The sequence below is a fragment of the Caretta caretta genome, chromosome 1 (assembly GCF_965140235.1).
Source record: "Caretta caretta isolate rCarCar2 chromosome 1, rCarCar1.hap1, whole genome shotgun sequence".
Taxonomy (NCBI): Eukaryota; Metazoa; Chordata; order Testudines; family Cheloniidae; genus Caretta; species Caretta caretta.
Genome location: NC_134206.1, coordinates 115,789,705 through 115,894,656, shown reverse-complemented (window position 1 = coordinate 115,894,656; position 104,952 = coordinate 115,789,705). Strand labels below are relative to the sequence as shown.

The 104,952-nt window shown below is 41.6% G+C and overlaps 2 protein-coding genes and 1 pseudogene across 12 annotated transcripts; 1 reads left to right on the top strand and 2 right to left on the bottom strand.

Moving 5' to 3' along the window:
• The first annotated feature begins 10,023 nt into the window (after positions 1 to 10,023).
• On the top strand, positions 10,024 to 24,135 carry C1H2orf49 (chromosome 1 C2orf49 homolog). 3 transcript variants are annotated; one of them, XM_048857156.2, is made up of 4 exons: positions 10,024 to 10,181; positions 11,561 to 11,727; positions 15,959 to 16,393; positions 22,517 to 24,135. In XM_048857156.2, the coding sequence occupies exons 1-3, from the start codon at positions 10,065 to 10,067 to the stop codon at positions 16,383 to 16,385; spliced, it is 711 nt and encodes a 236-aa protein (XP_048713113.1). In that variant the 5' UTR covers positions 10,024 to 10,064; the 3' UTR covers positions 16,386 to 16,393; positions 22,517 to 24,135. The 3 variants fall into 3 exon arrangements, with proteins under 3 accessions (XP_048713113.1, XP_048713105.1, XP_074986391.1); XM_048857148.2 differs by having other exon boundaries at positions 10,026 to 10,181; positions 15,959 to 16,328; XM_075130290.1 differs by having other exon boundaries at positions 10,046 to 10,112; positions 15,959 to 16,328.
• Positions 17,827 to 18,487, bottom strand: LOC125639630 (small ribosomal subunit protein mS37 pseudogene; annotated as a pseudogene).
• Positions 24,136 to 33,505: 9,370 nt separating the features above from the next.
• Positions 33,506 to 97,100, bottom strand: FHL2 (four and a half LIM domains 2). 9 transcript variants are annotated; one of them, XM_048857076.2, is made up of 7 exons: positions 96,959 to 97,070; positions 94,306 to 94,385; positions 55,875 to 56,051; positions 42,910 to 43,084; positions 37,663 to 37,832; positions 36,258 to 36,444; positions 33,506 to 34,404 (listed from the first exon to the last, which is right to left on the bottom strand). In XM_048857076.2, exons 3-7 carry the CDS (start codon positions 56,028 to 56,030, stop codon positions 34,253 to 34,255), a joined length of 840 nt encoding a protein of 279 aa, XP_048713033.1. In that variant the 5' UTR covers positions 56,031 to 56,051; positions 94,306 to 94,385; positions 96,959 to 97,070; the 3' UTR covers positions 33,506 to 34,252. The 9 variants fall into 9 exon arrangements, with proteins under 9 accessions (XP_048713033.1, XP_048713040.1, XP_048713079.1 ...); XM_048857083.2 differs by lacking the exon at positions 94,306 to 94,385 and having other exon boundaries at positions 96,959 to 97,100; XM_048857122.2 differs by lacking the exons at positions 94,306 to 94,385; positions 96,959 to 97,070 and adding an exon at positions 71,341 to 71,517.
• Positions 97,101 to 104,952: the final 7,852 nt, after the last annotated feature.

Sequence of the window (104,952 nt, the reverse complement as noted above, 5' to 3'; positions counted from 1 at the left end):
TCCTGGAAACACCTGAGGAACAAGGACTGAACTGAGGGGAAGGGCTGGACCCAGGCTAGAGGGATTTCTAGGCCAGAAAACCTGAGGTATTAAGCTGCAAGCAAGTGCAGCTTGCCTTTTAAGAGCCTGCAGCCATCTAAAATCATCATTTAGGGTAAGAATTTGCTACTCAGATCTAATCTTTAGTATATTAATCTTAGATTGCATTTTTGTTTATTTGCTAGGTAACCTGTTTTAATTTGTTTGCTATCCCTTATAATCACTTAAAATCTATCTTTTGTAGTTAATACATTTGTTTTTGCTTTATCACAAACCAGTGTGGAAGTTATAACTTGGCGTAAAAAGCTGTTGTATATTTCCTCTCCATATTGAGGGAGGGGGGCGAATTTTATGAGCTTACGCTGTACAGTTCCCTGTGTAGCGCAAGACGGTATAATTTTGGGTTTACACTCCAGAGGGGGTGCATGCCTAGGCGGCTAGGAAGTTCCTTCGCTGAAACCTTCCCACGCAGAGCTTATCACATCATCTGCATGGTGGGTGTGTTCCTGCCTGTATTTGTGCTGGTGAAGGTGCAGACTGGAGCCTGGGAGAGGGCTTGGCAGGCTGGTCACAGCAGTACAATGTAAAGGAAACCCAAACAGGTGGGTCAAGTGGACTCAGTAGTACCCCAGTTCCAGGTGGCACCATGGGCGTACCCATCACATACCCATTTTTAGTTTTTTCCATATAGATATATATGGTATAGGGACCACCCTTCCTTACAGTCACAATAAAAGCTAATTACACCTGCCTACTGAGTGTATCAACTCCACTTCTGGATTGGCCAGAAAAGGCTGCTTGAAAATGCCGTGAGGTACAGCCCCTGTCAGGACTAAACTTAAAATAAGCGGCACATTTCACTGTTTTGATTGTATTGGCCAGAATACAATTATATTAAATAGCAACATTTAACATACTTATATAAACTGAAAAATAACTGTTCACCACACAATTATTATTTTTGTAGGTTTTGCTATGCAAGTAGGCATACCGGTGGCTGTATTATTGCTCTCTATGGACTACTTGATACATTATGATGAAGTATTCCTGTATATGTTCTTCCCCATTGTGCATTGTACCTTTGTGCTTAAGATGTTCATTCACTACATATATTAGGCCTGAGAATTCAGCCTGAGTCCACTTTATTTCCCAAATGTTAGAGGACAGAAAACTGTACCCTCCTGCTATCTGTACATTTTTGAGCATGTTTGTGTGACAGACTTGTTCTTCCACAGCTAGAGAAGATAAGTTCCTTTTCAGGAACATGTCTTTACCTTCTCCATAACCGAATTTCCATTTTTCATATCAGGACCTCTATCCCCACATCTCCAACTAGTTGAGATCTAGCCAGGAAACTCCTCTCCCATTTAGCAATTTGGAAAGGGAAAAGGGGTTGAGATCCATATGTTGACAAGCCCTCCTGCAATGCACTATTGTCGCATGCATATACAACAATATGAGTTACCAAACACGTAAAAATATAATTTGTGATTCATAGAGAAGTATTAAGGTAAATGGTAACATAAATTGGAAGGAACTAATGGGTCTACACTATTCGTTATTTTTTTTTTTTAATATATTAAAATACTCTGAAGTTTAAACTTTTTTACACTAGGAACCGAAGGTACTTTGACAAATGAATGGAAAGGTTGGTTTGATTTTAAAGAAATATTTTTAAACTGCTGTAGGTGGGAGAAATACAAATAGTGACTTAAAAGAATATGGTATCTTAAGGTTTGATAAAACACGGCAAACTTATTTAAAATGGTTACAAATACAGTGAAAGTTATTTGGTTTTTTTTTTCTGAGTAGCTTATAAGTAACAACTAATTAGTAAGTAAATGGTATATGTCCTTTCTTAGACCCTGATTCTGCAAACATTTATGCAGGTGCTTCATTTTGTTACTATAATTCCACTGATTTAAATGAGACTGCTCACAGTAATAAAGTTAAGTGCATGCATAAGTGTTAGAATTAGGATCTTAAAATGGTCATGGATGCAACTGCAAAGAGGGAATCATTATTGTTTATATAATGCCAAAGATGAGCATGATGCTTTACAATATAAAGATGGATTCGTTGACCTAAAGAACATACACAAGATTGCCGTTCAGCTACGGTGGTAACATGGGCTGCTAGAAAGTTTTAGAAATGATTGGATAAGTCCATAATGGTCAGACACCAGTAACCAGTAAAACAAGTCCCTGGGACAATTATTATCTTGTCCAAGATGTTAGCACTGTAGCATGAGAATTGGGCTTTTATTCTTTTTCTTGTGTTATATACACCACTGCCCTCTGCTGGATACACGGTGTTAGACCTGTTCAATTGTTTGTACAGTAGAACCTTAGAGTTATAAACACCTCAGAAATGGAGGTTGTTCCTAACACTGAAACGTTCGTAACTCTGAACAAAATGTTATGGTTGTTCTTTCAAAAGTTTACAACTGAACATTGACTTCATACAGCTTTAAAACTTTACTATGCAGAAGAAAAACATTGCTTTTAACCATCTTAATTTAAATGAAGCAAACACAGAAACAGTTTCTTTACTTCGTTAAATCGTTTTTTAAACTATTTTTTACTAGTTTACATTTAACTCAGTACTGTTCAGCACAGAATTTGGTTTTTTTTTGGTCTCTGCTGTTTGCGTACTTCCAGTTCCAAGTGAGCTGCGTGGTTGACCGGTCAGTTCGAAACTCTGTTGTTCGTAACTCTGAGGTTCTACTGTAAATGACAACAGACACAGAATATCTTGTATGCAGTGTAGTTTACTCCTGGGAGAATTCTGCACTGAAAAATTAAAAATTCTGTGCACAATATATTATTTGTCAAAATAATACAATGTAATCATGCCAGTTTCAATTATTTTGATAATTTATTTCAAAATACCCATCAGCAAGTATGTCTGTAACAATACAGGAAACAAAAAAATTCAGGAAACATTTTTTGACAAATAGATTATTTATTAGGCATATTAATACAGAACTTTGCATAATAATTAATTTAAACTACAGAACAGAAACGTATTTCCCGTATCCCTCAGAAGCAGTGCAAAGGCTTAGGGGAGTCGGGGGTAATGGAGGAGCTGAGGGAGAGGAAGGTAAGTGCTGGGAAGGAGCCTGGGTGTGAACTTGGAGGGTTGTTGGGTGTGGGTGGGAGAAGTATGGAACAGGTTTGTTTGGGGGTGGGGAGGGATATTGAGAGAGTTGGGGAGCCTCTCCCATGTAGACCCTGGCTGACCCCTAGCCTCTCCCATTCAGTCAGGCACAGGTTGCAGAGCAGTTTTTAAACTAAGAATGAGGGAAAGCTGATTGCTGCAGAGGAGCACACGGATCAGACAGAGACTTCTCTTAGAGGAGAGTCTACTGATAGAGATTCTCTAGGTTTTAGTCAGGAGGAGAGGATGGAAGTGGATAAAGTATCAGCCAGATCAGATGAGAAACATTCACATAAAGAATCTGACACATCAGAAAGGGGCAGACAAATAAACAGTGACAAGTTTTTAAAGTGCTTGTACACAAATGCTAGAAGTCTAAATAATAAAATGGGTGAACTAGAGTGCCTCATGTTAAAGGAGATATTTATATAATAGGCATCACAGAAACCTGGCGGAGTGAGGACAATCAATGGGACACAATCATTCCGGGGTACAAAATATATTGCAAGGACAGAACAGGTCGGGAGGGGAGGGCCAGGGGGGAGTGGCACTATATGTGAAAGAAAATGTAGAATCAAGTGAAGTAAAAATCTTAAATGAATCCACATGTTCCATAGAATCTCTATGGATAGTAATTCCATGCTCTAATAAGAATATAACAGTAGGGATCTATTATCGACCACCTGACCAGGACAGTGATAGTGACGATGAAATGCTAAGGGAGATTAGAGAGGCTATCAAAATAAAGAACTCAATAATAGCGGGAGATTTCAATGATCCCCATATTGACTGGGTACATGTCACCTCACAACGAAATGCAGAGAGAAAATTTCTCAATACTTTAAATGACTGCTTCTTGGAGAAGCTGGTACAGGAACCCACAAGAGGAGAGGCAATTCTCGATTTAGTCCTGAGTGGAGCGCAGGATCTGGTCCAAGAGGTAACTATAACTTGGAAATAGTGACCATAATATAATAGCATTTAACTTCCTGTGGTGAGAAGAACACCTAAACAGCCCAACACTGTGGCATTTAATTTCAGAAAGGGGAACTATGGAAAAATGAGGAGGTTAGTGAAACAGAAATGAAAAGGTACAGTGACCAGAGTGAAATCCCTGCAAGCTGTGTGGGCACTTTTCAAAGACACCATAATAAGAGGCCCAACTTAAATGTATACCCCAAATTAAAAAACACAGTAAAAGAACTAAAAAAGAGCCTCCATGGCTTAACAACCATGTAAAGGAAGCAGTGAGAGATAAAAAGGCATCTTTTAAAAAGTGGAAGTCAAATCCTTGTGCGGTAAATAGAAAGGAGCATAAACACTGCCAAATTAAGTGTTAAAATGTAATAAGAAAAGCCAAAAAGGAGTTTGAAGAACAGCTAGCCAAAAACTCAAAAGGTAATAACAAAATGTTTTTTAAGTACATCAGAAGCAGGAAGCCTGCTAAACAACCAGTGGGGCCCCTGGACGATCAAGATACAAAAGGAGCACTTAAAGACGATAAAGTCATTGCAGAGAAACTAAATTAATTCTTTGCTTCAGTCTTCATGGCTGACGATGTTAGGGAGATTCCCAAACCTGAGCCGTCCTTTGTAGGTGACAAACCTGAGGAATTGTCATAGACTGAAGTGTCACTAGAAGAGGTTTTGAAATTAATTGATAAACTGAACAGTAACAAGTAACCAGGACCAGATGGCATTCACCCAAGAATTCTGAAAGAACTCAAATGTGAAATTGCAGAACTATTAACTATGGTTTGTAACCTGTCCTTTAAATCAGCTTCTGTACCCAATGACTGGAAGATAGCTAATGTAACGCCAATATTTAAAAAGGGCTCTAGAGGTGATCCCAGCAATTACAGACTGGTAAGTCTAACGTCAGTTAAACAACCAGTGGGGCCCCAACTATACATACAATATGATGGGGGCTAATTTAGTTACAACTAATCAGGAAAGAGATCTTGGCGTCATCGTGGATAGTTCTTTGAAGACGTCCACGCAGTGTACAGCGGCAGTCAAAAAAGCGAACAGGATGTTAGGAATCATTAAAAACGGGATAGAGAATAAGACAGAGAATATCTTATTGCACTTATATAAATCCATAGTAAGCCCACATCTTGAATACTGCATACAGAGGTGGTCTTTTCATCTCAAAAAAAATATACTGATATTAGAAAAGGTTCAGAGAAGGGCACTAAAATGATTAGGGGTTTGGAACAGGTCTCATATGAGGAGAGATTAAAGAGGCTAGGACTTTTCGGCTTGGAAAAGAGGAGACTACGGGGGGATATGATAGAGGTATATAAAATCATGAGTGGTGTGGAGAAAGTGAATAAGGAAAAGTTATTTACTTGTTCCCATAACACAAGAACTAGGGGCCACCAAATTAAATTAATGGGCAGCAGGTTTAAAACAAATAAAAGGAAGTTCTTCTTCATACAGCGCACAGTCACACTGTGGAACTCCTTGCCTGAGGAGGTTGTGAAGGCTAGGACAGGGTTTAAAAGAGAACTAGATAAATTCATTGAGGTTAAGTCCATTAATGGCTATTAGCCAGGATAGGTAAGGAATGGTGTCCCAAGCATCTGTTTGTCAGAGGGTGGAGATGGATGGCAGGAGAGAGATCACTTGATCATTACCTGTTAGGTTCACTCCTTCTGGGGCACCTGGCATTGGCCACTGTTGGTAGACAGGATACTGGGCTGGATGGACCTTTGGTCTGACCCAGTATGGTCATTCTTATATTCTTATGGCTCCGTCCCCATGTGTCCCTGCACCCCCACTCAGCCATTCCCCATGGTTCTGCTCCCCATCTCTACGTGACCCTGCACCCCCACTTAGCCACTTCTGCTCCCATGGCCCTGCACCCCCATACACCCAGTCCCATGTGGCCCTGCACCCCCACTACCATTCAGCCTCTGGCCCAGTCTGTTCCCCCAACTAGCCCTTCTGAACCCCAGTCTATGTGATCTCCCAGTAGTCCCATGTGCCCTGCTCTGTTTTCCCCCTTCCCCCCAATATCCTGTGCCTCACCTGGCCCCACGGGCAAGGTGCTGTGAGGAACATAGCTTCTCCTCTTCTCTACAGGCTGCTATGACTGGTCCAGCAAAAGATATTACCTCACCCACATTGTCTCAGAGAGAATGTTCACATTGTATAGAATGCTTTTGTAGAAGGGAAGGTCTGAGTTATACTTATTTAATTTAATGAATTAGAGAAATACCTATTGCTGTGGTACCTATGTAGTTTGTAACATGACTTTAAGCTCAAATTAAATAGTTACCCAGGGTGAATGGTAGGGTAGCATTGATCACACAAACTATGTCCCTCCATCCTGTCTCAGAATATGTCTTTTCAGCTTGATTTTACAAGGTGCTGAGCAATCTGGCCCTACTCTTGTAAAGCATGTGCCTAATGCCACTGACTTCAATGGAATGACTCTGAAAAGGATCAGGGGGTTATAATAGATCACAAACTGAATATGAGCCAACAATGTGATGCAGCTGCCAAAAAGGCTAATATAATTCTGGGGTGTATATAAGACATGGGCGGTAACTGTCCTGCTCTGCTCTGCATTGGTGAGGCCTCAGCTAGAGTACTGTGTCCAGTTCTGGGTGCCACACTTTAAGAAGAATATGGCCAAACTGGAAAGTATAGAGAAGAGTAACAAAAAGATAAAAGGTTTAGAAAACTTGACCTATGAGGTGATGGTAAAAAACTGGGCACGTTTAGTTTTGAAAAAAGAAGACCGAGGGAAGACATGATAACAATCTTCAGATATGCTAAAGGCTATTATAAAAAGTTTGGTGATCAGCTGTTGTCCATGACCACTGAAAGTAGGACAAGAAGGAATTAATGTAATGTGCAGCAAGGGAGATTTAGGTTAGTCTACTGACAAACCAGCCAACCTGGGGATGATCCATAACAATTTAACAAAAGGCACTGAAATGTAATCAACTTGTGTGAATTTCAAAGAGATATATTAGACTCGCAATTGTTAACAATTATTTGTGCAATTGTTAACTCATTTATTTGTAATAATAGAAATCAAGGGTAGATGCTAGGTGTGACTATAATATTATCTACGTTGTCTTCAGCTTAACTATCTATGCTATAATGAAGTACTGGCTGATTGCCTTATGTGAATGAATCCAACTAGTTTACTTGTGTATGCATAGGAAATAGAAAATTAGCTTGAAAGCAATGGTCCACAGACAATCTGCACTCCCTATTCTTTCTGGGGGGAAGGTCCTGCTTTGACAAGAGGCTTCTCAGCTTGCTAGAGAACTATAAAGGGTCTGATCCTGCCATCTCTAGTCTGCTTAAACTTTGAACAGGGAAAGTATAAGTCATAAGACGGAGAACTTCCAAATAATTATTTGGAATATCCTGGAAAATTCATGGATTTTAACAGACATTACATCTAAGCTGCCTTTGGATTCTGACCTGAATCCAGAAAGACTTTTATAAAGCAGCAGCCTCCCCATCTCTGCTATGAAACTGTCCTGAGGACTTGACACATATTGGTATGTATATTGATCTTTTAACCATTTGCAACTCTCATTCTTTTTCCTTTTATTATTAAACCTTTAATTTTAGTTACTAAAGGATTGGCATCAGCATAATTATTGGGTAAGATCTGAGACTCATATTGGCCTGGGGCTAAGTGTCCGATCTTTTGGGATTGGTGAACCTCACGTATGATAGGTTTCAGAATAGCAGCCGTGTTAGTCTGTATTCGCAAAAAGGAGTACTAGTGGCACCTTAGAGACTAACAAATGTATTTGAGCATAAGCTTTCGTGAGCTACAGCTTACTCCTTTTCTTCTCACATATGATGAATCAGGTTTTCAGTAACCCCTCACTGTATTAGATTTGGCAGTCTAGATGGGAGTCATGGGCTGGAATTCTTGAAGGGGACTATAACTGGCTTCTTACTAATCAGTGTGGTATTAGAGAAGCTGTTTCCTTACTGGCTTGGTGAATTTAGTCATTATAAAATAAATCACCACTTTTGGGGATTGTCTGCCCTATTCCTCACAGTCTGCCCTAAGAGTAGCATTCTCAATATGGCCCATCCAGACACTGCGGTTACAGTTAGATATTAGGAATTTTTTTAAAACTGTAATGATAGTTGAGCACCAGAATAGGCTTCGAAAGGAGGTTGTGGAATCCCCTTCATTGGACGATTTTAAGACCAGATTGTACAAACACCTGTCAACAATGGTCTAGAGTTACTTAGAGGAGTCCAATGGCACCTTAAAGACTAACAGATTTATTTGGGCATAAGCTTTCGTGGGTAAAAAACCACTTCTTCAGTCTTTCAGGTGACATTGTGTGGATACAGACTAACGGTGTGGATTGCACCCTCAGCAAGTTTGCGGATGACACTAAACTGAGAGGAGTGGTAGATACGCTGGAGGGTAGGGATAGGATACAGAGGGACCTAGACAAATTGGAGGATTGGGCCAAAAGAAATCTGATGAGGTTCAACAAGGACAAGTGCAGAGTCCTGCACTTAGGATGGAAGAATCCAATGCACCGCTACAGGCTAGGGACCGAATGGCTAGGCAGCAGTTCTGCAGAGAAGGACTTAGGGGTGACAGTGGACGAGAAGCTGGATATGAGTCAACGGTGTGCCCTTGTTGCCAAGAAGGCCAATGGCATTTTGGGGTGTATAAGCAGGGGCATTGCCAGCAGATTGAGGGACTGATCGTTCCCCTCTATTTGACATTGGTGAGGCCTCATCTGGAGTACTGTGTCCAGTTTTGGGCCCCACACTACAAGAAGGATGTGGAAAAATTGGAGAGAGTCCAGCGAAGGGCAACAAAAATGATTAGGAGACTGGAACAAATGAGTTATGAGGAGAGGCTGAGGGAACTGGGATTGTTTAGTCTGCGGAAGAGAAGAATGAGGGGGTATTTGATAGCTGCTTTTAACTACTTGAAAGGTGGATCCAAAGAGGATGGATCTAGACTATTCTCAGTGATAGCAGATGACAGGACAAGGAGTAATGGTCTCAAGCTGCAGTGGGGGAGGTTTAGGTTGGATATTAGGAAAAACTTTTTCACTAGGAAGGTGGTGAAACACTAGAATGCGTTACCTAGGGAGGTGGTGGAATCTCCTTCCTTAGAAGTTTTTTAAGGCCTGCCTTGACAAAGCCCTGGCTGGGATGATTTAGTTGGGGATTGATCCTGCTTTGAGCAGGGGGTTGGACTAGATGACCTCCAGAGGTCCCTTCCAATTCTGTTATTCTATGATTCCTCTGATACTTGGATTTACTTCGTCCTGACTCTGCTCAGGGGGCTGAATGTGATCGCTAAGTCCCTTCTGTGACTCTCTGCTTAAAATTAAGAATGTCCTTAAATACTTTACTAGATAGCAATTAAAGCAGGCAGCAGGATCCTGTCCCTTGCGGGGAAGGAGTGCTGTTGCTGCAAGGCATTAAGGCTGCGGACAGCTACAGACAGTGCAAGACCCCCGCCAGCAAACCCTACACAGAGGCAGCAGAGCAATCACTGCCCCGATGCGCCTCGTGGGGGACTCAAGTCAAGCTCAGCGGAGCGGACCACAGCTCTACCAAGCCCCACGTGCTTCGCCCCAGCGGCGCGCACGAGAGGGAGAGATCGATCCATCGGCAGGCGACCGCTTCGCGCGTGAAGCAAGCGCGGGGAGCTGAGCGCGCAGCCCCGCCCCCGGCCGAAGCCGTCTTCATTGGAATGTGTAACGCTCACGCACGCGCGGCTCTTGGCGCCGGCCTGGGCGGAGTTTGACGTTCCTCCCCTCAGTCCGTATTGCGTCACTTCCTGCTCACGCGCCACCGCGCAGCATTGTGGGAACGGCCGCGGGAAGGAATCGCCGCGGGAAAATGGCGGCGCAGGGGGCGGCAAGGGAGGGCGGTAGCAGCAGCGGGCGGGTGAGCTCGGACCTGTTGCTGCACCCGGAGCTGTTGTCGCAGGAGTTCCTGCGGCTCACCCTGGAGCAGGTGCGGCCTGGGAGGGGGGCCCTCACCGAGCCCCAGGGAGCCTGCGGGGCGCCCGCCACCGCCGCGGGGGGGATCCCTGGGCCAGGAGAGCCCCGCCCGGGCAGCGAGCCTCTCGCCGGGAGCCCTCCGACCCCGAGCCCCGCAACACGTCCCCCCCGGGTCGTGCCGCGTGCCAGCCTGAGCCGGGCTTGGAGGCGGGGAGGTCGCTGCTGTAACCCAGCGCGCCCCGCCGGGCGTCGGGACCCGAACTCGAGTCCCTCCTCTGGTTGTACCCGTGTGACGGTGGGAGCCCGTGTCACGCGGATCGATGTTTCCCCGTGTAACGGCCTTTGCGCATCGCAGGCAGGCCGCGGAGAGGCGCTGGCCTCCTCCACCCCAGGATAGAGTCCGCTTCCATTTTAAAGCTTTATTTTAACAACGCGTTGTCGGTTCGGTTTGGAAAACTTGTTCCCCTTGAAAGCTGGCAGATTTGCCAGAAAGTAAAAGAACATTGGCACGAAGTTAGAAGGGAATTCGTCAAACTGTTGGGTTATTTTAAACGTCCATTATTAAAATACCCTGATCCGAAAGTAACTTTAAGTAAATATATTAGTGTACATCCTTGTGGACAGTTTGAGTTCAACTCCTTCTCCAGTTGAAGTCATAGGGGTTTATTTGCTATCAGTTTAAGTAGAACTAGAATTGGGTACCGTTACCCATAGCTTGTTAAATGTTACCTATGTGAGTAGTTACCCTGAATTTTAATGTGCTCTCACATATAGAGTTATAGGCATAATGGTTTACAGGTTCAAGGCCCATGTGTGTGGGAGAGTATGTTTCATTCTCTTGGTTGGTTGTATCTTAGAAAATCAGCATTTGACTATAGATAGCTAATGGAGATCTGCCTTCCACTCAGATGATAGACGCTTGTGTTTTGGGAGCTGAGGAATCAAGAATCCAGATCTAGGGACTTGAAAGACCACCTGTGTGTGATTTTTATGAAGAGGTAGTAGCTTCTCTGCAAATAAGGTTGCAAACCCATTACAAGGTTGGCTTGATCCCTTTTGTAATTCAGAGAAATTCTCATAATTTAAAATGTTTGGCATTGAGTTTAATTGAACTAGAATGTGTGCTGAGAATTATTTAAACCCGTTTTTTCAGATGAGCTAACAAAGTCTGTGATCCTGCTGTTGGGTCCATGCAGGTACCTCCTTATACCTGCATGGAGTCTCACCAATGTATGTATTGATGATCTGCAATGTTCTGTAAATCATGTATTTCATTACTTGTTTAAAATGTTAGTTATGCTAAATTAACTGTTGAAAAAATGAAATGCCATTAAAGTTATTTGCATTTGGAAGTTTCTCCTGTTAATAGTGGCTATGTTCCTTTTCCCACAGAAGAACATACTAGTTGAAAATAGTGCAAAGATCGACAAAGATGGCCTCACTAATCTCTATGTTCAACATGCCATACCATTGCCTCAGCGGGACTTACCCAAAAGTAGATGGGGGAAAATGATGGAAAAGAAAAGGGAGCTAAATGAAACAAAAAATGAGAGTAAAAGGTAATTCAATTGTGCTTGTAACTCCTGGATTGCTGTTGGCACATTTTGGAAAACAAGATCAACCTAATTATTTTCTACTCAGTTCATAAAACTTGTAAATTGCAATTTCTGTACATGTTGCTAGCACTTGCAGGGGGTGCTGTGTGTGAGATTTCAGAATGTATTACCATAATGGTGACCCAAAAGGGGAAGAAGTTCAACTGTAGCAATAAAATGCTGATAATAATAATACCTAGTTCTTATACAGTGCTTTTCATCAGTAGATCTCAAAGCACTTTGCAAAGGAAGTAAGCATCCTTATTCTCATTTTACAGACGGAGATAGATAGGGGATGAAAAGCTTAGCACTTGCCATGGTTAATAGTAATAGTTGTTACTATTATTACTTGTAATTGTTACTATTGACATTACTGTTACTAATTGTAGTTGTTAGTTACAGTTAACATGTCTCAAATCAATATCCACTCATAATATAATTACCCTATATCATTCACACTCAGTTGGTTATGTCTACTTTACAGAGACTATACTCATGTTGCTGTAGCTATGCTGGCATAACCCTGTAGTGTTGGTGCAGCCTTGATGGAAGGGGTTTTTCCATCAGCATAGGAATACCACTTCCCTGAGCAATGGTATTTACATTGACAGAAGTATTATTTCATTGATGTAGCTTCGTCTACATTGGGGGTTAGTTCAGAATAGTTACATCAGTCAGGGGTGTGGATTTTTCATACCCCCTTACTAATGTAGCTGTGTTGACCACATTTTTAAAAAGTAGACCAGGCCATAGTAATTTATGCTTGCTTGTGTGCTAGGAATTGAGGAAGGATTTTGGGCACCAGTCTGCAACAAAAGTGTGTGTGTTGTATCTAATTCAAGACCACTTTTTGAGTTGAATAGCTCTTCTCTCATATAAGGCCTTAAACTCAACTTTGATCAGAAAATAAAGTGGTCTGAAAATTTTATTTTATTTATATTTCAGTTCCACACTGTGGTCCTAATTCTGTAATATGATGTTCATGGGCAGATCTCTATACCCATGCCAAATTCCTGTGATTTTTTTAAAGGGCTTCCCTGTGCTTCACATTAAAGGTTCAGGGCCTCAGTTTCTGACAGCTTTGTGTGAATGCAACAGATAGACAACTAGATGTACTCATAAAGAAACTGTCTGTATTCACGCACTCTGCAGTACTTCAGCCAGTGAGCAGACATAAGCATGCAATACTGATCTCATACATCAACAGTGTTTTGAAACAGCTGAACAGGACTTGAGTTTTTGGTACAGGCATGCAGATGAGCACACCAAGAAACCTACATTTCTTAAGAATTCCTGTACCCAATTTTACCACTATATATAGATCTCACATGTGAGTGGAGTTTGAGTTCGCACATTAGAAATAATTATGATGGTACAAATAAAACTTGTTTAGAGTTACACACATTTTATAATAAAAAGTAATATATGAAGACCAAAGAATAGAAATAGGCCCATTTAGACAGCCACTCTGTTTTTGGTAAGGGTTGCACTGTTAAGGTTATTTTATCGGTGTTTAATATATTGTATGTTGAAAGTCCAATTACTGTTTAGGTGCTTCCTATTGATTAGCCACTATTAGGCAACTTCAAGACTTTTCAGTAGTTAACCTTCTGTTCATGTTCAACGCTTAAATAATTTTGTCTGGCGAGTATTTTATTGGGTTATCTTTTTACTGCTAGCATTCATGATGCACACAGTGTGGAGAGGGTAGGAGACAGGCTGCTGAAGGCTTTTGAAAGTTCTAGACTTAGAGCAGTTTTGGTAAGTAAAACTAAAATGAACATAGAGAAACTTCAGTTATTGTAACACCCTAGTGAGATGAATCAAAGTAGTTCACACGCTTTTAGGAGTGTATAATGTCCCCTCCTCCATTTCTGTTGATGACCTTGTAGTAGAACCAATATGGTTCTACTTTGCATGAGATGGAGCAGTATTTGGAGAGCTTCATAACCATCCTCTGTGTGCTGTAGAGTTCAACTCCACGAGGCTGCCTGAGTGTTGCTGTAAAGAAGGGTTTTGTGAGTGTGGGGGATAAATCTACCAGCTATACCCCGTAACACAGTATGGAAGCTGCTTCAGTGATAAAGCTGAGTTGCTGCTAAAGAGCAGCTTGCCTGCTGTGGAGCTTGAAGGGAAAGGATTCTTGCCTCGCCCTACCAGACCTTGATGAACTCCTCGGAGCACAGCACAACTGTTTAGACTGTGTGCTGGGGCTCGGAGTTGGGCCTTAGACAGTTGATACCTCTCTGTTGTTTCAGGATATCTGTCTGCAGGCTCAGGAAGACAACACTACATCAGTTTGCATTTTGTTCACATTCAGCAGGTAATCTTCACAACTTTAAAGATTACACATTGAATTGTTTTTGAGTGGAAACTGAAATTCTGCAGAAACAGAGAGTTACCTGATTGCCCAGAAGTTTCCTGCTTTAGTGGCTTCTTTAGGAATATCTTCTAAATAAGATATCACTCTGTCATTTGTGATAACAAAGGTGCTGTTACTCCTCAAAAATACAATATGAGTGATCCCCACAATAATGAATTCCAAATATCCTACCTAAACATATATGTAGCTCCTGAGTGTCAGTATCCACAACAATTACTTAAAGAGCAATCTTTAACTAAGGAATATCTGCTACATCTTTAAGCATGTTAAGGAAAGAGACTGAAACAGATACTATAGCTTTGTATACTGGTTTATTGGGGGTGGACTTTGAAGATAACTATTATGGAGTGCATTCAAGATTAGGGTGCTGTTGTCAGGAATAAAAGTTGCAAGGAAAAATCCAGAGTGAGTGGTAGAGATTAACTCTCTTCATTTGTGTGGGTAGGTTGCTTTTATTAGGCTCTTTACATATTTTGCTCATTTAAGTGTTAAATTAATGGAATCATTAAACACAATTGCAGTATAATGAAGGGCAAATCCGAATGGCCAGCTTTGATGCACGGTCAGTTAATGTTGTCCTGTGAGCATGGATGCATATGCACTCTTCAGCTGTTGTTCCTTTCATTTTTAAAGAAACGTTGGTAAATGCTATCATCACACAGCAGATCTCTGGAATTTCATTTATTTTTGTATTTAAAGGCTATCAGCAACTCCATGTTTAGTGGCTATTCTAATGATGATGTAATTGAATCAGATGGGTGTCATGATGTGGGTATTAAACATGATTGTATGTAAAGTATATTCATTCTTATTTACATTTAAATAACCATGTATCTCTAAACCACTCATGTATAGCCACCTCAGTGATACTTATGTTATAAAGTAGCACTTTATTTGGACAACTTCTATGAAATGTATCACAAATATAAGGTATTGTCACAAATGAAAAATCAGTAAATGGAATGGTTGACGCTGGAATCTATTCATTAATTTACAGATTTTCAGGTTTCCTGGTGATTGTCTTTTCCATGTCCCTGAGAATTAGAATGCTTTCAGTCCTTACCTCAGTGTGCGTAAAAGGACAGTTATGTTAAAATCATATGTTAACTTTTTTGCCACGTATGCTGTTTTGTTTGCCTTTTGAATTATCTTTTGGATATACACAATTTGACAGTGTTTCTCTGTTTATAAATAAAATATTTAATTAGCCAGACTTGATTGCATGTAGATTCAAAAGCATGAGCAATTCTAACAAAAAATAAATTAGGCCTGCTATTTTGGCTCAGGAACAATTTATTTCAGAAATAGCGGTTGGGTTTTTTTGCTAAATATTTTCACTAATTGTCTGTCTAGCCCCCATTTGGGCTTTCTCACTGTAAGAATCATGAATAAATGCAGATGTTAACAGTGATTTTTATAAAATTTCAAATTGACGGTGAATCTCAACTTAGACGAAGAGGGCAATTCACAGCTCCTCAGATATTTGCCTTATATCTGGAATAACTTGTATCTCTTTTGATACTGTCAAATCCTAAAATAACTGTAAACGGCAATATTAAGGCTCTGCTAAATTTGACAGTCGTATTGTTTGGAATGAGTTTAAATAGGGTAGCTTGATATTTTTGAAGCAATTGCTTTAATTTAAATTGGAGCGAGTAAAACAGTTTAAGGAAAATGACTGACAAATATTGCCAGGTTGGGTTAGATTAATTTTTTGAATTGTCTGTTTACATTGCATATATCCTGAGTAATTAACTGAACTCTTGATGATCTAGTTTGTATTTCTGAGAACTTTAAAACTTGTATTTTCAGTGTTACAACTGTGGAAGGCTTACGGAAACGGCCACTAATTGTATTTGATGGCAGTTCAACAAGTACAAGTATAAAAGTGAAAAAGACAGAAAACGGAGCTACTGATAGTCTAAAACCTCCTCCAGCTGGAATCACTGCTGATACTTTTAGGAGATTATCTGTTCCTTCAAACGCCTCAACATACATTTCAGCCTCCAATTTATCACAGGAGGCTAAACTGGAAACTGGGAAGAATAAGGATAAACAGAACAGTGTTCCAGTGACTAATAGTATATTGGCTAATCTGAAGTTGCCACCTTTGACCCCAGTAGCAGGAGCTGCTGTTGTGAAATTAAAGAGAGCAGCTCCAAAAGAAGAATCTGAATCAGCGGTATGTATGTTCACACCACTGTCTAGCTTTTTGCAAATCTTTTCCTTGAGCATATGAAGGAGCAGGTAGGTCCTCAGATCCCTTTGAGAATCCTTTATAACATTATAACTGTTATATTTTAGCTTTATTTGAAAGTCATTTTATATAATTTGGTATACACATTACTGTAGTACATACAGTATGGTTGGTAGTGTGCAAACACATAGGAAGAGACAGTCATTCCCCTGAAAAGTTTATAGTGTAAAGAGACCAAACAGACAAAAGATGGGAAGGTAAACAGGGGCACAGAGAGATGAAGTGACTTGCCTAAAGTCGCATAAGAGCTGGGATTCGAATGCTGGTCTCTTGATTCCCTGTCCTATATCTTATCCATTAGACTGCCCTGCCAGTAAAATAGTAATTCTTTAGCACTCATCACTCATATTAATAACTAGCATTGCAGAATCACCTAGGAGTACCAGTCATGGGCCAGGATCCCATTGTCTGGGTACCTTTCAAACAAAACAAAAAAATGATCCTTGTCCCAAAGATCTTACAGTCTAAGTACAAGACATGAGACAACAGGTGATTAGATGAATGAGCACAAGGCAACGATGAGATAATACTGGTCAGTATGATAGCTCTATCAGCATATCAGCTGTCTAGCCATTATCAAGTTGCTTTTCTAGGCATTGTTACCCAAGGTTTTCAGAATCCAAAGCTGTGGATTAACTCTTTCACTCCAGGTGGTTTTAGGAATAAATCAGTGGGAACACAATGCTTCCATCTGATGAAATATTGATACAAGGAAGCGTGCTCTTATCTAAAACTACTATTTATTAGATTTAAGTGTGCACACACATGAGCAATAAGTTTAGGACATCCAAAATAATTACCTAGAATCTGAGATGGTATTGAGTAATTAGCAGCAGGTCAGCAATGACCGCTTGCTTCCCTGCCGGGGAGTATGGTATCAGGAAAACGTCTCTCATGATAGCTTCAGCTCCAAAGTACGGTCTATTATCTAGTCTTTTTTTATCACTAAATTTTTACAGAACCATATCTCATAGCAACCCCCAATGGGTCATTACTTCTTCTAATTTCAGTCAACTAGTTATCAACAAAACATTCCTAGCAGTCTTAGCCATAATAAGCTTCTACACCAAAGGCACCAAAGCTCAAAGTCTCCATCCACTTATTTTCTTTGTCTTTTATTTATTTTATTTCATTCCTTAGAAGGCTTTATTTCACAATGAAGCAAGACTCAAGACCACATTATGGCTGATTGAGTAACACTTAGCAAACATCCACCCTGTTATCACAAGACCCTGTGACCCCATAGAACAATCTCAGCTAATGGAGAAAGTGGCCCCACCCCCAAAGAAATGTTCAAGTCAAGAACCTCTGAAGAATGCTGGCAGCCACCATCAGCCCCAAATGCTCGCTGATCACTATTTTAACTTCTTCTCCAAAGATGATACCAGCTTCAGCTACTGGTCTCCAGTTACTTGGGAAAGCAAGTCTTCCTTTAAAAATCATCTGTGCTATTAGGGAACCTTCTCAGTAGTTTGTTCACTGTCTTTAGAGATAAGTTTCCCATCTGGCCCAGGGACTCCTGTTTAAGTCTTTCCTTGTGCTCCGCATCTGTCTTTGCCATACAGTCATAGAATGTCTGGATCTCCTTGGCACAAACTGCATGGCTGAACTCATTCTGCTTCCAGCAAGCCATCGGTAATGACATCTCTGTGGTACACGTTACCTCTCCCAGGTGCAGGCGGTGGTTCGCCACCTGGTTGGCCAGCACCAGGGGGCGGGTGGGGCACATGGTGGGGCCCACCTCTGCTGCCTGGTGGCCAAGCGCCCGAGCCAGGCCGGGTACACAGGTGCTGCCATGGTCCTCGCAACGGGCCGTAAAGTGACAGACACCTAGTCCCACGTGACCCCCGTTCAAAGTTCGTTGAATCTTTTCTCCCCTCCTCCTATTCTGATTAGCAGAAAGTGCAAGCCTGTAACTAGTATTTGACCTTGCCTCAAAAGCCCTCCTTGTCCAAATTAACCCTTAACTATGTGGTGTTCTATTTTATTAATTCATGGTGGCTGAATGCACACACTATGGCTGCAATTAGTGTGATCAAATTCTGGTGCAACATACCCCTCAATTCCGGGGTAACAGCACCACAGCAAAGAAGAAGGGATTTGAAGGAGTACAATGGGGTGGCTTTATGGATGTTGTTGGGGAGCTCCTCATGCATGAGGAGCAACATGGGAGAAAGCATGAAGGTGCTTGAAAACTTAACGAGGGAGCAGTGAAGGCTGGTGTCATTGGCGGAGCAGAGGCAGGAGTTAGCATTGCGATAGCATATGAGAGATGGTAGGTTGGGGAACAGGGTTTGAAGGGCCTTGAACTATGTCTTCACTTTCATGTTTGATGCACTGGTTAAGTAGGACCCAGTGGAGCAATACAAAGAGAGATTTCAAGTGACAAGCTGAGGAAGTGATCTTCACAGCAGCATTTTGAGCATTTTTGGCTGTGAGTGGGGCAAGAGAAAAGGCCACTCAAGGCTAGAGAAAAGGATGTTGCAGGAATCAAGACACACACTATTGAGGGTCTGGATGAGTCAGGTACTCATTTGTATGTTTAATCTCAAAGGCAGCTCTTCCAGCAGCACTTCAAAGCCATGCTGAAGCACTAGATCAATACTGACCCAGCACGAAGCTGAAAAACATCACTAAACTACTACAGTGTTCTTTAGAGATCTTTTAGTCAAAACTTAAATAGGTTTTCGAATTTGTTTGGTTCACAGCACAAAGGTGCTGTATGGTACGTCTACAGGTTTTGTTCACCTATTAAATATTTAATAGAGCTGTCCATTAATTGCTGTTAACTCAAGCGATTAACTCAAAATTAATCACAGTTTTAATTGCACTGTTAAACAATAGAATACCAATTAAATGTATTAAGTTTTTTCAGATGTTTTTCTACATTTTAAAATATATTGATTTCAATTACAACACAGAATACAAAGTGTATAGTGCTCGCTTTATAATACTTTTGTTACAAATATTTGCACTGTAGAAATGATAAAAGAAATAGTATTTTTTAGTTCACCTCATACAATACCGTAATGCAATCTCTTTATCATGAAAGTGCAACTTACAAATGTAGAATTTTTTTTGGTTACATAACTGCACTCAAAAACAAAACAATGCAAAACTTCAGCACCTAGAAGTCTACTCAATCTGACTTCTTGTTCAGCCAATCTCTAAGACAAACAAGTTTGTTTACATTTAAGGGAGATAATGCTGCCAGCTTCTTATTTACTATGTCACCTGAAAGTGAGAACAGGCATTCACATGGCACTTTTGTAGCCTCATTGCAAGGTATTTACGTGCCAGATATTGCTAAACATTCGAACGCCCCTTCATGCTTCTATGCTGATGATGCTTGTTAAAAAAAATAATGCATTAATTAAGTTTGTGACTGAACTCCTTTAGGGAGAATAGTATGTCTCCTGCTCAGATTTACCAGCATTCTGCCATATATTTCATGTTATAGCAGTCTCGGATGATGACCAACACATGTTGTTCGTTTTAAGAGCACTTTCTCTGCAGATTTGACAGAAAACAAAGAAGGTACCAATGCAAGATTTCTAAAGATAGCTACAGTACTAGAATGAAGGTTTCAGAATCTGAAGTGCTTTCCAAAATATGAGAGGGACGAGGTGTGGAGCATGCTTTCAGAAGTCTTAAAAGAGCAACACTCTGATGTGAAAACTACAGGATCCAAACCACCAAAAAAGAAAATCAACCTTCTGCTGGTGGCATCTGACTCAGATGATGAAAGTGAGCATGCGTCGGCCTGCACTGCTTTAAATCGTTGTCCAGCAGAACCCCTTATTAGCATGCATGCATATCCTCTAGAACAGTGGTTGAAGCATGAAGGGACATATGAATCTTTAGTGCATCTGGCACGTAAATATCTTGCAACGCTGGCTACAGCAGTGCCATGTGAACACATGTTCTCACTTTCAGGTGACATTGTAAACAAGAAGCGGGCAGCATTATCTCCTGCAAATGTAAACAAACTTGTTTATCTGAGTGACTGAACAAGTAGGACTGAGTGGACTTGTAGGCTCTAAAATTTTACGTTGTTTTATTTTTGAATGCAGTTTTTTTGTACATAAACTTACAAATGTAGAATTAACTTTCATGATAAAGAGATTGTATTACAGTACTTGTATGAAGTGAATTGCAAAATATTTATTTTGTTTTTATAGCACAAATATTTGTAATCAAAAATATGAAGTGAGCATTGTACACTGTGTTCTGTGTTGTAATTGAAATCAATATATTTGAAAATGTAGAAAACATCCAAAAATATTTAAATAAGTGGTGGGTCTATTATTGTTTAACAGTGCAATTGCAATTAATTTTTTTAATCACTTGGCAGCCCTAATTTAAATAAATTCATGTTCTGAGTTGATTACCACTGATATTCTTGAAATCAAAATCTTTACTGCAGTTTAGATTGTTTTGTAGTCTGTTAACATAAATAATTTAGGCCCCAGTTTAGCAAGATATTTAAGCATGCGCTTAAATTTAAGCATGAGGTGTCAGTGTGAATACTCATGCTTAAAGTTACGTTTATGTTTAAGTATCTTGCTGAATTAGGCTGTAATGAATGAGCCAATGGTTTAATTTAACTTAACTATTAATTAACCAATGGCTTCAGAGTTCCTAGAAGAAAAGTATAAAATAGGAGTTAGTGTTTCTTGGTCCTTGAATTACCATGTTCCAGACACTTATTTAAAATTCTGTCAGTACAGCCCAAATTCCTCATGCAATTTTAATTTGGTAATACTGTTTACTTCCTGTCCTAAACTCTTTTGTAGTGTTTGGTTGTATGGGAAGTGATTGGTGTGTGCATATTTGAAGGATGGTATATAAATGGAAGATATTTTAATTGATTTTAAGAGGGGTGTATCTTCTGTCAGAATAAGTGACTTCCTGTTTTGCTGAAATTTGGTGCACAGGTTGTTGGTCATGAGCAGACTTTTTTTCCATAATTAAAGAAAACTGTGTACATAAGGTAGTAAAGAATCTTCAACATACGAGAGACGCTGCTGTTGGGAATGTTACTGTGCAGCATTAAACTAAGTCTCACCAAGGACCAATGTTAAAAAACTGTTTTGCTAAAGTGGCAGATGGTTCCACTAGTATGAAACCCAACAGACTTCTTGCATATTGGTGCTTTCCATTTCAGGCATGCTGCTGTTTGTTTAAGAACCACTCATGGTGTTGGTGTTAGTTTGTAAAGTCTGGTCTGTGTCCTGATTACCTTAAAGACCATCTCTGCAACTTCCCAGTGGCTGAGATCAGCTGAATTGCTGCTCACAACATCCAGATTTGCATTCTCAGTTTGGTGTCAGCGTCTGTTTTGAACTCTACTTGAGTCTGGATCCTGCTCCCCTTTTCGGTCTGCCAGAGCTAGTTTGCCTTTCAGGGTATGGTGCAAAGTCCATCTGTTTATTCAGGTGTTTTCCTGTCTAACCAACTGAAGACTGTTTCATAGTTCCTTCTTATTTTTGATGACTGTTGGAGATTGATTTGGAGGTTGTCTGCTGCCAATTCTTATGAATTTTTTTATTTTTAAATTTGCAAGTGCACAGAGGCTTAAGCAATGGGTTCCTCATTTATACGTGGTAGTGTAAAGAAATACCTGTTTTTATGTAGTTGTAATTTTTCAGCAGTTTTACGCAAGTAGTCTTTTAATTGTCTTTAGAACAGAGCAGCATTTTTAAGATTCTTTAATTTTTAAAAATTAGATTTAATTATATTTAATTTTAAGAGTAGATATTCCTATATTTGCTTTAAAACATTCTTAATGGATCAGACTTTAGTTTAAAGTTCTTATATGGATGTATTTCTAAATTACTTATGTTTTCCAAGTAAGAGGGATACTTTTGGTGAATGTGCTCACCACCACAAAAAATGGATGAGTTTGCAAGAGGTTAAATTTATCAGCCTTTATAGTTCTTCGTCCTTTTTACTTTCTGGGTAAGCCTGACATTTTAATTTCCTCCAGAAGATGGCATCAGAAAGTTACTATAACGTTCTCAGCTATCCCTCTCTGGATATTGTACAATAACTACTAAATACTGTCTAGTGCAGCACATCTAATATTAGTTGTATACTTTCTTCTATTCCAGAATGACCTAAAACCTACAGAAGCAAAGAAGAAAATCCAGCATGTAACATGGCCATGAACTAGTGGGGGTCCTGGAAATGTAAATATATCATTCCTGTAGTTCAGAACAGTTGAAGTACATTTCTCTTTAAACTATACAGGGATTCACATTGTTGTGGAGTTTTCTTAAGTTTGAAAGCTCCCTAATATAAAGCTGGAATCAGTCTCACCAATCACCTTAAAAGTGTCTACCTTCTTGCATTGAGAGTGGTTTCACTTTCCCTTCCAAAGGTGGTGGTATTACAAGATACTAAAAAAACCTGCTTTTGAATTTTCAATTATACTGTAGTTCATTTCCTACATGTCTCTACAAAACACCTTTGTGGGTTTAAAAATGTTCATATTTTATACTATACAGCTAAATTCAGTTTAGTAGATCATGTCCTGGCTAAATACCCAACACAATTGTTGAGGTTCCAGGTGTATGAAAGATTGTGCATCCAAACCCTTTTTGGGTTCCAGAAGATAGTTACTTAAACAATATAGTATAAAATCATCGGATTGACAGGTTTTATTCTAGAGAAAAAAATATTTTTGTTATATAGAACAAAACTACAGAATTGTATTTGTATTACATTTTAAAATACAGGTTAAGTTGGTAATAACAGATGAACTATGTAACATCCTTGCTTCAAATTGAAGCTTCTATAGTCATTTGAGATGAAAAAATGCACATGGAAGCACATTATTAGAATCTATATTCAGCATGAATCTGAGGGAAAAAAATGAATGGATTAGTGCCAGGCTCTTATATACAAACTTCTGTATGCATGTGTGCAACACATTTCTTTTGTTATCCCCGTTATTATAATGCTTGTTAAAATAAGTGGGAAATCCTAGAATGCGGGCCAACACTCTCCTCTCATCAACACATAGAGGTAACAATCACTGCAATGAGTTAGGATAGTATACTCTTAACAATGTCTTGCCTCTTTCATACCTGTGACAGTTATTAAAATGAGATCTTCAGTTTTTCTTTGAATCCCAGTGGATTCCATTTAGATTATTACTTGTGTGGTGTAATACACTGGATTTGGTCCTATGTCCATTAGAATCAATGGCAAAACTATTGATTTTGGTGGTTAAGTGGGCCTGATCCTTCACGTACTTTGAGTGTATGTGGTAAACAGTAAAGCTTCTATATACAAAAACTAATTTGAAATCTTTGTTCCTCCCATATGAAAGCCTTTCACCACTGAATTTAAACATGAAGAAATCCTTGTTCTGGCTTTATGAGCCATTTGAAAATGCTGTCAGCAGTGATCTGAAAGCTTACTTAGAATTTTTTTAAATGTATATGTATTGAAAATATGAACAGTAGTCTACATCGGATATGGCTGAGACAGGAGTTTCCCATTCATTATTGTGGAATCAAAGGCACTTCTGAATGCTGTAAAATAGTAAGAATGGTGTGTTTTTTTTAAATATTGTGTGCTTGTTTCCTTTTACTAAACACTAAAACCTGTGTGCAGGTTTTATACTTCAGTACAGAAAAGTTTCACATGTTAATGTACATTTTGTATGTAAAGAGTGGTCTTTTAAGTAGTTTTATCTTATTTAAATAAACTGAATTAAAAGTAATCTTTTTCAGTAGTGTAGATCTATTTTGTAATGAAATTAAACCTGTTGACTTGAAATAGTGATGTGGAAGTGTACTCGAAGTCACTGAGACGACTACTTAAAGTTAAGTATGTGCATAAGTGTTTGCAATATTGCGGTTGTAATTTTGGTAAACGTTACACCTTTTTTACTAAATCATCCCATAAACAACTTAATTTTAGAACACTTGTCACAATAATTATTGTGACATCTTACTCGGGACAACCGGAATTGTGAGCCACCATGTTACCACTCTGCCTTAGGAAGAGTGAACTTTGCTGCTGCTGCTGAGCTATGTTTCAGCTCCCTGGCACACCAGCTTGACAAGCTTGACACACCTGCCTTTCCAACAAATGCTTCAGGACTCTGCCAGTCCAAACCTTGCATTGAAGGTAACCATCATTGAACCCAAGTTCCCTGGAGATGTCCTTCTGCAGTGTTCAGTCCCTCTCAATAGACACTCACAGAAGTTAAGTTTGCTGCTTCCAAAAAGACAGAGCACACATTAGTCTTAAAATAGCTGAAGACTTACACTTCTCTTCGGTATAACAGCACTGAGAGTTTTGTAACAAAACAATAAGTTTATTAACAAAGAGTGTATGTTTGAATGATTTCAGGCAAGAGTTAGAGATATGAAAGATAGGTTACAAACAAAACACGCTTTCTAGTGACTGAAACAACTTCAGAAAGTTAGTCTTTGTCTAAGCAGATTTCCCACCTATAGCCAGTTCGCAGAGACATCAGCCTTCTTAGCTGAAGGGATCAGATTTCTCAGATTTCAAGAGCTCTGGCTTTGTGTGTCCCTCAGGTGATTGATGCCAAAATGGCTTTCTGTTTCTGCTTATATTTCCCAAAGTCCATTGTCTGTTCAGGAGCCTGGAGGTACAGCCTCCATCCCCAGTTGTGATGGTTAAATGGTCATCTCCCTCACATGCTATTTTGATGGCTTTATTTATCTTGACAGGTTTCAGAGTAACAGCCGTGTTAGTCTGTATTCGCAAAAAGAAAAGGAGTACTTGTGGCACCTTAGAGACTAACCAATTTATTTGAGCATGAGCTTTCGTGAGCTACAGCTCACTTCATCGGATGCATACCGTGGAGTTACGGTATGCATCCGATGAAGTGAGCTGTAGCTCACGAAAGCTCATGCTCAGATAAATTGGTTAGTCTCTAAGGTGCCACAAGTACTCCTTTTCTTTTTATTTATCTTATATGTAGATGTACTTCCATTGTTTTTGGCCTGACCTTGCTCCGTTTACATTGGAGACACAACATAGTCAAGCAGGTAAAACAATATTCATTTGTCTAGGACAGGCTGAGCTTATGCATTGCTTGCAAAACACATTTTAAAAATATATTTCCAACACATACTATAGTTCTTTATACACCACCCATCCGTGCATCATGCAATAATATTAATGACCAGCATCTTACCAGTTTGCATACAATACCTGTGTGACACCTTTTATAAACAGATTATGATAGCAGTGACTTTGTCCATGTAAGGCACACTTTCTAGCTATTCCCTAATTAGAGCTCCTTGAATATAAATTGTTTGTTCTTGAAAGAAAGATTATGCAGTTTAGGAAATTATTTGAAAGGTAGATACATACATTTTCAAACATATTACATAAAAAGTAAATTGGCAAGACCGTTAAATTATAACCCTTTTTCATATTCATGTCATGTTAAAAATTTTTAACAACTTTATTATCAGGTATATGGATCTCTTACAAACCACTGCAATATTTAAAATAGCTTAAAGAATGAAAGTGATCAACAAATATCTGACCAAATACCCAGCTCTATATATGTCTGTCATTGGTATATTTCTTCTAAAGAGCTATTTGTTCAAGTATACATTCCTTGTGTCTCTATGGTTCTGTGATAAGAGGTCATATTTACTTAAAGATTGTTTTTTTGTTAAGGCCAGAGGGGACCATTATGTCTGGTTTGGCCTCCTTAACTATGCTCCAGGGAAGAACTGGCTTTGTGTACCTTGGATGATGCTAGATTTTAAGTTGACTCCCTTCCATCCATCCCCACCCCCCCCCAGTTGTGTATCTAGAAGTAAGTATAGATCACTGTATGTTTAAATAATCTGAACAGCATTTTTAAATATTTAATTTTACTCGGATGAACTTTCTGATATTTTCCCCACAAAATAAATGGCCACATGTCTGCATGCTACCCATTTAAAAAGCAAATCAAATCAAAGAACATCAGGGGTTTTTTGTTTTTAACCATACAAGATAATGGAAAAACTCTAGGCCAGTTCTAGCTTTTTCACTGCTGACAATAAAACCTGGAGAAAGGAGTTCAGGGAAGGAAAATTCTTCAAGATTCCCCTTGAAAAATTTTCCATTCTGTCTTGGCTTCAGTTTTGGCTCCTTGAGGGATAAGTCATTGGGATTCATAGAAGGCTAGGGTAGTCCCTCCGTACTTGCTTTGGAACATCAACGTTCCCCTCTGCTTTCTTGAAACTATATTGCTAAGGCAGTTCCTGTCCGTGGCTGTTCACAGAGGCTTCATCCATCACTCTTTTTAAAATGGGTTCTTTAGGGTTTGCCCTCTCTTAAACCTATATATCCTAACTCTCAAAGGGGGCTGCAGAAATCACTGCTCTCTTCCCTTCTGTACAGAGCAGGGGAGATTTAGACATGAATTCCAGGTTTTCATTTGATCAGGTTATGGCTGGTCCAGCTCTCTGCTGTAGAAATGAGTTCCACTGCTGTATTTTGGTTCACCTTCTGAATTTTTCTTTCAGATGTTGATTGCTTTTTGAACCAGTAGCTTCTGATGCACACCTAATTTGCAAAGTTTAATAACTGCAACAATAATTCTAATAAAATCACTTGTGGTGTTGGAAGTGAGACAGTAATTCCATGTCCATGTAATCTAAATACTGAGAGGTAATACCTTTATGAAAAATGTGAGAGCCCGTCAGTGAGATGAAGTTAATGTATGTTGGGGTTATAAGACTTTCTTGTATGAATGTATTGCTCGAGCTTAATAGGGGGCTGTGGGGGAAAGCAAGCATGGAAGCAACACAGGGGCTCCCGGCAAGCAACCTCCAAACCAACCTTGAGGGGCAGTTACAAGCTGGTGGGAGAAAACATTGTCTTCAGCCAAAATGCAAGCCTTGTTTTGCCAGGGTGGGAAGCCAGAGATCAAAAGAACACCTAACAGTCAAAAAGCCCTTTCTGGGGGAGTCAGTTTGCGGAAGGGCAGGTTGACACAGAAAGAGATTCTGCAGAAGGGTCTGAAAGATTTTGTCTTTCCCCAGATCCAGGAAATGGTAAGTCTTAGGGAAAGGCAGATATATGCATATAAGCTGGTTTATTGTTTTTCAAGATGGTTTTTCTCTGAAATGCTGTTCTATATAAACAATGCTTTGATTTAAGAAAGCTGTTTGGTCGCTGGTTGCCACTGCTATTACTCCTGGAGGAAACAGGTATGCAGGGAACTGAGCTTCTGTCACACCTGCTGAGCTAAGTGCAGTTAGCACCAGTAACTACAGCCCAACGCCTGGTCTGAGAGTGAGAGAATCATATGATTCCACCCACAGAGACAGATGATGGCTTAAGACCTGAGAGAAGGGGATCCACTCAAAGTGACTAGGAGGGATCAAAGGTATGGTTAGTTGGGTAAGTGTGACAGTGACTTCTGGGTTATTCTATATTGTGCACAACACCGATACCTAGTGTACTTGTTGATGGTTCGGGTCCTCACTTTTTTTTTTCCTTAACACTGTGAAGAAGTTCAGGTCCCAAGTGTGACCTGTTTAAAACTATTGTTTGATGCCAGATACATTGCCACCTTAGCATGAAATTAGAAAAACATTGACAGGATATTACATATAAAATTGTGTTTTATGTCCTCCTGGCTATTTTTTAACAAACACTGTTTCCAGAGTTGTACTGACATTTCTAAGGTTACTAGTACACAATGATAATGAATATATTGTTTTTTTAAAAAGTTAATTTGAAATTTTGGCCTGTCTCTTCCCACCCCAAACCCACCTGGTAGATGGTCTTGAAGAGATTGCTAGGGAGCTGTGCTCTGCAGTGTGCAAGATTTATGGTAATCTCTATGTAGCCTCTCTTTGCCCTGACCCTTTCCACTCTGGTTCTGCTGCATGCAGGACATTCCAGAGCCTTTACTTAGAGGGCTAATTCCTGCAGTCGGAAGCTCAGCAAATTGATCAGGTTACAGCTTCCTGCAGGAGGCGCACTCAGGAAAGAAAAGCTACAGGAGGCTTCCATCTTGGAATATCCTGAGGAAGAATGCCTTTGTGTGGTTTTGACAATGCTTTTTTTCCAGAAGTATGAGGGATTTCTCTTATTCACTGTGATTGAACTTTTAACTAGAATTAAACCTAAAATAACAGTATCTTGTAAGAAAATTACAATTTATTTTCTGCTTCCATATTAGTTTTTGAATATTGTTATTTCTCCGTTTGTTTTAAATGAAGGAATTTTGTGTAGAAGGTAGAAGAACATAATTACAGTTCATTTGAGGGTCACATGATGCCCAGATAGTTGGAGAGCATAACAAATGGCATGTGCAACAAAAAAATGGACTACATTAGTACTTCAAAAAAAATCCATTGGTTTCAAAGTAACAGCTGAATGGTGAGAGAGGTTTCCAACATACAATTTACAAGTGTATTTTTCTCTGTCTTTGTAGTGCACCAGCTTACGCTGCTGGTGACATCACATGAACTCTGTTGGAGCATGAAATTGGGCTGTCAAAACTTTTCAGTCTATTGTACAGTTTCTCAAAATTTAATTTTCTGACCTTGCAGCGAATGATGTAAAGGTGAAACAGACCTAGGATACTAGAAAAGAGCACTTACCTTTACTCCTGAGGACAGCTGTATGCTTCAGTAGACAATAAATTAAATTCTAAATACACTGCTTTGCAGTGTTGGGTCAACCAGCATACTAATCTAAAATTGATGGATTTAAACAATAAACATGACAAACAGGGTAGTTGAATCTGACTTTATATCTCTGTGGATGAAAAGTTTGGAAGTCTGTTTCATGCCAAAATTAGTGGAATTTGGCCTCTACCCAAGTACCCTTTGAAACTGTCTTGATATTTTAGGAATCCCATAGAACTTCTGTGGACCAGCAGTGAAGAGATTAATTTGGCCTGGCTACAACCTGCTCATTGCGGTTTTCAGTGTATACCTTGAAACATGGATTATTTTTGAATCTTTATTACCAATATAACCAAGAATTTGACATTGCTCCTTAAAATAAAAATGAACTTTCTGGTGACCAACAACATGGAAACATTTGGAAGGTTTAGACTAGCAGATAGTAAGTACCCTGTCGTATATGGGAACAATCTTGTCAACAGCTGTCTGGGATGCAAACATGGATACAGAAACCAAGTGATCTATTCTGAAAGTATGTAGAAAAAAGTATATCATCTGTGCTTAAGGTTTCCATACATCCAGGCACACAGTTCAAGGACAACTGCTACCATATTTTGGAATAATTTATTTACAGTGCCTAGAATATCACTTTTCTGGTGTGCTGCTTGGAGAGCCATCTTGAATGCAATCAGTACCATGATCAGATACCATGGTGATAGATGCAGTATAAGGACCTAGGTGGGTAGTATTGTATGAGTGCTAAGTGCATTTTTGCTCATGTAGAAAGTCAGTGATAAAAATGATAGGGTTCACTTATCTGATATTGTAAAACCAAAATTGTTTGGGACTGGATGGCTTTTTTTCTTCATTAAATAATGTGATTGTGCAGGTAACTCTCACATATACAATTAGTTCACAGTTCTGTTTGCAAAACCGCACTACTCTACTAATTTTAGTTTTTAAAGGCACTTCATTGCAGGTAATAAATAACCCATGTTGGGTACAAAGATTTCCAGAGTTGCCTTTTCTCTCTTTATTCTGAAAGCTGATTTGCATCGGTAACTATGACAGGGAAATTCTTATATTCTGAAAGTCAGTTAGGTATAATTAACTGACTGAATACAAATTACTTCCATCTGGAAACAGGTTTCAGCGTAACAGCTGTGTTAGTCTGTATTCGCAAAAAGAAAAGGAGTACTCTCTAAGGTGCCACAAATACTCCTTTTCTTTTTCCATCTGGAAAGTGCATAAAGAGGGTAGTCACTGTCTGACATGGCCATTATTCTTGAAGTTTGTGCCAGGAGTCTCCTTCAATGGATTGTTTTCTATGATAATATTCCACTGCCAGCACATTCTGTCACCCACAATTTTCTCTGCTGGAAATCTAAACTAGAAATGGTGCCAGACCAAAAGGTGTTGGACATGAATACACATGTTGCAACAGTAGCTATGCAAAGTTAAAATTAACATTTGTCCTGGAAGGGAAATTACTTTGTGACTTCTGTACAAATAAATCTCTGGTGTGTTCTCTTAAGCTCTTAAATTGTTTGCTAAATTTTGAGTTTAGACCTAGAAAGAATTATGTAAATTAAAAAAACAGCATATGGCTGGATTAAAGTCTTGCCTTCACTGGTGAGGCTAAACCATCCCAAAAAATTCATATACCAGTCAACAGTTAAAGTCCATTCATGAATACATTTGGAGATGTTAATTTAGTTTTTCTCCACCAGTAATGTTTATTACAAATTTATACCACTTGTAGCATAGTGAGTGACCTGTTCAGAAGTTGTCTTGTACTGAGCAAGCACAGTAACTGAACTGAAATATTTGTAGGTAACATGAAGACTTTGAAAGGTATGATTGAATAAAATACAAGTTGATAAATTGGAGAAACTGGCTGAGATTGAAATAAGATTGAATACAAAGACATAAAGAGGTTCATCTCTGAGGAATAATCAAATTCACAAATATGGTATAGAAAAATGATAGGTAGATGATAAAAATAGCTTAGAGACAGCTCTCCCATTTTATAAAAACCTTGTATAAACTTGAGGGAGGTAAATATTATCTCAGTGTTACAGGTGGGGAAATGGAGCTATGAATTGAATTACCCAGTGCTGCATGCACAGACTCAGAAAAGTCCCCATTTCTCAGCTCTAATTTCAGTCCATTAAACCGTACCATTAATAACAGAAGGATCTGTAGAGCCCTGCAAATCCGCTTTATAGCTGTGGACCATGTTTGCGGATCACGGATTGTATGCAGATACAAATTATGTATCTGTACAGGGCTCTAAGGAGCTGAAGGCAAAAAATAATGGAAACAGGGTCAGCAATGGTACATTGTTACATAAAAAAAAAAAGAAAAAAGTTTAAATTAGGATGTACTTAAAAAGTAATGTGTAAAACAAGCCAGGTAACTATTACACTGTATCCAGCTCTGAGTGAGGTTGCAGCAGACAACTGCTGTCACCTGTGAGAACTATATTTAAAAAAAAAAACATGGGGAGAGGAAAGGACAAATTATATTTTTCAGTGTTAACGAGGCTCCTACTGTCTGCAATTCTGGTCCCCCATGTTTTAGAAAGATGAATTAAAACTGGACCGGGGTAGGGCCGGGCTACTAGGATGATCAGAGGAATGGAAAAGTAACCTTATGAGAGGAGACTCAAAGAGCTTGGCTTGTTTAACCTAACCAAAAGAAGGCTGAGGAGAGATGTATTTATAAAGAACAATCATATCAGAGGGATAAATACCAGGGAGAGGGAGGAGATATTAAAGTTAAGCACCAGTGTTGACACAAGAACAAATGGATATAAACTGGCCATCAAAAAGTTTAGGCTTGAAACTAGATGAAGTTTTCTAACCATTAGAGGAGTAAAGTTCTGGAACAGCCTGACTACAAGACTGAGCTTGATAAGTTTATGGAAGGTATGGTCTGATGAGACTGCCTACAGTGGTTTGTGGCCCATCTGCGACTGCTAGTAGCAAATATCTCCAGTGGTCTGTGATCAGACACTAGATGGGAAGGGCTCTGAGTTACTACAGAGAATTCTTTCCCAGGTGTCTGGGTGGTGATTTCTTGCCCACATGTTCAGGATCTAACTGACTGCCATGTTTGGGGTGGTGAAGGGTGCCCTGGGATCAGATTGGCAGAGAAGATAGGGGGGGTTCACCTTCCTCTGCAGTATGGGGCATGGATCACTTGCGGGTTTAAATTAGTGTAAATGGTGGATTCTCTGTAACTTGAAGTCTTTAAACCATGATTTGAGGGCTTCAGTAACTCAGCCAGAAGTTATGGGTCTATTAGATGAGTGGGTGGGCAAGATTCTGTGGCCTGTAATGTGCAGGAGGTCAGACTACGTGATCATGATGGTCTCTTCGGGCCTTAAAATCTATGAGTCCTTAATCCTGAGCAGTGTTTTATCCTGCGGGACTGCCTGGGATACACTACTCATACTCCAGGGAAGGATTTGACCTATTCCCTTTGGAGCAAGGTCCCATCCTGGTAATGCTAAAATACTACCTGGCAGCATAAATTAGGCTAAAAGACTACAACATTTCAAATCAGAAAGAGATTAAGAACACTATAGATCAGAAGCCAAAATAAGTTGTGTGTTAGATGAATATTGGTGCATGACTTGAATGTGTTGTGAGGGATGAGGCCAAAAGCAGAATGCCTTCAACCATCTGAAAGCTGTTCATTATGCCTTTGGCTATTTACTCTTCAAATATCCCCCTAACCATAGTTCATGTTGCTTTTTTGTTTAATTTTGGGTTTCCAGTTTGTAATGAATAGATCAACTAGCTCTGGCTAAAGGCAAGAACTTTGCACTCTGAGTTTCCAGAGAAGAGACTCAATTATATAAGAACATACCCCTAGTAATTGTGAACCATTATTAGGAAAAATTAGGGCTAAAACACTTCTGGAGATCAATGTCTGCAAATGCTTTCAGATATTTCATGATAAACTAGGTGAGAAAACCAAACCAAAACAAAAAATTGCTGTGTTTTACCCATAAAATCATACAATGTTTTGGACATGGTCAATATTTTTATATAAGGCCATACGGATTCTAAATTGACCACCTGTCCTGAAAATAAAGTTTTTACATCAACTACAATTTAGAAGAATCCTTTTTACCATATTTTTAAATACAGCAATTGAGCATACACTAATTATTGTAGTGGGTGATATTACTTGGTCTTTTTGCACATTTCAGTTACTATTTATTTCTCTTTGGAGAGTCTTCCACCCATTGAAATCCATGGGAGATTACCTGCTATTTTGGTGTGTCCATTTGAGGATAATTATCAGAACCCTACAAATTCACTAGTACTTCAGGGAAGTGAGTTGTATTTATATGGCTTATGTTGTATTTTTTTAAACTTTGGAAATGTTCTATGTACACTCTACTTTAGCAAATGTTGACACTTTAAAAGTAATAAAATCAAAATCACAAAAAAATTGAATTTATTAAATGATTTTATTTTAAGAAATACAATATGTAGTGTAATTTCAGTTGATACTGACAGTCACAATTTGTACTTCACACAATGATCATCTAGTCATGCAATAAAATATTTGTTACAGAACACTCCCACTTAAATGATTAATAATCCTTTTCTCCTAGTTAAGGCATGGCACAGATCCTTGAACACTGATACTCGCCCTACATTCTCATCTTTCTACACACTTGACAGCACACTGCAATTACACATTCCAAGAACACTAGGCTTGAACTCCTGGTCCTATTGAAGTCAAACCGAGTTTTGCCATTTACTTCAGTGGGTCAAGATTTCACCCTGAATCTCTATCTATGAAGTTATAGCACATAGCCATTGTAATCCTTCAAACATATCACTCCCTTAAAGACTAAGGTTTGTAAATTCAAATATTCAGTGAAGAAAAGAAAATGTCAATAACAGCCAAAACATTTCATATCTCAAGTCTTGCACTGATCTAGGTTAACAGTGTAAATTCTTAACCATCAACAATCCATCTAGAGATTCTGAAATCATTTCTTGCCTCCTTCCCAGTCCACCTTTGGATTTAGATAGTCAGAAGGAAAAAAAGGTTACGTGATGTGAATGGTACTGAGAAACACAGAAGAGTAGAGTCTTCATATGGTTGACTAAAGCTAGTACACAACATCGCATGTTTCAAAAAATATGTCTTGCAAGCACAGCTCTGCTTTCCTCCTTGTTTTAAACTTTAAATATCTTTCCCACACTCGGGGCAAAGGATGTCATCCCTTTCTGTGAGGAAGCCGCGGCCCACTAATGAAAGAGAACACTTCTTACAGTTAAAGCAGTCATTATGCCACTGCCGTTCTTCAAAGGAGATATACTTGGTTCCTCCGAGTCCTATTTAAAAACCAAAAGTGATAAGGAAAAACAATGGAGTACCAGTCATCAGGTGGCTTAGTGTAAGAATGTATTTGGGGACTACTATTGATATCGGATATAAGGCAATGAAAAAACTTTGAGAGAGAATTCCATTCCTGCTTTGTGTTAGTCTAATTTTGCCATCCTTACACTTGTTGAGTAGCATCCTAGGGCTTATCTACAATTAAAACACTACAGCTATGCTGCTGTAGAGCTTCAGTGTAGACACTTCCCTTTGTCAGTGGGAGAGGTTCTCCTATTGGCATAGGTAATCTACCTCTCAGAGAGGCAGTAGCTAGATGAATGGAAGAATTCTTCCATCGACCTAGTGCCGTCTACAGGGGGATTTAGGTCGGCTTAACTATGTCACTCAAGGGTGTGGATTTTTCGCATCCCTGAATGACATAGCTGGTTTGATGTAATTTTCTAGCATAGACCAGCCTTTAATCTTCATGCTACTCAGTGTGAGTATGAACTGGACCTTAAGTGATGGACTTGAGCCTTAACTGATGGATTTGACAGAGAAATGGGGTATAATGTACATGAGGGAGTCAGAACAGAGAGGAAAGATACGGGTTACAGAAATAAGATAACACGGTTATTCAGTACAGGGATACATATGTCCTGAAAGGTTAGGGTTTTTTAATTTTTTTTTTAATGTGAAATTGCTCAATTGTGAAGGTGACATTGCAGAACTGGGATTGAGTGATCTGAGTAGAACGAAGGGAATGGTTTGACAGTTTTGATGTGGGTGTGTCAAGAAAGTGGAACCATGAGAAGAAAGTGCAAAAATATTTGAGAGAAAGAGGTGAAGGGGCCATTGAGGATGGCCTCATTGGTGAAGCAGAAGTTTGGAGGAATGTAAAAGGGGACAAGGGCCCAGATTTCAGGATGAGCTATGTGTTGCATGACCTTGGAAGCAAGAACAAGCTGTTTGAACCTGATGCTGAGGGAGCAGTCAGAGAAGAGACTGAAAGGATGTGTGCAACGTGGTTGAATTGACAGGTGAGAGATGATTTTGGCAAGAGTATTTTGGACAGTTGGGAGGGAAGTGAAGTTAGTATCAAAAAGCTCAAAGGGGGGAGATTGCAGCATAAAGATAGACAGGAAATGTTGAATTTCCATGATGGCAAAGAAGTGCTAAGTGTGCCATCCAAAGTGGCCTATTGGTAATGGCAGGAGAGGTGTAAGCAGACGGGCAATGAGTGAAATAATGGCGTGGTGCAGAGCAATGGTAGTGTCAGATGAGAGAGAGACTCAGAGTTGTGGCTCAGAACCTCAGTCTTGGACTGTATAACTCACATGTCTAAAGCATTGACCACCTCACATGGAGGGTTATATTTTTATGCTTAGTGATGTTAATTCAGCACTATATAATTGTTCTCTTTAATATTTTTATATTGAATGGCAGTGCCTCAAAGCCTTGTGATTTCTAGGCACCTATCCTGAAAATCCAGGAAAACCCCATTGCAGTCGAATATGAGACATAATTAAATGTACTTTCTTCTGGGAGGGAAACTACAGTTGGTAAGTACGGTAGTGTCTCAGAAATAATACCATATGGGGTATGTATGTCCTACTATATGCAAAGCTGTCTTAGGATATGTCTACATGTTCCCTGGAACTCAAATGAAAAGGAGAAACATTCAAAGTAAGGACTCATTCAAATTTTTCCAAGACCCCAAAGACTGCTCAAGTAAAAGTGCTCAAATTCAGGATATGATAAGATTGGGATACTTGTTGTGTCTCTTAAATTAAGCTGACCACTACATTGCTCACAAATATTTTTAAAATTAATTGCTTTCGGAAGATCATGGTGGTAAGACACCTACCACTGATGGGGTTGGTGCATCCCGCACACTTTTTGGCATAGAGATTGCAGAAGCAGCTCAGGCAATATGCAAACTCATCCCGGGAGGTAAAGCGCTGTCCAGACAACTGCTTCTTGCATCCAGTACAAACAAAGCACTCCTTGTGCCAGGGCTGCTCCCGGTACGTCACACCACCTGTCGTGATAGCCTGTGGGGTTGGGGGGTGGTTGGTTGTTTTTTTCAAGAATAAAAGAGGTTTTGTGAGGTCACCTTCTTACTGAGGATGACTTATTTTTAAACCAGGTATAACATTTATGATTGCTGGCAGGAACTGACCTTGAGACGGAAGACTTGGTTTGGGATAAGTGATTATTGTGCCCAATTATGCAAAGTCTCATCCTTAAACTACTCATTTGCTCCCTTTTCATCTTGTAATCTTGCTCAAACTTGTCCGCTTTGTATATAAAACCCTTACACCATTCTGCATCATTACCATGTTTTTCTCTACTCCTTTCCTTGTGCTCATCTCAACGTTGGCCTCCTTTCCATGCTTTCACATAATCCCATCCCTGGTGGTGAAATAATTTATCTCTGAAGCTTCTGCTGTCTGAAACAGCCTTCTTTAATTTTTCCTCCTCATCAACAAAACATTTAATTTCAAATCTCTTCTGAAAATGTCTCTCTTCTCCTTTGCTTGCATCTCTTTGACCCAGTCTTGGACATCCATCACATAATGAGTCATTCAAACCATCCCACTGAAGTCAATGATACTAAATTATGTGAGCAAGGAATCAACCACAATCAATCCTTCGGGTTGCAGGATCAAGTCATAATTTATTTCTTCCGCTGGTATTTTTAAATTCTAATTCACTATAGAATGGTGGCATATGAATTGTAGGAAATATGTTGTGCAAACAATTGACCTGATCCCGCAAACACCTGTGACTTGTTACTGAGTAGTGACTTCAAAAATGTTGATTTCAGAAAATATATGCTATAAACATGGCAACTCTTTTTTTTCTTTTTTCCTCTTGATCTTTATGGTTGGGATTTCCAAGAGGATTCAGCATGAGACTAACTCAGCTCCTGTTGAAGTCAAGGGGAAAATATTATTGATTTCAGTGGGAGCTGGGTTGGACCACTGCGGAGTGCTTTAATTTGAAAATTTCACCCTCCATGCCTTTCCCGCACTCAGAGCTAAAGATGTCATCACCTTGTAGGAAACATCTCATGGTAATGAGCATTGAACTTGTTAAGGGTTTGCAGGACTGGACCCTAAAGTTGTACTGCATTTCCTAAGGTCAGTTGATTTTATCATTGTTTTCATAACAATTTATCTCACACATAGGAAAAACAAAAAACCCTCCACCAATTTGGTAGGTATGACAAATTTTTAAATTTGAGATACATAAATTAAGAATAATACCTTCTTACACTGGACACACTGCATGGCAAACTGCTTTTCATAGCAGGGTACGCAGAAGTTTTGATTATCTTTGGGGATGAAGGTCTTTGTTCCAATTGGTTGTTGACAGCGATGGCAGATAAAGCAGGTCTCATGCCAGCTGTTGCCCTTATACTCCATCTTGCGCGTACCTGTCATGAGATCAAAGCACAAAATGAAGCCCTTCATGCTGACAGTTATAGCAGTTTTAACCATTGTAGTTTTTAATTGGTTCTACTGATTGCTAGAACTTGTGTAGTGATTAGCTAGCATAGCAAGGAGTTAGGTGCTGTTCACAGAGGAAGTTTCCAGAGTTTGCGAGTTATGGTAAGGAGAGAGGAGTAGCTACAGAGAGCCACAGGCTTCCTTCAGATGGCACTGTGAGAATTCATTCATTAGGAATTCTTGTGAAATCTGCAGTACTAGCCTTACCTTTGCTCTGTTCCACACCTTTTATTAAAGTCCTACGGTTATTTTTTCATTTAGTTTCTGCTTTGTGTTTGTGCCTCAAATACAAGAACAAGCGGACGAGTCTGATGGAAATGCCAGTTATGTTATTCCCTGACCGTTTTACATAAGAACAGCCATACCGGGTCAGACCAAAGGTCCATCTAGCCCAGTATCCTGTCTTCCAACAGTGGCCAAAGCCAGGTGCACCAGAGGGAATAAACAGAACAGGTAATCATCAAGTGATCAATTTCCTGTCGCCCATTCCCAGCTTCTGGCAGAGCCTAGGGACACCATCCCTCCCATCCTAGCTAATAGCCATTGATGGACCTATCCTCCATGAATTTATCTAGTTCTTTTTTGAACCCTGTTATAGTCTTGGCCTTCACAACATCCTCTGGCAAGGAGTTCCACAGACTGACTGTGCGTTGTGTGAAGAAATACTTCTTTTTGTTTTAAACTTGCTGCCTATTCATTTCATTTGGTGACCCCCTAGTTCTTGTATTATGAGAGAGAGTAAATAACACTTCCTTATTTACTTTCTCCACATCAGTCATGATTTTATAGACCTCAATCATATCCCCTCTTAGTTGTCTCTTTTCCAAGTTGAAAAGTCCCAGTCTTATTAATCGCTCCTCATACGGCAGCCATTCCATACCCCTAATCATTTTTTTTGCCCTTTTCTGAACCTTTTCCAATTCCAATATATCTTTTTTGAAATGGGGTGACCACATCTGCATGCAGTACTCAAGATGTGGGCATACCATGGATTTATATAGAGGCAACATGATATTTTCTGTCTTATTATCTATCCCTTTCTTAATGATTTCCAACATTCTGTTCGCTTTTTGTGACTGCATGTTGAGTGGATGTTTTCAGAGAACTATCCACTAGGACTCCAAGCTCTCTTTCTTGAGTGGTGACAGCTAATTTAGACTTTATAGGTATAGTTGGGATTATATTTTCCAATGTGCATTACTTTGCATTTATCAACATTGAATTTCATCTGTCATTTTGTTGCCCAGTCACCCAGTTTTGTGACATCCTTTTGTAGCTCTCGCAGTCTGCCTGGTACTTAACTGCCTGGGATTTTTCCAATAAAACATATACTAGTTGGGCCAGGACATACCCATCACATCTGCTCTATGCCTTTGAAGTCTATAACAAAATCGATAACAAAGTCTTCTCTGATTTAAACGATGAAGCATCTGACCCTGCGAGCATCGTTGGCTGGCTGCATGCCCATTCAAACTTTCTCTGAGATCAGTTGCCTTTAAACCATGCTTTTTGTTGAGAAAAGGAAAAAAACTTGAAACAATCTTAATTCTTTGGAGTCAGGAACCTAAGCCCTCTTCTTGCCCCAGCATTTCAGAGGTTGTTCTTAAGCATTCCAGACAATATCACAGATGCCACATTTTCACGTGCAAACTTCTTCATGTACTGACGCATATTTTTCTCTATGTCAGCAAATTAGAACAGGAATAATCCAGGCCAGAAGCAAAATATAACTACAAAAGAAATTACTACCATTTGTATTGTCAAACAAAACGTATAGATCGTATGTTTACATTTAAAAGAATATCAATTTGCGACAAGCTGATCAGGTATTAGCTGGTGGCTAAGGGCATGATTCCGCCCTTTGATGACTGATTTCAGTGGATGCCAAAAGCATTTATCCAAGGATCTTCCCACCTCTCCTTCCCCAGATTTTAGATCTTTCCCTTAATAGCCCAGTGTGTCATTCCTTCACTTACTTTTTCTCTTCTTATATTTCTAAAATGTGTCCTGAGACATATGATAGGACATGTTTTAAAAATGAAACATTAAATAAAGAAATAACTGATTCATAGCAAATATGTTAATTGACAATTATCTTGCTTCATGACACTTCAGTGCCTCAATGTTTCTTATTTTATTAATGCACTACATTAATAATAATTTTCAGATGAGACAAAGGAGCAACAGAATCAGTCCCTAAAGAAAAGAAATATCTGGCTATTAATGAGAGGAGATCTGGAATCTGAGAGGGGTTGCATGCTGGAGCAAAATATTTGTTTTCATATCTTTGGTTGGGAGGCAAGATGCATTGGGTTCTAACTGAGGTAGTGATGACAATGAAACACAGTCCAGTGAGGCTTCCTTGTTAATTTTATATCTGCCAGACTGAAATCAGTGGAAGTTTAGGCTGTGTGGAGACTGCATGATCAGTCTTTTAATTACTGTAGTGTTTAATGTAATGTCACAAAACTGCTTTATCACATCTAAATTGAACATTCGGTGCAGCAAAGTAAAGACCAAGAGCAGCATCAATAACCATCTAGACATGTATCTAATCTCTTCTGTCTGTCTTGGGTCTTCCTGAATTAATCCACCTGGGCACTGACCCCGTTGCTGCATCACCGCTCATATAGCACACTAAGGAAGAAGATGGATACTGCATGTGTAGCTCTCTGCTCACAATGGTGCATACAGTGTAGAGCAGTGGTTTTCAAACTTTTTTTTCCTGGGGACCCAGTTGAAGAAAATTGTTGATGCCCTCGACCCAACGGAGCTGAGGATGAGGGGTTTGGGATGTGGGAGGGGCAGAGGGCTGGGGAGCTGGGGTGAGGGCTGTGGGTGAGGCCAGGAATGAGGGGTTTAGGTTGTGGGAGGGGGCTCTGTGCTGGGGTTGGGGTGCAGGAGGGGTTCAGGCTCTGGGCTGGGGCTGGGGATGAGGGGTTTGGGGTGCAGGAGGGACTCCGGATTTGGGGGTGCTCAGGGCAGGGGGTTGAGGTGCAGGAGGGGTGCAGGGCTTGGGCAGCATGGCCCCGTGACCCCCCTGCCTAGAAGCCGAACCCACTGCTGGCCGCTTCTGGGGCACAGCGCGGTGTTGGAAAAGGTAGGCACTAGCCTGCCTTAGCTGGGCAGCACCCCCGTCAGGACTTTTAATGTTCCGGTTGGTGGTGCAGGCCAGAGTGACCCAGCGCCTGACATGCCATGACCCAGTAGGGGGTCGCCACCTGAACTTTAAAAAACACTGGTGTAGAGCAGCCTGATTACCAAGTGTGCTGGTGGCTTTCGCTGCATACATTAGGCAGGGATGTGGTTGCAAAATTTTTCATTAATTTATTTCCTGTCTGGGTTGTAAGCTTAAAATAAATGGAGCACACCAAACACTAGGAGATGACTAATTTAAAATAAATTTCATGAACACTCCTCCTCACAATTAAAAATGACACAATTAGCTATTAACATACAGTTTGTATGGTAACTTCCAACTTATTTGTATGTGTATATATACATATCTTACTATATGTTCCATTCTATGCATCCGATGAAGTGAACTGTAGCTCACGAAAGCTTATGCTCAAATAAATGTGTTAGTCTCTAAGGTGCCACAAGTACTCCTTTTCTTTTTGCGAATACAGACTAACACAGCTGCTACTCTGAAACCTGTCAATTAACTATAGTTCTCAACTAATAAAACATAAGTAATGTATCTATGCTCCTGAAAAGGGGAAAGAGAGTACAAATGTGGAACCCTAAGCAATTTTGGCCATCTGCTTTTAAAGACTTTTGCATTATTTCTATTTGTACATCCTATCTTATATCCCAAGCCCCTGCAATTTTTATGTCATGGCCTGTCAGGCACCCATGCCAATTTTCATGTGGTTAACATGAGAGTGCCAGTTCAGAAAGGATTCAGCTGGAATAACATCCTATCGCTGATCATTACCAGGCGTACATAATGGATTCCTGAATTTTAAGAGTAAAAACTGGTTTTACTATCTATTTCTAGACCCAGCCCCAACCTCTGCCCTTTTAAGCCTTCAAATTGTTATGGAATGTTATGGCACTGTAAACAACAGAGCATGTTTCAATGGTCTCTTACCATGTGCCCAAGTGTCAGCTGTTGAGAGGCAGCTGTTTCTTGGATAGCCAAACTTGACAGGGAACTGGTTCCCTCGTTTCAGACTCAGGGACTCAACAGCACTTTGGAGGTAGCCTGGCTGCTTTTTTTCACCTTTCATTGAAAAGCTAAATGGGGAGTATTTAGCTCCCAATTTAGCTATTTAAGTAAAAAGTTAAACTTTAAAAGCACCCTGTTGCTCTTCAGATGGTAGCAGCCAGTCAAGATAGCGTACATGAAAGAAAGACAACACTAGACAGACAAGGTGTATAAGAACTTTGGCTGTCCAGGCTGCATATATAGTGTACAAATTGATTATGGCACGATGTGAATGCTTATCAAAAATTGAATTAAAAATAGAACTGAGACTTACTTTTCCCCCTTTCTTTGTATTAATACATCTCATTTGTATAATTGATGTATGGAAATCTATTATGTGAATTAGGTGATCTGGATAACTTAAACATAGGTTATAAAATCCCCAACTGGCCCATCAGATTATGAATTAGGACATTCAGTACTGTAAAGATGTTTGTTACAAAGGAGGCTGGGATTAGTTTTGATATTTGACCCAGCTTTTTTTTTTTTTGGTCTCCTCCAATTTCCTGCCATTGCAGCAGCCTTGGCATTTGGACACCTTCATCTCTCCCTCTGTCTCCCAGTGGCACATAGTTTAATTTCCTGAGGACTGAAATGCTTTAGTATAACTCAAGTCTTTGGGCTTAATATAGGGGCATCTGGATGAAAATGAATAGCCTGTGATATACAGAAAATGGTTCCTTCTGGCCTTTAAACCATATAAAATGAAATGAAGTTGAGAGACTGTTAATGACTTCAGTGGGCTTTGGGGCAGGCCTTAAAGTACAGACAAATGAAAATTGGTATATCCTAACCTGGCATGATAGTCTTCTTACACTCATTGCATTTGGAAGAGTATTCATTGGAATAGCATTCAGTACAAAGTAGATGCTCCTCTTTTGCAGCAAAAGGTTTGTCCACCAATGAGTTCTTGCACTGGAAGCAGTGGAAACAGGTTTCATGCCAGTGCCGGTCCTTGTAGGACAGATCCTATAGAAATCCAAAACCACAGAATAAACAGAATGAATAATTTGCACAATTGTAAGTTGGGAGAATAGCCAAGCATATTCAAGTCTGAATCACATAGCCAAGTGTTGAGGCTCATTCATACAGCTCAGGAAAACAAATTGTCCTGCTTGACAATGAACTGAATTGCTGTGGTTACTCAAAAGGGCAAAAGACAATTCCATCTTCTTTAATAGGCTTTAAACAAAACCCCCCAAACCACGTAACCTTTGTTTTTTGTAATATCGCAGAGAAACAAGTAGTCTCATTTATGTATTTTCCCTGAGAATTAAGTCATTAACAGAAATATAATATATTTTCTACCTCTGACTTGGCCATTGTTGTCTTCTAGGTCATTTCTTCTTAACATGGGTCTTGGTAGAAATCTCTGTTCCACGTTCATCTCTGGTATTAATTCCATTTATTAATGGATTTACACTAAGGATTGAACTGGCCATGTATCTCTCCATTTTTTAGGACTAGATTTAGTTCAGTTTTACTAAGACGCTAAATATGGGTCAGAACCATTACTACCACTTTGCTGCTACTTACATTGCTACTTTGCCATGGGCACCCCATATAGACGCAATGTCACATCATTTCTGTAGGTGCCACTCTAGAATTGTCTGATACTAAGATTGGCATCACAGTTCCAAACAATATTTCTTCCACTGAAATGTCAGTGCAGAAAATTATTTTAAAGGATTGTCCTTTTAGAAATTATTAAAAACCCATGTCCACTGTAACTCCCAAAGTCTTTGGTGTTTCAGACAAAACCCAGATTCAAACCATCCCGGTTTTACAAAATAAATCTCAACTGAAGAGGTTTTGGAAAAAAAAAAGAAAGGAAAAAAAAAGGAGAGCGCAACCCCTTTGCATTTTTGCGTAGGTTGAATAATCAGAATTCTTGACTTACCCAAGGGCATCTGCCTCTTAAATGTATTGGATCTCAGAGTTTGCATTGATTCCTGTATCATGAAAAGGCAATTTTTAAAATACACTGGAAAAACTAACCTTTCACTTTCCATTTAAAGACTTACCTATAACTGACAAACTGCTTACACTAAATTATATTGGTGAACAGAAGAGAGAAGAATGAATCAAGGAATGTCAGCAATTTTCTATCATCAGTGAGACAGAACATTAACAGTGGCACAGGGAGAAAATCTTGTTTGAACACCTGCCCTGCTCACCTCAACTCCCTCAAAATCTTTTTTTCAAGTAGTCATTGAGGATGTTCTTGTTTTTTCCAACTCTGAGGTCACACAAAGTGTAACACCCATAGAGATTCCTATTTCACTGTTTTCAAAGAGTTATTCATACAACTTGCTCTGTTCACGTCAGACAAAACCTTCTGAAACAAACCAGTTTCTGATCCTTAAATATCAGATTTTCTAACATCAAAATGAAAAAAAAAAAAACAACAACTCTATCTTGTTGAAGAGATTGATATTTACATTACTTTCCTGAAAGGAAGTTGAACAACTTAATCATGATCTCCAAGGAATAATATTTTTCCTGGAAAAGTGTAACCTAGAGCCAACAGGGAGTTTTCCAAAAGGTGAAACTTGCTTGCTGGAAAATGGAATGACTGCACATCTATGTTCTTTATTGTTGTCTTTTGTGAAACTGGGGGCATTTTTAAACTTAGGAAACTGGAAAAATAAGAATTTATCTTTTTTCTTTTTCTTTCTTTCTTTTTTTTTTTTTGCTGTGCTCTTCAAAGTATTTTTTACCTCCAAAGTTGGTAAAGTGGGTATCTGTTAACTGCTCCCCCCCGGCTTTTTGCTTATATAAGGCTCGCCAAAAATGTAACTTGTACTTTTTAAAGTTGGAAATAATGAAGCCCATGCCTTTTCCTTTTTTTTAACAGTAAAATGTTTTTGTCCAGAAGCCTCTAGAGTAATCAAAGCTAAACAAAGCTAGGTTAAATCTTGAAGTGTAATGTAGACCTATTGGCTTAGAGAAATTGCTGAGCTGTGGTTGAGCAATGGTGTGCAATGGTGACTTGAAGCCAAATTATGTCCTACCGCTGGACCAGTCTCCAGTTCAAGCTAGAGCAGCCTCAGACCTCCTCTAATTTGCATTGGCTACTCACAACTGCGAGGAGCTGTTCCAGCGGCAGGGATCATGGATATAAAGACACTCGATCCATCCTCACTGCGTGGATGAGGCCAGGAGGGAGACATAAAGCCATTACCATGGTAGTATGACATTCAAGGATCCCCCAGCACTAGAAGGCATCCTCAAGAGACTGGTTAAGCTGGCTTCATACCTGCTTTGTGCAACCCGAGTGGAGCAAAGCAGCCAGAGTGCAGATGAGGATCAGTCCCAACGTGTCCATTGACCCTGATTTTTTAAACCAGCCTCCAATATTGTGGGTGAAACTTTAGAGGCTGTTTTTGAAAATGTATGCTAGCTTGTGCCAACTGATGTACAGTTAAGAGATCCTGTTATCCTATTTCAGAGGAACAGCCGTGTTAGTCTGTATTCGCAAAAAGAAAAGGAGTACGTGTGGCACCTTAGAGACTAACCAATTTATTTGAGCATGAGCTTTCGTGAGCTCATCATCTGTAGCTCACGAAAGCTCATGCTCAAATAAATTGGTTAGTCTCTAAGGTGCCACACGTACTCCTTTTCTTTTTGTTATCCTATTAATATGGGAAGCAAGCACAGGTGAGAAATGTAGAAGGATTACCCTTGATGATCATGGGTCTCTGACCCAAAGTGTACATATGCACATTTGTTTATGGTATGAATGTTGTATAGCCTATGCAAAGAAAGAGCGCGCTAGCCAAATCTGAGGGATATGTGTTACTGGTTAAAGCAGAAGGGGGAAATTGCATGCTTCTGCAGAGCTTAAAAAAAAGCCTATAGCAGAATCTACAGGGAAAATATTTAGCACTTAAGTAAGTTACTTTTCTTCTGAGCTCAAAAAATAATTTTCCTCCCCTAGCTGGTTTCATTTGATGAATAAACCCCCCCTAATTTAATAAACTTGTTTGAATTAGAAACAGGATGGGGGCGCTTCTCAGCCTGATCTTTCCACAAAGGTCAGTACTGCATTACATAATGTTGTCCTCAAAGCAAACTTCTCCAAATCAAGCCTTCTTATGTGAGGGTGAGATCGTATTTTTTCCATAATTCTTCCAAAATTTACACATTTAGGAGACAATTTATTTTTCCTCTTCTGTGATATGACTGTAGGTGAATAACTTTTTTTTTAACTGAACAAAATCGTAAGATTAGAGTTACTCGGTTTTATAAGCATAAATCCCTTATTGCCCTGAAACAGTATTGTTTTTTTGTTAGGCTTTACTACTCAAGCCATTGTGTTTTCCACTGAACTTGGTCTCCTCAGAGACCACAGTAGGAAGAAGGAGATTAGAGAGGTTATGAACAGGAAAGTAACCAAATATATTTGTGTTCATGAGTTAGTGAAAACATCAGCATTTTTACTAGAAACAATGTTCTCCTTAGAATCTAAGGCAGGAAGAGTAGGATACAATTTCAAAGTTTTGTGTAAATTTTTGGTGTGCAGGTCCTGTGACTGAGTGATGCACTACTAAAACCAGCACCTCGCTGCTTAGAAAATGTACAGGTGAAGGTCCTTGGTGTCTCTTTTTCCCTTCACAACACAACACGGGATATCAGACAAGTCAGATTTTCAGTGCCAAAGCAAAATAAGAATTGCAGCTCAGCAAAGGATTGAGATTTAATTGAAGTGTTGTTAAGATAACCATCCTGTTCCATATATTACTGTTGGCTCCATTTTCTGTTTGCCGTGCATATTTAAGATTGATCATTTTGATTAATTTTTGGCCCACCTGCTGCCAGAATAGCCTTCCACAACAATCCTCTTTTAATTTTTTTCTCAGATTTTGCCAACAAATTTTTTCATTCCTGTGTACATCATCTTACGGTCTGCATTAGAAAGGTGAGTTGTGGGTATTTCCTGTATTGATGATGATCTCTGCGCCAAAGAGACTGCAAAGAAACTATTTTTAAAAACTTGTAAAGAATGCTAAGATCAACTCAAAAGTCAAATTTAAGCCGTTAAGCAAATGTGAATATCTGAGGTTTTGAAAATTACAGAGGAATTTCCAGAAAGAATGTTCAGAGTTTCAAGCAAGCAAGAGTGGGGAACAATAGCTGCAGCACAAGTCCACCAGTGACTTGGGCTTTGAAACCTAATGGTTTTGATACAAATTCATTCTTTCTTAAGAGATGATCCTAGGAAGCTGTTGGCATATGAATAATGTGCAATGGCTTTGAAAGCAACACGGGGGTATTTTTTTAATGTCTACTAGTGCTTCCTGCCATTCAATACACAATGTTTTTAATCTGCCTGTCAGAGTTTTATAAACATTAGCTAGAAATGCTTACAGTTAACACGATGGCCTCAGGCCAGATGTATTATTAACATCACATGGTGTCATTTAGTTAACTGTGTTTCTGTGAAAACCAAAATTTTCAATAAAGTACCAGTCTGTATAATTTGTGAATTATATTCATAGTCATCCATTCAAGTACTATAAAGAGATCGCAAGATTTTAGAAAAAAAACTTTTTTTTTCAGTGTAAGGCCCTGTCTACACTACCCCACTTATGTCGGCAAAACATATGTTGCTCAGGGGTGTGAAAAAACACACCCCTGGGTATCATAAATGTCACCAACATACGTGGTGGTGTGCACAACGCTATGTCGGTGGGAAAGCTTCTCCTGATGACACAGCCACCACCACTTGTTAGGGGTGGATTTATTATGTCGACAGGAGAGCTCTCTCCCATCCGCATGGAGTGGCTACACAAGTGATCTTACAGCGGCCCAGCTACATTGGTACAGCTGTGCTGCTGTAAACTCACTAGTGTGGACATGGCCTCGATGTCTTACAGAGAGGATTTAGTGGATTGTGTTCTGCGTTGCTGTGCTGGAGACCCAGAGCCTGCCTCTCCTGTCCTCTCACAGGCACCTATTTTACACCGCTTTGACTCCATAGACGCTACTCCTGACTTACACTGGTGTAAATCAAAGGAGGATTAGGCCCCTACTGCCTTGAACATTGTGTGCTCATTTACACCTGTGCACAGTGGATATGAAGTGTTACCAAAGCAAATACGTCAACTGTACTTGTGGTAATATTTTACACCCACTTTCCACAGTTGAAAAAGACACCTCAAGGTACAAAGTGGTGGAGAATGAGGCACCCAAATCCTTATCCCAGTTCTGGCCTCTTGCTACCTGGCTATCGGGTAGTAGGAGTCTGAGGAAACAATGAACTGAGCCACTTGGCCATTGATAATAGAAAAGTGCTATGCAGGACTGAATTAACCCATCACTGGGCCCTAGGCATGCATACACTTCTGGGCCACTACCTTCTAATATGACTCCCTGCAGCAAGTCACAACATCACTCACTCAAATTTAGCCTAGTGCCACTCCATAATTTGAGTGAGTGGCGTTGTGACCTGGTGCAAAAAATCCCAGTGCCGCTCATATTTGGTCCACCTGCCCTTTCATTAGCCAAACTGCCCCTACTCACCACCTCCCCAAATTTGGGTTCTAAGCATGTGCCTAATTTGCCTATATGTTAATCCAGCTCTGTGCATGAGGCAAAAATGAACGCTTTGCCAGCTGCAGAGAGACTCCTCGTTTTAGAAGCATGGCAGTAGCTATGACCAAGGGCCTACAGGGAGTATCAGAAGTCCATAAACAAATAGAGATCCTCAGGGCTCCATCAGTGACATTGAGGACTGGGGAAAAAAGTAATCTATCTTGGTTGTCTTGCTTCTACTCTCACTTACACCAGTGTAACTTCAATGAAGTTACTCTTCATTTACACTGGCATAAGTGAGAGGAGAATCAGGCCCATAGGGTGTTTCTTAAATGTATCAAATTCTAGTTTGAAAATTTTCAGCTGTATAGAAGCTATACCTGAACAAGAAAACAAATACAGATCCTTCATTGGCCTTCGGTTTTTATTTTATATGCAGTAGATAAAATGATTAAAATCACCTTCATTCTAAACTCACATCACGATGCTTGTCAATATTGACAGGTTTCAGAGTAACAGCCGTGTTAGTCTGTATTCGCAAAAAGAAAAGGAGGACTTGTGGCACCTTAGAGACTAACCAATTTATTTGAGCATAAGCTTTCGTGAGCTACAGCTCACTTCATTGGATGCATACTGTGGAAACTGCAGAAGACATTATATACACAGAGACCATGAAACAATACCTCCTCCCACCCCACTCTCCTGCTGGTAATAGCTTATCTAAAGTGATCACTCTCCTTACAATGTGTATGATAATCAAGGTGGGCCATTTCCAGCATAAATCCAAGTTTAACCAGAACGTGGGGGGGGGGGGGGGGGGAGGGTAAGAAAAAACAAGGGGAAATAGGCTACCTTGCATAATGACTTAGCCACTCCCAGTCTCTATTTATGCCATCATGTGCCAGCAATGCCCCTCTGCCATGTACATTGGTCAAACTGGACAGTCTGTACGTAAAAGAATAAATGGACACAAATCAGATGTCAAGAATTATAACATTCATAAACCAGTCGGAGAACACTTCAATCTCTCTGGTCACGCAATTACAGACATGAAGGTCGCTATCTTAAAACAAAAAAAGTCAAATCCAGACTCCAGCGAGAAACTGCTGAATTGGAATTCATTTGCAAATTGGATACTATTAATTTAGGCTTAAATAGAGACTGGGAGTGGCTAAGTCATTATGCAAAGTAGCCTATTTCCCCTTGTTTTTTCCTACCCCCCCCCAGACGTTCTGGTTAAACTTGGATTTATGCTGGAAATGGCCCACCTTGATTATCATACACATTGTAGGGAGAGTGGTCAGTTTGGATGAGCTACTACCAGCACGAGAGTGAGTTTGTGTGTGTGTGTGGGGGGGGGGGGGTGAGAAAACCTGGATTTGTGCTGGAAATGGCCCACCTTGATTTTCATACACATTGTAAGGAGAGTGGTCACTTTGGATAAGCTATTACCAGCAGGAGAGTGAGTTTGTGTGTGTGAAAAGAAAAGGAGTACTTGTGGCACCTTAGAGACTAACCAATTTATTTGAGCATGAGCTTTTGTGAGCTACAGCTCACTTCATCGGATGCATACTGTGGAAACTGCAGAAGACATATACACAGAGACCATGAAACAATACCTCCTCCCACCCCACTCTCCTGCTGGTAATAGCTTATCTAAAGTGATCACTCTCCTTACAATGTGTATGATAATCAAGTTGGGCCATTTCCAGCACAAATCCAGGTTTTCTCACCCTCTCCCCCCCTCCCCCCCACAAACTCACTCTCCTGCTGGTAATAGCCCATCCAAAGTGACCACTCTCCTTACAATGTGTATGAAAATCAAGGTGGGCCATTTCCAGCACAAATCCAGGTTTTCTCACCCTCCCCCCCCCTCCCCCCCACAAACTCACTCTCCTGCTGGTAATAGCCCAACCTGGATTTGTGCTGGAAATGGCCCAACTTGATTATCATACACATTGTGAGGAGAGTGATCACTTTAGATGAGCTATTACCAGCAGGAGAGTGGGGTGGGAGGAGGTATTGTTTCATGGTCTCTGTGTATATGTCTTCTGCAGTTTCCACAGTATGCATCCGATGAAGTGAGCTGTAGCTCACGAAAGCTTATGCTCAAATAAATTGGTTAGTCTCTAAGGTGCCCCAAGTACTCCTTTTCTTCTTGTCAGTATTGTTATTTTTGTGTTTTTTTGGGGGGGAAGGGGGCTGTTTTAAGACTTGTGGGATAGATCTATCCTGCAGTAAAAAGAAAACTATAATAGTAGAAATGATTTATCTGTTTTGTTATTCTTTCCAATAACTTTTAACAAATCTTCACTGAGAAACTCTCACCTTCATTTGCAATACTGCAGTTACATTCTCCACAAAGACAGTTTTGTCTTTTCCTTACACTTCGAAAAAACCCCAGTCATCTGAAATATTAAAATGTTACTACCTACCTTTATCAGCCATTAAAGAGCGTCTAGTTTAAAAACACAGAAGATAAGTATATTGGATAACACCCACACTCCCTGAATCCATAAAACTGAGTTGAAAAGTTCAGCCTGAATAATTCCTGAATACTTTGTCTGAGATTTGTTGAATTCAGTCCAAGGTTTGGGATTCTTGAATGTCAACGCATGGAAATATCTTCTCAGGGTATTAGAAAGAGACATTAGAACAAAAGTGCATTCTAGAGAGGGGCAGAAATATGATTTCAGTTTATCAGGTCAATCAGACTCTCTCCCTTCCCTGTTCTGTGTGTTTATGAGCTATAGAAAAGTTGGCACTGAATTTACCATTTCATAGATTATTGCCTGTTCCCTGCCATAGGTAGCAAAACCTTCTCTCCTATCTCCTAAAGGGGCCCTCCCAGTGACTTTTCAGTTGGGCTGGGTATGACACAGAGGCCCACTGAGGATTCACTACTTTTGTGTCAGCAACTCTTGTCAGGCCTAATGTACTCACTACACCTCACACACTGGTGTCATAATCTGGATCTAGAAGGTGTCATATAATATATCATTTGAGAACTAATGACACACTGGTGATTAATATAATTGTGAAATGTGCGTGTTAACACTTTTTGAGGAATTATGGATGTTCACTGAGACTGTGACCATCAACCAAGAGGTTTTCTCCCAGACAGGAGGGAAGGCAGCTATCTAGCTGTCTCCAATGTAAATTAAGCAAGGTGTGACCAAAGACAAAGAAAAACACATTTACATGCAAGGTAAACAAAGCCACCAGGTGAGCCCTAACTACTTAACAATCTCAGTGGAGGTTGGAGATTGCATCCCCAGGAAGCCTTCCTGCCTCTTGAAGCAGGGCCAATGAACTCTGCGAAGATATAAGCAGGGAGAAAAGGACATTTTGGCATCCATCACTTGAGGAATTAAAGGGGTCAGAGCTCTTGAAATCACAGAACGCTGGATCCTTCAACCAAGGGGGTTGAAGTCTCTGGGAATTGAGCACAGGTGAGAAACTTGCTGAAATTAAGTTTTAGTCTTAGAAGTGTATTTTTACTTTTGTTTGCTTGTGACCCCTTCTAGCTTAGTGATACTTGATATCACTTAAACAGAGGACTTCTTGTTTAATAAACTTGTGTTACTTTTATGATAAACCAGTTCAGTGCTGTGAATAATATAGTGTTTGTCAAACCCCAGTTAAATGAATGAGCTGCTGTTCACTGTCTCATTAAAGGAGAAGTGAACTTAACTTCTGTGTGTTCCAGGAGAGGGCTGGACACAGCAGGGCAGACAGTTTTGGGGAAATGCAGGGCAGGGTGGGTGGGGGGGAATGGGGTTACTCTGCAAAAAGGAGCTGGAAGCCATGGTGTGACCTGCATGCTTGCATGCTGTCTGTTGGTGTTAGGGCTGTTCGCCACAGCACTATAGCATTAAAAGCACACAGAGTGGCAGGACAGGTGGTGACATAACCCATTACTGGTCTGCATTGAACCCTAAAGCGTCACAGTGGGTGAATGAATTGGGAAGAGAAGAACTGGCATTTGTAACATTTTTTGAGAGTCCAATCTCCTGACCACACCCCTTAATAGATGCCTAGTCCTTAGACGCCCCCAGTGCACTTCCATGGCCCCCCCATTGCATTTCCACCACCCTAGGTCAACTCTCCATTGTAATTCCACCATGAAAATCATAGTTGTGCAAACTGCTTATTGGCAGTGGTTTGTGATTGTTACATGAGCAATTTGGACATGGAAAATGTATATATGAATGTCTGAGGTAAGTGGCTTAACTATTACATTCTAAACTGGACTAGGAAGGTTTTGAGATTATTTCTGGGGTCCTATACATAGACTGCAGGATTGTACCCTATTCAATATGGTTTTGAAAATACAGGCCACCACTCTTGGGTTCAGCTGAGCCATGCTCAGTGCAGAATCGAAGGGGAATGGGGAAAGATGACCTTATGCCATGTTTGCAGCTCTCTGATTCCAGGGCCAGACAGGGATGAATTTGGCCTCCAGTGTAAGTTAGAGGAGAGCAGCCTTAAAGCTGCTTTAAGAGCTGCCTGTGTCCTGAAGGAGTCATTTTGGCCGTCACCAGAGAGCTGGAACAGAGGAGCACTCTAGCCAATCCCTACACTAACCTAGGAACAAATCAACATACCCTTAGAGCCCCGACCGGGGTTATTCTATCTACTACCCAAGATCCACAAACCCGGAAATCCTGGACGCCCCATCATCTTGGGCATTGGCACTCTCACTGAAGGACTGTCTGGATATGTCAACTCTCTACTCAGATCCTACTCCACCAGTACCCCCAGCTATCTCCGTGATACCACTGATTTCCTGAGCAAACTACAATGCATTGGTGATCTTCCAGAAAACACCATCCTAGCCACCATGGATGTAGAGGCTCTCTACTCAAACATCCCATACACAGATGGAATAGAAGCTGTCAGGAACAGTATCCCTAATGATGCCACAGCACAACTGGTTGCTGAGCTCTGTGACTTTATCCTCATGCACAATTATTTCAAATTGGTGACAATATATACCTCCAGTCCAGTGACGCCGCTATGGGCACCCGCATGGCCCCACAATATGCCAACATTTTTATGGCTGACCTGGAACAACGCTTCCTCAGCTCTCGTCCACTCACATCCCTTCTCTACCTACGCTACATTGATGACATCATTATCATCTGGACCCATGGGAAGGAAACCCTGGACGAATTCCACCATGATTTCAACAGCTTCCACCCCACCATCAACCTCAGCCTGGACCAATCTACACGGGAGGTCCACTTCCTAGATACCATGGTGCAAATAAGTGACGATCACGTTAACACCACCTTATACTGAAAACCCACCGACCGCTATGCCTACCTTCATGCCTCCAGCTTCCATCCCAGACACACCACACGATCCATTGTCTACAGCCAAGCGCTGAGGTACAACCGCATTTGCTCCAACCCCTCAGACAGAGACCAACATCTACAAGATCTTCACCAGCATTCTCAAACTACAATACCCACATGAGGAAATAAGGAAACTGATCAACAGAGCCAGACGTGTACCCAGAAGCCTCCTGCTGCGAGACAAGCCCAAGAAAGAAACCAACGGAACTCCACTGGCCATCACATACAGTCCTCAGCTAAAACCTCTCCAACGCATCATCAGTGATCTACGATCCAGCCTGGACAACGATCCTTCACTTTCATAAGCCTTGGGAGGCAGGCCAGTCCTTGCCCACAGACAGCCCGCCAATCTGAAGCATATTCTCACCAGCCACTACACACCGCACCATAGTAATGCCAACTCTGCCCACATTTCTACACCAGCGACAGCATCACAGGACCTAACCAGATCAGCCACACCATCACCGGTTCATTCAGCTGCACGTCCACCAATGTAATGTAGGCCATCATGTGCCAGCAGTGCCCCTCTGCTATGTACATCGGCCAAACTGGACAGTCCCTACGTAAAAGGATAAATGGACACAAATCAGATATTAGGAATGGCAATATACAAAAACCTGTAGGAAAACACTTCAATCTCCCTGGACACACAATAGCAGAATTAAAGGTAGCCATCCTGCAGCAAAAAAACTTCAGGACCAGACTTCAAAGAGAAACTGCTGAGCTTCAGTTCATTTGCAAATTTGACAGCATCAGCTCAGAATTAAACAAAGACTGTGAATGGCTAGCCAGCTACAAAAGCAGTTTCTCCTCCCTTGATGTTCACACCTCAACTGCTAGAAGAGGGCCTCATCCTCCCTGATTGAACTAACCTCGTTATCCCTAGCCTGATTCTTGCTTGCATATTTATACCTGCCTCTGGAAATTTCCACTACATGCATCTGATGAAGTGGGTATTCACCCACGAAAGCTTATGCTCCAATATGTTTGTTAGTCTATAAGGTGCCACAGGACTCTTTGTTGCTTCTACTACAGGGAGGAATTCCTGGGTAGCCAGTTGTTAGTTTTATGGACACTTTCTGCTACAAGAGTGTATGAGACATGCATGTTGTCTGTTTCATAACTCCCCTTCCTCCCCATGTTACCTGGGTAGTGTTTTTATTGTTAAATGAACAGCTAAAATATTAACATTTATCACTTGGAGAGAAACTCAGTAACATTTTTAACCTATTAAACACAAGGCTGATGTTCTAAGTTTCCCCTAGATGGTAAAAAATACTCTCCAGTTTTCACCTGAAGCACTTCACTTCCATTCAAACAATCCTAACGCCAGCTGTGTAAAGCAGGTAATTATTAATAGCCCTTTTATAACCCATAGAGAAACTGAGGCAGAGAGGTTATACCCTAAGTTTTCAAAAGTGACCCTATAATTTTGGGTATTTCACTCTTTTGGGTGTCCAGCACTGGAACCCTAGAGCCTTATGTTCAGAGGTGCTGAGCATCCGCAACGCCAGCCAATGGGAGCTGTGATTACTCAGCGCCTTGGAAAAGTGGGCCTGGGCATAATCAAGTTAGGCATCCAACATTACTGGATATTCTTGGAAATCTGGACCGAAGCACTTCCTGACAGGTGTTGAGCTCTTTTAATTCCCCTGGATCTCCAAGGAGGTGCTTAGCACTTTGGAAGGTCAGGTTCTTAATTACCTAGTCAATAAGATGTTATGGAGCAGACATCTTCCACCCAGATCCCTCTATAATGTGGTGGGGTTCCCTTGTGGAGGGGTGCATGCTTTATGCAGGGAATGGACCTATCCAATCTATTTTGACAGAAGTGATGTCAATGAAACACAAGTCCAAGGTACCTTACAATCACAGCCAATTGGTTTTTTGCATTCCTCACAAGTGTTGGAGTAAAGGCTCTCGTAACACTTCACACAATAGGGGCTCTCCTCTCTCAGGATGTACTTCTTGCCAAACAGGGACTCCTTGCAGTAGTGACAGTCAAAGCGTTCAGTCATTTTGGTGTCTAGAATCCTGACCTGTCATGAAGAAGAAAACAAGCAGGTTCAGACTTATGACTTATTATCTTGAACTCCAATGAAAGCAACAAGATGGCATAGATCCCCTTCAGACCTATTGCATTGTACCACACCTATACTTAATTTGATGCTAAGTAATTTCAACACCTTTTTATTAATTAATGAATTAAATCCTCATGTGAGGGGAAATTAGGAACATAAGGATGGCTGTGCTGGGTCAGACCAGTGGTCTTTCTAGTCCAGCACCCTGTCTCTGATAGTGGCTAGTGCCAGATGCCTCACAGGAAGGTGCAAGCATCCTCATAATGGACAGTAATGAAATAATCTGCCCACAGGAAGTTTTCTTCCACAATAATGCTTACAAAGTTTGATTCAGCAGAATGGTCTTGCTTGGTTAACAACCTGGTTAATCTGAGCTGTTTCATCCAGTGTCCGAGTTGAGCATTTCTTGCTGTGAAGAGTTTTCAAGTTGTTTTGTGGATTATATCATTCAGATTTGAAGTGAGCTTTCTGCACATATAGAAATACAGTACAGACCCGTTTATGCGCGAATCCGCTTAAAGCGCCTTGGCGCCATGCCTCCCAGCGCTACCTATTTAACATGTGAGACTCGTTAACACGCAGTACAGGAACTTGCTATGTAGCACTACAAATTTGCTCACTAACTCACTGACCTAGAAAGCGACAGGAAGAGCTGGGGGAGTGGAAACGTGTTGTATGTCTTTACCAATATTGGAAAAGACTTATCACACATGCTTAGTCATTGTCACGCTAGAGATATATATAATATATAGTAGTTTTATATAGTAATTTATATACTACATTAGAAAATTTTAACTGTAGGCCTAATACAATGGCAGAGGGCAAGTGTCAGCGTTCCCACACTGCAGAAGAAAAGCCAGCTGCAATAGATCGACTAAAAAAACCTAGGCCAAAGTTTCAAAAGATGTTGGGACTCCCGAAGCAACTCTCCGAGGATGGCTTAAAAAATGAATCTAAATGGAATGGCTTTGTACTAAATATCGATTCTGCAGCGGGGCTTAAGTGAAAACATGTGTGTTATTCAGCAAATCCCACAACAGACACAGCCATGCACATGGGGTTTGCTCAGGAAAGGCTGAAAGGAATGCCGCTAAGTGGGCCAATCCTTCAAGCCCAAGCGACAAAATATGGAAATGTAATGGGGGATGAATCATTCCAAGCCAGCAAGGGGTTTATTAGTCGTTTTAAAAAGCATCAGGGCATAGCGCAGGTATCGATTTCTGGAGAAAGCCAATGAATCAGCTGCGAACGCGTTTCCCGCCGAGTTAAAATCTACTTTACAAAATGAAGACTACCATGAAGATCAACTTTATAATTGTGATGAAACAGCTTTATTTGCAAAACTGCTACCCGATAAGACTTTAGCCTTTAATTACGAGACACAGAAAACAGCTGGATTTAAAAAGATAAAAGATCGTGTAACTCTTCTTTTTTGTAGTAATAAGATGGGCAGCCATAAGCTTGCCCCTCTTCTCGTTGGCCGCTTTCATAACCCTCACTGCTTTAATCACCTCAATAGAGCCAAACTGCCAATAATATACGCTAACAGCAAAAATTCTTGGATGACGAGACACATTTTTCAACAACTGGTTCTACAATAGCTTTGTTCCAGCTGTTCGTAAGCATCTGCGGTTGAAGAAACTCTAAGCCAAAGCACTTTTGCTACTTGACAATTGTCCATCCCATCCTCCAGCCGAATCACTGGTTTCGGAGATTGTGTCATGCACGTCTTCAGGCATTTCCGAATCCCTGAAACAGTTAAACATGAAGGAAATTATTTATTTAGTTAAGAAAGCTTGGGATGGAGTAAAACAAAAGTCCATTGAAAACTGCTGGATAAAGGCTCTCGGTGATGCCTTTTCTGTCAAAGACGGCTCAGACTCAGAAAACTCCAGGAGAGGCACTGATTCAGAGCCAGACTTTGAAGGATTTTTGGAAGAAGATGTCCTACAAACACGCACGCAGACAAAAGAGGATAAAGGTAAACTTCTCTTTCAAATGATAAAAAATTTTAGTTTGGATATGTCACCGGAAATCATTACCGAGTGGCTGGAGATGGATGAAGATTGCCCGACTTCAGAATTTCTGTCCGAAGAAGAAATATTAACGGGCTGCGAGGCTACGTCAGACCGCGAAAGTGATGGTGAGAATTCTAATAACGCAGGCCCTAAATGACAATGATGATGAGGAGGAGGAAGAGGATGTCGTTGAAAAGGTCAAAATTTCGCCCTCAGAAGACCTCAGCGCTGTAAAAACTGTTGTAAGATTTATGGAGGAGCAAAATGTAGAAAATATCGAAATCATTCATCTGCGGCGAATGACAGACTGCATAAGAGAGAGAGAAAATGCGAGCCAGAAAGAGCAGAAAATAACGGCGTTTTTTTCTAAGTGAATCATAGATACTTTTTTTAGTACGGCCCTCTTAATCCACAGTCCATTAACACGTGGTCATGATGGCTTGACTCCCGACGTCCGCGCGTAAATGGGTCTGTACTGTAGTTGAGTCAAATATGATGGGGAGACAGAGTGCTTTCTGTGTGAGGTGTGGCCTGGCCACTGCCAAAAGTCCTGAGAATGGTGTGCAGACTGCAACCTGGGAATTCAGTTATGCTCCTGTAGCTGTACAGTAATTATAGCAGCAATCATAAGATAAAGGGGTAAGGAACTGATAGCACAAATGCGAGATCTGTAGGCCTAGAGCTATAAGAATAGCTTAAGCAGTTACCATAAGTATAAGGCCTTTCAGCCTGCATAACAGCAGTTACTCAATAAGCTAGCATAAGTAAGTAAACTAACGGTGATCTTAAGTCACAGGATGGCATAAGATTCTGTTCATTGTTTTGGAACAGTCACAAGCGTTGCAAGAAGACAGTCTGTACCTACCAGTTTTAGAGTATTTTTTTGAGGAAATATTGTAGATGCCTAACCACAGGTAACCATAGTAATTCAATTGATGTATGTTAATAACCTTTGCTTAATTACAGTACTAGCTATAGGATAAGGGGTCTCTAATATTAAGAGCAAGGAAGTTAAGGTATGGTAAAGGAGGGAAGAGCTATGCATACATATGCATGAGGACCATCAAGGTCTATAAAACATCTGGTCTCAGGTACAGCCGTTGGGACTTCTTCATCGGCGTGCCGGAATCAGACTAGGATCTGTCTCAACTTCTAGAGCTCTCCCCAAGAACAGAGTGCGTACGTGGCTGTAATTGTGCTGGCTGCCTCAACAGTGTTCTATTACATCACTTTACTTGTCCGGGTTGGTCCACTTATGTTGGATCATATTAAAGAAGTTCTGTATTAAAATCACAAATGAGTTTGATTCCCCAGAGTTTAAATTCCAGGGTATTACTAATTAAGAGGTCTCTTGGTTTTTGGTACTGTTTCTCTCCCTCTATGTGTGAAACTTGCAAGCTGCTAATTGTGTTAGTACATTCTAAGACAGAGTCTATTCTCAAAGCAATTCACAGAGAGAGAGACTCAAAGCAATACTCTAACAACAGAAACAGCACCCAGAGACTCCCCACCCTTTTGTTGTATTAACAATTGTGATTAAAATAGAGATAGAGGATGTATGTGGATGGATGCTTGGTGTGGATAATAACTGAATGATCAGGGAGGTGCCAGCCTAAGAATCCAGTGTCCATCGGCTGAAGAAGGCGTCAAGTGGAAATAACCAGAGGACCCCCCGGAGGGCAGACTGGAATCCACCCAACAGCCTCAAGAATGGGAGAACCAAAGAACAAGATAACATCTTGGAGCCGTCAGGAATGTGCTATCTGCGATTGATTCAGCAACAGCATGATGAAGCAATTCCCATAGACTGGCATAGGAAGAAATTCTGATAAAAATAGACTCTAAAAAGTGAGAACTTTGGGGGGTCTGATTCTGCAAACCAACTTCCAGGAGCATCAGATGAGCATCTGACAAGGCCCTGCTCCCTCCTCATGTCCAGGCCACCTGGCCAGTGGCTTGGCATGAGCAACTCTAAGGCTGGTAACTATGATAACAACCTTGCAGAACCTGTGTGTGTGTGTTTGTGTGAATGAATGTGTGAATAAATATGAGATTGAATGGAATGTTATAACTAGAACTAACTGCTTACTATGATTCTTTCTGTATTCACAATAAATGTGGTATTTTGCCTTTTTCCCTTTAATAAGATCCTGCTGGTTTTTATTTTATTGGTACAACACTTATTGGATTAACTATTTTAATAATAACAATTTTACAATCACAGAAGGTCTTCCCGGAGTGTGAGTGGTGTTGTCACTGGCGTGCCCCAGGGGGCTCTCAAAGCAGTACTTATGATAATACTGGGCCTGATCTTGGGACAAGAACCTACCGAATTTCAGAGTATTAATTGGATTCTAAATCAATAACCTAGGATCTGCTGAAGCCATTATTAGACAATGAAACTTGCTATCCCACAGGAAGGCATTGACAGCCAGTCTTCTATTAAAGAAGTGATTATTAGGATCTCACTAAGAAATCACCTTTTGACCCTGACAATCACTCCAGTTCTCAACTAGACTCCAGTCTTCCTCATAAAAGAATGATTATTCAGAAGGTTGTAGAGAAGGGAACTCAAATGAGATCCAGAGTCCTCTGGTCATCTTGGCATCTAATGAATTTGGCTGAGGCCTGGCTGTTGCACAGACACTATACTGATTGTGTTGTTTTATGCTTCCTTCTGGAGATGTGGGTGAAGACCAGATGTCTATGCTGAGTCTTTTCGCTCTGTCAGTGGGATTTTGTACCACTGAGCTGTTGACACACAATGGCATAGGCTAGCGGGGTCGCTTTTGAATGCTTCCATTCCTTCTTTTTGAGAGATCCCAGTGAGTTGTGCTGTGCAATTGCTAACCTGCACTGAGCCATGGGGTGGCTTCAGTTGCTATTTCTATTCAGCTTGTTTATGGGCCATTAGATGGGTTAGAAAGGAGGTATGAGCTGGTCTGTAGATAACACCCATTCCTATATCTATTCCTCTGATCCTATCCAATGCAGTTGACTGATTTATCCAGTGTCTATGAGAGACTTGGACATAGAGGAGAGTTAGCTATCTGAGATTCAGTTCAAATAAGATTGAATTAATGCTTATAGACTTGGAAAGCAACTGAAAGAAACAGCAGAGATTATGTCCACTTCCCTGCATGAGGAATACTTACTCTTTTATTCAGGTTCACAAATTGGGGGTCTTATTGAACCCCACCACTCATTCTGAATATGCAGATAGCAGCTGTTTTTATTATTTGCCTTTGGTTAGAAGGCTGAGAGTTCCTTTTAGGTGCACTTTGTTACAATTATCAATGTCTTTTCAAATTAATTGCTGCATTGTGAGCTGTATCCAACTACACCTTAAAACCATTCAAAAATTACTTCAGAGTGTGTAACTGTCTGCCAGGGAAGTGGTTTCCCATGTGGACTGCAGTATACCTGTGCACCATACTCGAACTGTTTGCCCGTTGGTTACCAGATGAAGATTTAAACTGCTTTGGGTCTTATAAAGCCTTAAATGGTTTGGGTCCTAATAACTGAAATGCCCATCTTCCTTACCTAAAAGAAAAGGAGTACTTGTGGCACCTTAGAGACTAACCAATTTATTTGAGCATAAGCTTTCGTGAGCTACAGCTCACTTCAGCGGATGCATACTGTGGAAAATACAGAAGAATTGATTTTCCTTAAGATGGAAGTGAAAATAAAGTTTCCTCGCTTAGTTAAAAGACAAACAACCAGTTCATCAAAAGCCCTGAAACGGGAACTAGCCACATGAATTATTATTGACCATATTTTCCTCACTGAACTCTCTGTGCACATATTTTGTACAGGATTACAGGTAGTTGATGGTGTTACTGTGTAAGCAGCTCTCAGTTTCTGTAATTTCAGATAACGGAGGACAGACTTTGGGAGGTGGAAATAACTGGCCTCTAAGAGGAAGAAACAGAGGCCAGTTATTTCCACCTCCCAAAGTCTGTCCTCCGTTATCTGAAATTACAGAAACTGAGAGCTGCTTACACAGTAATTGCATCAACTGTACTGGTGGTGAGACCTCACCAACAAAAGACCAACAAAACATGGTGAGACCTCACCTGGAATACTGTGTGCAGTTCTGGTCTCCCATGTTTAAGAAGGATGAATTCAAACTGGAACAGGTACAGAGAAGGGCTACTAGGATGATCCGAGGAATGGAAAACCTGTCTTATGAAAAGAGACTCAAGGAGCTTGGCTTGTTTAGCCTAACCAAAAGAAGGTTGAGGGGAGATATGATTGCTCTCTATAAATATATCAGAGGGATAAATACCGGAGAGGGAGAGGAATTATTTAAACTCCGTACCAATGTGGACACAAGAACAAATGGATATAAACTTGCCATCGGGAAGTTTAGACTTGAAATTAGACAAAGGTTTCTAACCATCAGAGGAGTGAAGTTTTGGAATAGCCTTCCAAGGGAAGTAGTGGGGGCAAAAGATCTATCTGGCTTTAAGATTAAACTCGATAAGTTTATGGAGGAGATGGTATGATGGGATAATATGATTTTGGTAATTAATTGATCTTTAAATATTCATGGTAAATAGGCCTAATGGCCTGTGATGGGATATTAGATGGGGTGGGATCTGAGTTACCCAGAAAAGAATTTTCTGTAGTATCTGGCTGGTGAATCTTGCCCATATGCTCAGGGTTTAGCTGATCGCCATATTTGGGGTCAGGAAGAAATTTTCCTCCAGGGCAGATTGGAAGAGGCCCTGGCGGTTTTTCGCCTTCCTCTGTAGCATGGGGCACAGGTCTCTTGCTGGAGGATTCTCTGCTCCTTGAAGTCTTTAAAGCACGATTTGAGGACTTCAATAGCTCAGACATAGGTGAGAGGTTTTTCGTAGGGGTGGGTGGGTGGGTGAGATTCTGTGGCCTGCGTTGTGCAGGAGGTCTGACTAGATGATCATAATGGTCCCTTCTGACCTTAATATCTATGAATCTAAGAGCGGACAGGTGTAGTGTATTAAATTTCTCCCCGTAGGAATGTGCTACTTATGAAGCACCAGGACTGGCAGTCGTAAGTAGTGCACGTATGTAGCACATTCCTATGGGGAGCAATTTAATACACTACACCTGGGTAGGGAAAGCTGTGCCTCCCCAAACAGCCTGGCCCCCACCCGCTGTCCGCCCACTTCCTGCTCCCTGACTGCCCCCCTCAGAACCCCCGACCCATCCAACCCCTCCTGCTCCTTGTCCCCTGACCGCCCTCTCCTAGGACCCCCCGCCACCAACCACCCCCTCAGAACCCCACCCCCTATCTAACCCCCCACTCCCTGTCCCCTTACTTCCCCGCCCCCTATCCACACCCCTGCCCCCTGTCAGGCCCCCTGGGACTCCCACACCTATCCTACCCGCCCTGTTCCCTGACCCCTGACTGCCCCTTGGGACTCCCTGCCCCTTATCCAACACCCCTCGCTCCCCGCCCTCTTACTATACCGCTCAGTGCACCAGGACTGGCAGCCATAAGTAGTACACCATAAGTAACACATTCCTACGGGGAGAAATTTAATACACTATACCAGCCCTCCATACAGTTTCGGAACCCCAATGTGGCCCTCAGGCCAAAAAGTTTGCCCACCTCTGGCCTAGATGCTATTTAGGGCTTGTCTACGCTTAAAACACTGCAGCAGTGCAGTGTAGTACTTCGGTGAAGACGCTACCTATGCCAACAGGAGGGGTTCTCCCATCAGCCTAGGTACTCCACCTCCCCAGGAGGCAGCAGCTAGATCCCATTGACCGAGTGCTGTCTACACCAGGGCTTAGGTCAGTTTAACTGCATAGCTCAGGAGTGTGGATTTTTTCACACCCCTGCGCGACATCGTTATGCTGTCCTAATTTCTTCATGTAGACGAGGCTTAATAAACTAATCAGATTGCTTCACTCTTTACCTAGAACTCCCTCTTCTTGGCTGGTATCATGGATAGAGCGTAAGCTCTTTGGGTCAGGAACTGTCTTTTTATTGTGTTTCTTCAGTGCGTAACACAACAACGCCTCCAGCTGCTACCATACACAGGTGCCGGCTTCCTCCGAGCCCCATGGGTGCTCAATCCCCTGCCCTCCCCCGAGCATGCCTCATCCCCGCTCCTCCCCCTCCCTGCCAGCGCCTCCCGCATGCCGGAGAACAGTTGATTGCGGCGGGCAGGGGGCACTGGGAGAGAGAGGAGTTGATCGGCTGGGCCATTGGCAGATGGGGAGGGCTGCCGGTGAGCACTAAGAATCCACTAATTTTTTACCGGGGATGCTCCAGCTCTGGAGCACCCATGGAGTCAGCGCCTATGCTACCATAATACAAATTAATAATAATACCGTTGCTATTTACATCAGTACTCATCAAAATCCTAGTAATAAACAAGCCTATCCCATCATAAAATCTCACTTCTACCATGATCCACATCATAAATAAAGCTCCAAAGGAATACAGAAATTCTCAGGCAACCTTTTCTTCACAGACCTGGAAAAAAAGATGGACGCTTCAGCATGCCCAGAATGTTAATATGTCCAGGTCCTGCCGTGCCAAGTAGGGCAGTGATTGTAAGACAATAATCAAAGAATAATTTAATACATTAACTTTACAATGTGCTTCCTTTCCTTTTTCCATTGAGTAAGCTCATTAGAAGAGAAGTGGTTACTAAAATTTACACTGCCACACTGCGAAACACTAAAAAGAAAAACAACGGTAAAAGCAAGAGGGAAATATCCTCACTATAAAATGTAGGAGACAAATTATATTAAGAGACTCAAAGCTTTTAACTCTCACTGTAATGGCATACTGAGATATGGAATGAAATCCAGGCACCGTTGAAATCAGTGGCAGCTTTGCGATTGACTTCAGTGGAGCCAGGATTCCACCCACAGTCTGTACTCCTGTGAGCATGAGATTCTGCTAACCCTCTGTTTAGAAATTAAGTGCTCCTTGGAGGTGTTCAGACACTTCCCACACATGTGATTCTTTTAAAAAACCGCTGTGTGCATGTAGGATTTTTCAAACCTTTTATTTTCCTTCATTCAAGAAAGGAAGATTTCTGTCTGGCAACTCCACTGACAAAGTCCATGCAGACACGGAGCATTTGGAAACTATTTATGTTAATGTTCCAAAGGCTAAACTGTAAAGATTTATGATGTCCTTTGTAGTTACGATGTACCAGTCTGAACTATACAACAGATTTACTGCCAAGAGATGATCTTTCCCGTAACTTAGCAGTTATGAGCACAATCGTTATCAATCATCTTGTTGCACCATCTGCCTGCGAATTTTCCAAGATCTAATAATTTTTCTGACCAAGACCATAATTCCATGCAGGCATCAGAGGCTAGTGTTATTACTTTTTTTGTTTATTTGAAGAAGAGACTAAATGAACATTTGCCAGAAGCATTAGTTGGAAAAGAAGGCATAAAGGGCAGATGGAAATCCACCTGAATTGAGCTGTATGGACCCTAATATGGAATAGATATTGTACAATAAACTAGGGTGATTCTACGGACTGGCTGGCTGATGGGGAGAAGGAGATAAGATCGCTCACCTTTGAGCGCCTATTTGAGTTCTAAGTAGCCATTGGGCAAGGAGTATTCGTTTATGGTGAGTGTTATGCCTGATTCTCAGGAAGAGGAGCTGACTGTCTTGCTGTAACTTGTTCTGGGCCAGATGGAGCTATGCTGATTTGCACTGGCTGAGGAGCTGGACTTCCGTGTTTGCTGGGCTTTGTCATTGCACACCGTTGCTTTTTTTAAAGTCTATTTTAGGGCTTTCGGTAGCACCCATGTGGCTCTCAGGAGGGTTAGTCTGGTCTTCAGTATGAGGAGCCACAAATGGCTAAAATATGTCGAAGTTGAAGGTCTGTCAGGCTATGCATCTTTAGTGAAAGATCTCAGTTCTCTGCATGTGCTCCTGTGTGTTGTCTCAGAGGTGGCTGATTTTGTGGCATTTTTGGCAATTAACTGTCCGTGTTTCTAGTATGTGGTAGTGTTGCTTTCATGTGATTCTTCTCTTTCCTGGCATGCAGTCCTCTAAAGGTTTCCAGATTTAGTCTGCTTTACAGAGCTAATAAAGACAACAGGAGAGTTAAAACGCCTGGGGCGAGATTGTACCTAGTCCAGTGTGGAAAGAGGGCAGAAGGGGCTTTTCCTGCTTTCTGCCCCTGGGCAAGGGCTAGGTATAGTCCTGGACCTTGCATCCCTAACATGTAAGGACCAAGGAAGTCTAGCCCCGGCAATGACACTCGACTCACAAATGGATCGATGCGGGGCACTGGTCTGTGCTGCACCCTGGGGAAAGGTGCAGTAGTGGGCATTGCTGTGCGTATTCCACAAGCACAGTGTCTCAGAGTGGCTGGTGTTGTACTTCTCCTCCATGAAGGTGCACATTTCCCGTCCTTGGCTGAGGGGGAGGGAAAAAGAAGAAGAACTTTTCAAGGATACTTCGATGTTAACCTGAGTACCAACACCCCATTCCAAGCATAGAGACATCCCATCTTTCTGAAGGTCACTGACTCCTAGAGGGGAGTGGGCAGAAGCTTCCTCTTCTGCATTTCCTTTCATCATGGGGAAGCATGACTTCAACAATCTCTTCCATTTGGTGACCTGTGTATCCTGTATAATGACAGCTGTACTAACTCTGTTAACGGGTGCTTAACCACTCTATGTGTAAACTTTGCTGCTAACTTTCTTTCTCAATTGGCTGGTTGTCCACCTCTTCTTTCTTTTGTCATTTCTTTTGAAGGGGAAGGGAGGGAAGCCTCCTAATACCATGGTACAGTGATCTTCTTGTAAGCAGGACCCAAGGGTTTAGTGGGAAAATTCAGTACTGTGCCTTTGAGAAACTAAAGCATCTTAAGAGATGCTGTTGCTCTCTTTCAGAACATGCCCAGCCTCAAACCCCATGACTGTAGTCAGACTGTGATCTTGACCAGTAAGTGCTGATAGAAAAAAGCAAATCTTTTAACTGTGGATTTGTTCCTTGCTTCATGCGCCTGGGGGTGTGTTTCCAAGAATAAAACAAAGAGTTTGGAGCTTGCAAAAAGCATTCTTAAGACCTCCCAGAAGTCATTCAGCAAAACCAGGGAAAGCATGGAAGGGTGCATCACTCTACCTCTCCAATAGATAAATAGAAGGTTTCTCAGTTTGGTACTTTACACAAACATTAAATAACAATGATCTATCTATATATCAAGGTATTTATATAGCCCCTAATACCATAATATCTGAACAACTCACAATTGTTAATGTAGTTACTCTCTCTGTGCCTCAGTTCCCCACCTGTAAAATGGGGATAATAGTACTTCTCTACTTCACAGGGTGTTGAGACTATTAGTCACTTGTCCATGGTCACACCAGACATCTGTCAGACCATGGTCTTTGAACCCAGCCTCCTACGACATAGGCTAGAAGTCTAATGACATATCAGCTGGATGTCCAGGTCCCAGTTGAGTCTCTGTGCGGGTTTTTTATCTTAATGTAAGTTATTTTAAAAAGTTACAATCCATTTTAACACCTCAAGTAATTCTGTGTCTACTTTTAAAATTATAAGACTTTGAAAATAATGGATCATCTATTCTGCTGAACAAAAATGTTTAAGAATTAAACACATAATGAAGAAGACTTTGGGATGAGATGAAAAACTATACTAAAAAAGAGGGAGAAAGAGTGACTTGTTCCATTCATGGTGATGCAGCATTAACTCACATAAGCCCTGAAATGCAGAAGTTTACATTCTTATTGCAGTGTTAAACTCACTCAAGTTGCTTGTATTATTATTAGTGTGTACGTTACTACTCAGCAGCCTAATTATTATAATAAACTATTCTATAGAGAGGGGCACGTGCAAATTAACAATGAAATAAGAACCATCATTTTTTAGCTTTGTGACAGGCAGGGGTACTTGAATATTCAGCTTTGAAGGAAACCTGCAGTGTTTCCTGATCAAACCTTTTTCTATATACTTACTCACATACATAGCTAAATACTTTTGATATTCTGATTTCTCTGTGGCTGTTGGTGTACCTCTGATTTATTCCCTGGAGGCTGCCAATATCCTACTATCTTCTACCCTCATTTGGGGTAAAATTGCATCACAAATAACTCAGTATATGTAAATGCAACATAATTTTAATTGTGCAATTTTAAATCAGGCAAAAAATGTAAATAAGGTCCCCAGTCCTTGGGGCTGACTGAGCTGCCATCTTTCTATCCTCCACCCATACGCTAAAGCTACCCGGGACCAGCTTATTCCCCAGCACAAGGTGAAACAGCCTCATGCCTACTCTAACCTACATGAGTTTGTAACCAGCCTCTGGGTGTTGGAGGAATGGCACTGAGCAGACCTTATGCCTGCTGGGGATTCCCAGAATGGGGGAACCCCCAGCTGCTATTAAGGCAGCTTTATGGCTCATTTGCAGGGAAGAAAAAGCAAGGACCTCTTCTTAAATGGTCCCAGTTGAACTTCAAAGCCTACCACCTTCCATCTGGTGTAGGTATTTACATCAGTGTGAGCTGGAGATAACATGCTGTCCTTCGAATATGACAGTGTTTCACACCCAGCTTACACAGGAGTAAATGACTACACAAGGTTCAGCTTATTTAATGGAGAATTGAGCCAAATGGACTTACTTATGTGGTTATGGGTTTTGGAACTGGATCTTAATTTTTTTCTGAAATTAAAGCTTGACTTTACAGACTGCAACAAAATTTGTCATGAGATCTTATAATTGCAAGAGCTGTAACTTTTGTCATAATCCTGATTTTCTCCAGCTCCTGATGTTCAAACCTAGTGGATTTTTTTAGGACAGTGTCATGCAAGTTTCTATGAGACATTTAAAATCTTCATCATGTAAACTGTTACAGCTCCAGTCCCTGTGCTTGAGTGCCTGACTCTGTGGGTGGGGAAAACGTCCATGTTGATTTCACAACCAGGCTTCATTGAGCTCGCTTAAAAATCATAACACCCTAGTTAGGAAGCCGGAAAGCCAGAGGGTACAGGCCCTGTCTATGTCCAGTATCCTTGATAGCATCCTAGCTGAAAACTCTTCAGTCAGAGCTAGCCTAGGTGTCTTGCTGCCAAAGGTGGAAAATGTGTTCAGTGCTTCCCACTCACCCGAAAGGTGCTGCAAGCAAAAAAACCCAACCTCCCCCACACCCCAAACAAACAAAAAATCCAAGCAGAACTGTCAAGCACCCTCTCCGTACCTGCCCCCAAAATGCGGATTTGGCACCTCCAAGTGTTGGCATCCAAAGCAGCCACCCTGATTGCCTGACCCTGTCTTCAGGACAGGAACTGTGTTTTGGAGCATCTATGTACATTCTCCTAGAGTATAAGTAGCAAGCAGTGATAATCGACGAAAAAAATCATAGCAGAGGTGGAACTGAGCTTGTATATAGTGGCATGAACACTGCTAATTGTCTGGTGACCACATCATGTTCTGCAGAATGTAAGTCTTCATTTAAACAGAAAATCTAGCCCTATGATTGCTAAAATATGCAAGCCCATAGTGACCATGGAAGATTTGAATGTTCAGCAACAGCTGAACCATCTGAGCTGCCCTATTCATCTCAATGAAGTGTTAATTCTCAACCTAATGATAACAGTGTAAATACTAACATTGTTAGCTGTTTCACTGTTAATAACTTCAGTATAAAACATCCAGATGTTGTGGGATTATGGTGAAGTATTCCCACTTTTTTCTCCACTATGACACCTGCTCAACAGCAATTCCCCCACCCTCCAATCATTTATAATTTTATTAGTATCCAGCTAATTGTTTTTCAAACTTGGTCAAGGCTATACAGAACTCTAAAATGAGCTCTACCTACAAGCCAACTTTCAAAGCCCACCCTTTTTCAGTTATCTGCCCGGGATGGGGAAACGGGTAATAATTTTTATACAGTGAAAAAAGTGAGGCAGGGGGAAGGGGGTGCTGGCCGGGGTTTCAAATCCAAATGGCTGAATCAATTTTTCTCAAACTTTCAGGAGCCAAAAAGTCATAATTTGGCTAAGGAAAAATAAATCAAAGATGTTAGCCCTAAAGGAGAGAGCTTCTGAAATGTAGAAACAAATGAAAATAAGGGATCATAATAGAAATTTAACTGCAAACTTAATTACAAAATTCCCTACCAATTGGCTGCAATAAGCTATTTGATGGTCCTTATTCTTCGTTTGATATGCCTAAGCCAACTCCAGTTGAAGTCAACAGAAACTGCATATGCATATCCAAGGGAAGATTTTGTCACATTATCATTACTTAATCCAAATTTGCTAGTTATAACGCTTATTATTTGTAATCAATCCTCTTAATCAACATACCTCTAGTTGTTGTTGAACAACAAAATGACATTTCTTGTGTATATTTCTATTATTGGTTTCCCTCTTTGGAATTGTAACTGGGTCTCAGTATGAACCTTGTTATGTACATGGAAATAGGACGCTGTCTTGTGAACAATATATCAAAACCCAAATATTACCTTGGGGAGAGGGCGAGGGTTTAGAATAATAATTAAAGCAGAAAAATGAAAGTTAACATTATTTATTGAAATGATCTTTCCTCTCTTATGTGTACAGAAAAATCCATGATAATCCACCTACATGATTGTGGTTTCATACACATTTTATACATATATATGGCAAAAGGAAAAAATTCAGAGCTATTTATTGCTTTTCATTCCAATCAAATCTCTCCAAATAAAAAAGTACACCCTTTTCCTGTGTACATTTTGTCCCTGGTGTGGGATAGTAAATAGGCAAAGCTACCTTTGTTGTATGTCCATCAGCTATTGCTACAGTGCAAAAATAATCAGCTCTTTTGTTGGGCTAGGAAGTATTAATGGAGGTGTTTTTTCAACAAAAAAAAACAAAACAAAACTGAGCTCCTACTTTTACGACCTCTCCTGTGGATCAGATAAACATACAATAGCCTATAGAATAGTAAAAATAGTAACACAATAAAATGGCTCAATGCCTCATCACCTTGCTTAAGATATCACTTACAGATGGACATACAGAAGGATCTGCTTTTATGAAAAACCCTTCTTCCTAGCCTCTTCACAGCCCTACCTGTGTTTTTTAGGGGGGATTAACTATCTCCCCTTGCTCCTATCCTTATCCAATACAGAACACGTTTTAAGATTAAACATCTCTCAGTCTGCACCCTTTGTTATTTAAATCAATAACTCCTAAGGTATAGTCAATGGTGGGGGCGGGAGGGGGGGAAGGGATATCTACTTACAGAGCAGAAGCGGGCAGTCAATGTTTCTCCCTGGACCAGGCAGGACAGGGAGTCACATCCATTAACAAATATGTAAGGAGAGCACCTGGCCCTACTTGTAGAATACAGCTGCACAGCTAACCAGGGATTTCTACAGCCTGTGAAGGACAGCTCTTCTGATTTCTGCTCTGCAGCCAGTATTGTGTGGAAGCAGGCTGCTGCCTTCACAGTCTAGTGAAACCCCTCTGTATCATTTTACCATATAAGGAGACAAAAGCATCAGAAACACTCCTTCTTTTAGGATCTGTGCAGCTGGCATTCAACACTTTTTCTTCCAAGGATGTAGATTTTTTTTCTCCCCCTTCCTAACCATACTGTCTTTGTTGGCCCTCTTCCGAAAATGGCTCCCCCGCCCCCCCTCCACACACATTTGCTTTTTTAACCCCATGATGTTTGTTAGAAATGGAGCTTTGTTAAAGCCCAGTGAGCTCAGCTTGCAGAAAGAAAGGCTGAGAGCAATTCAAGCACAAACCCTTCGCTGATTTTTCTCCTCACCTGGCTGGGAGAATGAAGAATTTGGTTAGAAGTACTATAAGAATCTGCTTGCACTGGCTCTTCTGCCAGCAGTTTCACGCTTCTCTAAACAATGGATTGATTTACATTGTTTCTCTTTCTAGGTACTTGATGGATAAGGTCTCTGGTGTTCTGAGGAGCATGTGTGTATAATGGGTGCACCCGTCCATGAAGTCATAGCCCTTCCTGCTTTTTTTACCCCCTTAGTCGGGGGGTGGGGGGGTTAGGGGAAGGGAGGAAAGGTGAAGCAACTGACATTCAAAATCTCCCTTGTGTAGCTGGAAGCCAAAGAAGCAGGTTGCACACCTAGGGGACCATACAGAGAACCCTTCCAACGGCCATGTGTTAAATAAAGGGGGGACCATTAATCCCAACATAACCAGGAAATAATTTCTCTACTTCAAGCCTAGTTTCATATTTCAACCCTTCTAACAGAAACATATTAACTTAAAAATAGTGGGGGTCCTCAGAAACCTCCCAGGGAGAGAAGAATTTGGATCCAAAGCTCATTAGCGGTGTTTGTTCTCTACCCTTGTGTGCAGTTCAAGTTGCTAATATTTCAGTAACGATGGACACGCTCCAAGAAGGGTAAGTTGTTCAACTTAAAGAAAAATTGCCAGGATGAATATAAACCCCGTAAACTTCCCGCTGGGAGCTATTGCTGGTGGCGCTGCAGCCCTTCCCTATGGGTGGCACATAGGTTAGTGGAAAAACAAATGAAGTGTTTTGTTTTGAATAGCATTGGTGTGTATGTGTGTGAGCAAGACTTCTCCCATGTGCGGTAAGGGATTCACAATTTTGTTGCTGCAGGTGCATCCCCCTCATGAACTTGTACAGTACTCTGCTCCATGCTTGGGATGAAATGCATCAGTAACAGCTCTCTCTCTCTCTCTCTCTCTTTTTTTTTAAACAAAATCTACAACAAGCATGAGCCTGCAGTCCTCATGCGGGCAAAACACCCATTGCATAAAATGAGTGAGCCTTACACTTCTCTTAGGAATAAAACCTACTTCTTAAATGTTGTTTGATTCATAGAAATGCTAAAAGGGCCATATGCTCTTGGGACCTTTAAAACACAGGCAATGTTTTGTATAGAGCACTGGACTGGGACTCAGAAGATTCCTAGCTCTGCCACTGACCAGTTGGATGACCTTGGGCAAGTCACTTTGCTTCTCTGTACCTTAGTTTCCCAATCTCTAAAATGGGGATAATGATATTGGCTTCCTTTGCAAATTACCTTGAGAGCTATGGATGAATAGCACCAAGCGTCTAACAAATATAACAGTGAAAGAGCCCCTTGGAAACGTCTTTCCCCCCAAAATCCCCCCAAGCCCTACACCCCCTTTCCTGGGGAAGGCTTGATAAAAATCCTCACCAGTTTGCATAGGTGAACACAGACCCAAACCCTTGGATCTTAAGAACAATGAAAAATCAATCAGGTTCTTAAAAGAAGAATTTTAATTAAAGAAAAAATAAAAGAATCACCTCTGTAAAATCAGGATGGTAAATACCTTACAGGGTAATTAGATTCAAAACACAGAGAATCCCTCTAGGCTAAACCTTAAGTTACAAAAAGACACAAAACCAGAAATATCCATTCCATTCAGCACAACTTATTTTATCAGCCATTTAAACAAAACAGAATCTAACGCATATCTAACTAGATTGCTTACTGACTTTTTACAGGAGTTCTGACCTGCATTCCTGCTCTGGTCCCAGTAAAAAAAAAAACACCGACAGAGAGAACCCTTTGTTTCCCCACCACTCCAGCTTTGAAAGTATCTTGTCTCCTCATTGGTCATTTTGGTCAAGTGCCAGCGAGGTTGTCTTAGCTTCTTAATCCTTTACAGGTGAAAGGGTTTTTCCTCTGGCCAGGAGGGATTTAAAGGTGTTTACCCTTCCCTTTATATTTATGACATAGGTTTAGGTAGCATTTTCCTTGCTTTCCTCTTTTTCCACTAGTTTTATTTCCCTACATCACCCTCATCCACTCACAGTAGCCGCAGTGCCAGCAATCTTTCAATGGTATTTCTGACTTGCTGCAAATTAATGTAATGTTTAAAATTCTAAGCTATAATGTATACTGGCTGTAGCTGAGCTATTGGAATGAAATATTTGGGGGTGGAGGGCCACATGCTGCCCTTTAGATGATAAAAGAGCTTTGGCCAAGTATTTAATCAGTTTTCCAAGTGAGAAGGGCAGAAGAACTTCTATTCGATTAGGCTCTGGTTGACTTTTTGGAGGCTTTGTGCTTGCCGTGGGACACTGGCAATGAATGGTCACATCACTGCTTTGTTTTATTGGTAATTATTTTTTAATGGGACAGCAGAATCACACACCCATTCTCTTCTACCACACCAAACCCATTGAACCCCACACCCCCGACATTCCTAATTCTCATTCCTTTGCCAGGGGAAATGTGTCGTGATTTTGATTTCCACAAAGCTAGTCTGAGTTGTACCCATATTATTTTCTTGTTATGTGTCTTTATTGTGATTTTCTTTTTTAACGCAACAAAGTAAATGACAAAACCACAGAATGATGCTATTGGCATGTGGGATGTTGCAGTTCACTTCAAGAATATTCCTGGGGCCATTTTGCAACTTAAACTAGATATTCTTGTAGTTTTAAATTTAAAAAATGATTTAGCAAGACAGGGAAATCGAGGTCCAGGCCTGCTCCCTCTAAAGTCAATGGAGTTTTGCCCTTGGACTTCAATGGAAGGAGGATTGGACTCATCACCAGTATTCTCACAGATGATTTGCTTTAATAACCTAGTAAAAGGGTGGGGGGAGAAAGCCCAGTGCAGAATTTCTTATTAGGCCATGGCCTGAACTGAGTAATTATAATCAGAATTTGCTTAAAATCTAATAGTTGTGTCAAATACTGAGAGGTGAGCCCCTACAACTCCTTTGGCCCAGAATGATTGATTAAGTGCATGCTGGGAACTGACTGTTTAATGAGAAACATATCGCTTACAGAAGGGTACAACTTTACTTTACTTACACTTGACTATACTGTACTGTTTGCTTGGTGTGGATTTTTTAAACACTTCTTTTCCTATTGCTTCTGTATCACAAGAGTGTCCTGACCAGAGGTGTCTGCCTGACCTTCAGCGTAGCCTTAGTCTGCAGTGAGAACAGTCTGCTTTAGTCTCATATAAACTTGGGAATGGTCCACTCACCCACACATAGGATAAATGTAGCTGCTCAGGCTTTGTCTTCTACAAGTTAGCATCTTTCTAGAGAAACGTATTTAAAAATTTTTCTTGCAAGAAAGGCACAATGTCCCTGATTCAGCAAAGCACCTAAACATGTGCTTAAATTTAAGCATGTGTTTGGCCAAATCAGGGCCTACCCCAGTTTCCCTGGCCAGTGTAGATAAGTCCTATATTAATTATAAAATGGTTTGCAGAATTTGCAGGGAACTGGGCTATAACCGAATTTCTGTAGGGCACTGGATAAACGCATGGTGAGGGGGCTAGGCCAGGATCTGAAATCTGTCTATCAAGATTCTCCTTATGGGCAGGGCTTAAACATCCAGATAATTTTCAAAATGCAAACTCTTCATTTTTTGAAATCAATATTTGTATGATTTATGCAATGCAAAGCAGTAGTGCTTCAAAGACATGGTCATTCTGATGTAACAGCAATGAGCAGTCCTTAAAAAGGGAGGCAAGAGGTCCACATACAATTTTATTTATTTATTTGGACTAATAATACATATGCAAATTAAGCAGCTTTCCTACTGGCAGAGTAAATAATAACGAAAAAATAACTAATTAATAAAATAATTACCAATAAAGAACTTAAATATTCACTTTCCTCCCCAAACATTTTGACCTCCAGGCCTCTCCCCTTTTCCCCATAAATCTGACATCAGAGATGAACCTTGCAGCATGTCCTGAAGTTTAAAAGACACCAGCTATTTTGTACTTGTGGGGAGGATGATTTCCAGTATCAAGAATCCCTCATAGAGAAAAGCTCTGCAAGAAGCTCCCTTGCCTTTAAATCAGAGGGGCTCAGGCTAAATACTTCCGGTGATCACAACTGCAGCAGTATATTATGAGGAACAGGCAATTTCTCACATAGGCCTTTAAGGGAAACTTACATTTGCATATCAGATTAATACGACAGACACCTTTGCTGCTGATGGTGCTTTTGGTGCTTAAATAGCTATCTGCGGATGCAGTCACCCAACTGGCAGAGTCCATTGCGGAAATATAGACATTAAATCGCAAATGCATTTTTCTGCACAGGTCTGCTGAAAATCTTCTAAAAATGTTAGAAGTAACTGGCATACAATAAGGATTAATTAAGGTGCAGAACTGGAGCAGCTGAGTGGAGGAGATTTAAGGTATTCGGTCTGACTTAGCTGTAGGAAGAATTCCTCAGGTGCACTGGGTGAGCATGATGAACAGCACCCCTTCTTGAGAGCTGCAATATGTGCTCCTTACCATGTCTGCCTTTAGGCATCAAGAGGTACACAAGGGCCAGAGTCCTGCCTGACCTTAGCCTCACTGGCCACACTCCTGATGAAGCATGAAGTGCCACAGGGGGCACTAGCCTGTCTCCTGATGCACTCAGGGAGTACTACAGGCAGTATTCTGACTGGTTCATTCCTGGTTGTGTTGTGAGGGGTTGGGAAAGTGGTTCTTTCCCATGGGCTGGAACACTTGTGTGGGAAAAACAGAACTTAGTCCTGAAAGTATAAGTAGCATTAATTTCCATCCCATTGTTTGTGGACATTTTATATAGCATTTATGTAGCTTTAATCAAATTGTATTAGTTTGGGTTTTCTCAGTGGTATGTGTATTGTAGCAATTTCCCAGTTCTTGAAGTTGACAGGCATATTGGCAATTTTCTCCACTTTGGTCAAAAATACAAACAGAACAAAGGTTGAGAAAAGGGGGCGGGTGGTGGGTAATTATATGCCATTCTCCTTTCCCCCTGCTAGAGCCATGAAACTGCTTTAATTCAAAGGCCTGTGAAAATAAAAACGCAACGCTGCAAAGTTTGAAAACTGCTCAGTTTCTGGCTGATTCCATGAACTGCTGCTGTATTCTGGAAAGTTTTGTGCTATCAAATTTTAATAAAAATTCAGCAAATCCCAGGATCCATTTAAGAAAATTGCTATTTTTGGCATTAATGCTCAGAGAGTAATATGGAATCATGCAAACCTTACATTTTAGTCAAATAAGATTAAAACTGTCGAGCAATATTTAAATATTTCTGAAATTTCATCATCATGTGGGACGTTTCAGGTGTTTAACATTCCCCAAACAGATTTGGAATACAGATTCATAGACTTTAAGGCCAGAAGGGACCATCATGATCATCTAGTTTAACCTTCTGCACATCACAGGCCACAGAACCTCACCCACCCAATTCTGTAATAGACCCCTAACTTTTGGCTGAGTTACTGAAGTCCTCAAATCTTGATATTAAAAACTTTAAGTTACAGAGAATCCAGCATTTACTCTAGTTCAAACTCGCAAGTGACTCATGGCCCATGCTGCAGAGGAAGGTGAAAAACTCCTCGGGTCTCAGCCAATCTGGCATGGGGGGGGGGGAATTCCTCTCTGACCCCAAATATGCCCATCAGTTAGAGTTTGAGCATATAGATGAGACCCACCAGCCAAACACCTGGGAAAAAATTCTCGGTAGTAACTCAGAGGCCTCCCCATCTAGTGTCCCCTCACCAGACATTGGAGATATCTGCTACTAGCAGTCACAGATGGGCCATATGCCACTATAAGCAACTTCACCAGACCATCCCCTCCATAAACTTAATTAAGCTCAGTCTTGAAACTGTCATAAATATAAAGGGAAGGGTAAACCCCTTTAAAATCCCTCCTGGCCAGAGGAAAAATCTTCTCACCTGTAAAGGGTTAAGAAGATAGGATAACCTCGCTGGCACCTGACCAAAATGACCAATGAGGAGACAAGATACTTTCAAAAGCTGGGGGGAGGGAAAAACAAAGAGTCTGTCTGTGTGATGCTTTTGCCGGGGACAGAACAGGAATGTAGTCTTAGAACTTAGTAAGTAATCTAGCTAGATCTGCGTTAGATTATGATTTCTTTAAATGGCTGAGAAATTAAGCTGTGCTGAATAGAATGGATATTCCTGTCTGTGCGTCTTTTTGTAGCTTAAGGTTTTGCCTAGAGGGATTCTTGATGTATTGAATCTAATTACCCTGTAAGGTATTTACCATCCTGATTTTAAAGAGGTGATTCTTTTTTACTTTTTACTTCTATTAAAATCCTTCTTTTCAGAAACTGAATGCTTTTTCATTATTCTTAAGATCCAAGGGTTTGGGTCTGTGGTCGCCTATGCAAATTGGTGAGGATTTTTACCAAACCTTCCCCAGGAAGTGGGGTGCAAGGGTTGGGAGGATTTTGGGGGGAAAGACATTTCCAAACAATGCTTTCCTAATAAATAAACCCAGATAAACGTTTGGTGGTGGCAGTGGAAGTCCAAGGGCAAAGGGTAAAATAGTTTGACCTTGGGGAAGTTTTAACCTAAGCTGGTAAAAGTAAGCTTAGGAGGTTTTCGTGCACGTCTCCACATCTGTACCCTACAGTTCAGAGTGGGGAAGGAACCTTGACAGAAGCCCATTAGGATTTTGCCCCCACTGCTCCCCCTTGGGAGGCTGTTCCAGAACTTCACTCCTCTGACGGTTAGAAACCTTCACCCAATTTCAAGCCTAAACTTGTTGATGGCCAGTTTCTATCCATTTGTTCTTGTGCCAGCATTGGCACTTAACTTAAATAACTCCTCTCCCTCGTATTTATCCCTCTGATGTATTTATAGAAAGCAATCATATCTTCCCTCAGCCTATGCTTGGTTAGGCTTAAATAAGCCAAGCTCCTTAAGTCTCCTTTTGTAAAGTAGGTTCTTCATTTCTCTGATCATCCTAGTAGCCTCTCTCTGCATCTGTTCCAGTTTGAATTAATCTTTCTTAAGCATGAGACACCAGAATTGTACACAGTATTACACCAGTTTTCAAGGTCATCCAAATCTTCTTGTATGATATTCTGGTCCTCCTCGATATTGGCAATACCTCCCAACTTTGTGTCATCTAATTTTATTAGCACACTCCCACTTTTTGTACCAGAATCATGGATGAAAATCTTAAATAAGATTGGTCCCAAGGCCGATCCCTGAGGAATGCCTCACTGCTGGGCTTACAATTTCACGTGCCAGTTCCTTTAATATTCTTGGATGGTGATGATCCGGGGCCCCTGATTTGATCCCATTAAGTTATTTGATTTCCACCTTGGATGTTGTAATTTCTGTTTCCATATCCTCTATTCCATTGGCCACCCTGTCACTGTCCTCAAGCTCCTCATTACACTGTTTAAAAACTGAGTCAAAGTATTTGTTTAGGTGTTGGGCCATGTCTAGATTATTTTTAAGTTCCACCCCATCCTCTGTGTTTAGCAGGCACACTTCTTCTTTCTTTGTTTTCATCTTATTTGTATGGCTATGGAACCTTTTACTATTGGTTTTAATTTCTTTTGCAAGGTCCAACTCTGCTTGATTTTTGGCAGTTCTCACTTCCTGACCTCCAAGAGAGAGGTCGGTAAGGAAAGCTATCCCATCTTTCATTCTTTGTAGGCTTTCTGCTTTCTCTTAATAACCTGTTTGAGATGCCTGCTCATTCAGTTTGGTCTGCAACCCTTCCCTATGAATTTTTTCCCCCTTGCTTGGGATACAGGCTTCAGATAACTTCTGCAACTTTGACTTAAAGTAATTCCAGTTCTTCAGTACAATCCACTTCCCTAACTAAATTCCCTTAATTTTTTTAAGTTTTACTTTTTTAAAATCAAGGACACTAGTTGCAGACCTAGTTTTGTTTATCCTTCCATTTAGTTTAAACTGAATTAACTAATGATCACTCAAACCAGGGATGTCTTCTACAAACATCACCTCTTGTTGGTGTGGTCCCTATTTGGTAAAGAAATCTGTCGGCTATCACATCCAAGAATATCTGCGCCCAACCATTATTATAGCACTTATCCTCCAATCTTTATCAGGGAAATTAAAGTCTTCCATAATCACACAAGTTTATTTCATTAAAAATGTCAAAGAGGTCTCTGTCTATACCCAAACAGGATCCTGGGGTTCTGTAGCAGACCCCAAGCACTATTGCAAGGGAACCTCTGTAACTTTCTTCCCAAGTGATTTTGACCCAAACAGATTCTGTTTTATCCATTCCATCACTTCTAATTTCTTTACAGTCTACCTCACCATTAATATACAATGCTACTCCACCACCATTACTTTTATTTCTGTCTTTCCTGAAAAGCACATACCCTTCAATACTTGTATTCCAGTCATGACTACCGTTCCACCATGTTTCCATTGTCCCTGTAATATCTGGGTTCACTTCCTACATCAGTAGGTTTAGTTCATCTATTTTGATACCAGGCTCCTTGCATTGATGTACAGAGATCTTAGTAGTTTCTGCTTGGCTTTGCCCAGATTCCTCACCTGATTAGGCACAGTTGTTATACTGCCAGTATTGCCTGCCTGCCTGACTGTTAGTGTCACTGGTATTGGCACTGTCTTTCCTCTTGTTATCCATTCTCTTACCCTCTGTTGTTCCTTTCTCCATTGCCGTATCCTATCCTACTTGATTTTCCTCCTGCTCAATATTAGAATGAGGAGTGGAGATTACATGAGCATCTCCCAACCATCTCCCCTGAATTCCTAGTTTAAAGCTCTTTTAATCAGTTGTCCCAGTCTCCATCCCACAAGTCTGTTTCCCTCCTTACTCAGGTGGAGTCCATACCATGAGAGCAATCCTCTTTCTGTGAATGCCTCCCAGTGGTCAAACATCCCAAAGCCCTCCTTACAGCACAACTGCCTGAGCCAGCTGTTCATCATCATCGTCTGGTCTCATCTTCACTCTCCTTCTTTAGAGATAGGTAGAATCCCACCAAAGATCACCACAGCCTCCGTTTCTTTAAGCATCTCCCCTAGCCAGGCATATCAGGCCTCTTCTATCAGGTGGCACTTCATACAAAAAAGCATCTTTCAGGTACCCCCTCCACATCCCATAGCTTCCACATCCCAGCCATCTCCCTTGTCTCTTCCATTCCTTGGATCCTTACCACTGCTGTGTCTGTAGCTGTTCTAGCCTTCCCTCCTAAGCTTCTGTCCAAAAAACCAACTCTCCTCCCCAGAAAACCCAAACAGAACACCACACACACCCTTCCCAAACTTCCTGGACAAACTCCCATTCAGACTCCCATTTTCAGCTCTGCTTGCTGGCTCCTCTGCCACTGCTCCTGGATACGCAATGTATAAACAGATTTTTCACTGTATTTCTCATCTTCCCTCCTCCCCTTCAAGTCCCCAGTTGCAACTCCTATTTGCAGTCATCTGAATTTTCTCACTGAGTTGATATAGAGCCTCTGGGGCAAGCCCTCAGCTGGTGTAAATTGACATAGCTTGATTTCAATGGACAGCTGAGGATCTGACTATTTGCTTCTGAAAGACCCAAGGCTTTTTCTTCTGCTGGGAGAAAAACGTGCTGCAGTTTATTCCTAAAGCAATCTGAAAAGGGTTGTATTTTTAGGAACTCTGGGCAAACTTGGAGAAATCATATTTCCATTCAATAAAGTTTGCTTTCTTAACATGTTTGAATAGTTTTCTCACACGGTCTTTAACAGTTACTCCTTTGCTTCAGTGAAAAAGTGACAGACAGGTTCTCATGGCTTGGTAGTTTTCAAGAATGTTTATTGTAATATAGAGGGGAAAACCAGTCATCTCACTGGGCTATTTCTGAAATGTCAACTATTTCCTCAGAATGTCTGTGCATTGTTACTATGTTATAAGACAGGAGATATCAACAGTAATAGTTTAATTCAAGGTAACCAGTCTCCAGTGGAGACTGAAAGTGAGCAGGCCAATGTGACACAGTTCAATATGTTGTTTGTCGGTGTGTATGAAATTACACTTTGCCCTTCATCCTCACGGGTCATCAGGCTCTGCAGAGGGTCTGCGACAGATGAAGCAGGTAGAAAGACAGAGAACTGCTGATGGAAACCTCATTCCAAGTCTTGCTGACTGTGTTATAAAGATCTCTCCACGTTGAAAAGCCGAGGGGCTGGGCTTGTGGTGCTGCTGTGAACGGAGCAGGTCAGAGGAGGCGATAGTGTTAGGACACACAAGGAAGCTGAAGGGAACATAAGTGAGAGTGATGCAGGGTCTCCCAACTAATGACAAATTCCTATTTTGATGATGATCTGAGTCTTGGGCAGCCAGTGAGGCTGAGGCACTGCATTAAAGCAGCTGACCGGTCCCATACTGGGTGAACAGCGCTGCCAGAAGAGACGACTCATATCTGCATGGAGCAAAGAGAGCAAAATCCTCATGGTTCCAACTTACATCTGACCTTCCCTTCTGGTGTTGCTCACAGACCAAGTCAACTCCTCCTGTGTCTGATCAGGAGTTGGGGGGATGGGGGGAACCTGGGCCCACCCCCTACACCAGGATCCAGCCCAGGACCCTGTGGATAGCATCTGTCTATGTCTCCTATATCAGCGGCATGACAGCTATAGCTGCAACTCCCTGAGCTTCTTCCCCATGGCCTCCCCCCAGCGCCTTCTTTATCCTCACCGGAGGATCTTCCTCCTGAAGCCTGACCACACTTGTACTCCTCAGTCCTCCAGCAGCACACCTTCTCACTCCCTGCTCCTTGCATGCCCTTCCCTAACTGATGGGAGGTCCTTTTTAAACCAGGTGTCCTGATTAGTCTGCCTGCCATAATTGATTCTAGTATATTCTTAATTGGCTCCAGGTGTCTTAATTAGCTTGCCTGTCTTAACTGGTTCTAGCAGGTTCCTGATTGCTCTAGGGCAGCCCCTGCTCTGGTCACTCAGGGAACAGAAAACTGTTCATCCAGTGGCCAGTGTATTTGCCTTCGACCAGACTCCTGTACCCCACTGGTCTGGGTCTGTCACAGTTCACTTCAGCTCTGGTTCAGATTCTTGGCAGAAACAGAACTGCACAGAAAGAAAAACTGAAGGGAAAAAGTGGAAAGAAAAACTATAGAATGAGTCAGAGGGCGAAGAACTATAAAATAAGTGAAGGAAACACTGAGTGAAAACAAGGAAACTAGAAAGACATTATCGGAAACATAATTGTAAAGCTAAAATGGCAAAAGAAACTAATGAAAGAGAATCACAGGTCATAATACTACAGTCATTATTGAAGCAAAACTTGCACTGAGTTCAAAAGGGGAGTTTTTTCTCTATAAGGACTGTTGAATCATAGCCCAGTTTTCCTCTCTGGATGCTACTATTTTTGAAGGCACGGTTTAAGAAGTACTGCTCTATCTCATCCCACAGTATTCTTGCCAGCAAGTTAAAGAAGTATGGGCTGGATGAATGGACTATAAGGTGGATAGAAAGCTGGCTAGATTGTCGGGCTCAACGGGTAGTGATCAATGGCTCCATGTCTAGTTGGCAGCTGGTATCAAGTGGAGTGCCCCAAGGGTCGGTCCTGGGGCCGGTTTTGTTCAATATCTTCATTAATGATCTGGAGGATGGTGTGGATTGCACCCTCAGCAAGTTTGCAGATGACACTAAACTGGGAGGAGAGGTAAATACGCTGGAGGGTAGGGATAGGATACAGAGGGACCTACACAAATTGGAGGATTGGGCCAAAAGAAATCTGATGAAGTTCAACAAGGACAAGTGCAGAGTCCTGTACTTAGGACAGAAGAATCCAATGCACCGCTACAGACTAGGGACTGAATGGCTCAGCAGCAGTTCTACAGAAAAGGACCTAGGGGTTACAGTGGACGAGAAGCTGGATATGAGTCAACAGTGTGCCCTTGTTGCCAAGAAGGCCAATGGCATTTTGGGATGTATAAGTAGGCGCATTGCCAGCAGATCGAGGGACGTGATCGTTCCCCTCTATTCGACACTGGTGAGGCCTCATCTGGAGTACTGTGACCAGTTTTGGGCCCCACACTACAAGAAGGATGTGGAAAAATTGGAAAGAGTCCAGTGGAGGGCAACAAAAATGATTAGGGGACTGGAACACATGAGTTATGAGGAGAGGCTGAGGGAACTGGGGATGTTTAGTCTACGGAAGAGAAGAATGAGGGGGGATTTGATAGCTGCTTTCAACTATCTGAAAGGGGATTCCAAAGAGGATGGCTCCAGACTGTTCTCAGTGGTAGCAGATGACAGGACAAGGAGTAATGGTCTCAAATTGCAGTGGGGGAGGTTTAGGTTGGATATTAGGAAAAACTTTTTCACTAGGAGGGTGGTGAAACACTGGAATGCATTACCTAGGGAGGTGGTAGAATCTCCTTCCTTAGAAGTTTTTAAGGTCAGGCTTGACAAAGCCCTGGCTGGGATGATTTAATTGGGGATCGGTCCTGCTTTGAGCAGGGGGTTGGACTAGATGACCTCCTGAGGTCCCTTCCAGCCCTGATATTTTATGATTCTATGATCTCCCTGAACTGAAGATAGTTGGGGGCTCCCTGTTTTATATAAAGATTCTTTTATGTGGTAGCGATTTATTTCTGCCCAGTGACATGGTTTGTCTATTCCACATATAGCATGAGAGGCTCAGAGATTGAGTCTCAGACATACGTTATGATTAAAAATATTAACTCAAGCCATGCACTTTGAAGTAGCAGTCTTACCATTGATCCTTCTAGCCCCATGTTCCTTTTGAACTCTATAAATGTCCAGTCCCTTCTAAATAATAGGATTCAATACATTAATTTGTTGCTGATGTTGATTCTGATCTCTGGCCACTTATACATAACATTAACCCACAACAAGTCCACTTAATTATAAATGAAAAAATGCCTCTTAAAATTGTTATACACATATATTGGATTTCTTCCTGTAATGTTTTCCATAAACAGGCTGCCTACATGTGTTTTGAACTTCATGGGAATGGCTTTGTTTTAAAATAAAAATGAAATTTGCTGAAGCAGACTGCTTTCCAGTAAATAACATGATATGCCTTGAAAACTGAGGTGACGCTGATGCCAAAGAATGCCACTTTTGAAATTATTACTGAAATGGTAGAAAATATAAATGTGTGAAGTATTCAGGCCTGGGGTGGGATGAAAGGGACTCAGGCACTCAACTGCTATTAAAAGTTAAATGGGCCTCTCACAGTTTGTATGGCAACTTCCACCTTCTCTGTATGTATATATATATACATATCTATCTTCTTACTATATGTTCCATTCAAAGCATCCGATGAAGTGGGCTGTAGCCCACGAAAGCTTATGCTCTAATAAATTTGTTACTCTCTAAGGTGCCACAAGTACTCCTGTTCTTTTTATTAAAAGTTAAGGGGGGTTGGGTGCACAACTTCTCTAGATGTTCTTTAAAACCCCACCTATAATATGACTTGTCTGTCCTATTGTGGTTTTCATTCATTTTCTGTTCTTTACAATAGTCTAAGCTGTTACATTTTAGAATGATGGTGTGCTAGGTTCAGGTTCCATTCTATTTTTAGAATGTGACTTTCTTGTAATTAATACATAGATATTGTTCAGAATAGCAGTACTCTCTTCTCTTCTTCAAACAATCTTATCCCACCACTTGTTTTCAAAATATTAAATAAAGGTATTTGAAGCTGATGGTTAATAACTGAAAAGATTGATGCTCAAATTTATTTTTCATATTCAGAACCAACATTCAGGATTTTATTCAGGTTGGAAGGACTACTTGGACCATTATAGTACCAAGAAGGTATTCTATTTGCTTACTATAGAAAATAGTAAGTGTAAGGTGCGCACGCGCGTGTGAGTGTGTGTCTGTCTGTCTGTATCTGCCTGTCCTGTTACTCCACTGAGGACAAAACATTCCATGTGAGTGTAACAAAGGTAGGAAGTAGACAAGAGAATGGTGAAAATATTTATATACCCAAGGCCTTGTGAAAAAATGAGTGCAACAAAATTAGGTCAAGAAAATACATGTTTCTAGGCAGATGTCATCAGTAAGAAACAAAAAGGAAAGAACTCATAGTGAATAAAACTTTTTACTGTGACTGTGATAAAATGTTAGTCACAGGAGTATCGCCGTTTGTCCAAGAAGAAAAGTCACAACTTCATACGCCAACAATTTTTGTTCTAAGCCCACACTTATTTTTATTGTGGAAGCACGGGAAGAACCCCTTTCACGAGTGGGAGCACACTGTGCTGGATGCTGCACAAGAGGAAGGTCCTTGCCCAGAAGGCTTACAATGTAAATAGATAAGAGACAATAATAGGCAAATGACATTAATACAAAGGGTGAAAGGTGTATTTGTTGTGACTTCTTTAATTTATTTAGTTAAACTGTCTCGGTGCTTCCCCTACCTCCCCCATACCACATCATCCAAATGTCCCAGCTAGGCTGCAACACCACTAATGCCTCAACATATCGTTGCTCCATCCTGCCCTCCCTGTGGAAGTGTAACCCATGCCTGCTTGGTGTGGCACTCTGTCCCCCTCTCGTGGCAGCTAGACCAGCTAAAGACCCATGAGCCTGCTCCCGGGTTGGCTAAAAGATGTGTGTGTTTTAGCTCATGCAACAGCAGCTCATGCATTAAGCTCCAGAGGTCCCATGTTTGATCCCAGCCACCGCTGACCGGGATCTGCCAGTGTTACAGATGCAGCTATAAAGGAGAACTGGTAGGTGGGCGAGAAATAAACATAGCCAATACGATGGTAATTATGTTAGCGAAGGTGTCTAAAGGCCATGGGCTTTCTTGCTCCTACAGCCAACACTACTCCTGCTGCTTCTCCCCATCACTGAGGAATGTGTGTATTGGACAGCAGCTCCTACCGCACGGCTTGCTACGGGTCAGGGGAGAAAGGTGGAATGGCCTCTCTTCCCTTTGCAAAACATAGATCTTGAAAGTGTGTGGTGACAGAATTCAATGTACAGGATATTAAAATAGAGTAATAACAGCCTTGGCATGTACCATACATAGTGATTTTCTTCTATAGGTTGCAAAGAGCTTTACAAAGGTGGCCAAGCATTAGTTAAACACTTTACAAATGAGGTATCTGATGCATGGAGAGTTTAAGTGCCTTATCCAAGATGGCCTAGTGAGTCAGTGACAGTAAGGAATACAGCAAAAGTCTCCTGAATCCCAGTCCTGTGCTCACTGAATCTAGCCAGCAGTGCCCAAACTGGCAGGTACACCAGGCGGAGCCAACTGGCCGTGGTGCTGGCTATGCCTCATTTCCAGTTGCTTTTACAGGCATCCAGACTTTTCATTGCAAAGAAGAACCTTGGCACCTGTGGAAACTGATGGACAGAAGGGGCAGGGTAGCTGCCTCTCTTAATGGGAGCTTGAGCTGAGGAACAGGAGAAGCAGCAGTGGCAGAGATTGGGATGAGAGGAGCACCTCACAGGAAGGAGAGGCACCACCAGCAGGGTGGCTGGCAGAGAGGCGTGGCAAGTGGTTAGCAGAGCGGCTGGTGGAGAGGCGCGACCAGCAGGTTGGCTGGTGGAGAGGCGTGACCAGCAGGGTGGCTCATGGAGAGGCATGACTAGCAGGGCCGCTGACGGAGAGAAGCTGGTGGAGAGGGCCAGAACAGAGGCCCTCAGAGGCGTGGCAATTGGCCGTTGGGGTGTCAAGTGAGTGCCTGAGCAGTGCAGCATGTAAGGTGCCCCCTAACTCTCCCCCCACTCCACCCCTGCCTTCCACACCGGGTAGGATGTGAACTCTGCAGATGAACCTCTGAACTCTGGGGTTGCACTGGCCAAGGACAGTCACTGTACATGGGGTACAGAAAAGGGACAGCCACGTTAAAGGGACTTTTGGGTTGCTGGACTTAACACCCTGAGGGGAAAAGGACACTGTCCATGTTACTTGGGGGTGGGTCTTTTGCTCATGGTTTGTGTTGATGAGCCCTAGTTGTGGTGTTTTCCCAAATTAATGCTGGGTTAATTTCCTCCTTTTATTAAAAGTTTTTGCTATACTCAGAATCTGTGCTTGTGAGAGGAGAAGTATTGCCTCTTAGAGGCACCCAGAGGGTGGTGTGTAATTGTCCCAGGTCACTGGTGGGGGCTCGAGCTGGTTTTGTGTTGTATTGTTGAAAAGGAACCCCTAGATTCTGAACTCGGCCCTTGTTGCTGCTGGCTCCACCTGGCAGAAGGGTTACATGTGTATGTTGCCATCGGTAGCAGGAGCTGAAAGAGGGGATGGAGAATGTGCCTCTCCATTTTGGAGCAGCAGCAGCAAAGAGCACTGTTGAACGCATGGTCTCCATGCCTGAAGGCTTGTCTATACGTACTTTCATCCATACCAGAAAGGTGTGAATTCTCGGGCAACCTAGTGTATCATTCACTAACTAGCCTGTGTGGACCATGCTGGCGTACACTAAAAGTTTTCTGGTGAGCAGGACAAGTGGGGTAGAGGGTGGGGATATGGGGGAAGGAGGTGAGGTGGGGGGAAGAGGCAGTGGGGAAGGAAAGGGAATGGGATGGGTCAGGGGGCAGATGTGGGATGGGGAGGAGCATAGGGGCAGGGGGGAGAGGAAAGGGGATGAGATGGGGAGAGGAAGAGGAGGGGAGAGGATGGGGGGAACGGGGGAAAGCAGGAGCCCTGCATGCAGCATCTCTCAGCAGCAGCAGCTGGTGCTCCCCTGTTAAACCGGCCCATCTGCTCCCAGCACCGGCAGCCCACCTCCAGTGGGTACCCCTGCCATAGGTACCCCCTCTAGTGCTCTCCAAATACCCTCTTCAGCACCACCAGATATCCCTCCCAGTACACAGACACCCCTCCAGCATCCCCCAAATACCCTCTCCAGTGTCCTCTATTTGGGAACTTGAAATATGGTAACCCTAGGGGTCGCTCTGTTCTCACAGCCTTGGTTTTGGGAGCTGGTGGGAGCGAGTCTTACTTGCCAGCAGCCGCCTGCCCCCAGCACCTGAGCTGGGCACCAGGTTTGCACGGCTGAGCATAAAGCTTGGGCTGTGAGACCGAGATCCTGGCAGCCATGGGGCTGGGGCAGGGGAGCAAGGGTCGGTTCTGCTCTGCGAGCAGGGAGTGTGGGGAGCGGCTGCAATGGCAGGTCCCTGGGTAGTGAGCAGGGTGTGACTGGGCTGCTGAGAGGCAGGTGCCCCAGGGGAATGAGTCCTCCAGGGAATAGGGAGCATCTCATGGCAGCCAGGCTCCATGGGCAGCGGCCAGCTCCAAGGGGTGTCACCAGCCAGCGCTGAGCTCCTTCAGGGAAGAGGCAAGAGTGTGCCAGGCGCTGCTCAGCGCTGTGCCCAGCTGTGCAGACCTGGCCTGGCTGGGAAAACAGGGCAGGGAGGGCTGCTGGGAAGCCAGCCAGTGTCCCGGCTCCCACAGTGTGGAGAGCCAGGGGTCCGAGCGGCTCCTACCAGCTTCCGATCTGCTGGCTCCGGGCAGGAGGCAACCATTTGCAAACTGTGGGGCGCATCCCCCTAGGAAGGTGTGCCCCACAGTTTGAAAACCTCTGTGCTAAATAGGAGGCAGAAAACTGGGTGGGGGGCCATGTGACCCCACATGTCCCCCACCACGCGTCACCGCTTCGGGGTGAAAATATGGCTGCACGCCCTGGGCGCTAAAATGCTTAGTTACGGCTCTGCCCCCAGTTGCCAACTGTGACACCTCGCAGCCCCAATGGGCGTGGCACCTGAAATAGCTTCCCTTTGGAGCCTGTGGACAGGAGCAGTGTGCCGTGACACGGAAGCAGCGTCCCTGAAACAAAGTATGATTTATTCACTCTCCGAAGTGTATTTAAAACAAGAAACTTAAACACCTGCTGCCTCCCCCGTGCTTGGCATTCACCTCAAGCCCCTTGGTAGACATGACTTAGCCTTGGTGCCACTCTATTTTCTTGGGGACCAAGTTACAGCCTGCTTGTGGCAGACCCAGCCTCTCAGGTTTTGACTACACAGCAAAAAAACCACCCCATGGCTGGTCTGTGCCAGCCGACTTGGGTTTGCGGGGCTCGGGCTGCGGGGCTGTTTCCCTGCTGTCCAGACGTCCGGGCTCGGGCTGGAGCCTGAGCTCTGGGACCCTCCCACCTCACAGGGACCTAGAGCAGGAGTAGCGAAAGCTTCCTAAAAGTGGGGAGGCCACTGGGGCCCGAACTGTGGCCCCACTGTTTCCCCACCCCCACTTACTCTTCTCTGCCGCCTCTCCCCTGCCTGTTACTTGCCTTATGGATGGTAAAACGTGTGGGGCTATGGCCCCCTGGTCCCCCCTGTTCTGGCACCCCTGCTTTAGAGCCTGGACTTCAGCCCGAGCCAGGCATCTACACAGCAGTGGAACTGCCCTGCAACCCAAGCCCTGCAAGCCTGAGTCAGCTGGCACGGGCCAGCCACGGGTATCCAGTCACAGGTGTCTAGTTGCTGAGTAGACATACACTCGGATTGACAGAGGGTCTCTTGTATCCCTATCAGTACTCACCGATGCTCCCTGAGCAGCTTCTCTCAACTCATTCAAACCCTGTAGGCTGGGGTCCTGTAACAGTTTAATATACAAAACTGTTCTAACCTGAATGGGGCCAGGTAGGAAGTATTTCCCAATTAACAGCTTCCCTATTTTTTCCTCAAGGACTCTCATCTGTGTCATTGTTTTACTTTCCTTGCTTGGTTCCTCTACCAATCCCTTTGATCCATTTCCATATCAAGTAACCCATCATAAACAAACACACAGATATTCACCATATCCATTAAAATAGTACAGCTATTTCCCACTTTGTCACATATGACAATAACAGGATTTTGTCTATACTGTAAGGTGAAACTGCAGTAGTAAATCTAGTTCCTCTTTACAGTGTAAAGCTGTATGTTACTGTATTGACACAGCTATTGCTAGTCCTGGTAGATTTGTTTTTGCAATATTCATAGATGGTGATGTGATTTCCTCATTATATTCCTTTACACTACAAAAACGTTATGGTTTTATTTACAATTGTGACATCTTACTAAACCTGAATTTTATTATCACAAAGCTCAGTAATGCTAGTGGGACAAATCTTGAAGTCCTTTCTCTAGCAAAAGTCTTACCAAAATCAGTGGGAGTTTTTCCTGAGTGAGGACTGATTAAAAATGGAGGGCCTCGGGCTGTGTCCCAGTTAGGAACTCCAAGGTCTCTCATGTTAGAATATCATTTTGGCTGTTTTTTTTTTCTCCTTTGAGTACCTTGTTACCAGACTTAGTTAACAAAGTGCTATCTGCAGAGACAAAGTCTGCTCTCATTACACATTTATAACCCTGCAGAAGATTGAGGGCAGAATCTGATGATAACATGGTTGCACAAATAATTGAAGAGATACTCTATTCCTGGTGGTGATCCCTGAGCTAGAAAAAAAAGCAGCTTGACATTCAGGTCCCAGGTTGACCTTGCAAGGCTGCCAGTAAATCCGTCATTATCTGAGTAAACTGAGCATGCTTAGTGTAGAAATCACTGAGAAGTGATAAATGTGGAACTCTGCCAGGCCACTTTTACAGTCTCTTTTTGGAAGAGAACTGGATTTTCAGCCTGGGTGCAGTGGGGAAGAGTTAAGACTGAGCACGGGAATGCAAAGGAACAGAGGTGTTTTGTGAGGGCAAAGCTGACTGCAACATGTTTTAAAAGATCAGAAACCACATCCTACCTTTACCAGGAAAATGGTTTCTTTTTAATGTTTAAATTAAAAAAAAATCATTACTACTTTAGCAAACAAAGAAAGGAAGTTAAAAAAAAGTGTAAAATGACAGAATCCTATGTTCTAGGTGGTCAACAGCCATTGTCACTGGAGCTGCTTTGATATGTTTGAAAAGTGGTTCAGTAAAAACATATTGTTCCAGTTCATGGCATCAAGCCATGATAGCACCAATGATCAGGCAAAATCCCATTCAGATTGTCTGTTTAGAAAACCTATTAGTACTTCCATCACAGATTCATTTTTGCAAAAATATATAAGGTGGTATAAACGTGCAGAGGCCTGAAACTTATTCTAGACTTCTTGGCCCAAAAGTACAATGTTCTTACAAGTTTAAAATAAATGTGTCTGTTCTTATGAGGCGATTGTCTATATCTATTATATTTTAAAATTAGCCAAATGGAAAATAACATTTTAGATATATATATTTACACTCGCTGGTTTAAAATGTTATTTTCTATTTAGCTAATTTTAAAATTATTTCTGTTCAAATAATGAAGTCTGGCTGGTGATTAGTGCACAAATATAGTTTTATGACTTTTTGGGTTTTGGAAATGAAAAATTATGAAGAACACCCTGAGGTAAATTTCTACAGAATCACATAGTGCATGAAACAAAGAAAATTCAGTACTAGATTGCCAACCCCAAAGACTGCTACCACCAGATCCCTGAACTGGAAGGATCACCTGTAGCAGGATAAAGTAGTCCAGGCTCTCTGCCTGTTCAGTCCTTTGCCTCTGTTGAGATGGCCAACAAGGTTGCCAGTTTTTGACGGTGGTTGTTATGAGATGCACACCAGCCCAGTAGGAACTGGACTGAGTTGACCATCAGATATAGCTTTTAGTCACTACTGATCTGGGCTGGATACAAACCTGAGGCGATTTAGATGTTAGGGGCTCTGTATTCCATTGCCAGGCTCTTGAGTCACCCAGACCTTCAAACACAGACAATTGCTAACAGGGTCCTACGTGTAACAGGAAAGCCAGCCTCCGGCACCCTCTCTCTTGAATCTATTCTCTGTGTTTCACTTCCTTTTCACTTATAAGGTGTAATTGTTTCTGTAGAGTATTGCTTCCTACTGCAACTACAATCTTTCTCCAGCTGAAAAGGAAGAATTCATGACTAAAAGTGTTTCTCCCACCAACACCGCCTTCTTTTGACACAACCTGCTCATTTCTGCACTCCCAGACCCGCAGATTGGAACCTGCCTTGAAGAGTTGAAAACAGCATTAGGAAGTGGAGCTAGAGCAATAAGAAAGGCCCAGTTCACCTCACCAAAAAACAAAAACAAAAAAAAAACAGAATAATTACAAAGCGAAAGAAGACAAAAGGGAACAATGAGAGGGAAGTGGGTCACATCTGTATTATTACAATGACTCCATATTGCATCAGTTTTGCAATATGTTCCTTGGGAAGACACTTGCTGTCCTCATCCTCAGGATTCAGGAAAGCATCCTGGTTCACAAAAGTAGAAGGATGGAGGAGTGACTAGTACTAGCCTGGGACATAGAAGAGCTGGGTTTAATTCCCTGCTCTGCTACAGTCGTCCTGTGTGACCTTGGGCAAGTCACGTAGTCTCTCTTCATTCCCTATTTGTGAAATGGAGATAATAATACTTCTCTATCTCACAGGTAGAGACGACTGGTACGTGCTGATGGGGGTGGGGAGTGCAATTTAAAGGTTCACCCCACACACACAGTTTGAGTCACGCCCCTCCCTCTTACCCTCAGCGGCCCCTCTCTGCAGCATGCAGCTGTTTGCTACTGCCTTTCTCTCTCTAACTTTGTTCTGCACCATTGGTGCCAGACAACAGAACTTCACTTGGGCTTTCCTGTTGTCCCTTATTGGGCCCTACACAGCCTCCAAACCCTTCTCAGCTCCTAGAGCTAACAGTTATTTCAGAAGGTGAGTCTCGTGCCCCTTTGTTTCCCCATCTTGCCACAGCATCAGTGGAAACAGATAGATAGGACTGCATTGTGATAATGTCCTTTGTACTTTCGGAGTTAAAGTACTCAGGGTTAGATAAATGGCAGAATAGTGGGTTACTGGGTGGTGATGTTAATTAGTAGGGCTACTATTTTGTCACACAGGTCATGGAAATCGCAAATTGAATAAAGTCTGTGAAACAAAGTGGCATTGCAACCTGGCAAATGGGATTGCAGTGCCACACAGGTTTGGCCCATCTGCCCCTCCACCTACAGGGAGCACATAGGCCAAACCTAAGTGGTGCTGTGACCATGTGTGCCATGTTGCAATGCACGGAGAGGGGATCCAGACTCAGGCCCTCAACACACACACACATACCCCAACCTTTCAGCATCTTCTGAACACTGGAGTGAAACTGCGGTGAAAAAATGTCAACAACAAGTGCAAGCAAGGTGGGAAATATTTGGTGACCTTTCTGGGACTTATCTATTTTTTCCTGCACCTTTGCTATGAAATTTACTAAAAATGTCCAAAATTGTAGCCTTATCCATTAATAATGTAGGAAGTCAAATGAGATACATCTGATTTTTGCTACAGTCCTGTGGAGGAGTTTGACTTTGCTTTGTTAGCTGCAAACTGCCAATCAGAAGCATGCCATCTACGTTACACTGAAATCCTAGTTTCCTACAAGGGAAGATGCGCAAATTTAAATTAAAAAAAAAGTTAAAATTCAGTAGTTAGAATTCAGTATCAGTTTTAAAGGGAAAGTTCTAACTTGAATATATATATATATTTTAAATGTTAGAAGTAGTTTCAGAATTTACCTCTGCTCCGCTTGTACGCACGTGACAATGTGGTTTGGAAAATCATATTTTCCTATTTTTTAGACATCCTTTACTCTCCCCTGTTGCCATATGAAAGAACAACACAGAGAATTACACTTAAAATGCTGTCAAAGGCACAAAGTAAACAAACTGAAAAATAGAAGGAAAATACTTTTTCTTCTAATCACTTTCAGTTGTAGTAATCTGAGGTAATAATTGTAATCATAATCAGCCAATCAATTTCCAACAGAAGTTTGGTTTGTATTTGTATTTGTTTTTTAAAAATTCACAGTGTCCCTTTAAAATATATATCATTTAACTTTTCTTCCTTCTATGTTTGTGTAGAGAAATAGTCTATAGAAAATATGTAAAGTTGGTCACACTTTTTTTAAAAAGTAGGGACTATGTATAATATGCAGCCAAACTTCCTAAAACTAATCAGTCTTGTATGATGAAATGACATTGTTGAAATTGCCCTAGATTTATCATTGTCGGACTGAACTCACCAGGATACAAAGATAAAGATAAAGTATTACAGCCAGTAATAATTAGTCTAACGTAAAAACAACTGTCTGAGGCAGTTCAGATACTACTAACTTCCTATGGTCTGATCAGACTTTTTTCATTTAGCTAAAAAGAAGGAAGAACAGTAGAGAAAAATATTAACATTTTGTACTGTTACACACCTGTGCAAGCTCAGTGCCATTTAAAATAAAAGGAAAAGGGTGAAATTATGGTCTCATTGAAATCAATGGGAGATTTGGGCAAAATTCCCCATGATTTCAATGGGACCAGGATTTCACCCAAACTATGGTCTCTGTTTATTTTTTTTCCTTATAAAACAGCCCTTTAGAGTTTCTATATTGAACAACTGTTTTAATGGATTTACTCTCACCACACCTCTTGCCAGCTACTGTCAAAAGTTTGCCTTGTTCTGATTAGTTGGATATTTGGAAGGGAAAAACAAAGTTATTCATCCATTAATCATATTTTTCAAATGCTAGTTATTAACAAAGAATTATTGTTAAGGCTGCTTTTTAAATTGATTAATTTTTGGTTTCTCTTTTTCTCTCTCTGTATATACAAATTTCACTTTTAAAATCAAATGCAATGAAAAGCACTAAATTCCCTTTTAAAATATCCCTGCATCACACTGGCATTTTTTTCAAAGTAACATAAAATGTAAACTCATCTTTGGGCCAGACACTTATAGAAAGCATCTGTAAAATCAAACTTCCAATTCTTCATTGTGGATCCTTGCACTTGTTGCTTGTTAAGGGCGAATAAAAATCCCAAGAAAGGGTCAATATGCAAAGCTGATGACATATTAACAATAATTGCCTAGCAAGAATGATTGTTTTATTTCTCTCTGTTTCTGCCTAGAGGTTAGACCCGGGAACTGGGGATTTGAAGACCAGGGCAAGACACTATTTTGATGGAAGTGGGGCTGTTCTTTAGTATGAATACTGTATTGTAACTTGGTTACTGGGATGTTTACTGTAGGATTATGTTGATTTAGTTTTTGTTGGAAAAAACATGCAGGAAGTCAACTGAAATATTGCTATGGACTTCAGTGGGCTTTGGATCAGGCCCTAAGTGTCCTGATCTCCAGAAGTGCTGAGAATTTACAATGCTGATGAAACACCTGGGAGCTTGGAACTTTGAAAATCAGCCTACATTGATTTCAATCCCTCAATAATAGTATGGTAAATAACCTTGGGGCACAAAACTTGTAAGTGTTGGCTTTTATCCCTAGATGTACAGTCTGGGCAATAATTCTTACTTGTCCATGTAAAGCACTTTGAGATCCTTGGTTGAAAGGTCCTCTCAATAAAAGAATTATTCTATATAAAACTGTGAGTATGTAAATGAAAATACACACAATCTTCTATACACATATGCAAACAATCTTATTTTTCCAAAGAGGTTTCCTTGTATAGACTTCACTTGAAAATTAGCACTCTCAAGAGATCAGGATAACGATAATTTAATGTAACGTTAAACTGATAATTGAAGTTTGGCAGGTATTGCTAATGCTATTTCACACGTTAGTTATGAAGAATTCCTGCTTGACACTTGAGTAACACAGCAGTGCTTTTCAATTTCTTCTTTTGCACAGTTGCCATAATCCATAAGTAATTGTTTAAACATGTAATCAGCATCATCTGTAATTTGCCTCAGGCCATTAGGAAATGGTGTCAAAGAGAAAAAGCTGAACAGCAATATGGTCCTTCTTTGGATTTTGCATCCAGTTTCCAAATATTCATCAGTCAAGGAGAAGGTGCTGACAGAGAAAAATGTATCAAGAGCTTTCTGCCTAAAGTCATTCAATTTCCTATTCCAGCGAAGGAAAGTGGCTATACAGATGGGTGTATCTTTCACAACATGAAAACATGACACTATATTATTAGTGCTGAAATGTAAAGAGCAATGGTTATTTAGCACCTGGCTCCCACCAGCAGGCTGACAACTTAGAGAAATGAAAATGGTACATGTACTTTGTTAGACAGCAAGAAATAAACAAGCTATTCAATATCCACTCCCTGTAAGAGGGAAGCATCTAGCTCACCATCTATACATAGAATGCTGACAATCTACTTCCCCTCTGGGGGCGAGGAGGAAGGACAGTAAAGAAACTGTTATTTGCTCTTACCTTGCTGCAGCCTGGTGATTCTTCTGCTGTCTAGTCTGAGAATGAGAGTACAGGAACTAGTGCAGCGGCTTATTGCTGCATTGGATTACCCAAACTATGTATTTAGTAATTAGACAGTCAGGCCTTTGTTAGCTAGATGAGCTATAAATACACTATCTCCAAAGAACCAGCCATCTACAGGAGATAAGAACCACAACACCTCAGTGCATCCAGCCTTTTAAGGCAGCGTAATTACAGTCACACAAGACCTGGAATGGAAAGGAGCTGCCTTGCTCTTAGCAACCCCCATCCCTTTGTTCTGTTTAATTTGGAGACAGCTGAGATTTATATATACTTACCCATCTGTGTAAAGTGCTTTGGAATCCTCTGGATATTACACTGCTTAACTATTAGTATTTTATTATAAATATCTGAACAATAAAAAAGCCTCATTTTCAAGTAAGTTTTATTTATCACATGAGAGCTTAGGGCTTAATAAAGACACTTAGGAAGTTTCTATTAGTCTATGTATATAACAGAATCTCAGTTCCTTTAAGTAATCTAGGTAGGGTATATAGCCCCATTGCCATAGAATCTGAGCACCTCACAGTCTATAATATATTTACTTTCATTACACCTCTGTCAGCTAGGAAACTGCTATTAGCCCCACTTTACAAATGGGAAACTGAGATCAAGGTCCTGTCTATATGGCGACTTAGTATGCAGCAGCTGGGGTGTAAATCTACAGCACACTAGCCTGCTGTACACTAACTGACCCTGGGGCCCCCACTCTCATGCACTAGAAGTCCATAGTGCACAGCAGCTCTAAGCACCCTATGATCAGGAGTTAGGATCGGCATGGACAGTTAGTCTGCAGCAGGCTAGTACACGGTGCACTGTAGATTTATATCTCAGCTTGCCACATACTAACAATTCTCTGTATAAACAAGCCCTATGTGACTTGCTCAAGGTCACACAGTAAGTCTGTGCCAGAACTGAATTGAACTGAACCAAATCCCAGCTAGCTCCCTAACCTCTGGATCATCCCTCCTTTCTAATGAAGTTGTTACATCAGTTTAAAGAACTTTCATGCATTTAGGGAACTAAAGACCTATTGTATAATCACAGAGATTAGAGATGGAAAACATTAGATAGGCCTCAGTCATGTGCTGAGAACTATATGGGCAAAGCCCTGAGCCTGTTCAGAGCCTTGTTGACTTCAGTAGGGGCTCTGTACAGGTGCCGGGATCTGCCCATGCAGTTCTCAGGGCAGGCTGAGCACTACCAGTCCATCCCGTTACCAATGTAATATACCTACATCACTGTGCTGACAGGACAGTTGCCCCAGAGTTCATAGATTTCAAGGCCAGAAGAGACCATTGTGATCATCTAGTCCGACCTCCTGCATATCACAGGCCATAGAACCTCCCCCAAATAGTTCCTAATGCAGAGCTTTTAGGAAAAAAACATCCAATCTTGATTTTAAAATTGTCAGTGGTGGAAAATCTACCACACCCTGAGTAAATTGTTCTGAAGATTAATTACTCTCACCATTAAAAATGTATGCCCCAGTTCTAATCTGAATTGGTCTAGCTTCACCTTCCAGCCAATGGATCATGTTATACCAGGGATCGGCAACCTTTGGCACGCGGCCCGCCAGGCCAGTGGGAGCTGCGATCGGCTGAACCTGCGGACGCTGCAGGTGAACAAACCGGCCCGGCCCACCAGTGGCTTTCCCTGATGGGCTGTGTGCCAAAGGTTGCCGATTCCTGTGTTATACCTTTCTCTGCTAAATTAAAAAGCACATTATTCAATATTTGTTCCCCATGTAGGTACTTATAGACTGTAATCAAGTCACCCCTTAATCTTCTCTTTGTTAAACTAAATAGATGGAGTTCCTTGAGTCTATCGCATGTTTTCTAATCCTTTAATTATTCTTGTGGCTAGTCCCTTAACCCCTTCCAATTAATCAACATCCTTCTTGAGTTGTGGGCACCAGAACTGGGCACAATATTCAAGTAGCAGTTGCCAAATACAGAAGTAAAATAACCTCTCTACTCCTACTCAAGATTGTCCTGTTTATGCATCCCAGGATTACATAAGCTCTTTTGGCCACAGAGTCACACTGGGAGCTCTGTTCAGCTGATTATCCACCCCCGCAAATCTTTTTCAGAGTCACTGCTTCCCAGGATAGAGTCCCTCATCCTGTAAGTATGGCCCACCTTCTTGGTTCTTAGTTATATATGTTTACATTTAGCCGTATTAAAACACATATTGTTTGCTTGCACCCAGTTTACCAAGCAATCCAAATTGTTCTGAATTACTGATCTGTTCTTGTCATGATTTACCACTCTCCCAATTTTTGTGCCATCTGCAAATTTTATCAGTGGTGATTTTATGTTTTCTTCAGGTCATTGATAATAACGTTAAATAGCATAGGGCCAAGACCACATTCCCGTGGAACCCCCACTAGAAACGCACCTGGTCGATGACAATTCCCCATTTACAACTACATTTTGAGACCAAAGTTGAAGTTAGCTTCCCATATTAAGCCTGATTTTGAAATCTCACCATAACTTCCAGTCACAGGGTGACACTGGCCCTTTAAGAGAGAAGAGGACTGGACTAGCAAACTGACCCCAATTGGTCTTACAAGAGAGCACATGAGCCGTTGAGGGGAGAGATTAGTATATGAGAGCTGCCAGAGACCAGGAGACTGTAGGCAGTCCCGAAAGTAGTTGTAGGTCTGGGGGAAGGCAGGAGAACAATAAGAGGGATTGACGGTTGACCTCCCCAAGCCAGAGAGCCAGGGCCTGATAGTTGGTGAGGACAGAAGGCAGCTGAGAGAATTGCCTGCTGACTTTGAAGCCAAAGCAGAAGGCTGAAGGCAGAGGGAGCAGCGAAGGGCTTACCTGCTGATGTCTCCATGCTGGAGCCAGGTGGAGCCACGGGAGCAGTGGACAGGACTGCCTGTTGGCCCATCTGAGACAAAAGGTTAATGGAATGGGAGGGGAGTAATGGATGTTCTCCTGGGAAGGAGGCACTATCAGCAGAGAGGGGTGGAGGTTCCAGCTGGGAAGAGCAGGGTTTCAGTTGGGTTGGGGTGGCTGTCCTGGCAGAAGGACAGAAGAGGACCAAAGAGGAGCCCAGATGTGGCACAAGACACCAGCATGTGGCATGTGGACATCAAGGGACTAGCTGTCATGGGACTTCAAGAACTATAGGCATTGAGTGTGATAAATAGAGTCTGATTTGGGGTTTTTGTTAGTGAAATAAACTGGCCCAAAGGAGGGGAATTCCTGAGGCGAGAGAGGTTGCATGGAGTTACTGGGGACTGTGAAGGAGGGAAACTGAGGTAGATGCACCTGTTCTGCCACCCACTTCCACAAGAGGCTGCTCCAGGAGGAGTCATCCTGTAACACATCCCCCCAAAAGAAACCAGTTTGGGGTTTTGATAATATCGCAAACCATGTGCCAGGTTTTCTGAAAAGTTGAACCTAAACTGAGTTTTGAGCAAATCGGGGCAAGTTAAGGTTTGGATGGAACTATGCTGGGCGGTATGGTTTTGACTCCAAACCAATCAGAGCTTGGTGTTTTGGGGTTCATTCTAACACAAGAGCTCAAAACAAAATATTCTCTAGCGTGCCAAATAATGCAAATTGTCACATGAATAAAGTTTGCTGGAACTTTTACACAGCTGTTTCCTAGGAGTTTTCCATATAAATCCCCCACTTTCAGGCATCATGACAAGGAGCATGATCTGAAAATTTAGATTAGGAATGGGAGAACTATCCCATGGTTTCCTAATGAAAACATTCTTCATCACAGAGTTAGCAGCCTTGTGCCACATGTTACTGTAGCTACTGTGTAAACAGTCCTTTCTCATTTCCCAGAACAATAAACAGTTATGAAAAGCTGTATAAGCATCAAGAATGTAGCAGTTAGGATATGTTTTTGGACAGCTCTGGAAAGCCTCAACCTTTCACATTAGCCAATTTTTTGTTTTAGTTATTCAAAGGTCCCAGCTACACTATAAAAATAAGCTGGATGAAACATGTATGCAGTGTTGTTATAGCCATGTTGGGCCCAGGATATTAGACCTGAAGAAGAGTTCTGTGTAAGCTCAAAAGCTTGTCTCTCTCTCTCTCTCTCTCTCTCCAACTGAAGCTTGTCCAATAAAAGATATTAACTCATCCATTCTGTCTCTGGTTGTCCCCAACACAGTTTCATCTTTCAGTGTTTCAGAGTAACAGCCGTGTTAGTCTGTATTCGCAAAAAGAAAAGGAGTACTTGTGGCACCTTAGAGACTAACCAATTTATTTGAGCATGAGCTTTCGTGAGCTACAGCTCACTTCATCGGATGCATACCGTGGAAACTGCAGCAGACTTTATATATACACAGAGAATATGAAACAATACCTCCTCCCACCCCACTGTCCTGCTGGTAATAGCTTATCTAAAGTGATCATCAGGTTGGGCCATTTCCAGCACAAATCCAGGTTTTCTCACCCTCCACCCCCCCACACAAATTCACTCTCCTGCTGGTGATAGCCCATCCAAAGTGACAACTCTTTACACAATGTGCATGATAATCAAGTTGGGCCATTTCCTGCACAAATCCAGGTTCTCTCACCCCCTCACCCCCCTCCCAAAAACCACACACACAAACTCACTATCCTGCTGGTAATAGCTCATCCAAAGTGACCATTCTCCCTACAATGTGCATGATAATTAAGGTGGGCCATTTCCAGCACAAATCCAGGTTTTCTCACATCCCCCCCACCCCCATACACACACAAACTCACTCTCCTGCTGGTAATAGCTCATCCAAACTGACCACTCTCCAAGTTTAAATCCAAGTTAAACCAGAACATCTGGGGGGGGGGGGTAGGAAAAAACAAGAGGAAATAGGCTACCTTGCATAATGACTTAGCCACTCCCAGTCTCTATTTAAGCCTAAATTAATAGTATCCAATTTGCAAATGAATTCCAATTCAGCAGTTTCTCGCTGGAGTCTGGATTTGAAGTATTTTTGTTTTAAGATAGCGACCTTCACCCGCATGGCCCCACAGTATGCCAACATTTTTATGGCTGATTTAGAACAACGCTTCCTCAGCTCTCGTCCCCTAAAGCCCCTACTCTACTTGCGCTATATTGATGACATCTTCATCATCTGGACCCATGGAAAAGAAGCCCTTGAGGAGTTCCACCATGATTTCAACAATTTCCATCCCACCACCAACCTCAGCCTGGTCCAGTCCACACAAGAGATCCACTTCCTGGACACTACAGTGCTAATAAACAATGGTCACATAAACACCACCCTATACCGAAAACCTACTGACAGCTATTCCTACCTGCATGCCTCCAGCTTTCACCCTGACCACACCACACGATCCATCGTCTACAGCCAAGCTCTGCGATACAACCGCATTTGCTCCAACCCCTCAGACAGAGACAAACACCTACAAGATCTCTGTCAAGCTTTCTTACAACTACAATACCCACCTGCAGAAGTAAAGAAACAGATTGATAGAGCCAGAAGAGTTCCCAGAAGTTACCTACTACAGGACAGGCCTAACAAAGAAAATAACAGAACGCCACTAGCCGTCACCTTCAGCCCCCAACTAAAACCCCTCCAACACATTATTAAGGATCTACAACCTATCCTAAAGGATGACCCAACACTCTCACAAATCTTGGGAGACAGGCCAGTCCTTGCCTACAGACAGCCCCGCAACCTGAAACAAATACTCACCAACAACCACATACCACACAACAGAACCACTAACCCAGGAACTTATCCTTGCATCAAAGCCCGTTGCCAATTGTGCCCACATATCTATTCAGGGGACACCATCACAGGGCCTAATAACATCAGCCACACTATCAGAGGCTCGTTCACCTGCACATCCACCAATGTGATATATGCCATCATGTGCCAGCAATGCCCCTCTGCCATGTACATTGGTCAAACTGGACAGTCTCTACGTAAAAGAATAAATGGACACAAATCAGATGTCAAGAATTATAACATTCATAAACCAGTCGGAGAACACTTCAATCTCTCTGGTCACGCAATCACAGACATGAAGGTCGCTATCTTAAAACAAAAAAACTTCAAATCCAGACTCCAGCGAGAAACTGCTGAATTGGAATTCATTTGCAAATTGGATACTATTAATTTAGGCTTGTTTTCATGATGCCCCTGATTCACGTTAAATTCCCAGGCTTTAGCATGATTTACAGGGCACACTTAGGTCCCATGTACACTACAAGATGGAACCACGCTGGCAACACGCATGCTGTAATTTGGTCTCCTGACCCAGTTCATCTGATAGCATAGACAGGACCTCAGGTGCAATGGTAAAATTGCAATACAAATGTACCAGTCTCTGTAAAAAATGTAACTCACCCATCTTTTGTCATGACAATTGGTAATAACTAAGGGAAAATATATTTTACTCACCTGTCAAAGTATTTTTCCAACTAGAATTTTGTGGCTGGCACACCACACCCCTGGTTTAAACTGCTTCTCCTTCATTTTGGGGTATTACATTATTCATCTTTGGAGAATACTGGAAGAAAAAAGTAGGTGGGTTGACAGAGTGCTAAAATACCTATATAACCTCAAGGCTCTGGGCCTGATTCTCCTCTCACTGATGCTGTTAAAAATGGAGTGACTTCACTGAATAGGAGTGGGAAGAGACTCAGACTCATGATCTGACTTTGCCTGAGTTGAAGTGCAGAATGATATCATGTTAATGATGTAGAAGATGTATCTGAACGTATATTTTTAGGAAGCAAGCACTACAGGAAAACAAACTCAAACATGCAAGTCAACTATCTATGACGTGTCAAGGCAACAGCAGGTGTTGGTATTGGAATTTCTCTGCTGTTTAAATAAAGAAACAAATTGTAACCTAAAGCACAGTAACCCTGCTGCAAACAGTGGACCTGTGCAGTCTAGCCTCATTTTAAATCTCAAGTCCCTACTGCGCATCTATTAAAGAAAACTGGAAGTTTTGTCACTGACTTCAGTAGAAGCAGGTTCTGGCACTCATTTTGTGGAAGTCATGGAAGCCTATAGAGCTGAGGCATATAGGACGAATGTAAATCTGAAATAAGGTCAGCTCAAAAAGCTTGCCTCTCTCACCAACAGAATCATAGAATATTAGGGTTGGAAGGGACCTCAGGAGGTCATCTAGTCCAGCCCCCTGCTCAAAGCGGGACCAGTTCCCAATTTTTGCCCCAGATCCCTAAATGGCCCCCTCAAGGATTGAACTCACAATCCTGGGGTTAGCAGGCCAATGCTCAAACCCCTGAGCTATCCCTCCCCCTGCACACTGACTCTATGGGTCTGGTTCAGGCTCCCTTTTTGCTCCTTCGGGTGCTGCTTTCCCTACAGCCCATCACCGCCTCAAGTGGGTGCCATGGAACAGAGGGGCTGCATGGAAAGGATGAGGCACCATTTTACGAAACAATTAAGGGTCTGTGATTTCAGAGACGCTCCTTTAGGGCTCCCCTGTCCTGCTCCAGAGTCTGTGTAAACAAGAATCCAGGGGCCAAATATTTTCTGAACATAAACAAAGATGGAAGGGCAGGCATAAATTTCTTCTTCACTGCTAGATTTATCTGCCCAGCAAATGCCATAACTTATACAGGCCCCGGCTCAGCAACTGTCTCCTGGCCCTGGCCTTTACCGTGGTGGCTGAAATACTTACTCGTTCTGGTGTAGTTGTTGGTTTTGGATCATGCTAATACTTCTTCAGTCCACATCTAAATCCATCCTTATAATCCACCAAACTAAATCCTGATTAATCCAAATAGGTTTCATTTAACAGCATACTTCGATACAATTATCTGCTGGTTGTGACAGCAAAAGTATCCAGGTAACTGACTGAATCCTAAACACAGAGGGGAAGGTAATTCAAATGGCTCATTTACACTCCTATGCTGGAAGACCCATTAACTTGCACATATTGCAGTAGCTAATTCTGGTGGTGAGCATGAGT

Bases quoted from the DNA above. Each gene is read 5' to 3' on its own strand.
- C1H2orf49 (XM_048857156.2), top strand. From the start codon at position 10,065: ATGGCGGCGCAGGGGGCGGCAAGGGAGGGCGGTAGCAGCAGCGGGCGG. The intron at 10,182-11,560 runs GTGCGGCCTGGG...CTTTTCCCACAG, and splicing joins TGCGGCTCACCCTGGAGCAG to AAGAACATACTAGTTGAAAA. The intron at 11,728-15,958 runs GTAATTCAATTG...TTGTATTTTCAG, and splicing joins ACAAAAAATGAGAGTAAAAG to TGTTACAACTGTGGAAGGCT.
- FHL2 (XM_048857083.2), bottom strand. From the start codon at position 56,030: ATGACTGAACGCTTTGACTGTCACTACTGCAAGGAGTCCCTGTTTGGC. The intron at 43,085-55,874 runs GTACCTTGGACT...GGATTTCTATAG, and splicing joins CAATTGGCTGTGATTGTAAG to GATCTGTCCTACAAGGACCG. The intron at 34,405-36,257 runs GTAGGTGTCTTA...GTTTTTAAATAG, and splicing joins ATGCACCAACCCCATCAGTG to GACTCGGAGGAACCAAGTAT.